Source organism: Struthio camelus, chromosome 1 (genome assembly GCF_040807025.1).
Source record: "Struthio camelus isolate bStrCam1 chromosome 1, bStrCam1.hap1, whole genome shotgun sequence".
Lineage (NCBI taxonomy): Eukaryota > Metazoa > Chordata > Aves > Struthioniformes > Struthionidae > Struthio > Struthio camelus.
Window position 1 is genome coordinate 140,850,268 of NC_090942.1, and position 121,896 is coordinate 140,972,163.

Sequence of the window (121,896 nt, forward strand, 5' to 3'; positions counted from 1 at the left end):
AGTTTCTTCTAATAAGTCACTTGCTATAGCTCATTAATCACTGTTATTACCCTCTCAATGCATTTGGTGAATGTAGCAATATGGTATTTGAGTACTTCTGGAAATAAGACAGCTCATTAATTGAGGCAGTATCTAAGACCACTTTTATCTTGCTATTCATTAACAACTTCACAAATAGGTTTTGATTCACAAGTATTTGCAGAATTCAGACACATTTTAAATATTTCTGTAAATAAATATGCATATTCCAAATAACGTTCTGAGTAGGAAGTCATGTTTGCACAAAAAATTTGCGTGACTGTTATGAGTTTTTGTGGCTGTTTCTCCTGTTCAATGAATACGGCCTCTTCTCTACGAAACTCATTTTAAGTGCTAATGTTAATGTTAGCAAAAATCATAATTTGAAAACAACTTCATTAGTTCTTTAGAAACAAAGATCACATTAGAGTTTGCACTAATTTGTTTTTCAGTTCTTCTGTGTAAAAGCTTATTTAGTCCTAGAAGCTTCTCTTCTGGAAAGTTATAAAGAACTTGGAAGAAATTCTGTCCCTTTCTGACACCATCATCTTTTGGTAGGAGGCAATAAAAACTGCGCTGGTAATTTTGTACTGCAGCTCCTTACTGAAGTTTCTCTCCCCTGTTAACACAGGTGTTTGATACTACTACCTCAATGCATTCCTCTTTTATAATCATTGTGACCTTGACCCTTTTTGTCTAAAGCATCCTTGGGCAGATTAGAAGTATTACTCACAGTCTCCATTTTTCTTTTCCTCCCTTGAATTACTTTCAGGCCTAATGAAACAGAGGTGGATTTATTAGAAAGGCTGAGTGGATCCTTGTAGGACCCTGCTGAAATGTTGTCTTGCGTTGAAATGCCAACACACATTATAATTTAGTGCAAGGCCACAGTAGTAGAGATGAGAAATGAGAGATAGCAAGTCAGCAGGGAAAGATAGCCTGCTCAATGCACACTTGTGGTGAGCCCAGACAGCCCTGCTGCTTTCGGGCTTTCTACACCAGTCTTCACACCATGCTCAACCCGGGACACAGGCATTGCCCTGCTCAAGTCTTTGGGGGAACATTTTAATGATCTGTGTCCAAAATAGCTCCGCACTAGTCCTGCCTGTATGAGAGAGCCTAGATTCCTAGTGGGGTCTTTTCTTGCCAAACCCAGGCTCCTGGCCCCTGCGTTTTGTATCTCCTCTCCTCACTCGCATTGTGCCTGCATCTTCTCCTGACGCATTGCTGGATAAGGATGGCTTGTTGATTGAAACGTGATGAATTTGATGAAAAAAGTTATCGGACTGACCTCATGAAGGTAGGTTCACTTCTTTGTACTCTGGAGTAACTTGTCTTTTAATTGTCTGGGCTCCTCCCGTCACCCTGCCATTGCTATCTGGGAAGTGTTTCTGCTTGTCAGTGCATAGTGATATCAGTGCATCATCTCTTCTACACAGGTAAAGAGACAACAGAAAGAAAGAGAAGGCAAAAGAGAGATTATGGTTAATAAAGTTTAGCAAAAGACACGAAGGCTGTAAGTGTGATGTAATCTTAGATTACTTTAGATTACTTAGATTACTAATCTTAGATTACTTTTTCGGCAGTGGCAGCTACTTCTTCTGGATGTTCTGTGTATAACAAGTTCAAAGCTCTGCTTTCCTGCACATCTGTAATAAGTACACGTACCTCTGTACCACAGATTACATGGTGCTGAAAGTAACTACTGCGATGAGAAAAAAACCACCAGCCTACAGCACAAACATGTTTTCCTGAGTCCATAGTAGTATGCATCCTGCCAGAGTGAATGCAGCACTCTGACCTCAAAGGGCTGTTTGGGCAGTAAAAGCAAAATGCTCCAAAAGCGAGACCTGCCTTTGGGACACAGTCACTGCATCCCATTTTCTTCTGCACCAGAGGAACTGGGCATCTGCAAAGGTGGGTTGGTAGGAGAAGAATTAAAAAAGAAAAGTTTTTGTGTAGGAAAGTATATACATATATAGGTAAAACTGATACTCAGATGGTGGATCCATCCACCCCTCCCTGAACCCCCTTTCTCTGAAGGACTTGCCCACATAGCTTTGGTAGTATTGATGAATCCCAGGTTATCATGCAGCCTTCAGCCTGCACAGGAAGGAGACCTGGCCATATAGATATTCCCTGACTCTTGGCCAGTTTTACCCAAGATTTCTCTAAGCCTGTCAGCAGCACTGTTATTCTGCGGAAATATCACATAGCATTACCTGTCCTCTCTGCAACATACTGTGGCATTTTGTAGAGACCTGTACTTTAATTCTTCTCTGTGTTTTAATGACAGATATGAAAGCAGAATAACATTAAAATACCTTTAGCAGTGGAGTCTACAGTGGAAACTGTATCTCTTCCTTTGTCTAGAAAGGTAACATCTCTGGAATGGAAAGTAAGGGATTGAAAATTTGCTGTATTTGTACAAAATATTTTTTCTGATTGCATATATATTAAGTGGCCTCTTAAAAATGCATATGCAAACCATTTAAATTCACTGCTAACTTGCATTGACATTCCATTAAAAAAGTTTCTATTTATCAGATGTTATTCCACAGTTACGATAGATATCTTACATGCTACTTACAGGGAGGAAGTGTTCTCTTAGACACCACTGTGGTAATTATTAGCAAATGTTCACTGGCAAAAGATAATTAGCAAGTAATTATTAGGAAATAGAGGCAATCAGGCCCTGCAAAAATTCCTCTGCTGGGATCACAGATCGGAGGGAGGAGGTGCAGAAAAATACCTTTTTAGGAGCTTCAAAAATAACAGTTAATTAATGTAGAAAAATTATTCAGCGCAGCAAACTGAGGCTGCAGATATCTTTGTGGAATGTAGCAGCCCCAGCTGTAACCTCCTTCATTCTAAGGACGGCTGTGTTCAAGGAGGGTTATGATTAGCAGGTTTGCACTGTGTGCCTTAAGAATAGCAATCAGTTGACAGCACAGAAAGCCTGTAAGAGCATACAGAAGTAATTGCTGCTGTTTCCATCCAATTGTAAATGTAATGCACTGAGAGACTTCAGGGCTGGCACGTACAACTACCTAAAACTGGAGGGAGAGCTTAACAATGCAATCACAAAATTGATAGCTCTTTTTAAAAGACCATGGCGATTTTAACTCTTCATCACTGAAAGGCTGGACTTTTGACGTGAGGGTATTTTACTAAGTAAGTATATCCCCATTCATCCTCAGGGCAGCATAAACAAGGAACTCCTGTTTCCAAAACAGCCCCCTGTCACACGCACAGCAGCTGATTGAACAAAGGACCACATTTGTACATGCTCAGAGTGACACCGACGAATGCGCATTACTGCCAAAGCCTGGTGCGGCTGAAGAGGTACTGCTCCAAGTCCATAGAAATAATCTTCTCATCATGCTCTGTGGTGCATTCAGCTTTAATGTTAATATTTTGGTTCAGAAGAGTATATTGGGCAAGACTGTGGATTCAAAGGACATATATTGCTTGTGAAGTTGACTGATTGCTTCATGCTTTACCTCAACATTAAGAGGCTGGTTGCATTTTTTCAGCTATGAAAGTGCAAGATCTCTTACTTTTCTGTTTGTTATTCTACTTTCACCCAAGCCAGATATCATTTCTGATGCTCAATCACCCTGTGTCCCCTTGGGATAACAGCAAGACTCGGACAAGGCTGGTTTTCTGCTTTATGAAACAGAGAAGTTAACTCTGCACTGGGACAGCTGGGACATAGCTGTCAGTTCCTTTTCATTATCAGCAGCACCCAGCTGGACGTCTGGAATTCACAGACACTGGGGGAGAATCATGTTTGCTTGAATTTTAAAAACAGGTTGCTTGCTGGGAATGAATACCCTGCAACAGTTGCTCAACTTTGCCTCTCTGAAAGCAAAAGTAAGTGCAATGGCAGCTAAAAGCAGAAGAGAAATCGAACTGCTCCTTGCTCATCAGTTCAGAATCTGATTAGCACTTGAGAGTTTTGCTTCTGCTGCGAAATAATCTGCACATGAAGTATTTTTTTAAAAGACATATCCATATAAAAATCAAAGCTAAGGAGAAACCCCAAATTCTCATTGCTTCAAAACTAGTACTCATTGCCATTAATTCCTTATGGAGTAAATAATTATGCAGCTCTAACAGCATTGGGATTTGCATGAGCTTTGAATGAGAATCTATTAAAGCTAAGGTTGCAAATGATGTTCTATTTGCCATGTGTCAAGCAAGGAACCTTTGCTTAATCCTGAAGAGAAAATCTGTTAGTTCAAAGGTCAAAGCTCATGCAGTGGCCCTATTGCTTGGAACAAGAACATTTACTGAAATTCTCCTAGTGGGGGCTTGCAGCTGGTATCTGTGACAAGGATTTAAAGTATTTCCCTCCTTAATCCAAAGCAGCAAATGACTTGGAGGATTCTTTTACTTATTGGCCTCTCACGTAAAATTCCCATTGCTAAAGTAAGCTTGTCATCTGTGACAGATGAAGGCAGTTCCCTTCTGGGACCTGAGACTCCACTTAGCGCTAGGCTTTAGTTCTCTTCTTCTTGGCCTAGGTCTGAAACAAGCTTGGTTTCCATATTACCAGTGAAGAAACAGTGCATCAAGAATACTGGCAGAGACATGTTTCTCCTTCCTTTATTTTGTCTTGAGGCCTACATTTAAAAAATCCAAAGTCATCACAGTGTCTTAGACCACCAAAAATAGCTTGGGCTAGCTAGGTGGTCATTTAACTCCTATTTCTTAGAAGTTTGAGCTATAGCCCGCATCATAACTGAAATCAGCAAGTATTTTAAAGAACAATGGCAGGCTTTGTTTTGTCCCTTTTATCCTATAGTCTGAGCTCTGTTTTCCGCTTAGTTGTGAGCAAGGAGTTTTGGCCATCCCTCGGATGTTAAAACTAGGCTATACCTTATACATAACACACTCCTTGTAATGACTGAGAAAACTGTCCCTATTCTCTGATTCAACTGAGGTAAGTTTTAATAGTATGCTGAAATAACCATCACTCAAAAGTGTAACCAAGCTCTCAGCTTAAAGAGCTAACTCTGAATGCTTGAAAATAAACTAGTTTCTTCTGTAAAAGGTCGATTTACATATAAAACAAGCTAATGAACAAAACCAGAAGACTATGTTTATATATAAAAGTAAATAACGATCTCACGTTAAAATACCTTGAAAATGTGAAAAAGGGGACCTGGTGAATGCTCTGTGGTGAAATTGGAGTGACATGGAGAGGCATAAGCCAGATGAGGCATAAAGTTTTGTGGGACAAAGTTAACCGTCCAGAAATTATCACAAACATCTGAACCAACAGAGTGCCTTTCTACCAGATCTGTTCTTTGCATCATGGACAAGATAGATTTTTTATGTGGTACTCAGCAACACTAACCAACTCCCTGAATGACTGAACTACACAGTCTTACTGTTCATTTTAGATGTCCTAAATTCATCTTTCCTTTCTCATTTGTTTTGAATGTGCACAGGTTACAAGAGAGTGAGAGAATCCAGTAAGATGGTCAATATAGGCAGTGTCTTTAGCATTAGTCAGGAACTCGCCTCCCACAACCAAGTCAACTCTCACAGTTCCCTCCGCAGCAAATTTCTCCTGTCAGCCTGGTCCAAACCTGGGTTAGGAAGTGAGTTAACAACTGGGCAGGCTAGATGATCAGGGTTCAGTGCGTGTGTGTCCTCCCCTACTCTTTTTCACTTTGCAGTATAGGAATATCCATAAATAGTTGTTCGAATTCCTTCATTCGTGTGGACTATATATGGGACATAAAGAGGCAAAGATTGCTTAAAATTGCCTTGATGGTTCTCCCAGTTCTTCAGATATGTGGCCACACATCCAATCCCCAGTACAAAACATAGCAGCTTGAGACAATCCACTTTATAATCCCTGGACTGTTCCAATAGCTGGAGATGCTCTCACCATACCCTTTTTCTCCATATTTGTCCCCATTCGTGGCTGCAGACAAGAGGTCCTTCATAGTGCATCCAGTGTGGAGAGCAGCATCTGTTGACCAAATCCAGACATTTTAAAAATGGTACAAGAGGGGCAAGAACTTCAAGAATAGGCCTGATCCACTTCTCAAAATGTGAATCAGTGGTCACTCCACTGTCAGATGAGCTACAGCAGCGTAAAACAACAAAAAACCGCAAGCATCCTACAGTGATTTTTGCAAAATTTTAGCCTGAATATACCCAAGCTTACATTTGGAATAGGTTCTAAACTCATAGAAACTTGTCAGAAGCTTATCTAATTTCTTCTAATTTGAGGGCATTTTTCAAAAAACAAACCTGAAACAGAGCTCTTGGGTTTGTTGCTATTTTCTCTTAAATGGTTTGTCCATTCCCATACTTTCTCTCATCTACTAAGCGTGGCATATTGTTTACATAGCTCCAAGTCTGAATTTCAAAAGTGACTTTTCAGAAGACAAACCAAGATCCCAAATTAACACACCACCAAGCCCAGGGGAGAAAGCTGAATCTCAATTTTATTGCTAAAGTTTATCACGTCATAAACTTAATTTTGTAAGTACCCCATTTCTAAAACATAAAATCTATGTAAATCACTTTCTTTATACCAAATTGCCTACTTACTTGTACAACAAATACCCTGAAAAAAGTGAGATTCAAGGTGACTCTGAATTTAACTTCAGCCTCCAAGAACAGGGAGATGTGTAGGAGGGACCCAACAACAAACGGGATGTACCACCTGCTGTAGCACCATTGAAATCAAGAAAGATTGGTAATCCTGCGCAACATCTGGCATATAAAATCTTACCTCTCTCAAAACCCACAGAGGTTTTCATGCAGTTTACCCACAGAGCTGGAGAAATGATTAAACCAAGCAGGCTGACTCAATGGTTTCTAGCTACATGAATTCTGTGCTAATCCATTCCTATCCACAGCAGTGGTTGAAAAAGGAAGCAGAGTTTTTTTTCATCAAGGAGCTAATGTATCCAGGCAGGATTCCTTTAGCATACCAGCATTTTAGAGCAGGTGTCAAGGAATTGCTATGAAATTCTGCATACTTTTGCCACAATTTACATGCCCTGGTGAATGCCATGTCTTTCAGGAGTAACACATCATTTTGAGATATGGATCTGTTTCTGCATTGCTATGGCCCTATGGGGGTGTGCACTCTCCTGAAACTTTGGGGGACACTTAATAGCAGCTGAGAGCACTTCAGGTATTCAGGTTACCCTGAATCTGAAGATACTATGTAGGATACAAACAGGGGACATTCTCCGTATGGGGAAATACCCACTGAAGAAACCCTTCTACAGTAGCTGCTGGGGAATGTGGCCCATGGTGGCTGCTTTGTGTTGAAAAAAGATGATTTTTGTTCTTAGAATCAATCTTATTTATTAAGAATAGTTACACTGTTTTGGTATGGAATTAGAATATAGTGAATTAAAGCCAACATTATTCCAAAGACAAGTGTCCACTCAATTTCATGACTACACTTCAAATTCAAATGCTTAGTCCAGATTAATTCCCCTGTGGAGACAAGACCTAGGTTTATACTACAGCCCTGCCGTGGGAAGGGACCTGTCTCCAGTGCTCGGCAGGCTGAAGCAAACCAGATGATTGCCATGGTGACGGCTAGTAGCAAAGTGGAAGGGAAGCTGACTAAGCACTGGCTCTCGTCCCCTGTGATCTAGAGTAAGGTGGTCTGGATTAAAGTGCAATTGTTTCTGCACTGGATAAACAGGAAGTCACATAGTGCTTTATCTCCTTCTGCCTCGCTCCTCTTAGCATGGTAAAGGTGAGCCATGGCAGCACAAAGTGTGATTCAGATCCTTTTAGCTGATTGACTCAAAACTTTAATGAACACGAAATCTGTCAACTGTATCACAAAAGCCCATGATGACGTGGTGAAAACTGATCGATAGATAATTATTTCAGGATGCAAAAAGCAATTTGTGCCTTAGTGAACTGTCATTTAAGAGGAAAGAAATAAGTGAGATTTCACTATGCATCTTTTGCATAAGCATCAGATCTGTAACATGCAACTTGCTTTCCCCTATATTTGGAAATAAAAGAGTATTTTCTTACGGTAAGTAGAGTCAAACACAAGCAACTCGTACTCTGAATTATGTCCGCCTGAGCAGGAGTAAGGAAAAGGCGAGTTATTTTGGTGTCCCACAAAAGATTTGTTACAGGGTGTTTTTTTCCCTGAAATTAACAGCTGTCTTTTGTTTTGATCATTGTGTATATACCTAAAATAATATCATAAGACATGGAGCACTTTCAGCTCTTAAAGGCACTCCACGTTGCCAAGGAGAAAGCCTAAAGTTTGCACAACAGCAAAAAACAGAGCAGCCCTAATTTTCAAGTATGTAGTAGTTTCACTGTAGCTAAAAACTCCAAAAGGAAGTTTCCTCTCATTTCCAGCACCAATCACTTGTCTGTGTGACTTTTTGGCACCAAGTACAAGTCTAAGGAGAAACAGTTAGGTACTTTTCAACTAGCAGGCATCCATTTCCTTCTCTGAAGCAGCAGTAATCATTGTTGAAATATATCTTTAAAAACAGGAAGTTTTATCATTATGATTTTTTAGCAACCTCGCCCTTTCTTGTGAACCCAACCCTGTCTACAAATCATCTACTTTGATTCAAACCCAGCTATTATGAGATTGAAACACAGGTATTTCCTATTTTGCTTCAAAGTACATACGGCGTGTGCTTAGAAACAACCCTTCTCAGGGTGATTCATGCAGCCCTGAGCAGGAGTATTGCTTATTAGGACTTTACACAGGAGACCTGTGCGTTTATATCATGTGTTTGGTTATGGTTTCTTTCTGCAGAATAGAGGGAATGAAGCGAGATCTCTTGCATTGGGAAAATATTATCTGAGAGGAAAGCAGCAGCAAAGTGCTGAGAACACATTTGCAGGAGCTACCACACAGATGATGTTTCTAGACATATAAGCAACAAGTAGGTGCCTCCCCGGCAGCACTTAGCAAAAAGACCTCTCCATACAAGAGCATAACAGCCTCACCACTGCAGTAATGAATTTGGATATATTTAATCCCTTCACAAAAGGCTCCTTGATGGCGCAGAAAGAGCCGGAGGCATAACTGCTTGGTGCTGCGTGCTGCTGCCCTTTCGCATCTCAGGCGAGGACTCACAGGACAGGGCCAGGTGGCCCAGCCAACGTCCTGCAGCGGCGCAGGCCTGCGGCACAGCAGGGAGCCCCATGGAAACTCACAGGCCTACTCAGTACTTCTGCAGCAGAAATGTCCCCTGAGATCCTACCAACGCTGTGCTGCTCGCTGGGAGAAAACCTCCCCACTTGCCTCGCTGCGGATGGCAAAACCTGGCCTGAGACTGCAGTTGTTATCACCTTTGTCTCAGACCTTTGGCTCTGTGAAGAGATCCTGGGATGACGATGGTAGAGGAAGGGACATGGGCTCAGACTAAAAACACTGCCAAGACTGCAGGAAGGCTGGCTGAGCTGGCTCCTATCAAAACCGGTCATGGGAGTGGGCGTTTAATGGCTAACAGGAAGAGCCAACAAGACATATTTTGGAAAGGGTAATAAATCATGTCATTCTCCATTTAAAGTAATCTTCAGTTATAAACCTAGCCTAGAGAACAGCCTATCTGATGCTACCTTGCACAGAGCTTTTACAGCTTTCCTCACACAGGCTGGAGGCAGGTGAATGGGAGCTGAGCCAGGACTGTAGACTCCACATTTCATTGTAAGTGTTTGGGTAAACCCTGAAACTCTTATTTATCCCGGGTTTTTTCCCCTCAAGTTTTCTTACCCCCTAGCATAGAGGCAATCTGCAGGAGCATTGTACAAGAGGAGGTGTACAAGTGCACCAGCTCAATGCAGTGAGTCTATCCCGGTGTACATGTATTGACTGAGTGACACTGAGGCCAATGCACCTAATGAGGAGAAGCCCTGATGTTCCTTCCGGTACTGGTGGCACAATTTGGTCATGAGAAAAAAAAAAAAAAAGAAGAAATTATTTGCCCCCCTTTATAGTGTGCATTGTGTCTTTATGGCATGTTTGCTGCGGACATAGCAAAGATTTTGTCATCAACTGAGTTAGCTCCAGAGCCAGAAGCCAGGGCTGTGCTGGAAGTAACTGGGCTACCTTGGTAAAAAAAAGGTGTTAAAATTGGAGCTAGTTTCTGAAACAGTTGCTAAAGCATCCTCAAGCAGCCCTACTCACTGCCACTGCTGCTGCCATCTCTCTAGGCAGTCTTTAAAGCTCAGTTCCTCATTCTCCTCTCTCCACCCATGCATGCCTGGGGCTGGGCAGACTTCCCCCAGCTACCAGGCCCACTGTGCTCAGCTGCTGGGCCTCTGGACCTCCAGACTTCATTTGTATTCCCATGGAAGTCCCCCAGGGCATCTCCAGCAAACGGGCAAGTCCGTGCTAACCAGCTGGCCTGCTTCTGGCACCTTCCCAAGGTTGTCTGCAGAGCACAGCACTGTGTGGGCACGGCAGGCCTCCCCAGGCTAGCGAAGCCCCAGCCTGATGCAGGTGTGCCCCAAAATGCTGGGGGTGCTGCTGAGGAAGTGATGAAACCAGGCTACAAATATAGGTTGTGTCCTGGCTGTGAACTGAGTCAGCAACTGCAAAAGACTTGTGGTCTAAAGCAGCACTTCTAGTATGTTTTATTCTGTGAGATTTGTTTTGCTTTAAACACACCAGAGATCACTGGTATAGATGAGAAAAGTGGAGAGAGATTTCTCATTTGCAAACACAAAACTCTGCTTCCGGCTGAGGAGCATTTTGCAAATTCTCTGCAAATAGGGCAACAGAGGCTCACCATGGAAAATGCACTGGGCTTTAGATGCATGTAACAGTAACAGCATGACGATGCCCAGGTGGCTGACAGGAACATGCTTTCTTGAACTTTTTTTCTGCCTACTTTCACTGGCAAGTTTTTAACATATCCAGGTTAGCCCCCAGGAAGAAGGGTATAGCTGCATGACACAGGGAAGGAAGAGTTTCAAACGGAAAAGAAAGGAAAGGACTTTGTAGACTGGGAAGGAAATGTGAGTAAGAACAAGAAAGCGGGTCGGTATCCAAAATCTTTTCTCTGAATGTCTTCTAAGTCTGTTACCTCTCGCACATTTATTATCTGATTATCACCAGAGAAGTCTAAAGAGTGGATTCACTGATTCCTAAACAAATGCTAACCATAATATGTCCCATACTTTCAAAGTGGTGTGTACATTTGTACTGAAGCATCTAGGCCCTGAGCACTCTGCTACCATATTCTGAGGCAACGGTGAAGAATCAGAGTAGCTGAGGCAATGCTCTTTGCAACAGTCCAGTTACAGTAGACAGGATACATCTTGTTTGATACTAGTTTTTATATTTCTGCTTATCATAAGATTAATGGGTGTAGTGCCCAGCAACCTCACCTGTGGTTTCTACTATGCATTACTCCAAGCCAGGAGCTGACAACAAGGTTTTCCTGGCCTCGAGAAGTAGAAACCGTGCAGAAGATGACAGACAGCAATGGCCATGGATGATTAGAGAGCAAATGAGGGAACACTGATCAGCACAACAAGCAGTGGTATCACTTCCTTGTTGCAATTTAGATTTTCGCAGGCAACACAGCAAAGGACATTTTTAAGGGCGCATTCAAAGGGCTGCAAAGTAGCCTTTTACTAGAGAGCAGTGGGCTCTATAGTGAATTCACCCCAACTTCAACATGCAGTGCGGGGGACTGGCGGGCCCAGGATAGATCATGTGAGACTTTGGTAGCAAAGACGTGCAGCTCTTGCTTGAGGTAGTTGTACCAGGGTGCAAGTGGTGGGAAGTGGCCAAAATGGCGTGCCAGGAAAAAGGCAGCCCGTGGTAAAGTTTGATACTGGAGGAGCGAGAAGGGGCTGAGAGACTGAAGCAGAAGGGCAGGGCAGCTGGTGACAGTTGGGGAGGGAGAAGGAATAAGAGATAAACAGCCTCTCTTTCTTCCACAACCTTTGTAGTCTGCAGTGATGATTAAGATCTAAACTGATTTATATTGACTGCAGCTACTGCTATCTCACTTATCCTGGTTCTTTGCAACATAACCCCCTACTCACATTCTAGCCATCACTCAGCTCTTAGTGGTTATGATTTTGCGTAAGGAACAGGGTGACTTTCTTTCCCACCCACACACACTTTCTTATTTATTGCTGTAGCAGCTTGCCAGGCTTTTTATGTACAATAGTGATTCTTAAATCCTTGGGCACTGAATTTCTTGCTCTGAAATCTTCCAAACTGCTCTAGACACATTATTGTATCTTTGTAGCCCGCAAAGCATTCAGATAAATCATTTGTAATGCTAGCTTTATTGTAGCTAGTACAGAAATTCTAGTTTTGCATGTGGTACAAATCATATGTCACAGCAAAGTTTTCCATTTCCTCATGCGCTAGGGATGCGCATGTGCAAATCCTGGCTTTGTACATCAGATGTTGTACATGTGCTGATCAGGCACTTGCTAAATTGCAATTATTTCTGAGAAGCAGGACTCAAGAGAGTAATGTCACTGGCATTGCTGCATTGCTGTTCTCCCTCACATTTCATTGGCCATTTCAGTCCCTGAGAATTGCCCTGCTCCTAATATGTTTTTTATAAAAGATAAAAGCAAACGCTGTTTTAAACCTTTCAGTTTCTTTTTCTGAGGCTTGGGCTTGGGCTATGCAGACTTCAGTTCAATAAACCTGAGAGGGGTGTGATTCTTTCTTACACTAACGTAATAGCTAGTGTATAGGCAGTTAAATCATTATCACAGTGTTTAAGACATATTAGTGAGTTACATAAGGAAGAGAAAATAACTATGAAAGGGTTAAAAGAGATACCATTCCTTTAGTTTTATCAGCACAGCTTTCTGTACAAAACTAGAACTGTTTCATTCATGGTCTTCAACCACATTGAGTAGTACCTGACTTTGTAAGAAGACCTGAAACAAAATAAAACTTACAAAATCTACCTATAACTGGACATCTGTAGAAAGGAAGACTTTCCCTTGGTTGAGGAGGATCGGGTTAGACATCATTTAGGCAAACCTGACACCCACAAATCCATGGGCCCCAATGGGATGCACCCACGAGTGCTGAGGGAGCTGGCGGATGTCATTGCTAGGCCACTCTCCATCATCTTGGAAAGGTCCTGGAGAACAGGAGAGGTACCTGAGGACTGGAAGAAAGCCAGTGTCACCCCAGTCTTCCAAAAGGGCCAGAAGGAGGTGCCAGGGAACTACAGGTCAGTTAGACTTATCTCCCTCCCTGGAAAGGTGATGGAACAGCTCATCCTGGAGGTCCTCACTAAGCACATGGAGGACAAGAAGGTGATCAGGAGGAGTCAGCATGGATTCACCAAAGGCAAATCATGCTTGACCAACCTGGTAACCTTCTGTGATGGAATGACTGGCTGGGTAGATGAGGGCACAGCGGTGGATGTTGTCTGCCTGGACTTCAGGCAGGCTTTTGACACTGTCTCCCATCACATCCTCGTAGGTAAGCTCAGGAAGTGTGGGTTGGATGAGTGGACGGTGAGGTGGATTGAGAACTGACTGAATGGCCGAGCTCAGAGGGTTGTGATGAGTGGTACAAAGTCTAGTTGGAGGCCTGTATCTAGCAGAGTCCCCCAGGGGTCAAAACTAGGTTCAGTATTATTTAGCTTATTCATCAGTGACCTGGAGGAAGGGACAGAGTGCACTCTCCTCAGCAAGTTTGCTGATGCTACTAAACTGGGAGGAGGGGCTGATACACAGAATGTAGACTGTGCTGCCCTTCCGAGGGAGCTGGACAGGCTGGAGAGCTGGGCGGAGACGAACGTCCTGAAGTTCCACAAATGCGAGTGCAGGGTCCTGCACCTCGGGAGGAATAATCCCATGCAGCAGTACAGGCTGGGGGTTGACCTGCTGGAAAGCAGCTCTGCAGAGAAGCACCTGGGAGTGCTGGTGGACAAGTTAAGCATGAGGCAGCCATGTGCCCCTGTGGCCAAGAAGGCCCTTGGTCTCCTGGGGTGCATTAGGCAGAGTGTTGCCAGCAGGTGAAGGGAGGTGATCCTGCCCCTCTCCTCAGCCCTGGGGAGGCCTCCCCTGGAGTACTGTGTCCAATTCTGGGCTCCCCAGTACAAGAGAGACATGGCACTATTCGAGAGAGTCCAGCGGAGGGGCTGTGAAGATGATGAGGGGACTGGATCATCTTTCATATGAGGAAAAGCTGGGAGAGCTGGACCTGTTGAGCCTGGAGAAGAGAAGACTGAGGGGGGATCTCTTCAATGTGTACAAGTCTCTGAAGGGAGGGTGTCAAGAGGATGGGGCCAGACTCTTCTCCGTGGTGCCCAGTGGCAGGACAAGAAGCAACGGGCACAAACTGAAACACAGGAGGTACTGCCTGAACCTGAGGAAAAAATTCTGTCCTGTGAGGGTGACTGAGCACTGGCACAGGTTGCCCAGAGAGGCTGTGGAGTCTCCTTCCTTGGAGATATTCAAAAGCTCTCTGGATGTGATCCTGGGCAATGTGCTCTAGAGGACCCTGCCTGAGCAGGGCGGTTGGACTAGATGATCTCCAGAGGTCCCTTCCAGCCTTGGCTGTTCTGTGGTTCTGTGATCATAGGCCCCATAGATCCAAGAAGAGGAGCCATTCATGATGAGATTGCTATTTTTGAGAGGGGTAGGGTTTTGCATCTTGGCTAAGTCCAAAAGTCCCACTGCTGAAAGTAGTCATCTCCCTGTATCCTCCCCCATTGCCCACAAGGGGTGCCTTCCTTCCTCAAGGAGAAGAACAGGCAGAAAACTCATCCTACTAAAGGAATTGGTTAGCTTAGCACCCTGCTGAGTCAGAGAAATGCCAGTACTGGCACAAGGGAGGGAAGAAAGGCGGGGAAGAGGAACTTCCCCACTGAGCATCATCTAGCTGTAACATGGATTCACATCCTCGGGTCTTGCCCACACCTGTCTCTTCAGTAGCTCCAGATTTTACAATCCATTTTAATTGATTAACTAATATGATTCACAATGTAGCCATGTAATGATCAACCCTGTATTAAAGAAAATTTTTTAAAACTCCTTGCATCACCAACTTTGGCAAAGCAAGCATGCGTCCAGTTGAGCCTGATTGCCTGTCCTCCTGTGCAATGCTCCCCCGCTCCCAGCAGGAGCTTTCTGCACTCCCAGGATACCTAGCCAGCTCTCTGAGCCCCCAGGTAGAGTCCTTGTCCTCTCTTCCCTAAACCTTTGAGCCTTTTGGTCTATAAGGGCCTTCCTTTATTACTTACATTTTCTGTACTCACCAGCTGCAGTGATCAGCAGGGCTTGGTGGGGAAGTCCCTTCTCTCCCCATAAAGCTTCTTGCAGCTCCCTTTAACCCCTTTACCCTGGGTCAGGAAGCTGGGGTGCTGCCTCGGTGGAGTGCTGATGCAGCTCTTGTGACCCCAACCTTGGTTTGGCATGCCATTACATAGGGAAGGTGCCACACAAAGCTTGAGCGGCCGTTCATCATGCTCCCTTTTCGTCCTTTCTTTCTGCAGCCACCAGAGAGGAGAGAGCTCTCACGGAATGGGGAGAGAGAGAATGGAAACAAAGGTGAGATGGGCTTTCCCTGATCATCCTCTATCTCCATCCTCAGGTTTATTCTACACTCCTCTTTTTGAAACAAACTGATCTGTCATACCTCCTCAGCACACCAACTAAGCTTTTGTTTTTGATCAAAATAACCATAACATATAAGAAATTAAGATGGCTACTTTCTGTTTTTCCTTGTCAGAAGTCAAAATAGGCTGAAGAAAGAGTTAATTTTAGCAATTTGCTCAACTGAGTTTTGTTTTGATGTCTTACTGTAGTCTATGTTTATTAATAATATTTAATGCCTGCTCTTAATTTATTACTATTTCTTTAATTTATACGAGGGTGATGAAGGAATGCTAGCATTAGAGTTGTATTTCAGTTGTCTTGGTTATCCTGGAAAGATTCCAGCTGGCTGGATAGGAAGGAAATAGAAGGCTTAGTGACATCAGGGTACTTATACTAACATCAGTTAGTACTTATACTAACATGTGATCTGTCAGTGTGCAGCAACAGGTGAAAGACGCACTTCTGAGTTCCTCTGCTTTAGATGGAGGAACATTTCTTATTTTGAATGGTGAGAGATGACACAAGTACACATTGTTTCTTTCAGAAATGCTCTTACTCTCATATTACCAAGAGAAGAAATAGAACCTAAAAGAATTCGCTTTTACGTACTAAGGAAACAGTCAAGTTTCAGACTATTGGCATCTTTCCTTCCGCTAAAAGCTGCTTGTTATTTTTGTCACTCCAAACACTTTTTAGCATTCAGATTTGCTCTAGGTGGTTTCTCTAGTCAATTATATAAAGAAAGCAGCCTTGTTCTATCTTTATCTTCCTTCATGCTGGGCTTAGTGGCAGAGCATTGTTCATCAGTTTCCCTTACTTTTCCTGAGAAATGAGAGATCACCAAATTCTTTGCTGGGCAGTGCAGCCTTACATCTATGTTTGTTTTTACAGATTAAAATCCTGGCTTAGTACAGTGTTAGCAATTAGATTTAGCTTTGTGTAGGTGGGGCTGCTACATTTCTCCAGGTAGAGCACGGCTGGCAAACCTTGGATACTCATGCCCAAATGGCCTCTTCTGTAACGTAGCAACCACAAAAATGTTCAGGGATTGGGTTCATCTACAAGGTCTGTTGTGGCGGCTGAGCTTATAATATTGCTCAGTGTTTATTTAAGAAGAATCCATGAGTGCTGTTAATGGAGGGTAGTAGAAATAGTGTTTGAAGAAGAGCAGAGAGGAAGAGCCCACAGAATCAAAAGAAGAAGAGAAAACAAGTGGAGGAATGATATGAGATAGACAAAAGGAAAGGAGAAGCAGGCGGGGAAGACAGAGAAATAAGTAAGACACAGTGGTTCGTGGAAGCCCTGAAAGGAGAAATGGAAGTGAAAGAGGCGATGTTAAAGAGTGACACCTTGCATAAACTGAGCAGCCCTGAGGTCAGTGCTGCTCTGCTGTATCACACTTGGACCTCAATGTGATCTCCAAGCACAATCCTGGTGCTATCTTCTCTCACTTGGTTCTTGGTGACACATCTGCACTAAGCAGGTACTAAAAAAAAGTCCACATGGCTCTCCTCAGTTAGGCAGGGCAGTAAGCATTAAATGAAGCCCTCTGGGAAGGGAAATTAGTGAAAACTATATTGGGAAGTCCCTCCTGGTCAAGGGAAATAGCCAGTAGTCAAAACATGCTTAATCACAAAAGCAAAAACTTTCCCATCATTGCTGTTGTTCATATCATTCCTTATCAATTTCTATGCTAAAGTAGCTTAATGCATAGCTAATGTAGTTGTAAAAGATTACAAAAAAAAAAAAAAAAAAAGCTAGCACTTCCCCACTGTCATTAGCCTCCAGTAATCAGCTTACTGAAGAGGATCTTTATGAAGTCATGTTCATTTATTATTTTTATGCTGTTGCTTCAGTATTTCTAGCAGTTGTGTCAAAGAAAAGTCAGTTGCCTGAACCAAGCTGCAATTGAGCTAAAGGCTGAACCAGCCCTACTGAAACCCTAAAGACTCATTTCCATATCCTCCTCTACTCATTCACTAGTCAAGAAAAGCTCCCCTTGGTTTGCTGAGTTTACAAAATTTTCACTCTTTGGGCTGCGAGTTTTGAGGGATGTTTTTGCTGATCATTTCACTTGCCCTTTTTATATTTTGTTCCCCTTTTTGCTGTGTGTGGTTATGTCGTGTGGCAGTGGTGTGCACAGAAATGCTCGTACACTTGGCTGATACAAATTTTCACATTAGGTAGAGGTAACTTGGAAGGGTGAACTCTCACTTTTGGAACTTCAGCAAGATGTCATAATAATCAGCTATTCTTATAGCAGCGGAAGTTTTAATGAAATTAGCGCTCTTTATTCTGAAATATTGGTTGAGTTGTGCTGTCACTTGCATGAGTGGGAATGCAAAGGAAGAGTTAGCCTGAATTCCCCTGGAAATGGTTAACTCTGGGCAGATTTCACTCATTTCTTTAATTTCTACTTTGGTTTTGAGCTGCCTAGTCTCTGGGCCACCATACCACTTGGACAGTCAACTATATAGCAGAACTTCTTTTTGAAAATATTAAAATATTGATGATTCATGCACTTCCACCATAACTATCTGCAGCCTTCTAAACAATTACTTCGCTTGTTTAAAAAAAAAAAACAATCCAGAAATAGGAAGTTTACAGCCGGTTGCTGATATTGTAGAACTAAATTAATACTGTAATAAATTAATCACATAGTCAGTTTACATGCTTTCATTTTGTCTTTGCAAAACATTTGTGACTGCACTTTGGTGTTTGGCTAATTAGTTCAATATTCTTGTATTTTTCCACAGGTTTTTACAACTTAATCTGTAAGTAAAGGTGCAGAGCAGGATGAAGTATTGATGGCAAATATTAAACTTTTAATTCAGTAATTTATTTAATGGCAGAAGCTTGCCAAAGTTTGAAAGAATTGTGTTATGGCTGAATCACAGTCTTGGTTCTCACAAGCACAGGCTTTAACCTGGCTGTTAATTTCTTCACTACCTATCTATTTGTGTTCATTGTAGGATATATTTTTGTAACATATGTCAGACTAATGTCTAAACGTACTACAAAAATTTGTTCCAATCCCTTTTTTTGTAGTGAACTTTCCATGCAAGTGCTCCACATTGAAGCCAGTCCCTGGTGAAAACTGATGGGGGCAAGCCAGGAAATGAAATTCTGAGAATCTCAGGCTTGAACTGGAAGGCAGCCAGGGTATACTCCAGAGCACGAGCTCAGAGTAGGCAACGAGGCTTCTGCCTTGAATGTAGGTCATCACTCAGTTATGGAAATGCACTACTCAGAATACCTTGCAAAGAGTGCCATGAAGCCGTACTTTAGGGAGGCAAAGGCAAAAGTGTAAGACTTTCTGCGCTGTAATTACAACAGTGCAAGGGGAAAGGTTCCTGTTTGCTTTAGATTTCCCTACTCCATTTTCACCAGCACTAAGTGAGGCAAATGAACATCTGATATCACTACAGAGAGTCCCGAGGGCATGTTTCATTTTGAACCATACTTTAAATACAAAATTTCTTGACATAAATGAGGCATCTGTCTTTTGTCTTTTTAAACAGATTATGCTCAAGAAAAAGTTCCAGGCTGAAATCTGTTGTCAAAGAGAAGAGCTGTGTGCAAGCTAATCTCCTATTGTCTGCAAATCCCTGTCCACAAGCCCGCCTGCAGCAATTAATGGGAATCCTGCTTCTGAAATACAACCGCAAACAGACAGGCACACACACACATACAGACACATGTTGTGGAGATCTGACTTCTGTTCAGCTCCGAGCTCTACTTAAATCAAATGAAAAGTGTGCTTACCATTTTCATCTAACCGCATAATGAAATATTATAGGTATTGTGCTCTGAAAGCGAGGAAGAGAAAACTAGCTTGCTTAAAATAAGAGCTGACAAATCTTTCTTTGGCTTTTATTTCACTGAGTTGTCATACTCATCAAAAGAACCTCCTCTCTTTTATGTCTTATTTCACCTGAGGACAGTATGCCTAGCTCTCTGTCACTTCTCCAGCCACTGTTTTGGAGCTCCATTGCCAGTTGCTTAATATCCTGCCCTGATAGCCATCATATTATGTTGTCGCCTTGCATCCTTGATAGATCTTCATGCATGTGAGGCATGATGATGCAATGAAAATGTAGCTACTCAAAAGAGGCAGCAAGAAAGCTCACACTAGAAGACTTGCATTGGTCCTTGGTCTCACAGATGGTGCAGCTGAGGTCTGTTCTGCTAAGCCAACATTTTCTCTACTTAATAATCTCGTTCTGCCTCTCCATTCTCCAAGCCACATATATTGTCCCTATGTTTTTATATTGTGTGCTTTTCTTCATTCTTGCATGTGTTCCTCTCTATTACATTAATTCTTATGGGGAAAACAGCTTTTCTATCCATTGTGCCAGCAACTGTCGCACTTTTCATGAACACACTCTTGACATATAATGTGATATGGCTGTATTACGCACACCAGCACTAACTCTTTACTGTAGCTTTGGGCCTGAATCAGACATTACCCCATGTCTGCCACAAAAGTTACTGGAAAAAAAGAGCCCTTCTATCCACTGGCAGAAGAGGGGCCTTAAAAGGAGAGGATGCTGCTTGGCAGACAAAAGTAGGACATCAGGCCTCCATCTCATGCTGTCTCATTTCTGGCTTGATGTCATGATCATTTCATCTTGCTGGAAAATCCTGTGGTTAGAGAGACAGTACATGTCACTCTGAGTTGAGAGGGGGAAGCTCACACAAGTGTCTGATTTAGCATCCCGAATCTTAGTGCAACTTTTACACTACTGTCAGAACACAATACCTTACTTTTCTGTGGACAATTCTGAAGAAATGCCTTAAAGATTTAGGGAGGATGAGATACCTACATCCAAAATTACACTGAAAAAAAACACCACTGTCCCTAACTCTTAGAGAAGTTATTTTCTAATATTCACTGTTTTAAAATTTTCCACTCTAAAAGACGTGTCTCTGAGCAAACCTGGAAATGCCTCACTCCTAACATGGCTGAACAGGTTGCCATTTAAGCCCGATCAGGATTCAGAAAGTGGTATAAAACTTCTCTCTTCTATCTGTTAGCAGAAACATTTCCCAGTTTAATACAGCTCGCTATAGCATTCCCCAAAATGGTCAGCTTTCCATTGCAGGCATAGCCACAGCTCGTTCTGTAAAAAATAAAGAATGAATCACAATTCTGCTTCTGGATGGCAGTATGATCCTTGTCCCCACCCTGCCCTCCCCCAAAGCCACTCTAGCCAAAGTCTGGGCTCCAGCTATCAGCTCTGAGGTGGCTTAGTAAATCACTTAACCTCCTTGTGTCCTAGGCTGCTGAGCTGTGGAATGGGTATGCTATGAACTCATCAAATGCTAAGAAAGTTTGTTTAGGCTTTGTGTAATCATGCATACAACAAGCTGACAGAAGGACTTGTGTACAGAGCCCAAAATACAAGCCTCTATCTATATAACACAGGAATAGCTCCAGTAGCTGAGAATAAGAGGAAGTGATTATACTTTATTTAGACACCTATAGGAGAAGGGTATGTTATACGTGGCTATTGTATTAATAAAATACTATAAGACTCTTAGAGGAAAGAGCAGATATAACTTGAGTTCTCATAGGGTAAATTATTTATCATCTATTCATCTGAATTATTTATTCTCCTTTAATTTATATGGCTTAGAGGGAAGTTTCTATTATGCAGCCCTAGTCATCTAAAAGTTGGATATCCAGTCAAAGCTTGCTTTCTAAGGTCACTAAATAGACAATGGAAATATGGGCAACTTCGGAGGAAGAGCCACCCCTGCTAGGTTAGACACTTCATTTGGACTCTCCAGACTGACTAGAGAGGAAGATAAAACGTCTAGCTCAGACCAGATGGCTACCTTCAGGTGGCTAAAATTGGGTGAACAGAGTCTCATCTGAAGATGAAGATTGAAATGTGTCCATCACAGCAACATTAACACTTATCATTTTTCCTTTTCCGTGTCCTGAATAATCTAACCAGATTAGCATTTTAATTTTTCTCTAGGATAAAATGGAGATACTACTGAAAACAGGGAAAAGCTTTAGGGATGATGGTGTTGGGTGAAAATAAGAGTATTTCCCAGAAATGGAGTCAGCAGGGGGCCCGTGCTGCTCCAGGGACATGAGCGCACCATGCGGTGGAGCACAGAGCTGGAGATCCCCATGAAGACTACCAGCTGTGGTCCAGCAGTTATAGCCAAATCTGTGCAGCAGCCACCCTGCGTATGTGGTTAGTCCCTGGCCTGTGTGCACCGGTGAGCATGCTGGTGCCTGGCACTCCCCTCCACTGCCGGAATGGGACTAGGTGCAGGCAGGGCCAACGTGCCTGTCCTGCTCCCATGGCCAGACTTGCTCTGAGGAGCACAGGCAGTTGGCCAAGGCAGCACGCAGGCCGGGGGATGGTAGGAGGCTGGTGACTTGGGAAAGAGCATTAAGGTGGGGTGATGGAGAAGGAGAGGAAAGATGTGAAAATCAGAGAAATCCGGGAGAGGAAAAGAGAGCAATAGGGGGAGAAAGGAAGAAAAGGTTCTTCTGGAACAGGAAAAAAACCCAGCACGCTGCTGCAGACGTCAACCGAGGTTGGCATTTGGCTCTCCAAGCAGGAAGATGGATGGCTGCATGACCAGGCACAGTGATCCCCCAGAAAGGGCAGGCTTTCTCATCTCCTTTGCCCAGCTCCACATGGCTTTCCTAGCACTCTGCCCTACTCCCAGACGCTTACTTAATGAATCACACCATTGACAGCCAGGCAGAATATATCACATACTATCACGTAGCACTCGCATTTCCATCTTCATGCACGCTCTATTCATTACCATGGCAGGGCATACTATGATTAGGGACACAGCCCTGGACCTCTAGCAGCTGCTGAAGTAAAGGTGTCAGAGGAAGGAGAATCCTTGCTGTCCCATTCATAGTCTACTACACACTGCTCCCTATCCTTGAGAGATTAGCCTCTATAAGGCTGTTACAGGAAGAGGAGGAAGACAACCAGCACTCAGACATCCTGAATATGCAGATTTATATTTGGAGGCTGTTACAAATAAAAATTATTTTAAGGCAATCACATTAATCAGGGTCTTTTTATGTATTTGCTACAGTGAGACATAAATGAATAGAGTCACGAGTGTATACTGAATGTAAAGGTTAATCAAAGGCAGCTTCTTCTTTTGGCAGCTACATCCTTCGGCTGGTCTTTTCCAGGAAATGTTCACTGCATTTTTCTTTTTTTCTATTTTTTTTTAATTTATATATCTAACCCCACATTCTCAGGTTTTCTAAACATTAGGATCATACCCATTTTAAGTATCAAGAGGAAAAAACGGAGAACCTTTACAATTTCAAAGCTTCTTTGAAAAACGTTTTTTCAGCTTCAGTAGTTTTGACTGAGACTTTTCTACATACATTGTAAAAGGAGCTGACTGATTCTACATTGCAGGCATTGAACATAATCCCTTGAAGAAAATCACCTGAGCTAGCAGAAAACCTCAGAGCAGACCCAGAGCATTCAGAAGTTGTGCAGTCTTGTTGATATATCTGTTCTCAGGACATTCTCTCTCACACACTGCCCACCTGGGAAGTATTTGGAAAGATTTTATGGTCCAATTGAGCATTAAATGGTGACATGACTGCAGATTGCAGTGCAAGATAGTTGCACCTACACCAGCTTTAAACAAGCCCATGCCAGCTTAAGAGGCTGCTTACCTGGCAATATTCACTTTGGGAAAATGTAGATGTTGCCTGGGCTGTCATTCACCTAAACAGATCATCTGACACCCAAGGCTTCGATTACAGCTAAGCCTTCACAGAAACCCTGTTGGCAGAAGTTGCAAGTGAAGTATTAAATCAATGCACTATAATTCAGCTGGCCTGTATCCCTTTCTCTTGGAGCACTTTTCCCTTTGGAGGTTGAAAAGATCCATCTGCATGGAGCAAGGTTTGTAGGGCTTTCCAGATCTTCCTCCTGCAGCAGGCCAGAGCTGGAACGAAGCCAGGTGGTGATGCTTGATCCTGTGGTACAGTAGTAGTGCTGACCTTGGCTTCACTCTCTGCCATAAGCAGCATACTTCCCATAAGTCATTAATTTTTAACTTTCTTCAGTCTGAGCCAGGAACTGAATTGCTGTAAAATAACCTGTATTGAATTTCAAAAAGAGACTGAGAGTAATCAGGAAATCACCTTTCTTCACTGAGAGGATTTTACTCTCCAAGAGCAAGTAGGTACAGTAGGACTGATTTCACATCCCATCTACACTGATTTCTCTGTGCATGCTTTCTGTTTCCACAATGTTTTTTTCTCTTCACACAGAAAGTCTCCCAGTAATTTTCCCCTTCCTTGTCTTATCTCATTTCCAAATTTAGCTCTCTGACACTCTGCCTTGCTCTGGTGGTGGACTCTTTCCACAACAAGCAAGGTATAAGGGGTAAACAAGAGTTTAACCCTACAACATAGTTGTATTTTGATAGTTAGACCCTGATTCTCAGCCTTAAAATTTCTTCAGTGAAGCTTGTCCTTCAGACTTAAAATACATGCAGTTAATGCATCTGAAATTCTGCTAGAAAGAAGTAGAATTCTGAATTTGTTCTGGCCTGATGAGGTAAAAATCTGCTTTTGGCTCTGCTCTTGAGACAGATCAAGGGATGATCCTAATAGACATTTGCTTTCAAATCTTCACTTGAAAGAAAAGTCTGAGTTTTCATCTTGGTTTCTCATCAGTGTTTAGGTTACTTCTTTTAAAATTTCTAATTCATTTAATAAATTTACATGGAAGGAATAGATGAGATCAAAAGTTGACTGTGGGTGTTTTTTGAAGGCAGTGGAAGCACAATTTGTTTACCTCTGCATTATAAGCATTGTTCCTGCTAGCCCAAATACTCAAGGGAACTTGGTGACATTAAGCTGGTCACAGTAGTGCACTACAGCAGGAGAAGATAAGGTCTTCTGCATCTGTGCTTACTCATTAAATATGTCTGTTTGTTGTTCTTGTACAGCGAGGCTCTATCCATCTAAGTAGCTGTGATCCATCCGGATCGTTCAAGAAGGAGCAAAATATTGCCTCAGTCAAAGGACTGCATGATTTCCTACTGCAGCAAAACCATGCACCCCGAATGGCAGGCAATGGCGATCTTGCTAGCAGTTTGGATCATGAAAGCTTGTCCATCAAGGTCAGGCAAGAGGTAGATGGGTGGAATAGCCCTGGGAAGCCTGTATTATAGTTGCTAGTAATAACCCACACAGTAGAGCGTTTATATCTTCAAGGCAGTTAGACAATGACTTTTCATAGCACTTAAGCTGGAAAAGACCAGGTTTTCTTCTGATGAAATGAGATTGACAGTTTGCACAGAAATGCAGATCTTTTGCAAATTGAATGGCCGCTGAAGCAGACCAATTTTAATGTAAGTTTAATCAGGAAACATTTGTTAGATAAAGACCAGGACATCTTGTCTGAGAATTTCTCCTTAATGATGGAATGCAATTCAAACTTCCTAACATGAGAGAAAAGGAAACAAAGGAGAAAATATAAAAGGAAAAGGAAAAGGAAAAAGAAAAGGGAAAAAGGGAAAAAGGCAAAAAGGCAAAAAAGGGAAGAAGGGAAAGGGAAAGAAAAAGAAAAGGAAAGGGAAAAAAGGGAAAAAGAAAAAAGAAAAAGAAAAAAGAAAAAGAAAAAGAAAAAAGAAAAAAGGAAAAAGAAAAAGAAAAAGAAAAAGAAGAAAAAGGTTAACCCAGGTAGCTTAAAAACTGTGTTACTTTTTTTTTCTCTTTTATCAGGTTCATTTGCAATGGCCTGTCACATCCAATAAACGTTGGAGACCATGGGTTATTACAAATTAAATAATTGTGCTCCGAAAATAAAGGCTTGCTCTATTCTGTTTAGGAATTTTAGTTTGTAAGACAAAAAGTTCAGTACTGCTCTGTTCAAGTGCAGCTTTTAAATGGAGCAAATATGTTGGTAAACATCACACACTGTGCTCTAATACCTTTTATTCTGCCAAATACCCCTCATTTTCTTTGGGCATCTCCTATTATCGCTTTAATGGACCCTAGCTAACAAATATGCCATATTTGTATCACTGGCGTTTTAGGATAAAGTACAGCCATCCAAGATGCCTCTCCAACAATATGATGATTCAGAACTACTTGTATGATTTATGCATTGCTTGTCCCCACAGATATTTCATTTTGCATCGTGGCTATGTTTCCAGATTTTATCTTATTGCCACTTACCATAGTATTTATTGTGTGGGTGTATTGCTAGTGAATAGAGCCTAACTAGATTTACTTGGCAAATACTGTGAGCTTCAGCTGCAGTAACTACTCTGAAAGTTATTATGCCTTATCAAAGTGCAAATATTATGTTTCAACCCACACTCTTCGTACAGAGCTGCAGGTCTGCAAACAGGCTTCGGCAGTGCTTTAGACCATAGTTCCTTTCCCCGGCCCAGTTAGTACAAAGGCCTAGGCTGAGAATTAGACCTCCATACATGTCTGAAGAGCTGAAACCCTCAAACTCACATCTGAGGGTTTAAAAGAGACCTAACCAGTACTCTGAGTATGTGTGTGTTTGCATGCATGAGTATGGTGTGTATCAGCACAAAGGCTCTTCATCAACAAAATTCCCCTTTCTCCTTTCCTTTCCTCCCCCGCCTCCACTGGCCAGAGTTTGAGGGTATATCGAAGGTCAGCTATAACACATTAGAGGACTTGGAGACATGACCACAGTAAATTGGTGCCTGCTGGTTTTGCGCTGGCCAAAGAGTCCACAAAGAGCTGTTATGAGCTGACACTGGTCCCAGTGATGGCTGGGAGCTGCCTCTCCCCACAACCCCCTGTCCTTGCTCCTCTGCTCTGATGGTGGTGCACAGAGCACACCGGGGAGCCTCGCTGGAAGACGACTTTTAGCCAAGCGCTTTGAAAATTAATGTTGCCATTTCTACCCAGCAGTCAAATAAGCTTTACTCAGGAGTTACACTGAGGTAAATGAGGTGGTCGCCTAGCTCAGGGAATATAGAGTTGTTAATTTTCTTCAGCTAGTGGGAAATTCCCCCCCCCTCCATCTTTTTTCTGTTCAATTCCTGTCAGTACCAGATAAAAGAGACCATTTACTCTGGCAGATAGCATGGAGGAACTGGGAATCCTTGTTCCTCATTATAGTGTTAGACTGAGCAGTCCCCAAGCTGTTATGAAACACTGTAGAGGGGTCACAACAGGAAGTACAATCAGCAGCAGCAAGTAAAATAAAGGCTTTCCTTCCTATTCTAAGACTTCAGAACTTCCTTATGCTTCAACTCAAAATCCTCTTACAGTTGTTGAATTTATTTAAGGGAATTTTTTTCTCTTTCTTATTTCTGCCTGGGCTGCATTAAGGGCCCACCACCTGCTCACTTTTACTGGCATCCTCAATTTGCATGGAAAACAGGCAGAAGGAAAATAAAAGATGCAGCCTAATCAATCCTCAGAGGAGACCTTGAAGCTGCTGGTCAAAGGTCTTCAGACTGCATTAGGTGCTGATTCCCCTGGTTCCATCTGAGCTCCTGCCATAGCTCTGTGCCTCTCCACCTCAGCGTCGTTTCTCTTTTTCTAATTAGACATGGTGCTGCTGTTCAGGATGGCAAATAATCTCACAGCCTATTTAATATGTACTTGTTGACTCCTGCGACACAATTTAATCAGAGTTTGATAGGGTTTAGAGGCAGTCCGTCTGTTTTGAGGCAAAGCAAATGAGAGCTGTCTGAGAAACTCTTCTCAAAACCCAGAAGAGGGATTATTTCCAGCTAGGTGCAAAGACTAGGTCAAATCCTATTCATTTTATTTATATGAGCATTCAGACTGTCAATGGAATGACACAACTGAGCTAGGTAAGCAGGATCCAAACTACTATTTTCAGTTTTCTGAATATCCCTGGTCCTAACTCATCAAAAGTCCCAAGGACCTTTTGACCTCAGTGAGACCGTGCAGGCAGCAAGTTGAAGCACAGGATTATCAAAGCAGTTAAAGTTAGGCTCATGCTTAAACACTTGCTGAGCAGAAGTTCAGAGCAGTTCATAAGGTTTGGTCTTCTCTGCTCTCATTTGTTTACTCTAGGCTAAATGTTTGTGAAGAGATGGTTGTTTTCAGCTTTCACACAGATTAATATGGGCTGGTCCATAATTTTTTTTAGTTGGGCAGATTACTCCACATGGGAACTTCTCACGGTGCGCAATCAGCAGAAAGCAACAACCCACACTGGCTGGATTTCTTTTCTCTCCTCTGCAGTGACTATTTGAATGGACAGAGACACAAGGGCTCCTGCATAAATCCCAGGAAGACGGATGAAAAAGCAGGTTCCCAAATATATCTTGCCTGTGTACCACCACTGGTGGCAGCAATAGGGAGAACTGCAGCTCCTAGCCAGTGGCTGTGGGCAGGGCTGGGAGACTGGCTGCACTGGCAGCATCCATGTAGCACTTCATCATTTCATCCATATGCAGATAAAACGTTTCTGTGCTCATTTGGCAAAAAAAGAAAAAAAAAAGGGAAAAACATAACATCCACACTAGACTGAAGCAGATGACCGTTTCACTTTATCCTCAGCGCTCTGAGAAAATTAATAACTGAGCCCACTCCCCAGACAGCTGGCATGTTGCAGACAACCTCCCTGTCCCCCCCTATGCTTCTTTAGTGCTCAGCTTTTGTGTCAGGATCCTGTAGCTGCTCCAGCTGGAAGAGCCCTCAGGGCCTCCCATTGCAAAGCAACCTCTGCAGCTCCGGGATTATCCGGCTGTCAGGGCCCAGGGCCTGTTGATTATCACTTTATCAGGCTTCGCATGCAAGGTACAGAATGGAGTAAGGGGGAGGGGAGCAGGATATAGGGTAAGTGTATACCACGGCTTTTCAAGGTTACTCGGTAGCTATTATTAGAGCTGAGCTGTTGATCCAGTGACCGTTTCTTTGTCTCTGTACATCACGCAAAGCCTGCAGAAAGGCTTGCAAAGGAATGAAAGGTAACTGGCAAACCCAGCACTATCCCTTAGAGGACAACGGGGAAAAAACGTGGCACAGAAGGATCGGCCTTTCTCATTCTCCATCTACTGCGGCAAATAGGCACTGGTGCCCATTTGCTAGGCAGCACTCAGCGAAAGAAGGCATCAGTAGAAAATGTAATTTGCATTTCCTATAAAGATTAGTATAATAGCGCCCAACGGCCTGTGGATTCGATTGACAAAATTGAACCCGTAACACTGCAAACGTTCCCTTCCTTAGGTTGGCCTGTTGCCTCAGATTTTGTGGCCTCTAGATTACAAGTTGCAGACCCTCCCCCCCAGCACACACGCACAGAAACACAAATTTAAGAACAGATGTTCATATTGCAAAGGGCTGTTCTGCTTGAAAGTGGTACTGCCTTGGCTGCCCATCCCGGCCCCTAAAGTGAAGATCACTCCCTGCACTTCCCAGCACATGGAGAAAGAGGCTTCATGTGAGCTCTTCCTCATCCTCTTCAGAAAAAATCAGCTGGGTTAGCTCGCCCTGCTAAGGCGGACGCTGACTTACAGGAGTTCTAATGCTGTGAAAATTAGGCTATTTGAAAATGTTGCAAATTGGGCATTCAAAATCTAAAGACACTGCTGCAAAACTTAGCCTTTGAAATTTATCAATCAGAAATTCTATGTACTACTACTAAATGAGTCAGCACATCTTATTAAAATACCATTTGTAAAGTAAAATAGTGCCATGGGGAAGACACCCATATTCGTTTTCCAGTGCCGTATTTAAATTTAGTCACTGGACTCTTCAAGTCAATATTAGTTTTCCAGCGCTGGAAAACATCCGGTCATTTAGATTCTTACAGTGTTCCCTGTTATTATGCAGCTTCTTTGAATGTATTGCTAGGGGAAAAAAAAGATGGCAAACTACACACAAAATAGTAGAACTATACAACACAGTTGGATTAAAAAATAGTGGATCTTTCCTGAGATAAGGAAAGATTTGCACTTGCCTGCAAAATTTCAGCTGAGCAGTAATCTCTGTGGACAAACTATTTTTTAGCACATATAAGCACCTGAAATAACAGAACTTTAAAGAATAGCAGGCACAATAATGCACATCAGGAAAATGTATACCCTTATCTATGGAAATTCAGACACTGCTTTCAATAAATAACTCCAGAATACTCTTTATCTTGCAGTTATCTTTTTTTCCCCATCTTGGCACTTGTGAATGTCCTTTAATATTTTTATAAGTTTGTGTGTTTGTGATTCTGAACAAAAAATAACCTTTCCAACCTAAGCTGAAATGGATTGAATTAAGCCCAGGCTGCACTAATGTTAGCATTTAAACAATGTTCATGGAGTCTATGTGATACTTATTGTAAAGGGTTGTTGCAATGCAGCACAGTATTTTGCTAGTTTAAAAAAGACTAGGTTTTTGTTGCAAAATACCATTTCCTTAGTATTCCTTTTACACAGGAATACGTTGTACTGTTTCGCTGAGTGCTTTCATTAATCATATTTATAAAACATTAATATTTTCCATATTGTTCTTGTCGCTGATATTGCTTCCGTACAAGGATGCATTCTAATGGATAGTCTGCAATTACTCCTTACCAGCAATTATTTCTAGCAATATTTTTATGCCACCTGACTGTTCAACTAGACATTTGTAAAGACAGGACACACCTCACCAAGGAATAAACTGTGCTTTAAGGTCTTTCTTTATGCAATCACATTCTTCCTGGAGACTCACTGAACTAATTTTGAACTCCTGAAAGAAGAGGGAGGTGAAGAAAGAGCAGACAATATGGTGAATGAGCTGATTAACAGGGCAGTCCAGAACAACAGTTCAGGTCTCACTTCCTAACATATGCTGATTTCCAGTTCATTTCTATAATCGCTGGCTTCTAAAGTTGTGATCACTCTCACAGTTCTTTTCCATTTACAGCAAAAAAAAGAAAAAATATTTAGTTCTTTCACAGTCTGTTCACATAGATAATCAAACCTCTCTCTCCACGGTCTGTGTCCAAAGTATAGCTGCCCTAAAAAGGGCTCACTGCTCGAGTGCCTCTCTTTCTAGTGTGCTTCATTGCACATATGTTGGCAATCACCATGCGTGAGCTCATCTTATCTAATAAGCTATGCAGGACCAGGCTAGTTCAGTTCTCATGTGATATCTCTGAGAAAATCCCTAGAGCTGTAGAAAGTACAAGTCCTTGTTTGTCATGGGATCGCCCTCTGTTTGAATCATCTAATTACTTACAGATGAGCACACCAGCTAGATCACTGAGTCTGGATCTAGAATTGCGCGCTCAGGTGCAGCTCAGGAGCAAAACGCAAGCTCCCCAGCAGCTGCTGCCAGAGGAAACAAAAACCCAAGTATGCGTGCATCCAAACCATGACACTTGTTTAGGAGGACAGCTAGGGGACCAGGAACCCGGGGCTCAGTATTGACTTTGGCTGAGTCCTCCCCCACCCCGTAGTCACAGGTAACTAATAGGAGAGCTTTAATTCAGACTGATTCAAAGATCATTGGCTTCTCTGTAAGCCATGATGGTCTTTTCCTCATCCTAATTTGGATCTAAAGGGGTGCTACCAAAGGCCAGTCCTACAGGTTTTATACAGAAAATGAGAAATCAAATCACCAACCTAAGTTTTTGTGTTAGCAAAGAGTTAACTAGGTGCCAACAGAGAATTTTCTACTTCCCTATTTCTGCAGACAGTTGCATCTTCCCTCTTCCAACAGTCCCATCTAATCTGATAGGGAAAATCTGTTCATGGTCCTTAATCTGGTCATCAGTTTAACCTTGAGCAAATCAGCAAGGCATGTCAATCAAACTCTCAGCACTGCCTGCCCAACTTCTCATCTCTAGCTGTGGCAAACATCTCAGGCTACAGGCAAAAGCAGAAATCCCCTCGCATGCCTTCCCAAAACTGGTTACTTATTAAGGAGGAAGCTAGCAGCTAACGTTTCACAAGTTTAATTTCTAAATCCAGGATTGCCTGTATCACTAGCATTATCCTCTAAATTAAATTATGCTTCTTCCTCTTTAGTATTTACTTCAACAGTAATGTATTTAGGAGAAGTAATCCTATTCTTTCCCAACTTTCCTTTTGCTAAGCTAAATAAACCAAGATCCAGTAATCTCCTCTCATTAGTTAGACTCTCAGTTCTCGTATCACCTTGGTAGCCTTTCTTTGCTCCTCTTTCAGTTTAAATTGGTGTTTCTTGAAGGTACTTGTACATATGCCTTTTACTAATACTTTCCCTTTTCTGCTGAAAAAAATTTGATCAATGCATCATACTAGTATAGCAACATAGCATTGGAAAAGGACTCCCTGGGGCTACATAAGCCATTATATTCTGCTCATCACAGTCACTTAAGATTGATTCCCAGTATTATCACACTGGTGGTTCATAGAATTTTCTGCTATTGATCCACATCCCCTCTCTTCTCCACTCTCTCTGATACAGGAACGCTAATTCTTACAAGTCCATAAATACATGACTTTGCACTTTATGCTTCTATAATTCACAGGGTCCTCCAGCTCTCCCTGAGTGATAATCCAGTTGCCTGCAGCATTAGTGACGCTGTGCCACTTTCTATTACTGGCAAAAATCTTATGCTTATTTCAAGTACTTGCACCAAGGTCAATAATGAGAAAACTAGATAGCATTGGTGTCCAAACTGGTCCCTGAAAAACACCACTAATAATCTCACTCACCCTAAGTCTCTGCGACAGTCTCACCCAGTTCCCACTCTAATTCCTGTACGAAACCAGCTTACCTCCTTTCACAAAGGTTTTCAAGTATATACTGTCTTACTCCACACTGGAGTTTGGGACACTACATAGCTCAGCCGTTAGTTATCTCTATTATAGTAGCTATTTTTTTCAGCAGACTAGCTTGCACCGGGCAACCACCCACCACAGAGGATTCCAGCTGGCATCCTCACCTTGGTGGCAGCTATCTGAATTTGCTGGTATAGATTTTGGAACAATGGGGAAAGGGTACATTTGCCTGCAAACTTGTATGCATTTCAGTGATGCTAAAGGCCTGTGAACTGCCTAGTCCCAGATAGCACAGAAAACAAGTATTTAGTAATATATTCTGCAGGATTTAAGAAAAAAAATGGTTTTTCCCTTTTAATAATAGTACTAGTAAAGCCAAGTCTTCCTCTTATGATAATTAGGGGAAGGCTGATGTAGGAAGCTTTGTTATTATAATTCTTTTAAATTAAAAGTGAGAAGACCTAAATGAGATCTTATTGACTATTTTTTTTGCTTGTTTTCTGGTGAAGTCTAGAATGACTGAAGTTGAGCTATCTCTGCTGAGCAAATAATGAGAATAAAAAGCTATTGAAAAAGAATGCATGGAATAAATATCTTAAAAGCAATTGTTCTGTAATTGTGTAGCAATTGGATATGAACTAAAAGGAAAGTTGTATGCTTCAGTCTCTAATAACTTCTTATAAATTGCTGTATAGCAAAATATTTTTTGAAACTTCTTCCATCCTCATCTATTTCTCTCTCTCCTCATAAGACTTGGAAATAAATTGGTTTTGTAACTGTAAAAAAAGTGAGAATTTTGGAAACAGCTAATCTTCACAGAATGTTAGAGTCATAAATTACCTTTTAAGAGTGTGGGAGAAGAATCTAGTATACAAATCAATAAATCACTCCATTATGTGGAACTACCTCTAAAGCTATTATTAGTGGGAAAATTCTCCATGAGCCTTAGTCAATGAGTTCTTCTGACACTGCAATATTAATACTCCAAACACAAGTTTTCTGAGATCTATTTACAGGAAAAAGAGAGTCAGTAGTCTGAATTGTGCCAGCTATGATATGAAAAGAAATACATTTTGCATACAGCACTATTGTATCTGCGAAAACTGCCATCAAATTGCCGCTGAAAACGTCAAGTCATCCTTTTGTTCAGTTGTATATTTATTTTCTAAATCACTCATGAAGGTCTACAATCAACCGCCTTTTTTTCATCTAGCTAAAAATATCATTCAGTGAAATTTTCAGATCATTTCATATAAAAATACAAAACCACACAGTTTTATGGTTAGAAAGTAGTAGATTTATAGATGCATATGTAGTTTGGCAGTTCTGGATATCAGGCAGAAATATGGAGCTGACTGTTATGGGTATTCCTTCAGTTGCTTCCAAAGCTATCGGTCCCTATCTTACAAAAACACTTCTTAATGCTCTTTCCTGACAGGCTAGGAGGCTGAAAGTGGACTGTAGCTGAAATAAAGGGTTCAAATCAGCAGACCTCAGCCTTCCTCCTGTCAAGTGGTCATAGGTTTCCCTTGCCGGGCTTTAAAAAGTTCTTTATTACTAGTACGTTATGCTAGTTCAAACAGTGCTTTGACAAGCAAAACAAAGTCTATTGCTACTATTTTCTGTCCTTCCCCCTTTACACATGTAACCTCTCCTGTTGTAAAATATCACTCCTTTGGTGACCTGCTGCAGGAGGGACTCCAACGCACTTATAGCCAAGGAAACTTTCAGAACCAGAATTGCAGCTTTACCTTCCTGTCTTCAGAGGCAGCTGGCATTTATTTAAGTAATGAGTTCAAGATTTTAAGATAGGTCACAACTTAGGTGTATTCTAGGATTTCAGCCTCTGTGTGTCCTCCTGGCAGAAGAAAGCACTTGACTGCACCCAGATGAATACAAGCAGATCTTTACACTCTTGCGAGAGGCGTTATCATGGCAGCTCTGCTTTCATCCTAATGCCTGTTCTCAGTAATGTTATCATACCTGGAAGAAGCACTACGAGTGATAAAAATGAAAAAGCAACAAAGCAAAGAGGTGAAAACTAACGAAAAGGAAGGGCTGTCAAAGGGCAGAGTCCCAGAATAGCACTGTGGCAATGGACCTGTTTGGCTTGGCTGCTGTGGGACAGGCATAGATGGCAGGTGCATATCGCTGCAGTGATGTAGCAAAGCAATGAACTGGTTCCAGCATCTCACATGCCCTGCATTGGATTGCTGGAGCTCCATGGTTGTTAAAGTGGGAATAAAAGTAGCTTTTGCCCATTCAGTATCATTTAGTTCAGTTCCTTGGGATGCTTTCACTTGTACTGACGGCAGGACCAGTCCTTACCTCTTTAATCTTGAACCACTGAGGTTCAAAAACGCTCTAGTGAGTTCAGGCTCTAGCCAAGACACAAGCTAGCCCAATGAAAATGAGCGAATGCAAATGTTCTTGTACCATGCAATGAAAACATACCTATTCACTTATTTCATGGGGGAGGAGGGAAAATGGAGGAAGGATTCAGTTCACAGATTAATATATTTGAATTTAGCAATACAGCTGGCCAGAGAAATGTCTGCTTTGGGGCAGATGCTCCCCAGTCTCCCCTATCTGTATTGAATAGTTTTTCACTAATGGCAATTGGAGCTTAGACATCTCTCACACACGTAGACATACCTGCACAATATATGTCTAAATATAGGCATCTGAATCTGGAGCTGAACCCCATCTCAAATGTTAGATTTGTCTAATTCTAGTTTTACTTTTTCGTTGAATTGCCGCTAGCTATTACTGTTTTGGTTTGCGGCTCCATCACAGAGCCAAAGCAAGCAATGAATGAGCACCGAGGAATAGGTCGGAAGGCAAGAGGTGAGATGACACAGAGGTGCTCCTCAGATGGTGTAAATTGCCACTGAGATCAGGGGGGCTGAGCGCGGGGCGTGCAGCTGAGGCCAGCGGAAGGGCTGCACTGACGACTTCCGTGTGTGCGTGGCCACAATGCAGCACAGGGACAGAGCAGGGCAATAAAAGCAGCAGGAAGGAGGAGGGGAAAAGCCACAGCAGTGAGACAAGGCTGTTTGCTCATGTGGGCTACACACTGAAAGCAACCTTCCTCCCCTCCACACTGCTACTAGATCTTGATGCTAAGTATCATAGCACAAATACAACAAATAAAAAGCTATGATTTGATTCATGTGATAAAATACTGTTCTGAATAAATAGTGCAACCTTAATATAAATTATCCGAGCAGCTGCTGAGCCAGAGGTGAGAAATAGGGACAGACATTGTTCTGTGCAAATTTTAGGTGTCATTTTCCTGTAATCAGGAGTTGCAAGACAACACTGGAGGAGGGAAATCCTAGAAGATAGTGAGGGGTTGCCACTGATTTCAGGATGTTCAGATTCCACCTCCGGGCTATGGTGAGGTGGCAGCCAATTGTGCTGTTCTGGGTTCCTTTTTATGGAAATCCTAAACTCATGTGCATATTTTATTTTTGCATTTGGGGTGAATTAAGAACAATTTAGTTTTTTTGAGATATATTTGGAACAAGTCATTTTTAATCACTCTCTCCTTTATTTGGTACAAATGAAGTGTCTCTGCAGATATCTGTTTTTTTGGGTTTTTTTTTTGTTTTTTTTTCTAAAATAAAACTAGTAGCACTAAAGAAGTGCAGACTTTTCTCACTTCCTCTAGTTGCTGAAAAGAGCTATTTGAAAGTGTGTGCTGTGGGGAACACAGTCACTTCCTTACCATGTTTGGCCAGAGAAAGAGATTGTACTAAACCCGGAAGGTCTAATCATTGTGCAGTTTATGAAAACATATTAAACATCTCTTTGCCTTCCTGCTGTTTGTTTTCTTTTTTTTTTTTCTGTAAGCAAAAATATATATTTAGGTGTTGCATCATGAAAAAGAAAAAGCTGAGCTGTCTCATACTTGTCTCAACAGTTTTATTTGACAGACTAGAATTCTGCAAGTCAGTTGAAACTGGCTAAAACACAGTGTAAGCTTCAGCAAACGTACTCAGTGCACATGAGTAAAGTGGTCAAAGAACCAAAGCACCTAATGAATGCTCACCTAAGTGAGTTTATGTTATAATGGCTATAAATACAATTAGGATATGAAAGAAATTAAGGATTGTGTATGACAGCAGTAAACCCCGAGTAAAGGAGTGCTTTAAAAAATAGTGTTTTTATCACTGTTTACATGAGAATGAAATTAAAATACAGTCATTTTCCTTTTTAAATATCGTTCTACTGGGATGTAAGGATCCATGTACTAGCTGAATATCATTTTTGAACGCCAGCTATCTAAGCTGTTACTTAACAGCTTCTGTTTTTTCTGTCTCGTAAAGGGACAGTGTCTCAAGGAAGTCAAATGAGAATCACACTCTGGGGGTAGAATATCTATTACAGATCTTTTTTTGTGCTGGAAACATGGATGTGCGTATGAATGCCCCAGATCTGGGTATCGCGCTGCTGGGTGCCTGTTTGGCATGGGGAGCTGGTCCCTGGGCAGCATCCTGCCTGCTGAGGCTGCCCAGAGCTTCAACCCTTGCACTCTAGGTTTTGCTGGCTCCGCGAACGAGGGGTATAAATCGCAGCAGGCCTCAGACCGAATCTCTCCAGGTGGTTGTGACAACTGAACGAGAAGGTAAGCGAAAGCCACAGGCTGTTGGCAAACCACACACCCCTTTCTAGCTGTGCTACTTTTTGGCTGCAGATCTCTTGCTGCACAACCCTTGCCAGTGCAGGAAACACACTTTGTGCAGATGTAGGTAAGGATGGAGGGTGCAGAGTGGGGCCTGCTAGACGTAACCCCAAGTTGCCGGGAAGCTCTTGCCCCTCTCATCACGGCACGGTGCCTGCATGCCTCCATGCCGCGCGTGCATCCCACCCCCACGTGAAATGCCTCTGACAACACGTGATGCCGGCACGGCTGCATTTGCAGGAAATCTGTTCTGCTCTCGGTGCACCTGTTCCTAACTCGAAGATAAGCGGGAGGTGAGAAAGACACAATATCTCCTGTAGTTACGGGGGTCCGTGACGCGTGATTGTTTTCCCTCACTTCTATTGTGCTGGGCCATGAGGTCACCGTCTCTGTATATCGCCTGTGTAGTGCAGCAGGAAGTCTGCAATGAAAGGAAATCTATCCCTTTCCCAAAGACAACTGTGCATGTGTTAGGGCACTTTGGTTTCTTCTCCCACAGGACTGAGGCTTGTGAGGTTGGGTCTGCTGTATTACTCATTGCAAAAGCTCGGACTGAATACATCCTCTGCTATAGGACAGGCAACGTTCTGTCATCTGCCACAAGCTGACACTGGCGTTCCCTCCCCCCCTCGCCGCCCACTCACTGGAGAAGTTTTGTTTTATTGGTGTGAGCAATGCTGAGAAGCAGGATGTCTGGCGCTTTTTTTCCCCTCAGCCTGTTGCTCTGCAATGCAGAGAGATTCCATGCATTTTACTGACGTGACACGCCACGATGCAGGAGATTAGAAAAATCCCCCTCTTTGGTAACGCAGCTGATCCAGCTTCTCCCAGGGGAATATTTCAATGGTAAATTTCAAGAAGAAAGAAAGATCTTTTATTAATAGTAATAATAACGGTTACAGCAACAACAACAGATACTGTTTGAGATTCTCAGGATCAAAGAGCTCTCAGTGTTGCCTATCTTAGTTTTACTTGAACGACTTCTGGAAGGTTAAAACCTGTTAATTTCCCTAAGGTTCGTCCTGTTTTACAGTGGCTCCAGGAGAATCCCTCTGTGACCACAATTGCAAGTTTTTTTTCTCATCTGCAGATGCTCATGGCCTTTCTCAGGCAGGAAGGCCACATGCAGAGCCCTTGTCCTGCCCAGGCAACAGTCAGAAAGCCAATGTGCATGTTTGGAAAAGAAATATGAATGTAAGAACTCTTCTCTGTAAGTCCCTGCAATGCGAAGGAGCAGAGAAAAGGCCTTTCTTGGACTGCCAGCGATCCTGGGCAAGGACATTTTCCAGCCAACCTTTTTTCCCAAGAAAATGTTGTATTCTACAAAACATTTTTCCAAGTCCCTGTCTACAGAGAAAGGTCACTCCTGTACCCAAGCTAGGAGTTTCCAACCACTTTGGAAGTGACTCTTTCCTTCATCTTCCAGCTGGCTTCTTTCCTCAGGTGAAACCTCAGGCATTTCCATAGTATGAAAAAGAAAAAAAATCCTAACCCCATCGTCTCACAAATCCTTGTGGCACATTCACCACAGGTGGAAATTACACGGCCAGTGTAAAGGAGAAACAGCCTGACTGCTCCCTGGATTTATCCTTTATGTTTCATATGAGATCATGTGCTGCCTTATCTCTTCCACCCTGAGGCTCAGTTTGGCCTTTAGCACTTAGGGAGCAGCACCTGCCTCTTAAATTCAACCTGAATTTCCCCTCCTTTTCCTGTTTTTGCAAGCAATTTCTACTCACTTCCTGTTACACTTCAGTGCTACCTGTGCTTGAGAACAATACCCCTGATAAACTTAACTGTTGGTTAATAGAAGTGTAAGAGAGTTGAGGTTAACCAGCAACCTTTGTTTGCATCCCATAAGTACTGAGAAGATAAGCAATGCTTTAAGGGAGAAAAGGTTAAAAACAAAGGTTTTCAGTGCCAGCTGTGGAACATCCTGGTGCCACCATCATGTCTTTCAAGTGGGTACTAATAGGTGACTAAAAGCCTGGTCCTGACCACTCACACCAATGGTCTTTTTCTTGTGGATTAAAACAGGAGTAAGATCCAAGGACACCAGGTACAGCCACGTGTTATTTGCATTGGCTTTTGTCTTCAGTTTATCATATCAAATATTAGTCAGCTTATTGCCTGCTGCACTCACTGTTGCTCTGCACAGTTTGTAGTTATTCACTCATAGTTGTCTACACAGAGTTCGTGCCATAGGGGCTCTCTCTGTGCCGGCTCCTGCCCCCAGTGATGCGCTGCACAGCCTAAGCCTGCGCTCACCGACAGGGCTATGACACCAAAGCGAAGGTGGGGGCATGGGCAGGGGGAAGATGTTCTTAGGTTGAAGCATCAGCAGCCACAGCCCACCTACTCTAGCTTCTGAGTCATTTTGAAAGCAGCCCTATTTCCCCTCACAGTTCGCTCACACGGCTGTTGCAATGTAAGAAGCTACCACCCTCTCAGCTAAGCCATGGTAACGGACCAAAGCCACCTTCCTACCCTCTTGCAACGAGGTGAATAAAGGTGTTTCCAGCAAACCTATGTCACACCCTGACTCATGCCACTAAATGCAGCCAACGGGGTGTGTTTCTTCCTGTATATTTTTATCCTGTACAGCAGAAGAGATCTTGAACCTGCTTGCCAGAAGAGGTAGCAGAATTTAAGGTGTTGCTTACTAAGGTATCTGATGGAATTGGCAGAAATTAATACACTGTTCCTTAAATTATCCATGATTCATCCCTCTATGAAGTCATGCCCATTTCATGTTTATCTTTTTTATTATTTTGTGCACTGTCTGCTACTATATCAGTTTTTGTATTTTATTAGACTTCCAGGTCAAGGGTTTTGAACTTGTTTGTCATTGTCTCCTTATGGAGCAATAAAAACACAAATGCCAGCTTCATACGGTGACAAGAGTAGAAAATCAGCTTTCCAGTGACTTTTTCAATATTTGCTTTATCACATGTAATTCTCCAGGTATCTAAATGCTTATTGAGTCAGCAAAGATTTCCCGTGTTTATAAGAAACAAGTAATAAATGTTCTTTTCCAAGCACGTCCAAAGTGTCCCTCTCCATGGAGTCTGACTCCATCATTTCATGACCTTGCTTCATGGTTTGAACCCTTAAACATTAGCCTGGATGAGCTAGTAGTTTTGGTTTGTGTTTTACACTGTAGACCTATAGCAAATAGGACTGGAAGGAATTTTAAGAGGACATTGAATCAAGGCCTCAGTCCATAAGGTAGACTCAACTCTAGATAAATGACTCTCAATTTAAGAACAAGTGTTAAGAGACCCTGCAAGCCTACAGCATCCTGGGGCAAAGATCTCTCTAGAAGGAAAATAGTACAAGGACTCTAGCTAATATGTGCACAGGCTTGTTTTTGCAGCCACAGGCAGGAGAGGGTGCCGTTAGTTCCTGCACATGGTTGGCAGGTGAGATCTTTGGGGCATCTTTTCCGTTCTGCATGTGTCAGGCTCAGACTGCTGTCCTTGCCCCAGGCTGGGGCTCAATAGCGGCTGTGCGACAGGACAGATAACAAATAATACCAGTGCATTGGATGAGAATGTTCAAATTCAAATATCACATTTGTTCTCCTTAATACTTTCACAAGTTTTTAAATCTTGAAAGCCAAAGAACTGCCCTATTGTCTTTCAGGCTGGTGTTCACATAGCCATTTCAGGAGGCTAGTGCTAAAGCTGTTATATGACTAAGTGTTGCCTGCCTGCTGTATATAACCCCAGAAGAGTCACCACACTGCCAATATTCATCTCAGTAACATGCATGGTGATAGAATAAGGAAATAGTTCATGCTATGATGATCTAATGACACAAATCATATGTGGCTTCTGCTGCCCAGTGCTCATGCTGTCCTCTAAAAAGGAGCTGCTCATTTCCTGCCTTCATGCCCCCTGTTAAATTGTCACAGATTCATAGAATAATATAGTTTGCAAGAGACTTCTGGAAGTCATCTGCTCAAAATAGAGCCAGCTTTGCAGTTAGATGAGGATGCTCAGAGCCCCCGGAGTTTTGAATGTCTCTAAGGGTGGAGGTTCCCCAGCCTCTCTGTTTCCAGTGTTTGGCCACCCTGATTGTCAAGTCAAAAGTTTTCTTTTTTCTACTATCTAATCAGTTGCAACTTGCATCAGTTGCTTCTTGTAGATGGAAAGACTGACTCCATCTTCTCTGTAACATCCCAGTATGTAGTACTTCTCTTGTCCAGGCTGAACAAACCCAGCTGCTCCCTCCGGCTTTCCTTTTATATCATGTGCTTCAGCCTCTTGGTTGATCTTCACTGGATTTGTTCCAGTATGTCAACAATATATGTCAAACAATGACTTTATTGTATTTAGGAGCCCCCCCAAAATGTTTTCCCACCTGCAGTTTCCAACCTCTCCATTGTTTTCAGACTTGCAAGATCAAGAATGGTTAATCTATTTATTTAAAGAAAATAAAAGAAAAAAAAGTCATGTAAGGGCACGATCCCAGGGCTGTCTCTGCATTTAGCATTAGACAGATGGCTCAGGTTCCACCCATGTCTGTAGAGGCAGATACAGCCCCAATCCAAATGGAGAGCTGCTCAGCTGCAGCCATGTCAAATGATGAGCACATGTCCCATTTGCTGGTACTAAGGGGAAGAGGGGGAAAAGGAGCTTTATAACCCTGGCCAAGTCCCCTGGAAATGTGCACCAGAAACTCTTTGCAGTGTTAGGACAGGCAAATTTCCTGCAGTCCTCTGTCAGGTAGACAAGTTCCAGCAAAGGACAGAAGTCGCTACAGGGCTTAGGATCTCTTAATGGCTTGTTCTAGAGTAAAATCTCCTTCATGAGAGCCTGTACAAGCAGAGAAGTGGCACAGGTCACTTCTAAGATAGTAAAGTTCAAGGGAAGGTAAGGATGAGAGCAATAGCCCACAGGGAGGTGAATAAAGTAGGATGTGAGGGATGGGAGTAAGTTTATACCTGCTTGGAAAGCCCTAGGCTTGGCGCTGTAATTTAGATATCTAAATATGTCTCCTTATTCACTGTATGAAGACCCAAGCACCATACTCAAGCATCACACTGTCTAAGAATTAGACCCCTGACCTCAGCTAAATTAAGGGCTTGAGGTTCTCACCTTTAGACCTTCCAAACAGGTCTCTCAGGATGCCCCCCAGGAGTTCATTTCTCATAATGCTAACAATCAATACATATCCATACAATCAATCAACAATAATATTATGCAATAACCGTCACATCAACATTGCTGAATTTCATACTAGCTTACTCCCGAAAAAACACACAAAGAAAAGTAAACGTTTGCAATGTGTACAACCTTGGGCAGCAAATTCTATGAAATATACCCAAGCTGCTGAAAAAAGTGCATTTGGAGCATCCCACTGACTTCTCACATAGTTAACTTTGACAGAGAAGTTTTTTGGTGCTTAACTAAATGCAGGGTCCTTTAATGCATCTGAGGTTCGGCTCTCAAACACAGTCATGCTCTATCTTATTATACATTCTCAGAAAATTTTAAGTTGGACTGTGAAAACATCTAAAAATAAAAAGTAATGTGTCTAAACATACTGCTACATGCTCCTGTCACAAGTAGCTGCCAGTGGTCATACCACAGATACAATTGTTATATCAGTGATGTCTTGGTGGTGGTCCAAAAATAATTGTACCATTGCTATGCATGACTCGGGAAAAAAAAATTACTTTTGTAGCTAAAGAGAACCAAAGGGCACTGTATCCATCTGCTTGCCTTATGTCAGGCTCCGCTTGCTTTTTATTGGGTGTAGCGTAGTTTTGAATTCTACCTTCTGTAGCTTGCATCTCTCATTTTTCCCCTTGGCAGGGAGCTGACAACTCTGAGTCAGCTGGGTCCTGTGGTCCCAGCAGAGCAGCCATATATTATGTGTCAGCAAGTCTCACTGAGTATTCGGGAGTAGGAGTTAAAGAGAATCCACTTTTCAGAGGGTGTAAATTATATGCTTAGCATACCAGAGGAGGTGCAAAGCACACCCAACTGCGCTGTTCTGGAGTCAGCTAAACGCCTTTCCAAACACTGCCTTCTCTCCTTCCCCGTGGCGTGGAGCCCCATGTCACAGAAAGAGGGAAGAATGGTGAAGTCACTGGAGGAAAGAGAATAAATAGCTGCTGAAACTGGAATTAACCCCTTGGTGGGAGTTTCAGAATGAGTCTCTAATACTTAGACGCTCTTTCAGAGAAGGACTTTAGACCTAATGGTGAATGCAGCAGGCAGTATATAGGAACAATGTAGGCCAAAGTAGCAAGTAACTCTGTCCCTCTATCTCTCTCTCTATACACATGTAAGTATACTCATTATTCATTAAAGACAAGAGTCCCTAGATTTTCAAGTGTTGCAATAGGCAAAATGACAGGCCACTTGCTGACTGCTTAGCACCTTCAGAGAACAATAAGGAGGAAGGTGGAAGCTGCCACTCAGCTAATGTCACAGGCTGTGGTAGCACTGCTGTCACTCGAGTTTAACAGAGTTTCCACCCCTGGTTATTGCTGGAGGGCCCCAATCCTTCTTCCTGCACTTCCCTCCCGCACCTCTTGCTGTACTGGCACGGTTGTTCATGCAGCTGCCTGGAGAGCTGGAGCAGGAACCTGCTCTAGACAGAAAATAACATGTTTTTGGCAGGCTATTTTTCATCCTGATTGGGGTCATTGGGTGCCATACCAACAGCTCTGCCAGACCAGCCAAGAGGATGGCACGAAGGTGGACACAGCTGAGCAGGGTATGGGGGGTGAGAAGGGGGAAAAGGCAGGACAACTTAATGCATGCAATGGCTTCTTGCTAAATGTGTAAGCATAGCTTAAAATGGGTGCAATCTGCTTGCCAGACTGCTCTCTGGGACCAGAGCGGCCGCTGGTATTCCTCTAACCAGGGGGGTCTTTGAGCATGGCGTCAGGCCAGGCTCTGCCAGCGCCTGCACTTCTGTGCACTCAGCCTCCTGCTCTGCACCTGCTCCTCACACGCCCCTGCTCAGCCAGGGAAACTTGCTGCTGGGGGAGACTCTTACACTAAGGCAGTGGCTTTTTAATCCTTTTCGAATTGCAGACCTCTAAAACTTTTGAGGGGAGCCACTGAACCCCACCCACTGGATTTCAGTCTGCTGATGCTTGTTTTCTTTAAGTACCTTTTCCATCTGGACTCCAGGTGGAAAATGGCTGGTCTAAGATACCAAGCACAAAAATAAGTTCTTGTTTAAGAGAGTTCTCTTTGCTTGAAGGCCTTGGGCTGCATTTCCTTCTTTTATTACATTAAACTGGTAAACAGACAAATAATTCCCATTATGCTAACTCTAAGCATTATGAAAGCCTGATGGCTAATGATTCATAAAAATGAACTACTCTCTGTGCCTTATCAAAAAGAAGTGATTTCTAACTACTTTGTAGATACCCATCTATAGGCTCAACTAATGAGAACAAAACTGATGATAGGGAAGTTTCAGGTAAAAAATCACCAAAAAATAGCGTTACAGAAACTAGTTTTATATCAGAGGAACCACAAATAATGTCATAGAGTAATGGGAGTTTTGGGTAACTGTGAACAATGGGATGAAGAGGTAAAGATCTAGGAACGCCCACTTATACACAAATGAACTGAGACTCTGATGTGAATAGACAAAAATCAGCCTAAGTACACACTGAATTAAGATTATAATGAATTACCTACCGGAAGAGGTGTGGTGATCCTTATTCCCCTTCCCACAATGAGACCTACAGATCCCACCTGAAACTGGAGCAGCGTGGTGGATTCCATAGGGGCACATTTTCCAATCTGTGCTTAGCCCAATTTTTAAGCGCCCAGTTCTGTAAGGACTACCTTTGCAGAATAACTAGAACTCCTACTGAAAGCCAGGGTTTCCAAAAGTGTATATGTCCAAATGAGCTGGATGCTTTTGCAAATCTGTCCCTACTTGTGTAAATAAGTAAGTTAACTGTTTTCCAAGAGCCTATCTATGTAAACATAACATAAAAAACAGTGCAGTCCCTCAATGCGGTTTACAGTATAAACAAGAGAAGTGGCAGTATAATTCAAGACACTTCTGATTTGTTTAGAGAGAAATATCAGTTGTTTATACTGTTAACATTCTAAGCACACTTTTAGTTACAAGGTGTGCACTGCAGTCCCCTGTACTCTTTTTGCATGGACCACTCTGGGACCCTTTGCTTTCGCAGGAGTGCGAAAGCACTGCTGTTACAGACCAGATCAACACACAGAAGCAGGTCATGAAATACTTTTTAGAATCAGAAAACATATAGGCATAATTTCAAGGAAGGAAAATCATAGTCCTAAAAGCAGTAGGGTTAGGCAAATGGTAAATAGGGTATACAAGGAAGCTCTTGTGCTAGGCGTGCTTCACGTAACTATGAAAATCTATACTTTGAACTTTTTAACTTAATACTCTGTGAGGCTTAAATACACTCTGTGAGGCTTAAATACATGCACCGCTAACTGTAGCAATCGCCCAGCATACAGAACCATATGATTATGAAATACCTCTACTAAAATAATTGCATAAGAGCCTGAAAAAAGCAATATAATGACTTACATACCATCAATTAGATTTTTTACAAGGAAGATCAGCCATTCACAATTTTTAATGTTCTTTTAACATACTGTGAAAAAATTAAGACACCAGGAAACTAGTAACGGTAACAACCCTTGATATTTGGTTCATTTCATTGAGAATTTATGATATATTTTTAAAAATGTTTTTACCAAGATTGCTTTCCCTAACATGGACAAAGATGTTTGTTATGCTTTCACTCTGAAGTTAAAGTTATAATCAGCTGTTATAATCAACAATAATATATTTGAATTTTTATGAGAGAAAATAGCAGGCTATTGCTATGTCCCAAATTTTATTTCCTAAATGATGGAAATTCTAGCTAATATTGGTACCAGTTGACATTATATCAAGAGCGTACTGCTCCTGTGTTCCATTGCTCCTCTAAAATATGACTGAATGTGTGCCATTATGGTAAACTAACTAGAATACCCAGCAGAGGATAGGTAATAAAAGAGAAGCGAAATAGAAGCCCTTATGATACAACAGGAAAGAAGCAGTTATTCATTTCCAGTCCTGTTATTTTGCTACTCAGATGACTTCCTACTGTGTAACAAAATCACTGGTCACAACTGAGAAAAGTATTAAAAAGACGAGGATATTAAAACCACTGCCTATTTAAACTTCATTTAATCCTCATATATTCATACCTGTTTTCTGGAGGTGGTAAAGTATGTATATTCTTGTCAACTAAACTACTGACTGAATTAAAAGTGTGGGGTTCTTTCACATATCATCACTGCCTTAAGGGATAATGCAAATATGACTGAGTGCCTGAAAGGCAAAGAATGAACGTAGTAGGACCTAGAGGAACTAAAAGATGGCTCCTTATGGGTGTGGGTGACCGATTCATAATTTTTGCCTAGCTCCAGACCGACATTGAGCTTGAAATGAAACATTTTCCTATCCAATGGTTATAGTACCTTTCCCTCCAGATCTCATCACAGTAGCATTAGTTGATATAATGGGTTAGAGAATGGCTGCACGAGGGAGGAGAAGAGAGGCCAGTATCTATAGCAAAAAAGTGTGTCACCACCCCATCAGCCACTTGCAGATCCCCCTGAGATCTCTATGAGTTGCCTAATGTGCACTGAAGACAACAGGTATGGCACCACGATGCCTTTCCGTCCTGTGCCCCTCTCTTCTGCTCCTAAACAGGTAGTTAAAATGTTGTACAGTCACAACTACTCCAACAAATTATCTCCTCCAAACTCTTTCTAAAAGGGGAGAGCACATTCCAGAGAAAGGACTTCCAAAATGATAATGCAACTTCAGGCTACCTTCTTATTTTGGTGACTATATTGCCAGTTCTTGGAGGATGAGAAAAGGAAGGGCTGGCGCTCACCATGGACCAGCCTCCTCACCCATGAGGCACGGGGATGGGGAAGAGGAATGGGCAGGTATTGCTACCAAAGGAGGAACATCCATTGCCTGCTGTTTGTAAAAAGGCTATCCATACCTGTTTTTTTCTTTTCCTAACCAAACCTAATGATCTCAGGCAATATATGATGTGCTCACAGTGGGTATAAATCTGCACAGTTCCACTAAGCTCCATGCATGGAGTCATCCCTAGACAGCCCAAATGAGTGTTCAAAACATATCCCACAGATCATAGAGTGTAATAACAGGTTCTTGTTATAAGGGTGTCCACATCTGCTTTTATTTTAGGTTAGTTCAGTGATCTAACTCCCATACAATTAAAAAGACAAAATTAGCAGCCTCTTTCCTTTTATAGTCAATAGAGGTGCCTACAGTAGCTAGCTGAACATCCCCTTACTTGCTAAGATAAGATTGAATCATAGTTTAACATCAGAAACTTATTTGTCAGTTTGGTCAAATACATAGTACTTTTTAAAAATATCTCTAAGAATGGTATATGCAAATAAACAGTCAGTTTCCATCTTCTATGTGTATCATTTGCCTTAAGCAGCACTGTATACACTCTGATAAACCAGATACTGCAAAATTACGCCGGAGATATTTCTTCATCCATCAAGTAAGTACTGCAATGTTTGCATTTTCATAAGGGCTTGAGTATGTGCGTCTACCTCGCTGGAAATGTTGTTTTACATACAAGGAAGAAACCTCTGCCTGTGATATGTCCCTTCCACGTAAGCTGTTGACTATACACAAATTGCACTGAATTTGTAATAGCCCTGTTACTGTCAAAAGGAAAAAATGTAGCTGAACTTATAAGAGCTATGGCTGAAGGCAGTGGACAGTCCGTTAAAAGATTAAAAATGTATACACTGCATCTATGGAAGAAGCAGTCTATAAGGAATCCACTAACATGAAGACATTTCACAGGTAGACTGTAATTCCTCAGCCTTCATTAAATCTGTTGAAAGAATTCAGTGGATATGGCTGAAACTCAGCATAGAGTTATAAATAATTCACATTTGCCAAGAACATCATAGGCCTTGATCACATAAACTGATGCACAGAGAACTGGATACTTAATCCTGTCAATCTTTGTTCATCAATGTGGCATTTACTCATGTGAAACCAGTCCCACTGGTTTCTGCCACCTTTACTCAATCTGGAGAATGCATGTCCCGTAAATAGCCCTCCACACAGAGTGCACAAGGGTGCAACTGTTAGTGACTTCATAATCATAAGTTTTTATTATTTTACTCTCTCCAGTGGCCCATTTTCTCTTAACACTGGTAACATTTTAGAAAGACAGTATATCTGAAGATCTATGTAATTAAGATGCCCATAATACAGCACTGATGTAAGCTATATTACTTCTGTATAAAAAACAATAAAAGGGAATTTTAAAACAGATGTTAAGTACCGCAGGGTTTAGAGAGCCATTGATTTAGTTTTCTATCATTCTTTCAATGTGTGTCTTTGGGTACAGCTCTGTGTGAAGGATGATGGGCAAGATGTTTCATCTGAAGAGGGCTGATGCTCTAGATAGTCCCCTCCTTGCTGTCCCTGTGTCTGCACCACACAACAATTATGACCAGCTACTCCAGCTCGGTTGCCAGAGCCAATCACGAAGGGATGGCCCTTTCCACACTCCTTCCTGCATGGGGCAGGGCAGAAATAAGTTGCTAAGAGCAAAACTCTAGCAAGGGCTTGCCGCTTCCTTTGCTATATTCAGTTCAAGTCACAGTGTCCCTTTCCATCATATGCAGCTCTGTTTTGTCGCCTGTCCTGGTGTGGGCTCTTGGGCTCACATGAAGTCCTATAACAGTGATCCTTAGCCACAGAACAAGACAGTAGTCAGGGCAGCAGAATAGACCAAATAGTAAAGGCCCCATTTTCTCGGCATTTAAAAGCATGCTTCATTTGGAAACTGCATCTTTTTTGTTTGTTTTATAAAAAAAGGAGACTCACATTCACGCAGGCAGGTTCTGCATTGGGTTGGATCCTCACTGACAGGAAAGCTATCATCTGCCCCTGTTGACTCTAATGCGAAGTGGCAACTTTTCACTGGACTCCGCATTAAGACTTGTTATGTTTTTGCCTTAGCATACACGCCAGTCCTGCTACATATCATCCATTAGCTTATTGCATGATGGACAAGAAGGATGTACAGCACCTCCACATCCCTGCCGTGCAAGATACGCATATGGTGCTGATATAAAATGCAATTGATTTAACTGGCAGCACCTGACCTGCAGCTCACAGGCAAGTAACTAAAATGATCTAAAAGAATCAATAATCTGCTCTTAGATTGCAACTATCAGTATATGAGATTGCTATTTCAAAAGCTCTAGTGAATAATTTGTAATGGCTTCCTTTCTTTCTCTATAACTCGAACCTCCTTCTTTCTCTTTCCTTCCTTATATATATCCCACATATATACTTGTCTGAGCATTCCTGGAGGATGACATGTAGGAAAAAAAACCCGATATACTGAGACTTAATTACACTGGTATATCTAACAGAAAAGGCCTAGATGTTTCAAATGTCAGTAGATCTGAAGATGTGTGGGCAGGATTTACAACACTAGTATGTTGCCACTGGTAACTGACTGCATTTTTAACCTTCCCACTGCTGGCTAGCAGCACTGAAAGAGGAGAAGTCTAGGGGGCTTATCACAAGAAGTAAACAAGTGTATTAAAAAAACTAAAAACCATTGTTGTGAAGCTGAGACAAACAAGGAGAAGGATTGCATAAAGGTTAGATAAGAGCCCTTTCTTCCTAATGGTCAGCCTACGCAGCGCCTAATCCCTCCAGTTTGCTGACATGCCACTGCTTCGGCTGCCAGGTCAGCCATTAGAAACCGGTTTTGTTCATTGAAGAAAGATAGGAAAGGAAAGAGTGAAGCTTTTACACAGAGTATTTTACAGGCACAGATATCTCAGGCGGAAGATTTTTGATGGAGTCCCCTGTCAAAAATTTGGCAGCAGATTCTTGCTGCGAGTGAGAGATTCAGAGACACCAAGCAATCTGACAGACTATTAGACTGTATAATGGAGGCAGAAATATAGTCTGAAGTAAGGAGTAGCTGTTGGCAGGGGTGGTATGCACACAGTTTGGATACGCCGCGTGAAGACTAAAGAGAAGACCAAGGTTTCTGGGCGGGTAATAGTGGTATTATTTGTGCACCCATCCAGAGGGGAGGGGAGTAAATACAGGGAAGGAAAGCAGGATTCAGATTTGAAAGAGGAAGGTGAAAAGGAAGAATGCCTACAAGGAGATAGCGAGAAGAACTTAAAATATATAATTACACTTGATATATCTTCTAATGGTAGGGGATATTTCCATTCCTTCTGAGAAGTGCTTGTTGTCACAGAGACCTGTCTGGGAGGCCTGGTAGAAGCTAATAGGGTATTTCCCAGGCTGGAAGGAGTTGCAAGAGACTAACTTCACAAGGAAGGACATTTCACAGGAAGGTGTTAGTAGCCAACTACTCAGTTTGCATTACTCCTAAATATGCCTGTAGGCGTCTTTTAGGCTACCGTATTGAAAACTGTCTGAAATTGTTCCTGGTCTCAGAACACTTTCTGCTATTCTTTTGATTTCAGAGAGCACAGTCAAACTGTATGTAGATAGCCATAGCGTGGCCTTTGCTGAAAACAAACCTCCCCGCCTGTCAGTTCACAAAGTCCAGCTGAAAAGGAAATGGCTATAGAAGAGACTATTCTCATGCTGCGATACATGTGATTAAACAGTTCTGTTCCATTTAAAGACCTTTCAGAGAATGCCAGACTGTTCCTAGTTTTAACCTTTAAAACGCAGCAAGGACTTTGAGAGCTACTTTGTCATTTCTCAGTGTAACCCACACCTCCCACATACAGCAGAGATGATTTTAACAAGCAAAGTATCAGGGAAGCAGCCGTGTCTGGGTATGTACATCCTATGGACCCATGCAAAAAGCTGCATCTCCCCGGAAAGGTTTTTCACCTGTATTCCTCTTGGCATCACGCTAACACCTCATGCTGAGAAGTGATGTCATCTGTAACAGCCTAATTCACTTCCAAAGTTTCCCTTTCCCTCCTCCATTTAATATTGGCAAGACAACTACCAAGAGCAAAGCAAGCAACAGATTTTTGCGCGTCTCACAGAGTGGTAATTAAAGTTGCTCAGAAAAAAAAAATTAAAAGGAAACGTGAAGTTCTTCCTGGGAGCACTGTTCTCTGTATGATCCAAGCAAGCATCAGCTGCTTTTATAGTCTTGAGCTTTGCAGATGAGACTGTCTAGGACCCACCTATCTTGTTGTAACGTGTCAGAGCAGTGGGATATAGCTCAGCCTCCTATTCCAGAGATTTCTTGTTCCTAATTCACACTGAAACAATAAGTTGGGGTTAAAACCACTGATGCCTTTAACTCTCACTTCATTTTTTATAATGCTTTGTTTGCTGCTTCTGGGATATGCTTGTATTAAGCTCATTTCTCATGGAAATCATTTTAACATTCCTTCACTAATAACCTTTCATGGGACCTACTCGCCTCTGACATGATCTAGGGATGAGACTATTTGTAGACCTACGCATGAGGCTCACTGTCAAGAAAAGCCTTGATATACACTGTACTGCCCTTAATCTAGTAATTAAGTTCTGTAAGTAAGTAATGGATTTCCATATGAGCTGTTTTGCCTCATTGCTAGGATGGAAAGCAGTCCTAAACCCAGCACAAGAGCCTGGACTGGCAAGGTTATGACTAGTCTGTATCCCTGCATAGCTCAATCATTTTACAAGTATGGCTGAAAAATGCTCAACTCAGAGCTTTATTGACTACCATTTCCCTTGAAAAAGGCCACCTTGCCAATGCACATCACAAGAAATGTATTTTTCTAGGACCTTTTTAAAAGAGCTTCCAAGAAAAGATTGAAACTGGCAAGCACAAATAACAAGGAAAAGGCTTTTTCACTGCTTCTTTCAATTCAAGTAACTAGTCCCCTCTGATTTATAAAGAAGAGCAATTTCCATTGCTGTTCTTGTTTTAAAGAAATCATGTAAAAAATTTGTTCTTCTTGTTGCTTCTGATCCCAGGGTGCCAAAGAGATGCCAATGCCACCTGCTGTTCCTACCTCTAGGCAGATCAGCAAAAGCGCAGGATTGCCCAAGGTCTGGGCATCCCTCAAGGGCAGGGCATATGGAGCAGGCTGAAGGGCGCTGGAGCAGGAATGGTAGGCATACAGGAATCTGTGGGATCCAAAAACACAGCACACAGCCAGCAGCAACCCTGAGACGGGCCGGAATTGGCCTATTGTTGAACAGCAGCTTGCAGGCCATCTAGCCATGAAATGATGTGACAAGAAAGCTGAATGGTAAGATTAAAATAAAAGAAGCATCAGCTGGCTTGGGGACTGTCCCAGAGTTGCCTCTGGGGAGCTTGCACTACAGTATTGCCACCAGGGCACACTGCCAGGTGACACTGACTGACCTGCCCATGCAGTCACTCTTCACTAGAACCCTAAATGGTGCAAATAAATCTGCTGGGAGTCCGGAGGGTGCTCATCTTGCTGAAGATAATTTCTTTTTTTTTTGGAAATATAGATGCTGGGACCTCACCCACTATTCCATTTGGAGGTGTTACTCTGAAATGGCTTCCTTTTTCTTACCACTGGTTGATTTTGTCATGCATTAGGAAAGAGGTGCAATAATTGAATGTACTTTTCACAGGTAATTCTCTCACAGTACTCTGCTCTGAATCTTCTTTTCTTCAATGGAAGATCAATCTCCTATGCTGGCCCTAGAAACCAAAGCTGAAATTTAGTAATAACCTGAATGGTGAGGATGCACAGAGGATGCATTGAAGTGTTGCATGCACGCAGAGGCAGAGCTGCATGTAGGAAGTCTGGCAGATCAGTCATCTGGAGAGAAGGGAAAGAGGCAGTTGCATTTTCAAGGCAAAATATATTGGAGGGAATGAGGTGCTACCCCTGCTGTAAGGTGCAGCAGCCTAAGGGACTGCTTCATGTACGATTCAGCCATGCTCGCTAAAGGCAGTCACCTCTCAGACCTCTGAACTTACCTAGCCTGTGCTCACGGGTCAGTTCCATTATGGCAGGAGCAGTTCCTTCACTACAGAGATCTTCATATCTCTGGTTTTATGATGCTGGTGTCATACCAAGGTGCTACCATAATACCTACAATAAATAACAGAGATAAGGCCCCAAAAGGTATCTAACTCTTCTGGTGCCAAGGTCTAAACTACTATGTTCTTTTTATCGTCTGAGTTTGATATGGCCATATCCTTCGTAAGTGATGAAATCACACGCAGGCCATCTAGGAAACAACTTAGAGAAGGTTCATTTCTATTTTCTACCTAGTTGACACCTTAAATTGTGTAATTCTAACTATATAGTCTCAGAGAGGACTGTACAAATCTCTAAAGCTGACCTAAAATTAGTTTTTATCTGTACTGTTGTCCAATACCAAACTAGGACTCTCTGAAATGGTAAGCAAGTGCTGTGAGCCCTTTGCCACAAAGTTCCAGTTTCCATCTTTCAGGAAATACTATGCCATATTGGACTTTTTCACTTATATCATACTGACTGCCATTCCCACTGCACACTGGATCAGTGTCATTTCTGAGAGGAAATGCCTTATTTGGCAGGAAGGAAGAAGGAGATTCCTCTGTTGACTCAACTTTCTTAGAGAGGCCAGATGACATAGTGCAGGTGAGGTGAACTGAGATGCACTAAAAATTAATCCAGTCAGAGATTTTCACATTATTATGTAGCTCCAAACTTTTAAACAGGGCTCAAAATCTAGCTGTGCAGACAGAGGTGCTTAAAGATAAATTCCAAAGCTGCAAATGAGGGTTGACTCTCTATTTCAAAACATTTTAAAATACTATACCTACCTAAGATATGCCATATAATATATAGCTATATGTCATATGGAAAGGAAACACCACTAAGGAAATCAAACATAAACTAATACTTCTGAAAATTCATAAAATGAGTTAGGTGAGATTTGAACCATCTGAGCACCTGGATTTCATCCTTTCAGTCTACTGAAATCTCTAGATATGTAGATTTCAGCTAGTTCATTTCTCTTATGTTAGAGAACTGAATGTTGCTGCTGCAGCTTCATACCACCAGAAAATATAGCTGAATTATTCATTGTGAATATTATAGAACATGCAAATGCATTCCTCTTGATTCTTTTTTTTCATTTTCAAACACATCTCTAGCCAATTTGTAAGCATACTCAATATTAACACATATTATGCAAACAAAGGGCACTCTGCAAATGTCTGTTCATGGACTACGCTGGATCTGCAAAGTCATATGAGATTGCTTCCAGGCCTAAATTTCAAGGCCGGAACCTCATGCCAAAGATAAGATGATTAAAATGGCAATACTGGCAAAAGTTTCTTCTGTCACCCAGAAGCATTCGGTCAATATAATGACGGCTTCCCTCCCCCCCCCACCCCAAGAAAATTTTTGATTGGAAGTGTTGTGAATATTAGGGGACTACTCAAATCCTGGAAGAATGTACAAACTAGAGTAAATCCATCCATTCGTCTGCAAAATATTTATTGCTAAGTGGAAAACCTATGCTAGGTAAAGAATAAATCCAGAGCCATCAGAAAACACAAGGCTATAAGAGTTCTGCAGTTAAAAAAAAAGACTTACTTTTTACAGCCTCACTCTCCCGTTCTCCACACATTGTGGTCTGTAACTAATGCTATAGATTTGAATCCACTTTGCCAACAACATCCTCTTCATGTGAGGGAGCAGTGGTTGGAGAGTCTCCCAATTGCCAGCTCTCATTATGTTACATGAATTTCGTGATGTCTGACAGTTTTCATAAAACCCAAGCTCTGGGAGACTGAAAAAATCTCCTGAGAACCTCAGCTTTTGATTACTAGGAGAAAAAGGAATATTTTACTCCTCATAATTGAAGATACAGGAAAAAAGTACCTTTTCTGTTCCCCCAATATGCTGAAGGCTCATCAACCTGAAAGCAAAATAAAATGACTCCCAAAACACAGTATATTTGAAAAAAAAAAATCTCTGTTTTTCCTGAGGAGGAAGGAGGGAAAGGCAGAGAGGGGTCTTACAAATTTTAAAACCATAGTGGAAATCAGGCCATTACCCTTAACTGAAATTAGAGAGAAAAAAGGGCTCTTTCTTTTCACAAGTCAAAGGGTGTTAAAATAGGTGCATGGTAAAGAACAGAGCTTTTTAGAAAAATCGTCATATCGCAGGGACAATTTGTACGCTGTCAGACAGTGTACAAATAATGGAGAGATGTTGTCAGGAATTGCCTTTATACAAATTAACAAAATATCCCCATTTTATTTATAATTCAGTTGCCTTGCCTGTTGAATTGAAAATGCACAATGCTAGCACGCCAGATGATCTCACGAAAGACAGCTCTCCAAGACCGTCGTAGGTTCTTTGCATAGTAATAGTAGTGTATGTATGTGAATGAACAGGCACCAGCTACATTTTTTTTTCCTCCCATCCCTTTTAGTATCAGCCCTGTGGAATTATTGCACTAAACACTGCATTATGTGCTCATTGCATTTCATAGGATGCTTGGATTAGTACACATTAATACAATTACTTTGTTCAGTGGCTGTATGTGTCAGCCATATGTGATTACAATGCAAGATAGGAACTGTTCATTTCTACACTGTTTCTAGGGAAGTAAAGGGTTACTAAGGGAAGTGGTGTTTTATCACACATTCAGCATTGCACAAAAATAGTCTAGAAGACCAAAAAGCTTGCATTAAAGTCTTGACATTTCTTTAATTAACTTTAGTACCACAATGACCTATTTTGGATACTGTTAGCATACGCTTTCTGTACAATATATACTTAGTTAATCATATCTTGGGAGGTGCCTGAATATCATTTCTTTAAATATTGAGAAAAGAACAATTTGGTTCAGTACTTGAGGGCAGAGCTACTCCCTGCATAGCCTGGATGGAGCTGCGTTTCTGGTGGGGGCAGGGAGGCAGCGTACAGACGCCGTAAAGCCTTAGTCTCGCAGGGCTGGGATAATGTGACTGCACAGCATGTGAGATCAAAAACCATATGTGCCTTTCTGTTTCAGATGACCCTTCTTCATAACCAGGTTTTCGGGGCTGTATACTTTTTTTCTTTTAGTCGATTTATTGCCAGTGAAAGTTTCTAGACTGATAGCCTGAGATCGGTCTCTTTTATTAGCCGCAGTGAACAAACAGTGTAGACACAGCCCAGAACATTACAATCAAGCTACCCGATTCAGTTTTCATGCAATTGCATTGGTGTGAAGCGGGTGTCAGATGTGACCCGCAATATTGCCTATGCAAAGCACGGAGAATATCTGCCATGTTTTGCTCTGAATATAAGAAAATGGCTGAACAAGGTGCAAAGTAGGGGATGATAGCCTCCAGCAAATGCTGAAGTTGACCTGAAAGGTTTCCTTTCCAGCTAATTTTTTTTTTTTTTTGGTCCTTGACCCCAGAAATGGAGATGCTAACAGTAGTAGTAGCTTACTGCCCTACCTCCTGGAAACAGAGCCAAGCCTCATCACTTCTTTGCGTGTGCCTTTAGCCACCAGACATGCAGCTGATGGTTATACCCGTTGGTCAGCATTGTCTTCTGGCCAATTTGGACTTGTGATCCAGAAGTCAAAGGCCTCATAACTTATTACTATTTTACTGAACCATTCTGGCTTTCAACATACGCTTTCACTTATATAGAGCTATGTACATCTATTGCTTTACCTCTTTTAAAAATATAGTTTTGCTCTTCTTTGCATAGATGAATCCACTGCAACCAGACACTTGCTTTTGCTCTTTTGCGCACGTACAGTTCAGACTGTATACTTCTGAATTTAGTCATGTTACATCCTGTGTTACTTGATTAAGATCAGTAGCTGGGAGCTGATCGTTTAGACTTTTCAGAAACTCAAGCTAAGTTTCCTGCGCTTTTCCCTGTATACACGGGGAATAAAATGAACGCCTACAAAACATGTACCAGCACAAGAAAAGGTTCATTTTACTCCTTAATTCATCAGCTTAATTTACCGTGAGGTCCTTATGCCACTAGGACTTCCCAAATCTTTGTATGAATTGCATGAAAATGGTACAGGCCTGAATCCTGGATTTTTGTCAAACGCCTCGTTCTGCAGCTTTCAATTGCCATGGGACCCCATGGGCTTCACCCAGGGGCACGCAGCACCCTTGGCTAGCTTCTTCTCCAACACCATGGATATCCACCAAGCATCTAAGCAGGGAGTCAGGCCCTCTGCTCCCTGGTATAAGCTTAAGGACAGAACTTGTTGCTACGATTCTTGCAAAGACGAGAGGTGACAGGATGTAGCCCCAAATGTACATGAGCTCCCCAAGGTGAAGGTCAGCAGCTTCAGAAAAAAAAAATCCACACTTGCCCAGAAAAACAAATTTTGCTTTATAGCAACTGGTTCAAATAAATACAGGCTCAAGCTCTAAATACACAGCTAAGGTATTGAAGAAACATGCTCACAACCTCCTGTAAGGCGTCTCTGAAAGCACTTTTTCCCCAGAATGCTAATTACTCACTTAACATTTTAAGAAAATGGGGGAAATTATGATTACTAAAGTCAATTCCTAGTGACCTCCTCAGCTCCCAAATTTCACCCATTGTCATTTGAGGAAAAATAACCAAGGAAGTGTCACAGGCCTGAATTAACTGTCAGAAACTAGCAATAAGGAGTACTGCTATTTATACACGCAACTGATTTAGTCATTATCTAAATTTTACAAGTTACCAGTTAATTTTTTTGCTCCTAAATGTTAATTTTGAATTAGGAGATGAATTGTAGCTTTTTATTCTTTGATACCAGTTCTTAAGAAGTGGTTAAGACATTATACAGCAGTGTTCAAAACACGAACGTTTTAGTAAGTTTCATTTGCATGGGACACCATCCACTAATCTATCTTCAGAATACTACAAAGCATATGTTCAACAATGGACTGAGTAGTCAAGTCACCTCTTACAATACTTAAGGCCTGGTCAATTAATACATCATTTAAAGGAACCATAGATTTATACAGCTGAGGTTCAATCTGTGCAGCAGTACAGTACGGTTCTTACTAAGATATGCTATGGGTGTGGCAAAGAAACAAACTTAGCCAGAGGTTTGCCTCTATCAATTTCTACATTAATTATCAAAGAATAAATATTTAAAGTGAAATATATACTCACATGGCAACAAATCATAAGCAATGCAATTTTTACTGAAATGGTCTAAAAACTAGCTTCAAGAGATGCGAATATACATTAAGTCTATTGGTCAGAGCACGCATCAAAAAACTGATAATGACGACTGAGGTCTGAATCATCTCCAAAGGTTTTCTAGTATCCCATGTCTCAGTACCGGCACTTATGCTTCACATCCTTTGATACAGTTCTCCAAAAAGAGGACATAAATACCATCCAGGTTTTAAAACATTTTATTTGCATATTAAAAAAATTGTGCATTCCAATAATTAAAATCATTTGAACAAAAAAAAAAATGGCACTCGATTAACTGCATTTTACAGCTCGCAGGACCTTGGTACAGCTTTGCATTTATTCGTGTGTTACTATAGTTTACTGTAGTCCCACCCAAGTTCTTCTTTCATCAACATGCAAGCTCTTTCATGCCACCAGGACCAAAGCCAGACAGGCAGAGGGAAAGGCAGCGCCTTCATTCAGTGTCAGTAGTTCTCTCTATTCTTTTGATGTGAAAGGGGCAGTACAGTCATTTTAAACTTTATCCAACCTCTTTGCATCTTACAAAGTTAAACAGCTAAAAGAAGTAAAATAAGAAGGCAATGCTTGTGGAATGTACAGTGCATAATTTGGAAGGGCAGATTTCATTACGATTCACCCGCTTGCTTCTCCTGTTCAATTGCTAAAAGGGGAGGAAGAACAAAAAAAAAAAAAGAGGAGAAAAAAAAATAAAGATCAAAAGCCTGAAATGCATTTACACGACAATGGCTATAGCTTGCAAAAATAGGCATCTACAAAACCGAAATATAAATTTTTAATTAAAAACTGCTTCACGCCAATTTTATGGTTTCTAGGACCGTAGTAGGGTGGCCGCGTACTCTCAGTGGAGAGGCTCCCTCCCCGCCTCCCTCCCCCGGCTTTGTCTGGGCGCTGCCTCCCCACCGCCCTTCCCCACGCACGCCCGACACCACACTCACTTTCTTTTGAAGGCAGCGGGTTTTTCTCTTGCGTCTCTGTCTTCTTCAATTTCGACTTGTCAAATTTCTCAATTTCAGCCATGTCTGGTTTGTCGGACATGTTGGCAGGTGACTCTGCGCACACAAGGGAAGAGCCCGTTACCCCCGGGCGAGGGCTCCCGACCCCCCCCCCCGCCGCCTCCCCCGGCGGGGCCGCGCCCGCCGCTCCCAGCGCGGCCAGCGGGGCACCGCCTCGGCAGCCGAAAACTCAGCGCACGCCGAAATTAAACTGTTTAATCCCCGGCGTAGTATTTAAGGAGGGGGGAGGGGAAGGGAGGGAAGGGGAAGAAAAAAAAAAAAAAAAAAAGAAGAAGAAATGCAAGTTCAATCCAGCATCAGAGCCGCCGCTGCTCGCCGCCTGCCTTCGCCGGCGGCAACTCCCAGTATTTGCACGCTGCCTTGCGGGGTGCAAGAGCGGGCAAGCGCCCGGCGTTGACCGGGTTTTTAAATCATGGCGAGAGGAAAAAAAAAAAAAGAAAAAAGAAAAAAAAGAAAAGAAGAAATGCAAAAATAAGACGCCCGGACCACAACAAAGCCCGCTCGCCGCTCCCGACGCGCACGCCACCGCCCTGCAGCAGCGCGGCCCCGAGACAATAGCCCCTCCGAGACAATGCCCTCCCCCCACCCCCCGAGACAATAGCCCCTTGCCCTGCCCCGCTCCCCCCGCAGCCTGGCGAGGGCAGCGCCGCCGCCGCCGGCCCCGCGGGCTCCGGCCCCGGGGGTCCCGCGGGAAGCGGCGGGGGGGGGGGAACCGGGGCTCTCCGCGCCCCGCGGGAGGGGGGGGGGCTCGGGGGGCGGCGGGGACCCACCGGTGTCGCCTCGCCGGTGATGCTCAGCCCCGCAGCCGCTCCGGTGCTCGCCGCTCCGCTCCGCACGCGAGTATAAAGGGCGCTCGCTGGCGGGGCGGTTTTATCCCCGCGCCTATGCAAATCGCGGTGATGTCATCCGCTAACCATTTTGCCGCTTTCCGCCTTTTTTCTTTCTTTTTTTTTTTTTTCTTCTTGCTTCCTTCCCCTCCCCTCTCCCGCCCAGCCCTCCCCCCCCCCCCCCAAACACTCACACACACACACACACACACTACGCTAGCCCCGCCGGGGCGTTTCGGGGGGGGGGGCCGCGCCGCCACCGGCGATGGGGGGGGTCCCCAGCCCCGCCGCCCCCCGCCGCGGCGCCCCCTGTCCCCCCTCACAACGACCGCGGCGTGGCGAGCCCCACCCGCGCTGCCCGGCCCCCGCCGTGCCCGCGCCTGTGCCCACGGGCACGGGTGGGCGCCTCTCGCCGGCCGCGCAGCCCTCCGCCCTCCCTCCCCCCCCGACGGCTCGCTGATTGTGTTACTCAGATTTCCCCGTTTAAAAGGAAAAGACGCAACCCTCAGCCCTCCAGAGGCAGAGCTCCGGGGCCTGCTCCCAACCCCGCGGCTGCCTTTGCAACCCCGCTGCAAGGAAAGAAAGAAATCCTGTAGCTGTCCCTGCAACCCCGCTGCAAGGGAAAGAAAGAAATCCTGTAGCTGTCCCTGCATCCCCGCTGCAAGGGAAAGAAAGAAATCCCGTAGCTGTCCTTGCAACCCTGCTGCAAGGAAAAGAAAGAAATCCTGTAGCTGTCCCTGCAACCCTGCTGCAAGGAAAAGAAAGAAATCCTGTAGCTGTCCTTGCAACCCCGCTGCAAGGGAAAGAAAGAAATCCTGTAGCTGTCCCTGCAACCCGGCTGCAAGGGAAAGAAAGAAATCCCCCAGGGCCAGGCCGGGCTTTGGCGCAGGATGAGCAGACAATAGCTGCAGCCAGCCACTGCCCTGTCCCCTGCTCCCGGCTGCCTTGGCGGGCCGCGGGCTGCTGTGAAGCATCTCCGGGCTGCTGTGGTTCAGGGTGGCTGGGGAAGGCGAAGCGTGGGCTGATGCAGTGGTGGCCCTCCGGCCGGGCCGGGCCGGCCAGCCCCCCACGCCACAGAGCCCGAGATTTCCTCAGCGGCTGGCCGGGGGAATCCAAACAGCAGGCCCTAAACAGCAAATGAGCCTAAAAATAGTATAATCTAGCTGGACAGGCAATTGTTGGTGGGTAGGGGGGGCAGAAAGGGATGAATGGAACGGGTGACTCATTTCTGTATTTACAGTGTCGGGTAGTAAACTGAATTATCCATGCAAAATTACTGGAGGATGTAGGGGGTGTCTGTGCCTGTGCGCGTGTGGGAGAATGACAACAATTCAGGCAAATCTCTGCGCCTTTGTCTAGCAGCTGCGGAGCCAGCCGAGGCAGCGGGGCGGGGGAGACGCAAGATGTGAGAGGGTGGGACAGGCCTTGTGAAAGCCTGGATTGGGTGTGTGGAAATCAGCTTAATTTCTACTGCTTCTGGGCCATCCGTATGAAAACCGTTCAGTGTATTGCTCCTTGCTCCCTGCCCTCCAGCAGTGTATCTGATGTGAGCGTGATTGCTGATGAATTAAAAGCTATGGCTCATAAGCAGTATTAATATATGCAAGGAGAATTGTAAATACATTTCAATAAACACCCTGGGGATGCTGTGTCCTCTGTTTCATGGCTATGCTCTTCCCCCTTAGCTAGCCAGTTTTCATAAAATTTCCAGAGCCGTAATCTCACAGGAGAAAATCTTGTCCCCATTGCATCCCCAATAATACTTCCTGCAATGAGCCAGGATTTCCAGTCTGCCCAGAGTCTTCTTAAAGCAGAGTTTGTGGTGTGGTGTATGAAGTCTGCTTTTCTCCCTCAGTTTATGAGCACCTCCAAAACTGAGATTAACAAGATATATTGCTGAGAGAGATGATAGGAACTGTCATCCTATCTGTGAACCGGGAGCTATGTGGAGCTGAAGGCCAAAGGAATCACTTAGGAAAGAAACGGCAAGGTTCATATCATATCATTTAGGAATATTTATAGATTTTCATAATAACAGCATTAAAGGGATTCTAGAGGGATCTTCAGTACTGGATACCTGCTAACTTTACTATCGTGAGCAAGTTCTCTAAGATGAGTTTATTACAAAGTTTACTATTTCGACACTTGTGAGCATTGAACCTTGTGACTGCAAATTGTGAAATTTCTCTAATTATCAGTTCATCAGCATGCCTGATAATACTATAGCCTCAGACTTCCCTGTCTTGAAGATTTTTTGACCTCTTAAGTGATGATAGGAAATTTAATATACGTATTCTTTAGAATTTTTCTCCTGTCGGGCCCCTGCTATCACTCATGAACGTGCCTGAAGAAATCAGGATTCCCCTGAGCCGAGTGTGGTGCCTGCACTCTTGAAATTAAAGACCAGTGACAGTTTGCAGTTTGCAGGACTGGAGTCCGATTGGTCAGAAGTAGCTTGTCCGGTGGCGGTCCTGCCTTCTTCCACTTCTGCTCGTTTTGGGACAGATTCACGGCTCCCTTGAATCAGAGTAACCCATGAATTTAAATGGAGCTTTGCTGCTTTCTGTGAAGCAGGCCCCTCTAATAAGCTTAGGTTCAGTTACAGTACTGAGAGACAAAGACAAATAAAGGCTTTACACTTCTGCTTCTTCTCTGCTTTCCTATATCCCTTTTCTCATGGATTAATGCTGATAGTCACAGTTTCATCTTAAATAGAAAAATCATATGCACTTTACTACATATATGAGGACAATACTGTCCCATGAAAGCACATGAGGGTTTTACATTTCAGTGGCAGGACATAAGCTAATTGCTGTAAAAATAAATCCTTTTTTATGGCATTTTTATTGCACATCCATGTCCTTTTATGTTTGCTTCTTTTTGCTGCTATTCGGAGAATGTGAGGTAGATGCTTGTTCATACAAGACTGTCCCACGTCAAAAAGACTTTCGGGGATAACAAACTCCAAAGTGCACTTGGATGTTGCAAAGCTGACATCCTCAGTAAACTTCCTAGGCCGCATTATGTAAAGGATAACTGGCTTAGGAATTCTTATTTTAGATATTGATGAGCTTTTATGGCTTTTATTGCTTTTTTTTTTTTGTCATCAGTCCCTGATCATGATTATTTAAAAAAAATTCAGTCTGTATGTATTCAGTGATGTAGTACCCCTTTAGACATGCATTCTCTTTAGCCATTTGCATGTTAAAGGAGTGTACTTTTCACCACATTGCTGATCTCATTTGCTAGAAGGAAATTGGACTCTTACAATGTAGTTTGCAACTACAGTGAGGGCATGAACTATATCAAGGCTGCGAGTTCTTTCTTGCATTCTAGGAAATTCACATGGTAGGAAATGCAGTAGGTAGGAAATGCATAGTTCTTATGTCTCATTTTGTATGTTCATGTTTGAAGCCTTGTAAAAAAGATCAGCGCCCCTTTTCCATATAAGTATATACGGTCCCCATTTGTGAAACTATGAGGCTGAGATGATAGAGGACTTGCCCAAAGCTATGCAACGGGAGCTTAAATCAGATATCCACTGATGTCAATAAAAGCATCTATATCTAAAATTGACTTCAGTGGGCTTTGGCCTGAGCTCTGCTGAGTGTCTTAAAACATGAGCAGGAGCACAAACTTTCTAACCTTGTGCTAATTTTGCTGTACTGTGTCTACATTTATTAAACAAAACTGAAAAGTAATTATATCACAAAAGGAGGACATGAAATATCTATGTGATAAAGCACCAGAGATTAATTCCCATATCAGTTTATTATTCATAATGGAAAAAGGGATCACTGGCACATTAGATGACTGGATAGATAAAAATAGATGCTGTACGTAGATTTCTCCATCATATGGAAAATAAATTAAAGGAAGAAGAGCTAAAAGGTTGTTTCAGATTTCACTTTCACATGTGAAATCTTATTCTCACATGCTCGAGCCTCTGAGAGACACTGCTTTTCTCTAGCACAGTATACTGTTAGAGGAAACATGAGCTGGGAGTGCAAAATGAAGAGACAATCACTTTTTTTGGTAGTTTCTTCCTGCACTATCTAGCTGCCAACAGTACAAGAGCGTTTATTGGGGCATCAGCATTTTGGTGTTCGGTTGCTTGTTAGGGCGCACCATTTGTTTTGTATTACATTCCGCCATGCTCTATTGATAAGAGGAAGACAAAAGTAATTCATGGAGCAATGTGTTTAAAGGGAGAGTCTTCCCCCCCCCACCCCCCAAGCTTAATTTCAGAAAAGCAACTGCATAATGCCTGTTCTATGCAGACAGATACTGGCGCTAATTGGCTTTACAAGTGATGGCATTTCCTCTTTTACTGTGCTTGACAAAGGGAATTTTGCAACAGGTCATGATTCAAGCAGGTAGCGCTTGTAGGAGAGGGGAGGCTCGTTTGGGAAGCTCAGATTACTGCACAGGAAGCTAAATACCCTAGAGTAGCACATGCTCCTCTCCCACACCAATCTGTCTGACTCTGGTTTTCCTGCCTCCCCTTAACCCACGAACAAGAAGAGTGTTGAGCCATTCTTTTAGTGCATGCAGAAGTTATTGCAAAGCAACAGTTTGGAGGATAGGCTGCTTGATCGTCTCTGAGTGGAAGGCTGCCTGCGTGCAGTCAATAACAAAATGCGCCAGATAAGGAGACCTTCAGCTCTGATTTCCAGCTTTTGATGGCAGCTAAGAATTTACTCTATCATTTTCTGAAACTTTTAATACGTGGCGAGAAGGAAGATAAATATGTTCCAGTCTTCAGATAGATTTCTGTAAATCTGCAGGGAATCCCGGAGCCTTTAATTATTTGCCTTACGTGTTCCACATGGGGGATATTTTGCAAAGGTCTCTGGACTAAAAATGTCTAAAATCTCTCTTTTTGGTTGGAGTTCTTTGCTGCCAGATGTATGTGCAAATACTAAGTTTAAAAGCCATCTCTAGAAATTTACAAAATATTTGAGAGAACTGAGAACAATACCCTAGCACATCTCTTGTCTGAACAGGGCATTTCTGTGCCAAAGTTCGACAAATGTTTGTCATCACTTCCTGGATTTTGCAGCAACTTTTATTTTCTTTTCTTTCCGGTAGTTTACATGAGTAAAAGTAGTAATATTGAAAGTGCATAAGTAACAGCCTCAGCATAAGGCATCACAAAAGCATCACCACCGTAGTTCTCCTGCCTTATGCAGCAGCCCCTTGCTTCTCCAGTGTTAAACTTCTCCTAAGTAATTATATGACATGTGCATGAGTGTCAACAGAGAGTACAAAGAGAAATCTCAGGCAGATGGGGAGACTGGATTTTTATGCTACTATTGAATTTGGGTTTCTTTCAATGCAAAGGTAAAGCTAGATATACATTCAAAATCCTATGGTCTCTTTATTCAACATACAAACAAATCCATATATACGAAAGGCAAGAAGGCTATTCTTATCACAATTCCATTGAAAAGAGGATAACCAAAATAAACACAGTACATGAAACAATGGCTAATGACATCAAACTGCCTAGGCTCTCTTGCGGGCTAAACCTTGTGGGGACTGTCATTTTAATTGCTCCTAAGAGACAGCACAGAGATGGGGAAATACTACTCAGTGAACTTCTCCAAAGTGCCCTGCGTATTGTGCCCAGTACTGCACATGGTGCTCATCGACCAGCTGCAGAATAACACACCTGATATTATGAATTATATCGAGCCAACAGTGGGGGGTTCCTGCCCCCAAAAGCTGACATTCTAAAACCATAATTTTCATAAGCCACTATGCATGTGCTATACTAGGATTAATTAATTTAGTTTGGAGAATAGCCCTGCCCTTGAGAACACACCTGTGCTGGGCACTCCTTCATATATAGCTATCTCTGAGCTAACTTTAAACTGGTGGCAACGTGGAGCTCACCCTGAGTTTACTGCCTTGTGTTGATTTTCTTGGGTGGATTTTACCACCCGTGGCTCACTGCTGTTAGCTGTATCTAAGGAAGTTACTTTAAAACTGTCCTAAGCATATTCAGCCATCAAGCTCCCTTGTGGTCTTGGCTTCCCGAACAAATACAACTGCTACAAACTTTTCTCCTCTGTCTTGTAAGATCCTAAGCAGGTTAGACTTTTCAAAGTTTAGGTTTGGGTAGAGCTATCTGTCTGTCTGTCTGTCTGTCTGTCTGTCTGTCTGTCTGTCTATCTGTGTGTGTGTGTCTGTCTACCTCTGTACCTACCTATCCTTCACTACTCCTTACTTAAATTAATTTATTTCTAGCAAGAAGAAATAGAAAATAAGCTTCCTGCACAAGCAGATACAGAAACGGCAATGAGGTCTACTCAAAACCTGACTCACCTCCCTGTCATTCGAGCTTTCACCAGTCTGAGGAGCGTCAGACGGAGCTGTTAAGGTAAAACACATCTGGCCATTTAAGCTTTATTGAAGTGATGCTTTTTTTCACAGTAACAGTTTGCAAAGAGCAAGGGTGAAGAAGCATTTCCACTGAGACAGGCACGAATTTTAGTTGTCTCTGGCCGAAGCAGCCTGGATTTGAGGGGTGGAGGGTTTCCTTCCTGAGAGTGAAAGGCACAGCTCTCACAATGTGAAGGCTTCATCTCTCCGCCGTGTGTGACAGAAAAGTTAGTCCTGGTGTCCGTACAGCTCTTGAAACTCTCAGTGCTTTTGCCCTCACATTTGCCTTTCAGGGCAGAGGGGAATTACGATATCTGAGTGCAAACACAGATGGGTACTGGGAGGGACATTGGCTGAAGCAAAGTCACATGCTCTTGGCTGTGGGTTGAAAAGGCCCCGCGCTTGCTCGGCACTTAGGATTGTCCCAGGCTTGTTTATGTCTCTCCTTGATTATTATTACTACTGGGGCAATTAAGGCAGGCCGGCAGGCATGGGACTTTGGAAAGCACTATTTTTTCAGCTGCTCAGGAGTTTTCAGCTTATTCCACACAGAATAGTATGGACCAGTGCTGGCGGTTAAACATTGATAAAGCTTGTGATGTTTATGTTTAAAGTGTCAGGCTTGGAGAAATGCACCCAAGAACACTGTCACGGGCAGGAAAAATGTAGCGGTGGAGAAAAATGGAGCTGAGTTCATTTTTCCTCATAGGAAGAGGAACTCCCAGAGTGACTTAGAGTTTCTGGACATAGCAGGGTCTGTTGTGCCTGCTCGCTGAAGTGCCACCTTGTCCATCCTCTGTCAGTCATTGTCACTAGGTACAGGTTTGTTCATATCTGACAGAAACACAAGCATTTCCTGGCATGTTTTAAGGTTGGTGGGATATGGCACACATGCACAGGAAAACCAACAACAGTAAGAATAACATCCCAACTTTAATATGTATTGAGGTAGCGGGGTTACTGCCAAAACACATTACTACGGGAAGGCAGAGAGCTCATTTCTGTACACAGGTACACAGCTACTTTACACCTGAATGCAAACTGTCACACAGGAGCGGAGAGAGCAAAAATGTGTAGGCTCCACTTTTTCAGTCAATGGCTATTTTGCTACTGATATGAATGAGAATGGGGTGGAGCCCAACTTTCATTTAGCTCAGTTATCAAATGTGCCTTAAGCAGAATGCATGTGAAACCAGGAATCATATCAAACTTCCCAAATGGAACATGTCCTAAATGTCTTAAATGTATAACCTCTTTATTTTCTGCTGATTAGTGCCCTACACATATTATTTAAGTTTTATTTCACAGCTGCAGTCTTGATAAAATCAGTATTATGCAATGAGAAAGATTAGCAACTGTTTAGATTGAATTAGACGTGAAAGTTCAGTGCTTCTCCCCATAAATCTGTGTAGGGAGAGCCCGTGCTATTTGAGCAGCGTTTTGTCCACTAGTAACGAACTGCTGCCACCAGCGGGCTGTGACTTGTATTGACATACACTTTTAGTACTAGATGTCTGGGATACTTGCAATAGTAGCTCAAATAGTCAAGACTTCAGGTCTAAAATGAAGCCATGCCTCCATAAAATAGCTACAGAGAGCCATGTTCCAGATCAAAAATTTCATGACTGTCTCTGCAATACACACAGAATGTATAAGTAATCACTCTGCTGGTTTAGACATACTCACAACGTATATGTCCTGAAATAGGACACATGACTCACAGCACCTTTGAGTAACCAGTGCCCCACTCACGACTAAGTTCATCAAGGAACTAAATCCCTTGAGAATCCCTTAGTGCATGCTTAAACACATTAGGAAGCCTAACTCCTCAAAAATGTGATTGTTTCCACCATTTTCTCTGAAAATATAGCCAGAGCCTGGGGTGACGATAGTCCGTGTGAGTACATAGACACACTCACACACACACACACACACACGTATAATATAATAACATATTAGCTCCAGGGCTTTAATTATGCTTCTCAGCCTGAGGGAGACTCAGACTAACAGCTTTTACCTTGCAGGAGAATATCCTACCTATGCAGTAATGGTTAATGTAGTATGTCCAGTTTACACATCACTAAAATGAATACAAAGGCAATGCAAGGCAATGCAGAATTAGAATCATACCTATTTGGAAGGATTACTGACTCAGAATTATTTCACAGGACAAATTCAGACTCCTTAGCCCAAATGGATTTCCTGAAAAGATTCATGAACCTATAGGATGCTATCCCTTTAAGCATTGGTGGATACAATATGTGCTGCTGGTTGCATAACAGAGGAGCAGCCTTGTATCTGCTCAACCTTCCCATCCATGTCCTAGGAGCGTGCACCCTGCTGCAAAGTTTCCCCCATCGGGCAAATGTGTAATGTACAGCAGGGTTCCTTCAAATCTACTGATATTAATTTTGCCAGAATCCGATTGAGATACTTTCAGAAAATAAAACAGCATCTGAACGTGACCTCCTGCTCTGGGTTTTTTCAGAATTTTGAAAGAGAGCAAATATAGTTTCTTTCGGTCAGAAGATCACTAGCTATGAGGAGCTGCTCTCAATGCAGTTCCTTTTTGCTTTGTTTTCCCTAATCTTTTAGGTAGAAACTGCACAGTGTACTATTTCCTTGGAGGACATTTTTTGGGGGGATCAAATCTATGCAACTTCCAGTTCTTTTGAGTGAGGAAATTCACAGGAGCAAGTAGTTTTATTGGAGCCACTTTTCTATCAAAAGCTATATTCAAAGATGAGACTGAATTGAAGCATATAACACAATATTGGTTCATGCACAAAGTTATATTCAAATTCAGTTTTCTACACCTTTTTGCTACAAAGTTGAAAAAACTCAGATTTACCTCAAATTTTTCTAAGCAATAAGGGACTAGGACTCTTTAGATGTGGGATCATTTTCTTGTTGAGGGAGAAAACGCTTCATGTTGGTCCCAAGAGACTCTCTCTTGCTGATGCTTGGGCAGAGCCCTAGCAAGAACTTCATTCATCACTTGTTGGTGAGAAAAATGGCTGCCCAAATTCCTGCAGTAAGTCTAAACCCATCATTCTGTTCTGTGTTTGCAGCTCCAACACACTGCCATGAGGAGGGCTCTGAGCATTGAGGGAATCCAGCTAATGAATAGATAGTACGCTCCTTTTTAAAAATTCCCTAATATAAGAAAACTAAAACTATATATCCTCTCCTAGAATTCAGCTGATGGTATGAGATTTTCAAAAGTATAAGAACTTAACATTATTAATACTATCAGGAGGATATTCTGCTAGCTATCTGAATGAATCCACAGAAAACTTTAATAAGAAACAAAAGATTTTGTCAGTATTTGGTCAAATGTCTCTCTTCAGCCCATATTATTGGGCACAATTGCTTCAGCATCCCCTAACCATGTACCATGAACAGACTTCCAACTTCACAGTTAAGTGTTCCATGAGTAATTTTCTTTACATTTCCTGACTTCGCTGACAGCTACTGTTTATACAATACTTAGAAAATAAGATAACTTATTTAGAAGGTGAAACAAAGATCTTGAGGACTTACTTTGTCCATTTTTTTAATAAAAAACAAAACCAGAGATGAAACTCTACCATTTATAGATTTTTTTCTTCATGGCAGAGAGGAAAGTAAGGAGCGTGAAGGAAGTCAGTCAGGAGGAAATATTGAGGCTTTTCAGTTTTCTGTTCTTAGCAAGAATCAGGGACCCAATGATAGGGAACCTACTGAGAGGAGCACTCACTTGGTAGTGGCTACAGTAAAAATGTTTGTCAAAATGCTTGTCAAACTAACCAGACATTGCAGAGAAGGTCATAGACCTGAACACAAGCACACATTAGGTGCAGGACAGTAGTCCTCACTGTCTCAGCTACTCTGCAGCTGGGAAGCTGCTTCAAGATGTAGATTCCTCCCCCAGAGGGATATTTATATGCATCAGTATTACAAAGTGTGTTTTAACTTTCTTTTCGTCTGTGAAATCCTAGAAGTTTTCCAGGGGAAAACAAAGCCCCTGTTAAGTTAATTTAAGTTTACTTAGCATTTTTCACAAGCCTCTTCAGAGCTGTCCTCAGCCCCACTGATCCATGGCTTGCGGACTGACAGCCACTGAGTTGGGGTACTGAAAATGTACTGCAGTTGAAAAGCAAACTATTACAACAAAGTGATCATTTAAAATACTGTAAGACACCCTAAAAGCTGTGAAGAAACAGAGCTGTTAGAAATATACGTTGTCTCATCACAGTCGACTGCTGGGAAAGTGGGTTGATGGGTAGACAGTGGTTTTTTTTAAATTGAAACTCTATAGGAGGTTATTAGCTGAATTATAATCAGAGTTTTAAAATATGCTCATAAAATACACTATGATGAGTTAGTATTGCTTCTGAAAAATATTAAAATCCTAACACTAGAATAAGAGAATTAATAGAGTAGAGGATAAAAGGGAATCAGTAACTACCTTACGTTTAAAAAAGCCTATGGGAAAAATCTCTTATGGAAACTCAGAACTGACATAGTGAAACAAAAATGCTACTGCAGACCAAAAATAGCAGAAAAAACAGGATGGAGATGAATATTCAGGTTTGAGTATAGTAGGTGATCTACATGGGAGAGTTGCAAGGATGCATACAAAGACCACTGTTGCCATTTACATCCATTATTGATTTGGAAGCCCCACTGTCCTTTGGAAAGAAGGGTAAGTTTTTATATTCTTTCAAGAGAATAGACTAACACAACTCTACATTATCTTCACAATCTTTTTTGTGAGTCCTCTTAAGTTCTTCTCTTCAATATCTTATGGCAATGTGTCCCAAAGCTTATTTTCAGTTGCATAAAAAAAATCATTTTAGCAACTGCGAATGTGCTGTTTCCAACTGTCACTGGAGATCCTCTTTTCTTACATGAGGATGAATGGTAAGCAGGTATCTCCAATTGTTCTTTCCCCTATGTGTCTTTCGTTTCCTTTTTTTAAATCTCTGCCAGCATCCCTTTTCTTATCCTCTTTTGAGAGTAACCTCTCCCAGTCCTATCGGGTTCCCTTCAGATGGACCTTTTTTCATGACTTTCAAGATTGCTTCTCTTTCTGCATACTTGCTAGGCAGAGAACGGAACAAAGCACAGTGACCAGAATTCAGTCACAACTGTGGCATCACCCACAGGACTTATTTGTCTAGTCGAAGTGATAGTATTGCTATTGAATGCTGAGATAGTTATCCTAGATGAGGACAAACTAGGCCATTCATTTCATGGCCTGCTAATGTTATCAGGATTATTTTCTCTTGTATTGCTCATACACTCCAGTATATTCTTTACCTTTTCTGAGTGCGACAGTAGAGCTGCTGACTTAGGTGGAGAAAGGAAGCAAATGATCTTTCTTATTTCAGGCTATCTGGCACAAGTCAGACTTCAAAAATCTCTCCTCTCCTCTCCTCTCCTCTCCTCTCCTCTCCTCTCCTCTCCTCTCCTCTCCTCTCCTCTCCTCTCCTCTCCTCTCCTCTCCTCTCCTCTCCTCTCCTCTCCTCTCCTCTCCTCTCCTCTCTTTCACTGAGGGTCATTTCAGCAACTTTGAAGGTGATTGAAGTGGAGGAGCAGTTCCAGCTTCTCCTCTCTCTTTGCATACAGCTGCATTTGCTTTTTTCCTGCCATAAAATTGTGCTTTCAACATTGACAACTAATGAAGAAAAAAGCACTATGGAAAGAAGAAATAACACCATGAAATATAGACTGGACAAGTGAGTATTTATAGGGGGTACAATTTTGCTGAGGTAAGGCCATGTGGAGCTGCACATGAATTGTATTAATGCATTGATGAATGTACTCCTCAAAATGAGCTATCCTATGCCATTATGAACTGCTTTGGGCAATTTTTTGAACCTCAGCAGTTTGATTAGCCCTTTTCCTTTTATATCTGAAAATAGCCACAGACAAAGAAGTCACGTATGGGACTGCTTTTTATTTCAGCTATTGACTGTATGAATCTTTTTTGTCATCCAAAGCCCGTTTTGAAATCAGTTAAAAATCAGAAGAAAAGTCAGCCTGCATAAAAAGTCATTTATGCTTATTAATCTGGATAGTTGCCCATCTGCACCCACCTTTCATAGTAACTCACCTTGAATTTAAAACCTTAATAGCATCCATTATTTCCTTTGCACACACAAAGATATGCTACTGATAGTATCTAAATCAGTATTCCATTAGCATTCACCTTTGTCATGTAGCTCGGTTCCAAAATAGGTCAATCTTTTGCCCATCCCCCTATTTCCACCATAGTATCAAGAGTGCTGAGGGGGTCTGAAATTAGCTAAGATGGGAGGAATCAGAGATAACTTTTGGCACTTCTAGTCAAAACTGTATTTGGGAGAGAAAGCTACTGTATGTTTTCAATTACTGTGTAAAGGAAAGGAGTGAAAGATAAAGGAGGTGCTGGCAATGGGGGAAGAATGAAGTATAAAGTGAGACTGATCATCCTTCCTGAGAGAATGGATTAATTCTTTTCTGACATAAATTTTTGACCCAAGCTTTTTTTTTCTTATTGGGCAAGAATTCAAGAGACACTGTAAAATGACTTGGTATAAATGAGAATTTAGGATAATTTTTCTCTCAGCAGCTTAAATAGTTTGTATAAATCTACCACTTTTCAAATGATGTATTACACCACTCTCATAGTTACTTAATATCAGTACTCCTCTGAGATTTTGCAAATGCATCATCAGCATTAGATGGATGAAATCCAGTCCACCATAATTCAGATGACCAACATAGGCAATGCTTCACTGAACATTTAGGTACACAGGCCTGAGAGCAGAGGAAAATCAAGTCTTTCCTAATGCACTGCCAAGCTTCTCCTGAAGACCACAATGAGTGACCCGGGAAGCCTGCAGGGGAAGATGCAATCTGCTTGGGATTGGTATTTTCTTCTTTTGATGCAGAGGGAATGCAGGCATTTCTCACAGGTGGTCCCATTCTCCCAGCTCTTCTGCTGGTGCTCAGGGGATGCTGAGCACCTCCATCCCCTGCAAGCCATTCCCCCAGCCATCTGTGGAGCAGAGCAGGAGCAGACACTGGTGCCCATTCTCTGCACTGTGGTCTCCAGGGACAAGGGGACCTACACGTAAAGGGGGCTACTCAGTCCCTCGGGGGTTAAACCCTTCTTCTAACTTCTCAGGAGAGCATTTGAAACCTGACACATGCAGCCCCCAACACCACTACCACCCCTCTGGTGGGATGGAAACACTGCACAGACATGAATGCAAGAGCTGGAACATGGAACAAGAAGGGGCCTGACTCTCAAACACAGGCTCTCCTAACTCTCAGATGACTGCTGAACGTCTTAAGATTTTTCCCAGAAGGTCATTGGTCTTATTGCCTACCTCCAGCTCATTTAGTGGAAGTGCTGAGACCCATCTGCCTAAATATGGAGCATTAAGTATCCACACTCATAGAACAGGCACTCCTGAGAAAATGTGAAGGGCTAAAGCTTAGGCCTCAAAGACATTTGAAGCTAAATGAGGAAACACCATATGCTTTTGGGTACCTGTAGAATAAAGCAGTCCATGAAAATAGATGAGCTGGCTCATTATTTGGGATTTGCATGAACTCAGTTTTGAGAATATACTCTTGCTCTTTCCACTCATCTGCCCAGGCTAGTTTGTTCTGATATATGAAAGATACTTTTTTTTTTCTTCTGTCAGCCACTAACATTGCTGTTTTAAATATAAAGCATACTAAAAACCAACTAATTAGGAAAAAAGCTACAATAGGATGCAAATGTTTTCGTCTTATATTTCATAATTTGGCTCTCATGTTCCCCTAATATTTTCTATGAAAGACATGTAACAGGAATGTCACAGGCCATTGCTAAGTAAGAAAAGAGAGTGAATAGCAGAGGGGGTAGAGAAGGCTGAGGCATCTTTCAGTTTTAGTCTTCCCAAAAGGTGAACTGTGCCAAGGACTTAATCACATTAATTTAGACAGATGAAGAAAGGGCTGAAGTTCAAGCTAAGGGAAGATCAGGTTAAACAATATGGGCAAGATGAATGTATTCAAGCTGACTCATTCTGATGAAATTTGACTTAAAATATTTATGGAGCAAATCAAAGTAATCTTTTATGCATAGAGGGTTCTGCAAAGAAAACAAGGGAGGTTTATGAAAAGCAGGAAAGGTCAAAGACAGTACCCATTTTTAAACAGTGGAATATAGAAAAATACAAGTCTATAGACCTGACAGCCTAACCTCAGAAAAATATCAAATACCTAGAAGATAATATGATGACAAAAAACTGTCAGCTGAGATTCAAGTCAATCCAATATCTTTTTTGGACAAGGGAAAAGCAGTAGATATAAAGTTTTCTGACAATACTAGGGCCTTTGAGAACTGTGACGTTCCCATGTGGAAACTGAGGAAATAGGTGAGAAAGCCATAGAAAAAGTGTCCAGCATGAGAAAGAATCAGCAGTTGGTTCTCTACCAAGCTGAGAGGTGTTTTGAGAGTTGTTTTTTTTTTTTTTTTAATGCACGGATCATGTCAAATGGGAGGGCTCTGAAATAGTGTGTAGAAGAGGATCAGATTTGCAAATGATTATGAAGAACTGGGGAAACAGTCTGAGGTTGCCACAGTGAAGCTCAGTGAAATGCTATTAGGAAAAAGAAACATGAATGTAAACTGGGATGTGACAAGGTGACAGCAGTACAGCAGAAAGGGATTAGAAGGTTACGGGGGATTGCAAATGAATCTAAAGTCGATGCTGTAATACTAGGACAAAAAGGCACCGAGAACAATTTTAGCATGACTACCTTATGTAAGATATGATATCCTATACCCATTCTACATCAGAAAGACTTCAGTTGCACTACTGTGTATGGGTACAGCATGTAAAGAAAGATATACCAAAAGGGAGGGTTTCAGCAGCGAGTAGCAAGAATTACCACAGAAAGTATAATCTTTGTGGGCATATTGAATAAACTGAATTTGTCTAGGTCAAAAAAGAGAAAGCCAGGGTGAAACACAACATTACTTTCCTCCCGTTATTATCAGCCACTCTCCTTGCCTACCAGAGAAAAGACAGAAAAATAACCCAACTCGCAGTACAGCAAGGTATATAGATGAGTAAATTAGATAAAGGTTAAAGATTTTCTAAGTTGTTAGGGAGGTGAAAAAGATCAGTTGAGGACATCGAGGTATCTTTTTTTTATATAATAGGTTAGACAAACATCTCTGCCTGGTGTCCTCTGGACATACTTGGTTTCAGTGGGCTGGTTAACTCATTGGTTTAGCTGATGCCTTCCAGCTCTGTGCTTTTGTGATTCTGTTTTTCTACTCACTGAGCTTTCTGAGGAAGTCTGGCATCTCTCCTGCTGAAGAGGTGAGGTAAAGTTTTAAAAAAATGGAAGTGGCTTGGAAACCTTAGTCTCATTTGCAGAAATTACGGACAGGAATGTACATCCCACTGACGTTCCCTGATTGCCTAAGCTGCTTTTGAAGGGGTCACAGGGGGCGAGAGACACCCTGCCAAAAATCAGTATGCAGCTGTAGTCCAAGCTCTTTCAGTCATCAGTACAAAGGCATCTGTAGAGTGATTCATTCCACCCAAGGATAGATGTTTAGGATAAGGGGAATGAATCACTTCCTGGAGTTTCCTCACCCTGCCACCCCTCTCCTATTGGCTTAGGGGAGCATAAAGGGACTACCTGACAGTAGACATTTAACTTTTAAATTGCTAACATTAGGCAAGATGAATCCCCCCATTAGTAGCCACTAAGTCACCTAGACCCAGATTCTCAAAGATATTTGGGTACTTAATTCCCCTTAAAGTAGACATTAAGCAGGTCTGATAATTGAACCTGGGATCCATTGACTGACTGATGAGGCTCCCAGATGAATCAGGTTCTACAAAGATAATAGGACTCTTGCCTATTCCTGCATTTTCCAGATAAATCACTGATCATGCTAGGGAGGCAGAAATCTCTGAACATGCTAGGGAGGCAGGATCATATTGTCCTCTGATAGTTGTGGTTTTCAGCTGCTCAGGAGGAAGTACGAAACACAGAGTGTAAGCCTGGGTCACAGGCTGTGCAGTATTGTTGGAGTAGAAAGGAGTAAAATTTGCACAGATAAATCAGCGGAGCTAACACTAATCCCCCACTCCAAACATCCTCTTCCTGCACAGGCCCTGGACTAAGCCACACTGATGTTAATGGAAGTCTTTCCTGTGAAATACAGAGCCACAAATTAGAGCTTAATTGAAAAACCCTTAGGTGAAAGGTATATAATATATATACCTTAGACCTGGTCCTTTACTGAAAGGATGTTCAGGCGAGCTAGTGACTCCACAAATATTGGTACTTCTATTGAATAATTGTATCGATAATTCTCTTAGAGTGAAAAAAAGAGGGAGGAAAAGTAGACCTTTCTGCACTGACAGCCGGGAAGAGCTCTGCTACCTCTTTGTGGGCTCATAGGAAGAATTTTCATGCAGCTTTTCAGTGCAAACTCTGTTCTGTCTTTTAAGACTTTTAAACTTTTCCGTAACATCTTAACTCTGAGCGCAATCTAGACTTAAATTGCAGCACTCGCAGGAAGTGGAATGAGATCTTGTGTTCATTTTCTGTGGCTCATCTTCATGAAGGACAGGAATAAAGAAAGCTTTTTCTGCTGGTTTGAAGTCATTAGATTTTGGGCCACAGTGATACTCTACACATCTCTCTCTGTTGTCCTCCCTCCTCTGAGCCCGTGCGTATATATGAAAGCAACAGCCACAGATACCTACTCCTTACCCTGCTCATGGCAGCTGGCCACAGCTGGAAGGCTTATATCCTTCAAAGCCATCACTGAAATCCAGCATTGTTCAGTCCCGACAGAAGATAATTCTTCGGTTTGATGTAACCAGAATGACTTTTAGGTACAAATAGCTTTCTGAGTTGGGTCATGGGGATTGGCTTCTCCCTCTGTTATGGAGATTCAAACCACAGCATGCTTCAGGGATCACTCGACTAAGAGGGAGAATCTGCACTGCTGACATCCAAAGGTGTTTCCAAATTTCAGCCCTCTTTTTGCGATGGAGGACTTTGCAGTTTGCATTGTTGCTCTGTTCCTCAGCAGAAGCACCAGAGCCTCCTACAGGGGAATGTCAGAGGTTGCTGCTGTGATGAAATAACCGCAGGACAGTGAATAAACACAGGAGCAGCTGTTGTTGAGCAAGATTGTCCTGAAATCCTTCAGCACATAAACCTGTTTACTTAGCGTTAACCTGCTCATATGGGTAAGAGAATGGTCAGAAATCTACGCAGTCTGAGAAGGATCTTGTTAACAGATGCCAGTATGACAGGAGCATTATAAATAAGACAGATGAAGCAATGGATATTTGCTTGCATGTTTTCTTCCCTAATCCCTATTTTAATGCTTATAACATCTCACAGGATGATATGCCTTCTCCTATGTATTTCACGAGGGATTTCGACAGTGCAGAAAATGAGGTGTTGGAAAGAAACAGGAAATGAGTTACTCCATTTCAAAAGAGTTGAGCCCTCTGTGCTCACAGAATACAAAGGCAAATACCTGAACATGTTCCTGTATTTTCTCTACCAAGCTATAGGAAGAAATTGCTCTCTCAGACAGACAGCCTGCTGCTTAGATCCTTGAAGTTGGATCCTTCACATCCTGATTGAAGTTACAGTTAAAATTAGCACATTTGCCCCATGGTGTCATCCAGGAATTTCCTGCTGCAGCAAAAGAGATTGATATGATGGAAACCAGTGTTTAATTTTTATAGAGTAAATTTCTTATTGTGAATAGAATAAGTGATTCCCAGGCATGACACAGAGTGCCTCATCTTACCCCAGTTCACTCACAGCTGTTTGATTATGCGATGCATTGTAAGACACTTTGAGCTTTAGAACTTATTTTTAAAAACCATTTTGTTATCTTCATTCTTTCTTTGTACAATTGTTGCAGGATAATTTTGATTATTTTAATTATGATTATTGCATGGATACCTACTCCTACAAAAAGCAGTTCCTTTACGTCTTGTGGTCCCATGAGGAAAACGTTAATCCTGAGTTTATTTTAGAGGTCAGAATGTACCTTCTTCAGGCTATCAAAAGCCAAAAGTTTCAATATAATAAGCTATCACCAGGCCATCCAGTTTTATGAGTGTATGAGTGTATGTTCACGTATGTGTGTGTGTTTTAGTGAAAATAAAATAAAACACAGTTTATCTATCCTTTCTTGTGAATACTTCTAATTGCCTGCATCCCCTTTCTTCTTCAGGCCTTCTCACACATTGCCAGCTGTCCCATTTTGTTTTCAATTGCATACCTGCCAGATTCTCCCCCTGCCTGCAGAAAAGTTCTGGCACATCTGTCACTCTGCTCATACAGTCTCCAGCATAACTGTTCTCACTTGATTCCTAGTTCATAATACCAGAATACAATAATATCAGACTAGATTTGAAAGCATAAAGATCTTAAAAATTATTAGTGACAAACACTTGAAAATATCATGCACAAATGCATCTATTTCTTTCCATTTCTCAAAAAAAGTCTATATTCTCCTTACTTTCTCTGCTTGTATTACCTGTTCAGAATAATGTCAGCCAACAGCATTCTGCTGAACTCAACGCATGTTCATTTACCAGCTCTTCATGACTTTGCCACAGTCAGGTTCTGAGTGATGGCGTCTGAGCTGCCATTCATGGCTCCCTGTCAGTTTTGAGAAAGAAACTGAAAGAGAAATACAGCATGCAAAAGGCCTTTTTCCCATTTAGTGGTCATATATACTAAGCCAAATCATTCCTGAATAAGAATATTTAAAGATAAGGTTGGGATTTATTTTCTTTAGGCTTGTCGTCTAAAAAGTCAGTTATCTAAATCTGAGAGTTGACCAGGATCTCTTTATAGCCGTAAAGGGACAAATGCACCTCCCAGTGTCAATGCCCCTACGACGAAGGTCCATGTCTGAAATAGGTCAGAGAATCCTGTATGCAAGTACCTATTTCTCACCACTGACTGTAAGTGGAGTTCAATCTACTCGTTAAAATTAGGGGAAATGTGCCCTGCACTTGATGCACCAGGGGCAAATGTAGTCCTGTTCTATTGTGGTTGGAGGACTGCCAGAAATAAAGTGGTTGACCTTATGGTGAATGTAGCTATGTTCTTTAGGTTTCACTTTCTTAAGCGATAGAATCACGCGTGCATTTGCAAAGGGGCAAAAGTACAGAACTGGTGAGAGCAGAATTCTTCTCAAATTATATCATGGCAGGTTAAGTGGGTGTCAAATTCATGGCAATAGTGGAGGCCAATTATGTTTTTCTTCCATTTGCTTGACTGTATTTACTCATTCCCTTTGCTACTACTTATGCCTGAAGAATCGCTCACAAGGTTTTTAGACTGCATATTTGAACCATGTTCTTTGTTTGTAGAACAGATGCCATTATTTACAGGTGATATTTCTTTTCAAAACAAAATTTTTAGTGTTTTTTCTCCCTCCAGCTAAAAAAAAGAAAAAGGAGCAAACTTAGCATAACAGTTCTGAGAAATCTGTGTCCGCAGACTGCTAGTGTTCCAGATAAAACACTGAAAAGAAACTCCTCCAAGGAAGTAGGCATCTATTTCAAAATGATTAAGATTTTTTTTTTAAACAAAGAATAGATTTTTTTTTTAAGGAAATAAGCCTGGTAGTAATTCAGATATTAGGTATGACCATGACTTACAAAAGAACTTAATAATTTGCTTAGGTTTAAGCATACGATTAGTCTCACTGACTATTCACATGCTAAATGTAGTACTTATGCACTTTCTTAGACATAGATATGCTGTCAAGAAAGTGTCGCTGTAATTAGATTGTTCCAGCAATGCATATATGAGCCTTACAGCATAATTTCCCTGATTAGCAAGATCATTATAAAGGACATCTTATTTCATGGAATGTAATAATTTTTAAATGCTGTCTTTAATAAATAACAGCTCTTGCATAGAACGGGAGAGTGACCTTTACTACGTTATTGATCATTATTATATTTTTAGGGAAACACTGCACTCTAGAGGTGAAAACTGTTCCCCCTGTCGTGAAACAGCTTCAAAAGGTCTCAGAAAAGGAAAAAAAGATTCTATATGGAGAACAGTTAATACTTTTTAACTATGAAAAAGCACGGCCTGCAGCACCCTTAGAAACAAGAATAAGTCTTACTTCTTTCATTCTCCTTGGTTTGCTTTCTAAAGAGTAGGCAAAAGTATTAAAGGAAATTTATATATGTTTTGTAACATTTACTGCAGCAAAGAATATGAAGCTATGTAATAGATGTTGGTTGACTACTCCCATAATTTGTACGGTTCAATAGAAAGTACAGTGCAAAATCTAAATGATCTTTACTATTTCCCATATGGTAGTCCCATAAGTTGAATTTCCAGTTAGGAACAGGTAGAGTCAGTAAACCTCAGAGCCAAGCCTGCACTTGCAAAGTGAATCCTTTGCCAAATTACCCTTCCTTATCACTGTCTTGCAGTCATGCCACCAGTTCCTAGTCTCTATTTTCTAATTTCTGACCATTAGATGGCAATCTTGACCATCATCTGTCACCTGCTGCTTCTGTTCAAGTCCTCTGATGGCAAGCCTGCTCCTAAGAAAGCTTTTCTCATCCCTCTACCCTTTACATTTATACTAACAGCAGTTATGCTGGGAAAAGGGAATTGTTTATGTTCAGAAAGACAGTGTTGTCTAGGTACAAGTAATATGTACTTAAGCAAAAAATAGCAATACCGTGTATTAAGGCTGCTGGGAGCTTTCCACTGTGACTTTCTAATTCTGTGAAGTCATGGGTCTCCAGCTGGTATTTTCTAGGCATACAGTAGTTTTGTGATTGTAGATTTTAAGTTTCAGGTATATCTGTTCAATTCTGAGAACAGGGCTAAGGCAGATATATTGTTCAAATTCTTTTCATTTCTTTTTGAGGACCTCTGTTGCCACCTTCCCTTTTGGCAGGGGTTTGAAGCTTGCCAGATGAAGGACTCTGAAGTATATGGCTGACTTTGCTCATATTATGTCCCCTAAAAAAGTCTATAAATTCTGGTAGAGACTGGTGAGCATTTGTTTGCGGTGTTTCCTGGCACCTTGTACTTCTTGCCTTACTGCAGAGCTGCCGCAGGCGCTCAGACCACACTTACTCCCTCTGCAGAAGGTGCCCAAAGTACATCCACATTGCATCCACCTGATACTGTGTTCAAGCCGATGCTCACACGCTTATCTACATTTGGGATCAGTATGGACTTAACTGGTGTCAGATGCTTTTACCTGTCTGGTCACGGTTGGATTTTCAGTCTGCTTACAGAGACAGGCCACCCTCTGCAGCAGTCTGAAGTTTTCATACCCTCCCTCTAACCGCTCTCTCCATGAGGAAGCCAGATGGTATTTTGCTGTTCCCTGTTCACTGTTTAATCCTTAACTTTCCCTTCAAATGGCCCCAGACACATCCCCATTCTGCCCACCCAGCTCTTGGGTCCCATTGCACAGCTAGCAACTGGGAGGCAGGGACTTGGTTGTGGCAGAACTCCTAACACACCAGTCACAGGAATATTCTTTAGCACCAAGCAGGACCTTTGCTTTTGAACTCTGTGGCCTTTCCTGTAGATGGTGTTTACCAGTACTAAAATTTACCAGAGATCAGCTCAAAGACCTTTTCCAGGAACACATCTAATCATCAGCGAGAGGAACAAACTTATGCTTTTAGCTCTTTATCAATAACCAACTGCAGTTTTCATGAAGATCAGTTGGTTATAAGTAAGTGTCCTCCATTTTTCTTGCTTTGTTGATTCAAGAGGCACCAGTAAGCTGGCCATCACAAATTAATACTTACTTAAAAGCAAGTACTCTATATTCAGTGGTGCACCCTTCCAAACCTCTTCTCTGTGAGGTGACACTTGCATTTCTTTTTGCCAGCAGGGCTGGTTGGTAAGGTAAGACAGGACTGACTCAGGTCTGTCATTGAGTAGATCCTCCATTTGATGTTATTCTGTGCTCTTGCCCAATTTTAGAAATCTTCTTTACACAGCAAAAGTATCCATCCACTGGCCTGGTATGTCACCTCTACCTCTCTTCCGTCAAGAATCTCTAAAATGTTTCTGTTCTTGGTGACTTGCTCCGTGCAGGGAGAAATCAGGGAGCGCATGTTGGTCAAAAACTCTGCTGTAAAAGCACAGTAACTAACTTGTGTCACCAAGAGGCCCCTTGATGTCTATGTTAAGCTACTGAATGTTCAAGAAATTTCTTTACCCAATAATTTTGGGCAGCCAAGTTTTTGCACTCTGAAACAATAAAAGATGCAAACTGTGGCCTTGTCATGAAGATGCGCATGCAAACAGCCCTAGTGGTTTAAATCCTAGGTTTGACCAGTCAGGACTCCCACGCAGGGAGGCACTGTGAGGTTAGGGGCACTGGGCTAAGAAGACACTGTGAGTAAAATGCAGTTGTCCAAGCTCAGAAAAGCTTCTAGACAAGGAGCAGTGATTGATGGTTAGATGTTAGTCATTGTTAGTTAGATGGTGGATCAAGAATGTGATTTCTTCATGAGTCTAGTTATGGATGAGTGTAGAGGATGGCACCAGGAGGAAAACAGAACTAGGTTTGAAACAAGTCAGGAAACTGTGGAAAAAGTGCAGAATCAGTGAAACTTTCTGCTTAACACTGTGGTTAAACTAAGTCAGCTAGTTTGTAAGTTTGTGCTTCCCCTTGTCAGTATAATTCTCCATTAAATAAATTATGAAATGGCAAAAGTAAAAAACAAACAAACAAACAAAACGGTAGTCATAAATGAACAAACGGACCAACATACTTGGTACTTCCTGAAGTGCTCCTCTGATCTATGACTATTTTCAGCTCAAGGAATCTCTTGAACCTGACACATTTTGTCTGTCCAGTAAACCCAATGAATACGTCCAAATACTTGTCCAGTCTCCCTGCGAAATCACAAAAATTTGTGGTGTCAGTAACTTCCTTTGGCAAGGTGTTCCACAGGTTTGCTACCTGTATTGCGAAGCCTTGTCCCTTTTTTTTTTTGTTCTGAACTTACACTCTACTAGCCTTGTTTGATAACCCTTATTTCTAGAATTGAAAGAAGGGTGAGGAGTCAGTCTCCCTGTTGGGCTGAATCCTAGCCACGGTAATCGTTCCTGTAACAGAGGCAGTTTCCACTCACAATCTTCCCTGTTGTCTTTTCTGAGCCATGTCCATTTCTCGTATGAATGTCTATTCTGAAATGAGGGAACCAGAGCAGCATGCGTGATTCAGGGTGCAGGCAAATCATGTACTTGCAGGCAAGGTAATGTTTTTTGTCCTGTTATGTAGGACAACTCATCAATTGGACTTCTAAAAAATAACGTATGGCCACTCATTTTCTTCCTCTGAGACCTGTCTATGCCAACATCTTTTGTGGGTGTTGTTTGTGAGGGCAGAAAGAAAGCCTCCTGTGGAAACACTGTGATTGAAAGGATGAATGCAGAAATACATAAACTAAAGATATTGACAGAACAGTCGAGTCTGACAGAAGAATAGGGTGAAATTATGAAGGGCCTGCTCAGAATGGACCTGACACACCCCTGACATCCTTATCTCCCCCAGACCTTTTGCAGGACTGCCTATGGGTCCTATCTGCGGGTGGATGCTGGGGGGATTTCTGCACAGGGGAATGCTTCTGGGTGAGAGCTGGCAGAACAGGAACAACTGTACATGGCCTCTTGCAAAACTAATTACTCAGCAAGCAATTGGCCATGTAGAAGGACTCCTGCCATGACAGTTCTTTATTCTCTGCAGTAGGCCAACATAATCAGTAGGAAGGGGGCTTTTTTAACACTTCTCTGAAACTTGCTGTAGGAGGCAAACCATTCCAAGTCCCTGCACAATGCTGCATTAATAAGGAGAGATAAGAGCAAAGAGGGCAAGAAGAAGGATCCCAAAGGCAGCAGCAAGTGGTGTTGATGAAGTGCAGGGATTCCTTTTTTTTTCTGCGTCAGCAGTAGAGGTTGCATTATGATTTTAGTTAGCATGTTCATTTTCTGGCTTGCACCATGCCTTATATCTAAGTAAATACATTTACCTCTTAGCTACAGGGAGCAGATCTCTGTATGGTTCTTAAACTTTGTCTTGCATATAACTGCGAGTTTAATAATATCCAGTGTTTGTTAAAGTGCTTTTTGTTGCTTGCTTAGTTCAGAAGAACTAGGAAAGGCAGTAAGTATCTGTAAGTATTATAAAAGCATTAAAAACAAGCATCAGTTGACAAAACCCATAAAAGTGTCTCATGACCCTTGTTTAGGGAGAGAGAGGTAAGTTTCAGCTAATATTTGTATTTGGCAAACAAATCAACTCTTGCCAACACAAGCCCTAAAATTCATCAAGCACAATGTATCCTTATCTTAGTGTCAGTTCCTCATCACAAGGATTAAAAAAAAATACAAGCGCAGCAGGCCTGTGTCACTACAGCACATCATATGGCATTTCATTAGTCACAAAGCAGTTCGTGGGTTTGCATTCAGTTCAGCCAGGCATTACGTTGCCACATGGGATAGGAAAGTGTACCCATGGTACATCCCTCTGCTCCTTTCAGCTGGGTCTGAATTCCTTTTGGAAGCTCTCCCCTGTTGCTTGCGTGGTTAGATATTTACCACTGCCCCAGAGTCACCCAGTGTAAAATGCTAGCTTTGTAGATGCAGTTCAAATTCACATGCTGCAACCATAAGGCAGCCGGTGAAAGCACCAGTCGCAAGCGGCATTCAAAAGATGTTGGAGGAAGTGATGTGTACAGCCTTCCAGATGCTTGGGGAAATTTGCTGACAGAGCCAGCAAATGATCTGCGTGGTCTCACTTGTGTCTGGCTCCAGTTACCATAGGAAAGGAGAGGCTAATAGTGAACCTCTTCACCATGTTAATGGCAGTTTAACTGAGTGGGAGTGAGCTTGTCCAGCTTCATGCTCTTGGACCCATCCTGTTGTTCAGTTGGAGCTGGCTGGCATGGTACTTGTAGCGGTGCTCATCTTCGTGGCTCCAGAGGGTTCAGCTTCTGGGTGCACCCACTTCCTAAGGGGCCCCAGATTAGGCTGGACACCCTGTACTCTGAAGAAAAGAGCTTTTGTTCAGGTCTGTTCTACAGGGCAAGAATCTGGAAACAACTGCTATGGCTCCACCATAAATATCTATTACCTCCACTTGAGAACTCATTTCTGATAACATGCTGGTTAGATCAGGACATGTAACATGTCAGATAGGAAATTTCCAACTAGTGTTAATAATCCACAACTACGTTGCAAGGAACTCCATCATTTATACATTGCAGTGCTTGGAGGCTGAGATGCTTCTTGAACATCTCCTCCTTCTTTCGGCAGTTCTGCAGTCACTGCTAGCCACCCACTGTTGAAATGTGAGATCCTATCAGGCTGTGCTAGTTCCCATGCTCCACAAAGTCTACTTTACATATGCAGATGGGCAGCAATCAATTTATGTCTTCCCAGTCTGAACTGGCTCTAATACCCTCCAAATTCAAAAACAGGCACATTTGCCTTAAAATCCTCCTTTTTCTTTTTTTTTTTCCTCTCTGAATGACCACCTCACATAGAACTGTTCCATCATCTAGAAGAGGTCCTTCAGCAGAAGGTAGTGGTACGTCTATGGTCTGGCATGCATAGAGACATGCAAAGCTTATGTGTCTGCTTAGGCAAAATAGCTACCTGAGCTAACTGGAATAAGTGACTTCCTCTCGCAGTACCGACATGGCATGACAAGCTGTTCGCAGCACATGCTCAGTCACTTCTGAAAAGCATTCCGCTTTTTTGTCTGTTTGTTTGGTGGTTTTTGCCTGTGTTGAGAAATACTGATACCTTTCCTCAGTTTCCTAGCTTTGTTGCATAGATTTCAGTGCTCCTGTGCTTCTAAATATGTAACTTTTCCCCTTCCCATAAAAATATGCTGAAAGTCAACCATATGAGCAACCTTTGAGAAACAGCAGTTTCCACTGCTGTTAGCTACTCTGGCAAAGGAGAGGTCAGACAGCCAGACTGCAAGTCTCTAACTGTGAGTGGGCTTTAGTGCAGCCGGTTACAAACTGTGCAAGTAGTGGTTTCAGACCAAATCTGTTCACATGGTGCTGCTGTCAAACCATTGACACCTGCCAGAGCTACACTGGATAATCTGTCCATCAAAATCATGAGCTACTTAGGATTTGGGTGGAGTTAGGGCTGGGCATGGGAAAAGAGCCTGCGCCTGGAAGGTGCGACAGCATTTGGTTGATTGGGATGATTCAGCCTGGGAGGTGAGGAAAAACATTGCACGTCCTGACTTAGCAAAGATATTATCTGATGCAACAAGTCGAGCTGAAACTCTAAAGGCGATTCTAATTCTGGCATTCTCAAAATTTTGAAAACTTAACCTCCATCTTCTAAGTTTGTTTCTTTGTAGTGTACCTATATTTTTAGGCCCAGACCACAATGAAATTAGTCAGCTTTATGCCATTTCTAGAGGGAATTTCCACTGACTCACTTGATCTGTTTTGATGGGAGTTCATCTGAGTAAAACATAAGTGAAAATAATGTTATTTGATTGGTTGGTGATGTAATTGTCAGGAAATAAAAATGTCTTCATAAGCTGTTGAGGTATTTTACTTACTTTTTGCTTTTGCAATTGATGGTGAAGACTTTATACTGAATTCTGAAAAATTTGCAATCTACATTGTCATGCAATGTTCCTGCTTTTTGATGGCCTTTCACATGCTATCTTTTTTTTTTTTTCTCCTGAGCTGCTGAGGAGGCAGCATGGAGTTAACAAAGCTGATTGATAGTCAAAACAGCTTTTCAAAGAGAGAAAAGCTCTGGATCTGGGGCAAGTAAAACACAAGGCAGGTGAGCTGGAAGTAGTGATATTTGGAAAAAACAGTATTTTACATTCTTTTTTTTCACCTGAGGATAATTGTTTAGGTTGCCTGGTCCAAGAATACTTTCCTTGTGAATCTCGCTCTGTAAAAGCATCATAAGACAGGAAATACAACATAGGAACAGGACATTTACCCTGTAATCTACATATATTATCATTAAGGACCAGAAATCATGAACATAATTCTTTGTACATGAGAACTCCTTCTATATGTTTCAAATTTGTAACTTTTCCCAAGCTGTTGTTCTTAAGAAGGCTGTTTAAAAAGAAGGAAAAAAAAGTCTTGTTGGCTTTTTAGGAGAAATACGTATATGAAAACTGTTATTTAAGACACGATACAAGTAGCTGGTACTGAAGAATATGCAGCAGAGTTCCTAATTTTTAGGACTAAGCTAACAGTGGTGGTATTTGCAGAAGATCTTTACAGATCTTTACAACATATGTTTCATTACCTGTTTGCAATCAGCAATGCTTATAAAAATAGGTTTTACATTTTTGGCATCACAGGGCTAACATATGCTTAAAGTATGTACTTTATTGAGCAGTCCTATAACCATCAAAAAATAAGAAATGAAAAGACTCAGTCATAAAAAGAACTTTCTGTTGGTCACAGGAACATGGATGTTGTGACAGTAGCCTGTGGAAAGATCTAGCTCCAGAAAATCTGCCCGAAGGAAGGAATCTTCACTGAAATGGAAACAAAAACTCCCTTCAGGTAAACATATTACTAATCCCTACTCTACTGTAACTAATGGCACCCTGGAGCAAATCATGCTCAAGGCGTCAGCCTTCCTTCATTTCGCAGACCTGAGGCCACATACTGCGTGCACAGATGATGCTAAGTGGCCCTTTTGTGGGTGTCAGATGACCAGGCTCCAGTCTCTGCAGAAGCATGAATAATTCTTGAAAATATAAAGAGCTTTGTTCTATACAGACCCTATTAGCTTCACTTTTAAAAATGTTTCTGGCCAATAGTTATACAAAGATATGCGATCATGTTAATTCAAACTCATTTGGCTGCAAATGTCAACACTAAAGTAAAAAAAGATGGAATTTCTTTGCGGTTTGCAAATGTGCAGCTAACTGCTAAGGAATTCTCTCTCTCTACCAGATACCAGCAGTGACAGCTAAGAGCAAATCAGAAACTTTCGTTAAAAATCAGCACCATGAAAGGTAGACAGTGTATGTAAATAATGATACTTGGTCTATTTTTATCACCTCTTTAATGGCAAGGAAATGAAAAGAAAATATGAAACTACTTGTGGAAACTCCTGAATCTAGAAAAACTAATTGCATCATTGAAACATGCGCTTTGTTAAATTTAGACAGATAGTGAATACTACACGGCAAAAATGCTTTTTTCACAACTCCTTTTACTGACAATTTGTAGAAAAAAACTTTGATCTTATAAATGTGAAACGTTTCAAATTTTCAGGAATAACGAGTTTCACATTCTAACATCAAAATTATTTTTTATTTTTAAATATTTCATCAGTTTGGTTACTGAAAGCTTTTTAAAAATTGACTTTAAAACTAAGCAGTTCAAATTACAGAGGTGAATTGTTTGTAAGACCTCCAAATTTAGTTGTTCCAAATTTTTCAGTTTATGAAGAATTTCAGGATTTGACATGCTTTCCATATTTGTTTGGAACTAATTGCTTAATGTTTTAGATTTTTTTTTCAAGGCAGAAACCTGTTTCTGCACAGCTTAAATTAAAAGGAGCAAAATAGTGGGAAAGCTCCTTTATTAATTGTTTTAACAAATTTTACACTTGTTAGATCAAACAAAATTCCAATTACATGGCTCTAATTCTATGTAGCTGAGAGAGGCATGGATTCAGTGCCTTATTTCATCTCTCTTAAATCACTGCTAAAATTACTATTGTTTCTCTTCAAATCTTAATTTAATTTTCCCTGTTCAGTTTGGTTTAGATTTTCTAGGGAGCCTTTGGGACGTAGAAAACTTTGAAAATCTCCTGCCTTTTGAATAGTTTGGGAACAAGTCACAGACGATCGAGGTGGAAGGAACACACAAACGAGCTGAAACAGGCAGCAAGGTTGCAGCAGGAGTAGTCACACTTGCTTCCTTTAGGATCTAGGATAGATGCCCACATCCGCAGGCTCCCCATAGAGTCAGTGGAGAGACGGGTACTCCCAGACATTAGAGTATGGCCCCTTTTGGAAAAGCCTATCTCCCTGACCATAGAGGATCCAAGGTGGCCAACATAAGTGTTTCTAGTGGCATGTTAGAACATTATCTGCCTGTGGAAGAAAAACGAAGGAACGATTTTTCAAGACTCAAAAACAAAATAAGTGCAAAGAAAACTGTCTAATTAGCACCAAATTAGAATGCCTGGAGAAGGACAAGCCCCTTGAAAGCATAACAGTTTAGCAGCAGCCTGTGTTATATGTCATTGTATTAAAACGGACTCCCTAAGCACATGCCCATAATTAATGGTGTCTATCACCAAGACTATCACCAAGCAAGGAGGAAAAGAAAGGTTAATTTTAGGAATATTATTATGTTCTTTCAGGAGGACAGAAGCGTCTCCCTTACAAGAGAAGCACTGTCTCCCTGTAACACAATTAATATTCTAAGGCGCAACCCTACGTCTCCTCTGATGAAACGCCTAAGTACCTCCTTGTGTACCTGCTCTGGGTTTCTTGTCTGTTATTAAATAGTTCTGTTTCAGCTACCTTAAATAAATGATGCTTAAACTTCCACCAGACAGGATAATGTACTAAAGGACAAGCAAGTGGCTGAGTACTTTGGTAGACAGAAAACTACTTGAATTGTAAAAAATTATTTCAAAAAGAACAATGAAAGTGGAAGAATAAATTCCTGGTGTGACAGATAGACAAGAAACACACAGAAATTCCACTGAGTGGAATGAGAAGTGGAAGTGAGAAAGTGAGGGCATAACTATTTAAGCTGTTTAAAACCATAATTATGTTTAGTAATATTAACAGGAAAGTGTTGAGAAAAGTTTTCCCCAAACCACCCATATATTATTACATGTATGGATATGATCTTCCATTTTTATAATATTATCATATCTCGTAAAATCAGGCTTTTTAGTTTCTGCCTCTTCCAAACTTCCACAGACCTTTCAGTACAAAAACTATTTTCCAGTGAAATTACAAAAATACCTGCACAAAGCAGGTAATTTCCTGTGTGGATATAGCAGTTTCTAAGCCAATGATTCTTCTTTCTGTCCCATCACTTAGTGAAGTCTGTATGCAACCTACTGCACCACCTGTACATTTCTGTGAGCCCTGCTGTTTCTGGACTCTGCCAGAAAAGGCCCTTAGCCCAGGGGCTCTTTGGCCAGAGCCGCTCCCAACACTTCAGTGATCATGAGCGCAGCAGCCCTGGCTCCAGGAGGAGAAACTCTAAAGGTCTGGATTCACTATGCTCTGTCCTGTTTAATCTCCTACTATTGCACAGATGAAATCAGTTACCAGCCATGGGATGCTTATATTAGTGTTTACATACAGCTATTTTAAGAAATCAGTAATAGCACAGGCACATTCAGAAGCATCCCCTTTAAAGACCAGTTGTACTAAATAATCTAACTCTAATCTAATCTAACTAGACAGAAAGGTTGCTTACTGTATGTGATGAAGAAACTGAGGTAAATGAGGTTGTTGGCCTTAGGAAAAAGTTCATTAGCAAGCTGGGATAGCTTGCTGTGTTGAATCAAAAGTGTCTGAAAGGAGGAAATGCTGTTGGCAAGATTATTATACATTTATCATCATTATTATATCTTAAGTGTATTATTTATTATACGTAAGACTTTATATTTTTAGCTTAGATGCTGTATTTTGAATTTTGAAACTGTTGCTGTTCTCTCCATTCAAAGTACCGTGGTTCATTGTCTTCATGAGCAGTTAATTTAATTTGGATAAATGCTGTGGACCACCAAGGAGTACGTGGCTGAGAGCATCATGAGTTTTGCTGTGGGATAAGACAAGAAACACTAGACTGTAAAAGTTTTTAAACTGATCTACGTAAGTATTATCTCCATCTTTCCACGAATAGCTAAGATGGTTTACATCAAACACTAACTTTTCCAGAGAGTTATTGACTAAAGTCATCTCTCTGGGTGTAAAACAGCATTGTAACTTAAGTTTTAAACTTTCAGGTCATAGAATCACAGTGCAGCTGAGATGGGAATGTGTCTCTAGAGATTGTCTGGCCCAAGCCCTCTGCTGAGCAAGCAGGGTCAGCTAGAACAGGTTGCTCAGCACCATGTCCAGTTAGGTTTTGAATATCCCCACAGGTGGAGACTCCACAGCCTCCCTGACCTGTTCCTGACCTATTTGACCACCCTTAGAGTAAAGAAAGTTTTTTCTTATGTTTAAATGAAATTTCTTGTGTTTCAGTTTGTGTGCCATGTTTCTCATCCTGTAACTAGGCACCACTGAGAAGAGTCTGGTCCCTCTTCTTTACATCTTCCCATCAGGTTTTTATAAACATTGATTAGATTGCCCTTGACCCTTCTCTTCTCCAGACTGAAGAGTCCTGGCTCTCTCAGCCTCTCCTCCCATGACCGATGCTCCAGTTTCTTAATCATCTCTGTGGCCCTTTGCCGGACTCGCTCCAGTAGCTCCAGGTCTTTTTTGTACTAGGAAGCCCAGACCTGGACACATCACACCAGGTGTGTAAATCTCACCAGGTTTGTGTAGAGGAGAGCCACCTCCCTCGACCTGCTGAAGATGCTCTTTCTGATGCAGCCCAGGGTGCCATTGGTCTTCTTTGCCACAAGGGCACATTGCTGGCTCACGGTCAACATGGTGTCCACCAGCACCCAAGGTCCTTTTCTGTCAAGCGGCTTTCCAGGCAGTCAACCCCCAGCATGTGCTGATGCTTGGAGTTATTCTTCCCCAGCTGAAGGACTTTGCACTTCCTTTTGTTGAACCTTATGAGGCTTCTCTCTGCCCATTTCTCCACCTTGTCAAGGTCCCTCTGAATGACAGCACAACCACCTGGTGTATCAGCCACCCCTCCTAGTATTGTATCACCTGCAAACTTGCTGAACTGCATGCTATCCCATCATCCAGGTCATTAATGAAGATGTTGAACAGTATTGGATCCAGTATCGACCCCTGGGGTACATGACTAGACTGGCCTCCATATGGATTTTGTGCCACTGATCACAACCCTTCCAGCCCAGCAGTTCAGCAAATTTTCCTCATCTTCCATTTATCTAGCCCATTCTGTCTATGATGATGCCATGGGAGACAGTGCTAAAAGCCTTACTAAAGTCAAGGTACACAACATGCACAGTTCTCCCATTGTCCACTGAGCCAGTCATTTCATCAAAGAAAGTATCAGATTGGTCAGGCAAGATTTCTCTGTGGCTGACTACTCCCAATCACTTTTTTGACCTTAGTATGTTGGGAAATAATTTGCAGGGTTATTTGCTCCATCACCTTCACAGGGATTGAGGTGAGGCTGATTGGCCTTTAGCTCCCTGGTTCCTCCTTCTTGCCTTCTTGAAGAGGTGAACATTTACTCTCTTCCAGTCCTCAGGAGGCTTCTCCGATTGCCATGACTGACCTTGCAAAGATCATCAAGAGTGACCTCACAATGACATTGACCTGCTTCTTAAGCACTCATAGATGTGTACCATTAGGTCCCATGGACTTGTGTATATCCAGTTTGTTTAAATGTTCCCTAACCTGATCCTTCTCCACCAAGGGTAAGTCTTCTTTGCTCTCACTGGTTTGAAAGGCCTGGGATTTCTGAAGGCTGGTCTTGCCAGTGAAGATCAAAGCAAAGAAGGTGTTGCATACCTCAACCTTTTCCGTGTCCTTTGTCATCAGGTCTCCTGACCCATTTAGCAGTGGGCCCACATTTTCCCTCATCTTCTTTTTGCTGATAATATTGCTGTAGAAGTCTTTTGTGTTGCTTTTCACCAGATTCAACTCCAGATGGGCTTAAGCTTTCCTAAACACACTCAATGTCTTTGTACACCTCCTGGGTCACCCGTACCAGCTTCCACCTGTTTTACACTTACTCTTTATGTTTGAATTTTTTCAGGAGCTCCTTGTTCATCCACGCAGGCTGCTTACTGCCTTTACTTGATTTCCTGCTTGTCAGGATGGACCATTCCCGAGCTTGGAGAGGGTGATCCTTGAAAATCAACCAGCTCTCTTGGACCCCTCTTCTCTTCAGGGCTGTTTCCTATGGGATTCTTCCAAGCAGACTCCTGAAGAAGCCAAAAGTCTTCTCTCCTGATGTCCAGAGTTGTGATCCTGCTTTTTGCCCTGCTCCGTCCTCTCAGGATCCTGAACTCTACTGTCTCATGCTCACTGCAGACAAGGTTGCCACTGACCTTCACATCCCTGACCAATTCTTCCTTTTTTGTAAGTATCAGCTCCAGCAGAGCAACACTCATCATCAGCTCTTCGATCATCTTTCTCAGGCAGTTGTCATTAATACACTCCAGAAACCTCTGGGTGTGCTTGTGCCCTGCAGTGTTCTCCCTCCAGCAGTTATTAGCATGGCTTAAGTTCCCAATGGGACCAGGGCTTGCAAAAAAGAGGCTTCCTCCAGTTGTCTGGAGAAAGCCTTGTCTACTTCTCTTTTCTGACCAAGCAATCTGTAGCAGACACCCACCACAACAACATCAGGGTTGATCTGCCCACTAATCCTGATCTACAAGCTCTCAGCTGGCCCCCGACCCATCCCCAGGCAGAGCTCCATGCATTCCCACTGCTCTGCCACATACAGGGAAACTCTGCACCCTCACCATCCTGACTGGTCCTTCCTGAAGGGCCTGTATCCATCCATGTCACCACTTTACTTGTGTGAGCTATCCCACCATGTCTCTGTGATCCTGATGAGATCATAGTCCTGCAGCTGCACGTGGACCTCTGATTCCTCCTGTTTGTTCCCCATGCTGCATATGTTCATGTACAGGTGCTTCAGAAAGGCACTGAGTCATGCTGATTTCCCAGAGAAAGTGCGAGAGCTTCTGCCATCACGCTGCTCTCTCAGTAGTTCCTTATTTGTGTGGATATATTTGAGGTAGGCCCCCCCTTAGCCCTTTTTTGTTGTTTTGAAGGTCTCAAAAATATATAAATAAAACATAACTTATATCTTATTCCTGGAACAGTAAAGTTGTGCTTGTTTTCACTGAGCTCCAACACCCTTAAAGTGGGCATTTCATGAAAAGCATAATAATAAACGAAGGCCAGTTTATTACTAGACAAAGCTAAATATTTCAGTTCAGGTTGGAAGATAAAACTGGTGCCGTTCAAAGCTTGGCTAATGTGATTAAAATACAAGTTTAAACACAACATCCTCTAAAACACCTTCAAATTGCTGCTTGTCAGGGAAGAAAAGCACTGTTTCAACTTTGAAAGGTTTATCATACATGTTGCACTGGGTTTCGACCAAAGACATATCATCATCGGAACTACCTTCTGGCAAGGTCATATTATGTACTGAAAGCTCCAAATCTATGTCTGTTGAACAGCTTTGGACTCCGTGATTTTTGACTGGTTTCCTACTAATAGAACTGTGATATCTGTGATAAAGGTGATATTCTGCTGCCAAGAAGGAAATTGTACTTAGCCTAGCAAAAAGACTGAGATCAACATGCTAGATAAACAGGACTTCAAAACTGAGAGCTGCTGGATTTGTAAGATCTCTGAAGGGCTTTAGCTGTTTATAATTAAGTCCTTGTGAGCCAAACCTCTTAACTGAAGTTGCTGGAGAGAAGCAGGTTACAGTACTTGTTAGACACTTTTATATACCTAGGATTATACTTTTCTTCTGTAATTAAAAGATGAATCAAGAAGCTATGAGGCAGCTAGAGTAAAAACTCACCTAAGGCCATTTCCTTTATTAAGAAGTTAAACTTAAGAGCAGTGCTTTTTAGCCAAGAAGCTAGCTGGGAGGTGTCGTAAGAGAGAGACTTAAATTTCCCCTGCACTGGGGAACAAGAGACCGTGCTTGGGTGGTGGAGACCTCAGGGCAGCCCACAGGGATGGGCAAGTGGGAACCTCGGCCAGCACCTGCCTGCCCCCAACCCGGGAGGCCCCAGCACCGCCCCCTGGGACAGGTCTTATCCTGACCCCCATGGAAATTGTCCTAGGGATGAGAGCAGTTTCCTTGAAAAGCTAGTCAGGTTGTTCACCCAGCATGACAGCATGGGCATGGTTGTGAGGTATGGATGAAACAATGGTCTGTGAGGAAAGGTTTTTCACAGGGATTGCTGTAAAACCAATTCCCATCTGAGTAAAGTTCTTGCACTGCACAAGTGCTGAAAAAATGTTGCTGACAGAAAATACGCAGTTATTTCTCAAACTCAGAGTAGTTAAAGGAAATGGAAACCCAGCTGGTATTTTACATAAATGGTTTTCATCAACCAGCAATTCCCTAGGATTTGCTGGGTTAGCAAAAGCTTCATCTTCCCCTGCCATCCCTTTCTTGCATAAATCATGAGGCATTTCCATTGCCTTTGGATAATGGTTCCTGTTTAGATTTACTTTCATCAGCTTATTCAGGTCCTGAAAAGAATATTTTAAAACTTTCTTGTGAAAGTTGTTTGAGAGTTTCAGTTCAGTTTCATCACTGTTCACTCTTTTCAGGTGATGCATGCTACAGCCAAGAATGACAGTGGAATTGTTCACAGCAGGGTTTTGGATACTTGGGCACAGCCAGAACGTCTGAAATACCAAAGTAGGAGACATATAGACTTGTGACTGAGTCATTCAAATTGCATTTAAAAAAGAGAATGTGATTTTGCCATTTATAGGTACTTAGCATTAGCACAACACTTCAGAAAAGTCCTATCATAAGTATACCTATTCACAGACTGAGATTTTTCCAAGACATTTGTAGCACCTGTTTTGGCTATTCCATACAAACAATTTAAAACCGGTCAGTGGTTTAACAGTTTTATAACGGTCCATAAAAATGAGATCTCATCCAGATATTCATTTGGGTATCCTAAAGGGAGACATCTAACCTTCTTCCACGCCCTCTTCCTGCATACAGACAAATGCAGGCCACTGATATCCCTTCTCCTATAGTGGTGGAACATAAACGAGACCCTGTCCAAATATTAGCACGGGCACTACGCCTGGGCTTCCAAGGACTAGAGATACCTTAGGCCTTGCCTTCCCAATTTTCCTCCTAGCTTGGAAGGCAAGAGAAACCTTGGAGTCTGTCTTGCAAGTATTTATACATACCCATCTGAAAATATCAATTTTTTAGACATCTTAAAGAAAACTGTGAAGGAGATATATTTTTCTCATTTTCTCCAAATGTTAGTTGCACTGTAAGTAAAAGGCATATAAATCACTCATGAAGGCATCAGCGATGGTTTAACATCAGCTAACCAGCTCTGAAAGAGGCATATATCTAGCAAATAAAATACTGTGTAATCTTAGACAGCAAAATCCTGAACAAAAGCTGCATGATTTCTATCTTTTCTAATTCAAGGTTACTTTTCATTGAAACCTGTACGAACAGACATGCACACACACACACACACACACACACACACACACACACACAACTATATATATACCAGATACATATGTGTATATTCATTATTTTTTACATAGGGCTAGCTGATGTTTGTTGGTAGAGTTGATGTACTTTTCTCTGTAATTTTCTAGTTTGTAGGCTGGATGGGGGGATTGTTTTATTTTTTTAAAGTAACCTGAAAAAGGACAGAAATGTCTAGATTAGAGCATTATATTGCAGGAGAAGGAGAGTTACATACTGCAGACCATAGCACAGAGCTCAAATGTCTGAGCTAAAGAAACACATTGCAAAATTGATAGGTTCTTGTCCTCTCTTTCAGGCTGGGCATTACAGGAAGTTTCTTTGTGGGTGAATGTTGTATCTACGGCTTATATAGGCAGAGAGAATGCAGTCCTGTTCCTAGTTCAAAATAGGGCATTCAGTGGAGAGAAACTCCTTTGCTTCTTTTCTCTTTGCATTTCCTTTTTTTTTTTTTTTTAATTCCCCATGGAGTTTATTCTTCTGTTAACTTTTGTTCTCATTTTCCCAAAATTGTGTGCTCCCAGCACTGCCTATCTCCCAATACCTTCTTTTTTCTTACAGCTGCCTGGACAAAACTAGGAAAACAGAGAGAAGACCAGCACGGTTTCTAGCAGTTGATTAGCACTTATTCATTGTATTAATAAGTCAATCTCTGACAATCTCACAATCTTTTGGAAAAAAGAGTGAAACCCTGGAAGACCACTTTGCACCATTGGAAGAAACTCACAGGGCTCAAGTGCATGCTAGGGTCCTGCAGCGGTAGGATTTTTCTGAAATGAAAATGTCTGGGTGACCCTAAGAAAAAAATCACATGCCACCTTACAGAGGAAGGCAAAAAACAAGTGAAGGAGGGAGGAAATACATGGCCTGCAAGACAACGGAAATCACAGACCGTTTAAAACGGGGGGGTAATCCACAGCAACCCGGGAGACAGGAGGTTTTTCAACACCAGAGCACCTGGCCAACACTTTGGGAGATCGCCTGTTTTCTCTGCACAACAGTTACTGTTCATGCAAACAGGACGTTAAGATTAAGCTGGTATATTCTGAATTACACATACTTACTGTTGGTTGTGTTTGTTGAGGTATAAGCTGAAATGCGTGTACCAAATAAACCTCTAGAGTTATGTCTCAAGTTAGAAAACTTGTCAGTGGAGGATGCAAGCTAGGCAAATGAATTCAATTTCAATGAGGATCTTTTCAGAGCAAGGATTGCAGGGTTCACCTGGGTTTTCATTCCTAGTGTAAGGAAATTAGATGCCTCTCTGAATTTATATCAACAGCACAGACAATAGAACCTACTAAACAGAAACAGGATTTATTGCTAATGGAAGATGAAAAATCTGGAAATCTTTCATCTCGTAGACAGGTTGATCAGGCTTGTGTTACAGATAGCATATAAGAATGTGTTTGCATTGCTATTATCATGATCCAAAGCCAACGGAAGTCAGTAAAATTTCTGTCATTGCATTACAGGATCAGGATTATAGTACAAGCATTCAGTCATCTTTATTTCCCTGGTCAGCTTTGTTCCTTCCCCTTTTGTGGAAGAAAGGTTAAGTATCATGGAAAGAGAGATATGTCAATCTCAAAATTATAAAGGTTTGAAATACAATAATATTTACAAGGAAAGAAAGAAGCCAAAAAGTTAGGAAATGTTAAAGAGTATTATTATACAAAAAATACATGCAGAGCATAAGAAGAGAAGCCTTTCAAGTGTTACAGACAAGATTCAGATAGAGGAACAAAGAGGAAGAAAAATAGGGAAGAAGGTGAAGAGATAAAAGAGGTGAAAAGACTAACATCAGAGCATAGTCATTAATATTGTGAATAAGTGGTAATACAATAGCTATTCCACTGACTAGAAACCATGGGGAAGATTATGCTCTCTGCAACTGGAATACACCAAAATACAATAAAACCGAATTTCAGTAAATCAAGAACAACCAACATACCAAAATGATGAATAAAAGCATTTGAATTTTAGAATAGTCTTAAACAATGATGCAAAATATCTATAAAGCAGCATTACTCTGCTTCAGTGGCAATAAGAGTCAATATTTAATTAAAATATAATGTTGCATAATCAAATATTTAAACACTTTTAAGAAGTATTGGAAAGTTCTTATGGTTTTCACCATAACAAGGTTAGCTAGGTGACTTTCTAAAGACAATTTCAACTTGCTAAATACTAAAAAGTACACATTTTTATAAAATTCTTTTTCCTGAAGTGTGATGATTTTCCAGTTGGGAGCTGTGAGGTTGTGATTCCAACAGCGTATACACAAAGCCGCATGGGAACAAAAATCAGTGTTAAGAACGAACAGACTTAGCCTCTGATTTCTTAGATTCTTGGCAGCATTGTACCTGCTTTAAAAATAAAAATCATCGTTCCCTTTATTTATCTGTCATAACTGAAGTAATTATAATAAAATTTAGCAAAAGATATGCACTATAGTGGCAAAACTGGAAGCAGTTATCTACTGATCAACTGACCCAGAGGGTCCAGTGCATAGACAGAAGTGATCTGTGGTTTTCTACTGCCTGTCCTGGAGTAGCTCGAAGTCACACTGTCTTTAATAGTGTCGTTTCTGTACTTGCCTGCTATGGGAGTATACTAGCTAATTCTAATGCCAAAATATGGCCAAGTGGGCCATAGCAGAGCAGTGAGTTTTTCAGTCAGGGAAGCCCACAAAGCCGATGTCATTCAGAAGATAAAGCACAAACAAGAGGACATGATCTGTACATTGACCCCACACCACTCCACACTTACCTGCTTAGTACCTTAAGTCTATGTAGACGTACATTTAAGCATCAATGCAGGCCAACCCCATGCTTCCCAAATGTGTTTTTTATTTAAAAGGCAAAGCTTACATATGTGTACATTTATGTCTATTGATCTTATATGTCGTAAAAATACAGAACACGGTGGGCACCACTAGAGGCTTCACAGATTATGTAAAAGCGTATTATTTTCCAGAGCAATGATGAAAATTTTACAGTGAAGAGAAAGCAAATATGATAAGAATGACTTCGATATGCCCATGCCAAATATTTATTATAAATAAAAGTATTTGCAGAGTGCCCATAGCTTTGTGTATAGTTACAACTGCATAATTTATTTCTACCAGCTTCAGACAGCTTTAACAGCTCCTTCTTTTTCTTTCCCTTTTACAGTCTATTTAGAGAAAGAAAAATGCCCAGATGCTTAACAGTCAAAAGAACCATAAAAGCTCTTTTCACTGAATAGCTGGGGTCAGTGGGTCAGCATATCATGTGCTGAATTGTTCCAGGCTCAGTTCTGGTGGCATTTGGGAAATTATATTACTTACAATTACATTTGATGTTACGAAGTTATTTTCATAACATTTACTCTGAAAATGGCTGTATCATTAATGAGTCCCTCAGTGCGGATGCGCCTCACTGAGATATTTATAAAAGCCTCATAAAAGAGATAGAGACACATAAGGGAGGAGAGAGCGAGAAGCGGACAGGCTTTTAGAGCAGTGACAGACTCCTTCGTTATAAGGTGTCAGACCAGACAGTCCGTACGATTTCTATGTGCTTACCTGAACGGTAAAAGACTGTCAGACACCTAAAAGAAGGATGAATAAGAAAGAGGAATCTCATACTCTGGGAGCTGGATGATTTCTAGTGACCTATCCTATTTTCACTTTGCTTTTTTTTGTTGTTGTTCTTTTTTTAGTGAGAGAGAGAGGTGTTCCCACTGTTGCTGGGATCATGGTGTGTTACCTACCTGCAGAGCCAGGAGGGTCACAGCTTCAGTGAGATTCAAAGAACAGAGAAGCTTACACTACTCGTGAGCCTGAGGAGTCAATAGTGGACCCAAGAGAGCACCAAGACAGCAGACTCCAGCTTTCAGAAGGAAGCTTGAAACAGAGAATTTGCACTGTAGAAATGTATTCAGAGCCCTCAAGAAATGGAAGTCTTTGAATTCTGACCGAGCCACAGAGGCAATACTTTTTTTCCCTCTCTTGCTGATAATCTGGGCAGTAGCTTGCTCTGGTGTGAGGCAAGCTATTCCCACTGTGTCAAGATTTCAGCAGGAGTTTGAATGAAACCTCTGAGCCCCTCCTCCACTCTGTTAAACATAATTGTAAACTTAAGGACAAATTCACAGCTCAGGATTTGCAGTAGATCCTAAGTAAGGAAAGAAGCTAGAAAGTTCAGAATGAAAAAAAAAAAAAAAAAGATTAACTGCAAGCCACTAAGTTTGCATATTCCTACCCTCTATTTAGAAAATAAACAAAAAAAGGCGGGGAAGTGAGTTTACTATTTTTGCCACTGGCACGACTTCAGCAATCCTATCATCATACAAGCCATTCCCAGGGCAAACTTCTTTTCTGATCAATCTTTCCAGAGGAGCTAGCTTGGTTCCACCTCTCAACAGCTCATTATATGATGATTCTACCTTGCTGTACGTGTGAGTATCATGCCAGTTCAAGCTGACTGCATTATCATTGAAGCTAAAGAAGGAGACTACCAAGAACTCTGCAGACGATTTGGTCTTGCAGACAAGCTGCTTCATTAGAGGCTTAGGAAAGAAGATGTGCCAAAAGTGCAAGTAGGAGAGAACACGGACAACCAAGTCTGAGACTGTGTTCCACAAAAAACTCTCTTCTACACTTAACTGCCCAAGAGTGCATCAGTACTCATTTCTGCACAAATATGTACATAAGCCAAGGGGAAATACGTAGGGTAGGTGTATGCATCTGACTGCTACTTACATGCCCACAGAAGCTGCAATCATCTCCCAATAGACCTCCGATAGGCACCTATCTCACAGCTCTGCCCACTCTGGATTCACACCCTCAGCATACCCATGTCTAAGGACCCTGAGAGTCCTCTCAAAGTCTGTTAGGAAAACACCAGTAGCACTGAGTCCAGCACAAAACCTAGTGGTCTCAGTCACTTTCAGACAAGAATAAAAGGTTGCCACTGATAAAATAGCTGAGTGCCTCTGATAATGGCACATCCCCAGGAGAGGGAAATGCCTCAGCCTGGTTCCCTCCTCATAATACTGACAAGGCGCTGAGACAATCCCTATTTCTTGAATTGCCACTCTCTTTGGGAAGTGTCCTAGCCAAAAGGCAGAGAGGCACAGGGCTTCCCTCTCCTTACCATGTCTTAGGTTCCCTGGCTCTTGCATTCCTTCTTCTCACAGCAGCCCAGTTTGAAGAACGAGGGCAGGGGCTGTTTTTACCCTAGTCTTCTTTATAAAACAGAGCTTGGGGAATTTCCTGGAAGGTGAGAACTGCATTTCAACCTCTTCAGGTAAAGGGCTTAGAAACCAGGTACTCTTTTTCTATGGAAGTTCTATAACCCCTGGACTACTGTGCAAAAGATGGGCATGACCATCACCTAGTTGATGTACCTCATCTAAGTGCAGGAAGTCTTACTGAATTTCAGCCTCACCAGGAACACTCACATTGCTAAATAAAAGAGGGCTGGGGATGAATGGGGCATGGGGTACCTGACCAGCCTCTTCCTAAGTTGTTAGGAACAATGTTAGTTCATTCCTTGGCACTGTTTTGGATTGCTTTAACTAGTTCTCTCCAAAGTTGAGCTTCTCAGAGGAGACTGGCTATAAGTAGTGTGAATGCTGCCAGGCATTACTGCCTCTTGGCCGGAGGTCAGGAATCAGACCCGGCCCAGTTTTATTCCTCTACATGTATAGACATACCAGCATCTGCTCGGTCAGGTAGTTAGATGCAAAAATCCCAGCAGATGGGCAGGACTGCACACAGGCCTTTCTCCCTGTATGCATTTCGTATGACCTGGCATAAGGATGCCTCTATTCAAAATACTGCCTGTTATGACCTCTGTCATGAGGTGCCTTTCTCTCCCCTGTACACTGTAGAAGAAACCTAGCTGGAGATTGTGAATGCAGTCCTCTAAAATGGCTGCTGACTTGCAGATAGTTGTCATTTGCAGCTTATATACCTAGGCAGCTTTGGGTTTCAGCTGGGCTGGAAGTAATTAATTTTATTGCCTCTGAGTATCTGGTCAACCATACTTCCACACAGGGAGGAGAGCCATAGCTGAAAAGGCTGAATATTGAGGTCCACAAGTGGACTAAACCTGGGCAAATGATCCTCATCGTTGCATGTAACCAATGCCAGAGAAGGGCAGGATGACCTGAGATGTTCAATAACAGTATCTCATCAGTAATAATAGTAGCTTGAATATTGACTGGGCACTGTTAAAGATTTTGACAGGACTCCCGTTGGCAAAACGAGGGTTCTGTGCCTTTCATCTCGGTATCTCAAAGCACTTTACAGATACCAAATGATTTACAAAGCAATTCTCATTATCTGCAGATTGCGCAGATGATTAAAGAAAAGAGTAGAGAGGCTTAGAGAGTACTTCTGGGTCACTCAGAACTAGCAAACAAATACCTTGCACATAAGCAGTAAACACTCTTAAAAGTAAAAATTTCTTTGAACTGTAAGGTGATGAGTTTCCCTGCATATCTCATAAGTAGCATCTGGCCTCATCATCACAAACATGTAGGCAACGGTTTCCCAGAAAAAAAACCTTGTCACAGCAGCAAAGTAACAGAAAACATCACCAGATATCATATACACCACTCACTTCCTCAACACCCCTTCATGTTGCACGGTGTTACCTGTGAGCCCTGCTGGTTTTGGCCTCTGCCAGAAAAGGCCCGTTTCCTCCAGGAGAAATTGCACTCAGTGATCACCCACCCGCTCAGTCACCGCTGTCGCTCGGGTGTCGTACTCAGTGTGCATGTGTGCTGTAGAGAGCGTTTTGTGTGGCTGAGGACATACAGCCAAGCATTTTGGCTGACAGGAGCAGTAGGTGTACCAGGCATCCTGGTGCGGTGTTTTGCAACTGCTGTCACAACAGTGCTGATAGCTGCAAAGACTGAAACATGAAGTAAGACACCTGCAGCTCTGCAGAGCAGCATAGGTAGCGTTATTGTTTACATGGTTGTCAGGATTTGCACAACTGACTGTTTTTGCTTTGTGTGGTATGCAAATGTTGAGAGACTGTCCATTTTGTGAAGCCATTATTTTGCCAGGGATACTCAAGGGCCGGGGGGGGGCGCGAGCAGTCTACTTTTAACTGTAACCAAAGTCTTTTCAAGCCTTACAGGCTTGCCGCCTACCTTACCATGTTGCTATTCAGATCAAGGTACTGAAGATGGCCTTTTTCAGCAAAATCTCCCACAAAAATCTCTGAAATCGTGCTAGGCCTTATCAGCAGTCAGCTAGGAGTCTCTGAGGAAGTATCAATGGTCATGATAAGGCCAATGCTCTGATTAGTCAGCTTCCCACAAGTAAATGCACTGAAGGGTGCTAAGTAAAAAGCTTTTAGCTCATTGCTTTTCATAACTAGCGAGTCAAGTTTCCAGGGAAGGCTCAGAAATGCTCCAGTGAGGTTTTTTACCTGTTTATTGTAGAATTTATCAAGATGTGTTAGGCTATTGAGATTCTTTAAAAATGCATGTCTGTCTTGTTATCTGTTGCTCCATTAAACTTTGAAGTGGTTTCCTTTGAACATTGATTCCTCAGGAGAATCACTGCTTAGGTGGCTGTCTGTACATGTAGAAAATGTGATCCAAAACAAGCTAAAAGCCTTTAGCCAGAGGAGATTTTCAGTAAATGCCAGCTGGAGCGTGACCCCTGCCTGTTGTGTTCAAGTCCAATACTTCTAGATTTCAAAGTTCTTGAAATGCAAACCTACCGGCCAAATGCAATACATTATTTGATATAGAGCTGCAAATATTTGAATCTAGTTAGATTGAATTCAGTGCCATTCAAAGCCTGGCTAATGCAATTTGCAGACAAATTCAATCAGGCTGTTTCCCAAAAGCTTATTAACCGATCTGAGTGTAAACTGACCTGAGTTAACGAATGTGAGGCCTCTGAAGCTCCGATCTAGTGCTTTGCTATGTCAGGTATGCTGTGGTCTGAGAATAGATAAAAGAAATAGTCCATGATTTTGTCCCAGTGAGTGCATGAAAGGCTCAGCGGATCATCTTTTCACACAGTTAAACAGATTTTTTCTCAACAAATTTTAACAGACTAGGGAGTAGTCTTGTCCCTTGCTAAAGGTGACATTCTGTAAGTTAATTTTTGTGAGAGTATTAATGCTTTGAAAGCCAGTGAAATTGATTTGTTTAATAAAGATGATTTCAAGATCAAAACCCAGAGTTTTTGAGGGAAGCAGAGATTTTGAATGGTGTTCAGATAGGTCTTTGAAAACATAACCTGTAAGGTTTCATCATTTTGAAGACAGTAGAGAATAAAAAGACTGTGTGAGATTTAGATACTGTAAGTATTTTTTTTTCCTCAAAATTTAAAGATAACTTCCTCCAGAGAGGTCAAACTCTTAAGAATTCTTCAGAAGCTATTTCATTCCATAAATAATTCAGTGTGCAGCATAAAACAGTTTGCTGGGACATGTTCTGAAGCCAAATAGCATGTACAACAGTTAGTTAGAGAAGGGCTGGTAAGAATTCAAGTGTTAAAGGTTTTGGAAATGAGCAACTCTTTGAACGGAAGTACACCCATGACTCTCGTATAAACTGAGCATTATAGCACCTTGGTCAATGGCCCGCTTAGATCAAAAGCGTCCATATTAATCAGTGTATTAAAATCCCACTGACACACATGCTTTATTTTGGTAAAACAAAGTTGAAGTTCTGTTACAGAGGAGAGCAGAGTGTACACTGGGAAACTGTTGAAACAGAAAAGGAATGGTCAGATCAGTGAGACCTGCAAAAGCCCCCCTCCATCCAAAACTTTCCATGACTATTGCTGTACCATTCTGACAACAATTCTGGTCCATGCAGAGCTTCTGTAAATAGAATCCCCAGAATGAACTCCTGATAATACAAATAATATTGCTGACATTTAGTTCTAATGCAGTAATGGGAGATGAAAGATCTCTGGCTACTTGGTGCAGATTGCTATTGAGACATAAATTCTCTAATTCTATTAAGCTCTAAAGAAGGAATAGGACAGCAATGACCTGTCACATTACGGTTAAAGGTATTCTTCAATATCTGCAAACTTTTTGAAAGATATCAAGAAACCGCTTTGATTTGATTGTAGGCAAGTATCAAAGCATTGTCATTTGTTTCCAATTATCATCTAAAACTTCAGGATGAAGTGAAAGACTGTGAAGGAACTGATGATTTCTACATCTACAGTACATGGTAGTTTTCTGTGATAAAAAATAGAAGACTTCTGGGTCTGCAAGGATCATGAAAAATAAGCAAAATAGGTAGCATCCGATGCAGCTGTATTTTTTTTCAAGAGGAACCAAACAGTTGCATGAATGGCTCATTAATAAAAGCAATAATATGAAAACTGTTCTATAATTCTAATATTTACATTTTATGCTAGATCATCTTTAATTATACAAAACATGCATTTTACGAACATCATAAGGAAAAGTCTTAGCTAGTTTATAAATATCATGGATGTGAGTCATTGTGATTTTAATAAGTTTTTTCCTTCCCAAGGTTAGAATGATTGCATTAAGGCAATGAATATTATCTTGGGCTGTTTTGGTAGGCCGTATTTAACATTGCTTGTACTGACTGTCCCGATTCTGTACATCAGCAAGTAATCCAGCACAGTAGGAGCAGTTTTGGAGAGTAAAATGATTGGGGCTGAGGACTCACTGCCTACATCATATGCATTTTAGGAAGCTTTATTTTAGAGAAGCTCTAGTCTGGTCCTTAGACTGAATGCCCATGAGACGAGCTTCTGGAGAATGTCTTCCAGTATCGTTTAATCTGAAAGGAAACGAGAGCACGTTTCAAGACCATTCCATAACATGAACCAAAACTCTGTGAGGATAAACAAGAGGGAGATTTGCTTCCAAAGTGCATTCACTCTGTATCTAAATGCATATGCTGTTGTGGATGCAGCCTGTGACAGGAAATAGGTCTATCGGTGGCTTCCTATGAGAATTTATGTTCAGCTGCACGTAGCATGTCTAATCTGAGGAATGACATCTATCTGCAGGACATGAATTGCTGAAGCAGAGAGCTACACTAGGTATCCATTCCACAGGAGTATCTTCAGCATGACCTTATTCCTTCATTTTCAAGGGCATGGTGCAGCAGCTCACTGCACTGGACGCTAGCCAGAGATACCTTGTTAGGGCTTCCCCTAAAGCCTTTACAAAAGTGCACAAACCTCTAGAGCTAAGTGCATAAGGGGCTTCAGCACCATGTTATCTGCTCCAGTAGAAATGGTGTGAAATTTCTCTGTGATAGTTGTTCATACCACAGTTAGAAACACCTGTAGTACTGGAATACAGCCTGAACTGTTGTCCACACTAAAGTGAGAGGCTTAAAAAGTCTTAATGACTGAATTAAATAATTGGAAAAGGATGGCAACCCATGCTTTCAGCAAAAACATCAAAAATCAAATAATTTATTTGTTAAAGAGGTAGAGAACTGAACTTTATTTAGGTCTTTTTGGAATATAAACTACAGGTTTTTCCCATAACAGACAGAGAAACAGAGTAGCATTTCAAACAGTATTAGTCTCTGTGAGAACAGCTAAATTATCTTCATGTAAATGAATTATTCACTTATGTGTCTGTAGAATCATAATATACTTTACCTTTTTTTTTTTAGATTTGCTTCAAAAAGGGAGGTGGTTGAATATTAATGAATAAGGGCTGTACTTATTAAAAGAGATTCTGAAGATTTAATTTAAGGTGAAAATTAACTGAAAAAATACAGAAAGTGAAAAGAGCAACTCCTAAACTCCTAAGTTTTTCAGATGCTGATGGTAAAATTCTTCCAGATTTGGGAAAAGAATGAAAACGATGAGTGGCCAAGGAGAAAGGGAAAGGAAGCCAAAGAGCAATAGACAAAAGATTTTTTAAAATTTTGTTCTAAATACATATTTAGCAAGAATGCACTGATGAATCACAGAATCACAGAATCGTTTAGGTTGGAAGGGACCTCTGGAGATCATCTAGTCCAACCCCCCTGCTCAAGCAGGGTCCTCTAGAGCACGTTGCCCAGGATCGCGTCCAGGCGGGTTTTGAATATCTCCAGCGAAGGAGACTCCACGACCTCCCTGGGCAACCTGTGCCAGTGCTCTGTCACCCTCACAGGAAAGAAGTTTTTCCTCATGTTCAGATGGAACTGCCTGTGTTTCAGTTTGTGCTCGTGAAAGAATATCTATGCTCAAAATCCTATAAGATCTAGCAAAAAAGTGCATTTAACACATCAGAAAATGTGAGCAAATGTGTTCTACTGACAGAATAGGTGACAAGTCTGTATAAGTCTCAGAGAAGCGAAAGATCAATATTCAATCTATATATAAAGCTGTCTAATCAAGCCATTAAGAAAACTGCACACAGACAATTCTTATTCTTTCCACTACAAGCAAGTTACCTGGATAATTCCTTAAAGCGTAGTCCTGGCTTGCACAATACTAAGCAACAGAAATTATTCTAAGCTGTTTGCCCATTGAGGTGAAGGATTTTCAAAATATAGTTAGCGGTGTTGATGCTGATGACACTTACCCCGCAGTAAAATCCGTGGTAAGTGAGGTCACTATTAGCCTCCCCACTTTCTCAAGTTCCTGGCATCACTGAGCATGTTTTCAGAAAATAGAAATACTTCTCTTGAGCCGCTGCTCTGGGTGGTGTCCAAGGGAAGCATTTTGAAAGGAGAGGAAGAGGCTCAGACACCCTCCAAACCAGCAGCCCAGATAGGCGCAGACGTGCACTGACGCATCTCTCCGCCTGGGTCGAAGCAGTGCCAGCAGCAGCTGGTTTGTGGTTTACTGCCATCTACCCAGGGCAATCCGGCAGGCACATGGGCTGCGATATCAGGACTTACTGACTTGCGGAAAAAAAAAAGACAAGGTAGCTCTAAACTGGGGAAGGTCCAGGTCAGAGATGAACCCTCTGGTAAACTGCTCATGAATCCTCTGGTAAACTGCTCAGAAGATAAAGCAACAAACCACTGCGAAGGCAGGGAATTTTGTCACTGCATATTCCCACTCCTTAGTGCAGCTTCTGCCACATGGAGTGTCAACAGCATAAAAAGACTGCATAAGTTTAAGGAGAGCATATCACTGCGATTATTCGGTAGTTGCAGCGTGGAAGACCTTATTGCGCACCCACACAACACTACTGGCTCACTCCTAAAGCAGAGGAAGCTCAGAGGCTATTTAAAAGAGCTCTCTTTGGGCTCAAATCCTTAAAGGTACTGAAGGACTCACATTTACATTTCAGAGAACAGCTTACTGAGTGAAATCCAAGAGCAAATTCTCAGGCAATTAAGCTGCAGTGTAGGCGTGATGTAAGCAGCAAATTCAGGCAAATGATCCAAAAAAATCTCTTCTCACTTTCAGATGCATCACTGGCGCCTCACTTTCTGAATGAAACCTTGTGTCAGTACCTAACGCACAAAGGCATGTCATCTCAGCTGGACAAATCATTGCAGCGCCTGACTCCTCTCTTGAGGCTACTGAGGATTCAGCAGTGTCACTTTAAGTCTTCTTACTTCTATTCACTTGGTGCATTTTGACTGCATTTTAGGAATGCAGCATAGTGGTAACATTTTTATTTTGTTTCCAGTAATATCATTTTTTTCCCATTCGATAGCCTCTGTTCTGGTCAAGGAGAAAGCGTTATTCCACGCGAATACCTCCTGTGGTGGTTTGTAAATGACAGTAGGCAGTTCCAGACTCCACATAGATCATGAAGAGTAATCAGAGACATTCTTTGTGGGATAGTTTTTTCCTAAAAAAAAAGAAAAAGAAAAATATATTTTACGTATAAAACCATTCAAATTTTTCATGTAAAGTGGCAGGGTTAATTATTTCAGCAACTGATTTATTCATTAAGAAAGGCCTTTTGGTTAATCCAAGTTTGCTAATTGGTTTAGGCTTAATTTTCAAACCCAGTGAGCTGAGCTGATAGGATAGTCGAGTGGTAGACATCAGGATTAGTTCCCTCCTCTGCATATCAATATGTCTCTCAAATGCAGGAAGGCTATAAGATTTACTGAATTGTTCCTGAACAGCTTCTTCTGCTCCTCTTTGCACTAAGTAATTAAATATTAAATATTTACTGGAACAGGAACTGGAACCCTCCCTTCTCCCTGACCGTTTTCAACCTTTACTGCTGGCTAAAATTCACAAAATACTATAGAAAACTTTGTATCTCAATAAAAATGTGACAGACTACAGGGAATTGTTACTTCATACATTTTGCCATCCCTAATTAAATGACTTTCAAATGAGGACTGGATTAGCCTAGTGAGTATTCTCCAATGTCTAGGTTAGTATCCCATGCTGGGGAGAAAGCTCCTTGAGTACCATCACCTCATAATTTAAAGGGATATAGCAGAAGCTGAAATTAATGCTGTTCTACATGTTAGAAAGTCAGATAATAACCACGTCCTGCTAAATTTACTGTTTACAAGCTGAGGAAGGAGACTACATTTGCAGGGCCTGGGCCTTGAATGTGTCGGGGTCATTTTGCTTTCTGATAGGTTTAGCATAGTCCTGCTTTGAACTATAACTCTAGCCCTCAAAGAACAATTTACCAGTGATAAATACATGATATGCTGAGCCATGTGTTGTGATGCCAGGAATACCTCCAGTATTAAGCAGGCTAGACGACTTCATTACTGAAGCATTTTGCTTCATTACTGAAATTTTAAAAAAATCAGGCAATATGCGGAGGTTCTACTGGAACGTCCCACAATGAAAAATCTATGGGTCTGATTTTCGGTACAAGTAAATTTCAGTTCAACAGCAGTTTTGGGGTTGTTTGCTTCTCTATTCTGTAGAGCACTTTTCAAAATGAAAAATTAGTGTGCTTCACTGCAAAATTGCAAGATCAACTTGCTTTCACTCATTTCAATTTTTACCTTCCACATTTTTTGGTTATTGAATAAAGCCCATAAAGCTGGCGTGTACATAGGTATTCTCAATGCTTAAGCAAATATTCAGTTGCTGTAGTAGCCAGTTTCACCACTGTATATATTCAGTTTGGCCAACAATAATAAAGTCATGCTTCTAATTATAAACCTGATGCAACAGCAAAGGCAGCTCCACCAAACTAGCGTTCTGAGGGGAAAGGGGGAGCTGTTATCTGCTTTCTGTGGGCACACTTGAATGAATACTTCTCATATTATTAGAAAATATTATGCCTTGTTGATGGCATCACACAGATTTGGACATGTGGCAAGGTTTGATGAAACTAAGGCAAGAATTGTTTTGCAGTATGTGCTAGAGGTGGGAGGGAAAGATTTATGACAACAGGAGTGATTCAGTAACACGCTCTAGCCAAGAAGAAAGTAGAAGGAAAGGTAGATTTTTTCTCTTGAGATTATTTTTGCATTTTTTTCTGGCTTTGAATTTGACCAAACTTGCTGCAATGTAAAACGTCATTAAATAACATTTTTCAGGTTGTTTTCTACTTCCTGTACAGGTAAGTTCTTATCATTTGGGTTGGGAAAGGCATGTGGCTTTAGGACTTCAGTTTCCAGGCTAAAGCAGGAAATACCTGTGCTTTCATGTTTCCCACACAGCTGTACTTTACAGATGATCTTGAGTTTCATGGACATGAGCTATGGGATGAAGCTTGAAAAGATGGTCTGAAGAGTGCAGTCATCATATAACCTTAAATAGGTCCATAGTAGGTTTTAAATCCAGAAATTCTGAAGCCTAGTTCAATTAGAGGCATATTTTTAAAAGTATTTAGAAACTTAAATTTATTCAGGCTTATAGAAGCATTTGACAGCTGCCAGTGCAACTCATGCTGGAACATCCTGAAGGTCTACTGCATGCCAACAAAAATCATGAACCTCATCAAAGTTTTATATTAAGGTTCTGCTTGAACAGTTAAGGTAAATGGAACTTGCACAAATAGGTTAATCAAACTTGCCTGTCAAACATAGGCACATTCACTCAAGATGTCTTTTGTCAGACATTGACTCATTACAAAGAAAATGGTAGAAGTATATTGGAGCAGGCATGGCAAACCAGAAAAGCCCTGTACCAGAATATTAAAATGGTGCTAACAGCTCAACCTTTCTAAATACCAGTGCAGGCAAAATCCTTAAGGACTGTTTTTCTCCACAAAAATAGACAAAGACAGTAATCAGCCAGGGAAATAAGCCCTCCAAAAATGGATTTAGTGAGGAACTCACCTGCTCCCACTGCAAGTAGGAGGCCAAGCCACGCAAGACGTGAGTCCACCCTAATGCGCAGGAGGATGCCAAGAAAGGCTGGCCACCATGAGAAAATAATGTTATCAAGTACCAAAGCAGCACCCGATCTTCAGCAGCTTAAACAAATTTTCATCACCAATAATCTAGAAGGTACATGTCCTATGATGGCCCTGCCTACATCACTGTAGGGGCAGGTATGCTCCACAGTGTGTTGCATACCTCCTCTCTCCAGGTCTGGGGAGCCGCTGGAGGGCATTGCACCTCCCTTTCTGGCTGCAGTTCTGGATTTCCTTCCAGTGGGAACCCAAGAGTATGCAGATGTTGTGCATACTGAAATCTTCTCTCCCCCTGTGCAGTCAGGATACGGCCATGGAGCTTCCACAAGGACCAGGCCATGAGGCAGAGCATATGGTCTGGGGTCTGCAGTAGGGTACAGCACACAGAGGTTTTTCAGAATAGATACTGCCGATGTGTCCCCCATTCAAATACAAATGTTGGAAACACGCCGAAAGTAGAACCAGATCGCTAAATAACCTTGAAAGTAAATGTCTCATAAAAGATCTGGCGATTAAACAGATTAACTGTACAGTGAACATCAAGACTGAAAGGAGATATTAACAACTGATCTCCAAAGTCATCCAGAAAAGAAAAAGGAAGGAAGTGTATTATAACTGTGTTGCAGATGAAGCTGCAGCAGCTGCTAGAAAAGGAACTGACTGGAAAAATAAAGTGTTTACTAAACAGTATATAGGTAAAATGTATGCATTTCCTCTTAACCCAATCAACTAGCCAAAAAGTAAGATTCTGTAGGTTACTCCAGCTAACAGGAGAACCTGATGATTGAGTCAGGCTTTTTCTTATCCTGATTGTTCTGCGATTTAGTTTATTTATAAGAACAGACAAGGTCTTCTTTCTTTGGCTGCAAGAAGGATGGTTCCAGCCACTGTAGATAATCTTCCCCCTTTCAGCACCAACTATCCTCTTGGCCAGGACCTGCAGAGGCTCCTGTTGGCTACCCCGCATCCTTTGACGCTGCCTGCTGAGGCCTTTCAGGCTCCTACTGTGAGCTGTCTCTCACTGCTCAGCTCTGCTTCTGCCCATCACGCACACATGCATGCAGGGATGCCTACCAGCCTAGTCTCATGCTCAGCCAAGTGCCTATTCCCAACTAGTTTGAAATTCCTGGGCTGCCTTTGCCTTTCTTGTGTGAATCAGTGATCACTGTTTGGAGAGTAGTATTTACCTACAGACTTTCAGAGAAGAGCGTAATGACTCCTCATTATCACTATACATAAAGTGGTGATGCCAAACAGCTTCACCAAGGTTTAACATAGCTTGCTGTAGTAGACATATATGACCTTGTCTGAGATATAAGGATATCTGAAATTCACTGATGTTCAGCTATCTAAACATGCAGATAAGTACCAGGTGAGATTTACAAAAATGCTGGCACCTACGTTACTTTATAAAGCTGCCCTGAGGGCCTGTTCAAAGCCATTTTAGTCATGGAGAAATTCCCATTGACTTCATTAGAATTCAGCTTAGATTAATGTTGCACGCTTCTTTGCTGTCTTTTGCTGTCACTGTTCCTCTGACTTGAATTATTCCCTCATGGTGTTGCAAAAAAAAATAATGGACATGTTATCAGCAGTTCATGGGGAATCAAATACTGGTCCTCCTAGTTTCATCAGTGTCTGTTCAATATGAAAGGAAAAAAGACTAATTTTAAATATTAATAGAATTGTTAGATATTTGTTTAAATATTAATAGAATTGTGTTTAAAAGCCCATTGCATCTTTAAAAATGTTATCTAAACCAAAAGTGAAATATTTAAACATTTTTTCAAGAGGAATAAACTTGTATGCCACTTACTTGCAAAAGAAGTGGTCAATTCTCACTATCTAGAATGGGCTCACTGAAAAACCACCCCATATTCTTGCAGTAAACATCACGTCCATGGAAATCAAGCACAAGAATTTGACTTCTACGTCATTGTAGAGTATATAAAATCTGTATTCAAAAAATCCTTCCTAAGATATAAAAATATCTAAAGACAAACAGTTAATGTTAAAATCTCCTCCAGATGCACCCAGGCACAAAACTCAATATATTAATTAAAACACGCACAGTATCAAGCTGACTGCAGAATAAATAATGAGGACAATTGTTTTAGAGTATGCGACTGAATACTTTTATAATGAGGAAGCGAAAGAAGGATAAAAGAGAAGTTTTAGGCTTTTGATGGAATCAAAAACTAAGAAACAGGAACCAGTTATTTTACCATTTTATATATTTGGCCAGAAGAGAAGGAAGATAAACTGAAAACATAAACATAGTCTTCAATGTTAAAGATAAAATTTTGAACTTAAGAAAGCTTAAACCTGAGACTGTTAAAGAAGAACGCTGCACGAAGAACTGCTCTGCACCAACTCTAGTATCAGCTCCAAGCTCTTTTCTAAGAGCTCTTACCCACAAGCTAACTAGCCTGACTGAAGAGCTATTTCTAACAAACATCGTCTCTACCGCATCTCTAGTGTGGATGACAGAGAGAGGAACCAGACACAGCAAGGCTGATCTCAGGAATGGAGAACTGCTGTTCGTGGGCATGTCCCAGCACAGTAGAGAGAAGGCAGAGACTGACAATAAGCGGGGGAGGGAACCGCTAGAAGAAAGTACGGCTGTCATTTGGACAGGTTTGTTCTCTTTGGTCTACCTCCCCACTCTTAAATACATGGACAACTGAGGATTTTCTGGAACTGTTTCAGTCTTCTGGATGTGTGGTATTGCTAGCCAGTCAGTCTCAGCTGCATGTATGCAGTGGTGCCAGGCAGCCAGCCAAGTGCCCAGAAGTTCCAGGTAAGTCTACAGCATATGTATGCACCATGCATGTCACCAGTGTGCAACAGGTGCAACATTTCCAGGAAGCATCAGATCTTCTGCAAAACCGCTCAACAGCCAATGAGCCCATGAGCAGTACACCCGACCCACCGCAGAAGTTTTAGACTGACTGCATGCACAATGCATGTGTTTGGGAAAGCCACCACAGGGCTCTTCATGGTCTGCTTGGTTGCCAGCGACAGGGCAAAGATTTACGCTCTAGGTATTTGCTAACTGTAGGCTGTGAGTTAGCCTTAGCTGCCCATGAAAGACATAGGGCGCACAGCTAATGCAGGTAGGATTCATCTGTTACAATGTGGGTGTGTACATCTGACTTTTCCACTAGTTGCTTTGCAGAAAGAAAGGAAAAGGTCCTTCTAAAGTGTAAGTCATCTCCTTTTCAAGTAGGTGCCAGAAGGTAGGATGACTATGGTGGCTACACTACAAAGAACTGTGGTGGCTACACTGCATACAGCTACCTCAGATGAGATGAATACCAAATCTCCTTGAGCAAGTTCAGGCCGGGTTTGCAGTGTGAGCTCACTCTCTCACCTGAGCTTAGCTAGTTCAGAACAAGGAAAGCTGTGGAGAGGCATCAAGCTCACTCAGCACTGAAAACATGAATTGGATCAGTCCCAAAAGCTGTTCATAAAGTGATGAGGTCTACCAAACACTGCTGAAAAATAAAAGTTAATAAATGAAAATTGATGGATTCCTGGTAGTCTATCAGATTACTGCCAGTAACAGACTTCTGAATGACATCCAGCATAAATAAAAGATCAAGTCCATGAAATTTTCTTCATTGACAATACATATAATAAATACACCTAAGAAGCATTGGTTTATTAAATGCCAGACTTGCAAGAGGGTCTCTTTTACCCACACACTCCAGACATAAAGACACATCTTTTTTAAACGTTAACTTTGCAATATGGGGACTGAACACATATTCAAGGTATAGAGCTGTTTTTATTAAAAGGTCGGTATATAAACATACAGAAAACATGTATGAACAGTATGCCAAAAATATGAACAAAAATATGGACATAAATGGTCATATAAGCAAACAGACATTCTTCCATAAGAAAAAACTGAAGCCCAGACAGGAAAGCAAAGCACCCATTGCACTGGGTGCAACACAGCAGTCCAGTAGGCACGTATTTGAAAATGGCAGCATAAAATTTCGACAAAAAAATGTTCATAATATTTCTGCTTTTTTTTTTTTTTAATAGCAGTCTATAGGATTGATAGTGGCCAGCTAAAAATGCTTAGCAACCTGATTTTTAGGAAAAAAGTGAGCACACTGAGTTTGAAAATTAGGACTCTTTCAAGATCCTTTAAATCTGGCAGTTGTATAATAAGTTTCTGAAGTTTATTAATACTTTCGAAAAATTAAGTCAGTGTACTCTGGCTGCTCTCTAACAACCGTATAACCCCTCATATTGCAAGGTGTCACCTGTGAGCCCTGCTGTTTCTGAACTCTGCCAGAAAAGACCCTCAGCCTGCAGCCTCTTTAGCCAGAGCCACTGTTGATACTCCAGCGGCTGCAAGAGCAGCAGCCCTGGCACTGGGAGGAGAAACTCCCTGCCAGGCTGGGGTACCTACAGCAGGCTCTGTGGGGCCATGGCAAAGTGGCTGAGATGAGGGTCCTTTTGCACCCTTCACTGTCAACACAAATATTCCCTTTCTGCTGCTCCGACAGGCTGCACTGAGTTGTCTATAGCAGCCTTGACCAGCTCCCAGGCCCTCTCCTCCAGGCACAGCAGGGCCTGTGTATCCCCCTCCACCCAGGAGTAAACGAGCTCGCTGTTTACTTGGTCAGTCGCCACTGCATCTTGGGTGTTGTACACAGTACGTGTACTGTAGAGAGTGTTTTGTGCAGGTGTGGGCGTACAGCCAAGCGCTATGGCCGACAGGAGCAGTAGGTGTACCAGGCATCCCAGTACAATCAGTGTTTTGTAACTGCCATCACAACAGTGCTAGTAACTGTAAAGACTGAAACATGAACTAATATAGCAGAGACATTTGTCCGTGACACAAGCGTGCACACCTGTCAAAATAACAGTGCTGTCTTTGGTCAGCAGGATTCATGCAGATGATATTTTTGCCAGTTACGAGATGTGAATTTAGGTTTTCTGGATGTGTGTAATGAAGCTGCTGTTTTTTCAGGTGTAATGGAATCAATTCTCTTTTAATTAAAGGCTTTTATATTCTGTATAATATCAGGTAGGAATGTTGACTTGTCTAAAACTCACAGTTCATTACTTCTCAAATCCAAGTACAGCAAGCTGCTGACTCCACTAGCTAACTCAAAAGAAATCTTAGCAATTTTGTTCTGTCTCCGAATCACAGGCTGTAAGGACTATGTGTAATTGTAAAGTATACTAGCTAGCCTTAAATTGTCCTGACTTAAACTAAGTAGCTTCATGGATTTAAAGCAGGTAAGTTTGAGAGTGTATATTTTGCTGTTATTGAGATAGTTCAGTTAAGCTCTTTGGCAGATATTAAAATGACATCTGAGGGCTATATCAAAGACCATTAAAAGAAAAGTCAATATGTGTCAGATTTTTGAGGTGCTTAAACAATCCTGTATAATGCATGTCTCTATTTGCCCATAAAAGAACAAGATATTCTAATTTTTTAAGGCTGAATTTCTTAGTTCATAGGTTGCTAATGGAGAAAACCTTGTTAATTTGTTAAAAGAGAGACCTAACTATTTCAGATTAGGTGAAAAGATTAATTCAGTGCCATTGAAAGTGTCACCGAAGGCATCTGAAGACAAATCCAAACAAGCTACACCCTTAAGGTCTTCAAACTGACTTGCGCTAATGAAGAAAATATTTTAGACTCAAACCCAAGACTTTCCCACATGATTTACAATGCTGATTACCTAAAAAGTGCATTTGTTCATCTTCATCATCAGAATATGCTAGTGAGGCATATGACTTGGGTTTTCACTACTAGCTGTAAGAGTAATCCGTCAAGTCGTCTTTTTTTCTCAAACAATTAAGAAAAATATAGGTTTCTTTTGTTTGTGAGAATATTTTACTTTCTTTCAGGGATAGGTCTGTGTGGCTCTTAAATTCCTGGAGGACAGACATAATAGCTTTTTTTAATAAAGTTTGGATCAGGATCAAGAATATTTAGCTTTTTAATGGTAAAAAGAGGTTTAAATGCACTTTGTCTAGCTCTTTGAAGACATAGCCTTTAATATTTAATTGCTTCAATGATATTAGAGATGAAAAGTGTTGACAAAGGTTTAGATACCAGGAGTAGACTTGCTTCTGGTAATTGAAAGACAAATCTAGCCCCTCCAGAGCAGCTAAGTTCTTTAAGAGCTCTCCAAGGGCCATGGCCCGCATGCAAAAGTTGGGCACCAAGTGAAGCAGCTGCAGCTATGGCTGGTTCTGAAACCAGATGGCAGGTACTTTGGTGAGCGCAGCGCAGGTCAGGATTAAAGTCTTTAATTTGTTAAGATTTTCCAAATCTATATTTAAAAATGTATTTGAATGGGAGAGTTCCCAGAGCAAGGCTCACATGGAAAAGGAACATTGAGGCACGTGGGACAGTTCCAACTTATATCAAGAACTATTAGAAAAACAAGTTTGTTTAAATCATCCTGGCTGATGTTCCTTACCTTATTATGATTCAGGTCAGGTGCCTGTAGAGATATGGGTAAGCAGGATGGCACCCAGGCCAGGTTATAGTGGGACAGTGACAGCACAGTCAGGTTGGCAAGAGCAGAGAAAGCCCCACACTCTATGGAAAGTCATTTTCCACCAGGGTTAGCAAAATGACAATTCTCATCCTTGTAGAGTTCCCTCAAGTTTAGGGTGCTGAGAAAGTGCCTGTTGTAATGGAGATGATGTTGCTGGACATAAGCCATATTAAAGCAATAGCAGGTGGAATGCCTCTGGGTACTGTCTTCAATCGATTACCATTAAGATGTCAGTTCCTTTAACTTTTTTAAACCAGGGAAAGTTTCATTTGCTATATTCAGAGGTTGGAGACCTATCATAATTAGATTCTTTGGGCTTAACATACTAATTCCAGTCCAGTATCAAAATCTGAAGGTGCTTAAATGTGTAAAAATCCTCCTGAGACATCTGTGCAATACTCTTAAAATGACATGGTGACAGATGTTAAAAAAAAAAAAAAGAAGAGTCAGATACACTACTTCTCTAATTCTCCCAGGCCTCATTTAAACTCAGAGTTTGATCATGCTACTCTTCACATACTTAAAAAAACAAATAGATTAGTAGTCTAGTACAGACCAGGCAGTATGTCCACAATCTGTGTTAAAGTGATCAAGGTGAAGTTTGGTTGCCCTCTGGTTATAGGCTTGACAGCAAGAAAATACCTTACAAGTAAAACACGCAGGAAGCATTCACATTAGCTATTATAAGTCTGCAAAGACCCTCCAGTTAGGTGGGACTCAACCTGAAGGAAAAGCTTTAGTGATGAAAAATGTTATGAAGTCTTTCTCCATGCTGAAAATTCAAAAATTTATATTTACAGCTGCATCATATGCAGCAACAAACCTGAAACATTATGCAATTCTCCAGTATAGCCGTTCCTGGAAAACACTGTCATGCACAATTACATAAAGCAAAAATAACCAAAAATACTTTCATGGTAAACAACAAAAAAATGAATATGAATTTATCCTGAAGGAGTTAACTTTTTACTTGTGGAAATGAAGAACGGATGCTGGCAACTTATTTAATGGTTCTGCAGTGAGATGAAGAGAAATGTCTGTGAAAATGCAATGCAAGCATGTTTCTTCTGTGTCATTGTAAAATGATGTGAAGGATAACCTGGGTATTCTTTCAGTTAGTATCTACATGCATATAAAATATCTCATACTGAATAGTCAGCATATTTTATCATCTCTAATGAAGTCAAAAACATTGTGACTAGAGAGAATGCAAGCATTTAAGATTAATGTTGAGTCAATTTGTCCTCTCCGCAAGAAGAGCTCCCATAAAACAGGAGGTAAAAGTGAGATAAGAGGGAAGAACAATATCAACGAGAAGAAAAAAAGGAAACAGAATCAATGTGTCTGTCTGATAGGGTGGAGGGGGCAACAAGCAGAGGAATGTGAAGACTCATTGAGAAATAACTACTTCATGATATTCTTTCTCAGGAACATAAATACATTTTGAAATTATAGCCAGGTCCTACTCCAGTTTGGATTGTTTCGTTCTGCCAACGTATATTTGTCATTCAGTTAAATTACAAGAAATTGTTCACTTCAGTCCATGAACAATTGCTGTATCCTGTTACTAAGGCGCAAGAGCTACTGTGATCTGCTATTGTCTTGACAACATATTACTATCCTTCACTAGGGAAGATGAAAGACAGAGAGAGAGAAGAGTCAAGTTACCAGAAATCTTTTAGTTATCAGGGATTTAATTTTAGACAAATGAGATTTTGGGGGTTTCTCACATTACACAGTATGAAAACAACAAATCACCGAATCACACAGAATCACAGAATCGTTTAGGTTGGAAGGGACCTCTGGAGATCATCTAATCTAACCCCCCTGCTCAAGCAGAGTCACCCACAGCACATTGCCCAGGATTATGTCCAGACGGATTTTGAATATCTCCAGCGAAGGAGACTCCACTACCTCTCTGGGCAACCTGTGCCAGTGCTCTGTCACCCTCACAGGAAAGAAGTTTTTCCTCATGTTCAGATGGAACTGCCTGTGTTTCAGTTTGTGCCTCTTGCCTCTTGTCCTGTCGCTGGGCACCACAGAGAAGAGTCTGGCCCCATCCTCTTGACACCCTCCCTTCAGAGACTTGTAGACATTGATGAGATCACCTCTCAGTCTTCTCTTCTCCAGGCTGAACAGGCCCAGCTCTCCCAGCTTTTCCTCATATGAAAGATGATCCAGTCCCCTCATCATCTTCACAGCCCCTCCGCTGGACTCACTCCAGGAGTGCCACGTCTCTCTTGTACTGGGGAGCCCAGAACTGGACACAAGACTCCAGATCTGGAGGCCTCCCCAGGGCTGAGGAGAGGGGCAGGATCACCTCCCTCCACCTTCTGGCAACACTCGGCCTCATGCACCCCAGGATACCACTGGCCTTCTTGGCCACAAGGGCCAAGATCACAACTAGCGACACACAGAAGAAGACTTGGAAATGAGGGGAAAGGACATCATAATTAATTCACCAGGGACTGAGTTACTGGGTGCTCTTTGCGTGATATGTTGTTTAGTTCCTCTTTCGTTTAGGGATTCTTTGGATCTGCAGAATTCCCCTCATCCCTTGCACTCCATCTCTGCTCACTCTTGCGAGCTCCCTCTCAGCCCAATGGCAACCCCATCTCCAGCCAGGGAGGACTCAGGAGGATTATGCCCTGTTGTGTCATGTTCACCTTTAAACTCCAGGCTGAGCTCCCTGCCCTATGGCAGAGTTAAGACAGACTGCATAGATGGATATAAAAAAAAAAAAAAATTGAGCCTGGTGGCCAAAACTCAAGGCTTTGGTCTTCCTGAGCAAACAGCAGTAAGGAGCACTTGGGAGTTCTGAGCAGGTTATCTCAGGAAAAGGCAGTCCAGACTGCAGATTTTGACCCCTCAGGGCATTCAGACCAACCCATTTTAGCCCCTCAGCACAGGTTCCTATAGCAGGAAGAAAGATCCCCTGGGCAATCTGGAGACAGCCCAGCCCCTCTGAGGGGTGCTTGGGGCAGGAGTGGGGCCAGGGTACCCCAAGCTGCTCCCTGGCCTTGAACCCCTCAGGGCAAGCAGCCTCCTAACCTTGGCACGCTAGCCAGCAGCTCACAGCAGGGCAAAGTGGGCAAGGTGCGTTAGTTCAAAGTGCCTTATCATGAGAGACTTGAGAAGAACAACATAGTTATCTTATCCAAGGGGTAGTTAGAAGGTGAGGAATTAATTTGGTCATAGCC

The 121,896-nt window shown here is 41.8% G+C and overlaps 3 long non-coding RNA genes across 7 annotated transcripts; 2 read left to right on the top strand and 1 right to left on the bottom strand.

Annotated features, from left to right (window-relative positions):
- Nucleotides 1–36,734: 36,734 nt before the first annotated feature.
- Nucleotides 36,735–49,951, top strand: LOC138062403 (uncharacterized). The gene is made up of 3 exons (XR_011136450.1): nt 36,735–36,964; nt 37,521–39,080; nt 49,073–49,951. It is a non-coding gene; the product is annotated as an uncharacterized lncRNA (long non-coding RNA).
- Nucleotides 49,952–59,184: 9,233 nt separating this feature from the next.
- LOC138062397 (uncharacterized) lies at nt 59,185–108,659 on the bottom strand. Of its 3 annotated transcripts, XR_011136445.1 has the most exons (6): nt 108,435–108,659; nt 104,777–104,844; nt 83,275–83,398; nt 78,768–79,171; nt 60,020–60,131; nt 59,185–59,285 (listed from the first exon to the last, which is right to left on the bottom strand). It is a non-coding gene; the product is annotated as an uncharacterized lncRNA (long non-coding RNA). The 3 variants fall into 3 exon arrangements; XR_011136446.1 differs by lacking the exons at nt 59,185–59,285; nt 60,020–60,131 and having other exon boundaries at nt 74,945–79,150; XR_011136444.1 differs by lacking the exons at nt 59,185–59,285; nt 60,020–60,131 and having other exon boundaries at nt 74,945–79,171; nt 108,435–108,658.
- Nucleotides 60,496–96,915, top strand: LOC138062399 (uncharacterized). Of its 3 annotated transcripts, XR_011136449.1 has the most exons (4): nt 60,496–66,461; nt 87,973–88,074; nt 91,223–91,370; nt 93,406–96,915. It is a non-coding gene; the product is annotated as an uncharacterized lncRNA (long non-coding RNA). The 3 variants fall into 3 exon arrangements; XR_011136447.1 differs by having other exon boundaries at nt 87,973–91,370; XR_011136448.1 differs by having other exon boundaries at nt 90,588–96,915.
- Nucleotides 108,660–121,896: the final 13,237 nt, after the last annotated feature.